Below are 144,179 nucleotides of genomic sequence, written 5' to 3' on the forward strand. Positions count from 1 at the left end.
GGAACTTCAGTGGCCAATTCTTACCTGAAAAAAATTATTGTAAAAATTCGAGAATAAGCAGCCATTCAACATTTGCTTGAAGAAGGCCCCCAGCAAGGGGAAGACGTCGTGATGCAGCCCATTCAAATTTCAGATATCTCTAATGATTAGAATCAAAGCAGATTTCATGCACATATATACACACATCCCTTCACATATATTATATATAATATTATAAGTTATATATGCTTGTGTATAAAAAACACTTTGTAAACCTTAAAGCCATGCATATGTATATGTATGTATATATGTAATATATATATATATATAATCAGCTACCATTAATATTATCCTTACTACTGCTTCTACTTCTACTATCACAGCTACTACTACTACTATTACTACTATGACTGCTAAGATTGCTGCTGTGGCTACTATTACGGCAGCTACCGCCCCTAATATGACTGCTATGACTTCTACGACTATTACCAGGAGGCAACTAGATGATGCAGTGAATACGGTACTGGGCCTGGAGTCAGCAAGACCTAAATTCAAATCTGACTTCAAACACTTACTACTTGTGTGACCTTGGGCAAGTCACTTAACGCTGTTTGCCTCAGTTTCCTCATCTGTAGAGAGCTGGAGAAGGAAATGGCAAAGCACTCTGAAATCTTTGTCAAGAAAATGCCATGGGGTTACAAAGAGTCAGATATGACTGAACAACTAGCACTACAACTAGTACTATTACTACTACTTAAATTTGCCTCTTTGCATCTTTCACCAATTATTCCTAGTGCTCTCCTCTGAGGCCAAGCACAAGAAATCTGTTTTTCTTCCACATGACAGCTCTTCAAAGGCTTGAAGGAAGCTCTATGATTAAGGATCATAGATTTTTTATTTCCTCTCTCCTTTCTTTCTCCTTTTTCTCCTTCACAATCTAGCCACACTGACCTTCTTTCTGTTCCTCACACTATAGCACCCCATCTCCTGACTTGGTGCCTTTCATTGATTATCTTTCATTTCTAGAATGCTTTCCTTCTTCATCTTTACTTCCTAGCTTCCATGGCTTCCTTCAAGATTCAACTCAAATATCACCTATTTTAGGCAGCCTTTCACAGTTTCTCCCTATCTTTTCCCACTTCCCTCCCTCATTCCTGGTATTGTATTGACTTAATAAATGCTTGTGGACTGACTGACTATAGCCTTCCTGTCTCAGGTCCTCTTCCACATTGACCCAACAGCCAATGCCAACTTGGATAACAACTGCCACATCTCGGATCAGCACTATGACTATGAGACTCCTGATAGCCCCATGCATTTGTTTCCTTCTTGCTCCCAGAAGTCTCTCTCCTATCTGCCAATCAGAACCTGCAACTTGTGACCAGGATATCATGGAAAAGAGATACCCTTTTTTACTCTTCTCCTTCCCTGTTGCCATATCCCCTACAAAGCATCTGGAATGGTTGAAATACAGGCAAAATATGAAGTTGGAAAGTTTTATTGTGTTTTTTAATTGTTCCTAAATTATTAGTTTCTCTAACAGTGTCTATACCTCACACCTTTCAGAAACAATTTTGATTGTGTGCTCAAAATATGTTTTTAGAATTTTTTACTTTTCCTAAAATGTCATGTCATTCCAAAAAGACCTTAGACTTCATAGGTGCTATTGGCTATTTATCACATCAGAAGAGAGAGATACAGAGAGACTCTTTTCAGAATCAACCAATTTCCAAAATGAGGAGTATCCAGATTTTTTTAAGATTAAGAGTTGCTATTACGGAGAAAGAGGAAAGAAAAACACTATTAGACTTCTTTTGAAGGACTATACTAATTTATTTAGCTTTTTCAGGACAATTCATAATTATAATCCCTTGGATTTACATATGTTTCATTTAGATGTTTCCTCATTACATAGCTACTGTATTCCTATAATATCTATGTATTCATGTTTACATACTACTTATAGCTCCTGATGATTACTAAGCCATTCTGCTAGTTACTCCTTCCAGAAAACATGCATCAGCTTGTTGCAGTGTTTAATACTGAGTTAAAGATCTCACTTAATAATAGCTAGCATTTATATAGCACTTTAAGGTTTAATGTATTTTATAAATATTATCCTCACAACTCTGGAAAACAGTTACTATTATTATCCCTATTTTACAAATAAGGAAACTGAGGCAGACAAAAGATTAAGTGATTTGCCCAAGGTCACACAGCTAGTAAATGTTTGAGGCTGGATTTGAACTTGAGTCTTCCTGACTCCAGGCCCACCTAACTGCCATTACATCATTTCATACCTCATGGTCCTTCATGGGATGTACTGGGCTGCCACTCAGGATTTCACAGAAGAGTCACTTAATCAAATAAGCCCCAACTTCTTCAGCTGTTAAAAAAGTATTGAATACATAATCTCTAAGGTCCCTTCCAGAACCAATATTGTATGACTTTAATTTTTTCATGAAATTACCATGAGACTTATTAAATGTACAGTAGGTGTGGCAAAGTAACTACCTTAGCAGTTTGAGAAGTCTGAGGCTAGGACATTTTGCCTAGATTGATATAATCTCTCCACAAAACTGTCAACTATTATGGCACCAGTTGCATTTACTTGTCTTTTTCCTAAAAAAGTGTTTAGGAAGGGGGTGAGAAAACTGGTCAGAAAGAGATTTCAGGGGACTCTCTGCCAGTATTTGGTGTAGCTGGTGTTGATTGGCAATTCTATGGCCCATAATCATCGTTTCAGGGTTATAGTTCTCAGGCAAAGAGGAGCCCTTGTGGTTAGTCAAGGGAACAGGGGCCCTGGTCACAATTCCAAAGCAAAGAGAAGTTCTAGTGCTTGTGGCCGCAGGGGAGCAGGGGCCCTTCCAGGGTAAAGACCTGAGCACAGACCAGGAGAGCAATGACCACACCTCTCCCTGGATCACGCCACTTTGGAAGCACTTAAAACCTGCAGACCCCCAGAACTAACTCTGAAGACAGCAGCATTAAAAAAAAGCCTGAAGCCTGGCACAGGGCCTCTCCACACCTAGGTGAGCAGAGCCCAACTTTAACATAAATTTCAAAGTCAAGACATAGGCTGGAAAAATGAGCAGACAATAAAAAAGAACTTGACTGTAAAAAGCTACTACTGCCACTACAGTGGCAGGGAAGACCAAGACACAAACTTAGAAGAAGGTAACAATGTGAAAACGGCTACAATCAAAGCCTCAATGAAAAATGCAAATTGGACCCAAGTCCAAAAAAGAATTCCTGGAAGAGTTAGAGAGATAAAAGTGGTAAGGAAAAATTGGAAAAAGAAATGAGAGTGATGAAAGAAAATTATAAAAAGAGAATTAACAGTTTGGAAAAAGAGGCACAAAAATACTGAGGAAAATAACACCTTAAAAAAACAGAATTGGTCTAATGTGAAGAAAAGAACTCCTTAAAAAGTCAAATGAAAAAGGAGAAGAAAAATACACTGAAGAAAATAATACCTTGAAAATTAGAATTGAACAAGTTCAAGCTAATGACTCCATGAGACATCAAGAAACAATGAAATAAAGTCAAAAGAAAGAAAAATAGAAGAAAAAGTGAAATATCTCATTGGAAAGACAGCTGACCTAGAAAATAGATCAAGGAGAGATAATTTAAGAATTATAGGACTAACTGAAAACAATGATCAAAATAAGAGCTTAGATATCATATTTCAAGAAATTATCAAGGAAAATTGCCCTGATATATTAGATGCAGGGAGTAAAATAAAAAATGAAAGAATCCATCAATCACCTCCTGAAAGAGATAACAAAATGAAACATCCCAGGAATATTATAGCAAAATTCCAGCGCTCCCAAGTCAAGGAGAAAATACTGCAAGCCGCCAGAAAGAAACCATTCAAATATCTTAGGGCCACAGTCAGGATCACACAAGATTTAGCAGCTTCCACATTAAAGGATCTGAGAGCTTAAAACATGATGTTCTAGAAGGCAAAGGAGCTAGACATCAAAGCTATCTACAATCATATGAAAAACTGCTCTAAATCGCTATTAAATGAGAAATGCAAATTAAAACTACTGGGACATATTAATTCATACTTATCAGAAATGACAAATGCTGGAAGGAATGAGGAAAAATACGTATGTTAATGAATTGTTTGTAGAGTTGTGAACTGTATTCTACAGAAAATTTGGAACTATGCCTAAAGGGTTATAAAACTGTGCATACCCTTTGACCCAGCAATACCACTACTAGGTCCGTACTCCAAAGAGATCAAAGGAAAAGAAAAAGGACCAAAATGTAAAAAAAAATATATTTATAGCAGCTTTTTGTGGAGGCAAATAATTGGAAATTGAGGGGATGTCCATTGGGGAGTGACTGAATAAGTTGTGGCATATGATTGTGATGGAGTACTATTATACTATAAGAAATGATGAGGGGGGTGGTTTCAGAAAAAAGAAACATGGGAAGAACTATTTGAACTGATGCAGAGTGAAGTGAGTAAAACCAAGAGATTATTGTACATAGCAATACTGTAATGATGATCAACTGTGAAAGATTTAGCTATTCTGATCAATGCAATGATCCGAGAAAATCCAAAGGACTTTTGATGAAAAATGCTCTCTACCTCGAGAGAAATAACTGATGTACTCCGAGTACAAATTGAAGGATAGTTTTCTCACTTTATTTTTCTTGATTTTTCCCCCACGATATACTTAATATGGAAAAAAAGTTTTGCGTTATTTCACATGTGCAGTTGATGTCATATTCTTGCCTTTTCAGTGGATGGAGGAAGGGTGGGAGGTAAGGGAGAGAATTTGTAACTCAAAAAAATTTTTTTAAGAATTTAAATAAATAATAATTCAAAAAAACTATGCATGGGGACTTATTAAATTTTAAGAACCATGAGGGCAAAGACCATGTTTTACCTAAAATTTGTGTTTCCTCTAGCATCTAGCATAGTGCCCAGTACAGAGGGCTTTCTACCCATTCTACCCACAACAAGTTAATGGGGTTGTTTTGAATTTGAGAAGGGGGGTGTCAGCACTCAAAATGTAACTGATTCATTTTGTTCTTCCCGGACCTCAGTTTCCTCCTCTTTAAAACCGGGGGCCAGACTAGACCATCTCTTCAATACCATCATGCTCTACTATCCATGCTCCTACAATCCTCCATCTGAATAGATGGGGCAAAGGAAATGAGGGGCTGGATCCTAGAATAAGACCTTTCTGAACCAGCTGCAATAAGGTGTGCTGAGTTATAAATTTTGACACTTCATCAATTTTATGAGAGATGTGATTTTCTACTTTTGTTCAATATCGTTCCCTGAGTAACAGCTGCCTGAGTATGAGGTTCTAGGGCTGTCATAAGCTTGTGTTCAAGATTGATCACTATGGTACTAGGCACTTGGTTTTTGCTTGTTTGCTTTTGCTATCGTTATTTTCATTCCTGTATCTACTATGGAGTTATCCCATGTGCATAGATAAGCAAATATGAGATAGTTTCAGGAGCAAGAGAAGACTAACAACTGAGAAAAAGCAGAGAAGGCTTCACAGACAAGGCAGCATCTGAATGGGGGCTAGAACAAAACAAAGCATTCTAACAATCAGCAGTAGATGTTGGGAACAGGGGAATAGAGCATATCCATAACTAGCAATTCCTGTGCATGTTGGCAGAACCAGAAAGTGTCCTCAAGACAAGCAGCGTGAAACCTGTCCTCAAATTAACTTTTTGAGACAAATTCTTTTGGGAATGGGGGGAGATAATATGTAGAGACTTCAGTCATTGAAACATAAAGCTCTAAGAGGGAGACCCTGGGACACCACCTCATGGAAGTAGACAAGAGACCCTGGACACAGGTAGGCTGAAGATGAGAGGCCAACTGGGACAACGAAAAGAATCCTTACTTTTAGAAGACTTGGGTTCAAATGCCTTCTCTGCCACATATTACCTGTGTGACCTTGGGCAAATCCCTTAGGTGCTTTGGGACTCGGTTTCTTCATTTCCAAAATGAGAGGATTGGACTATTTGAACCCTTGGGTGCCTTCCTGCTCTAAATATATGATCCTATGATTCTAAGGAGGCTATTGGTAGAGGAAAGAAAAAAAGTAGAAGCAGACCAGGGAGAAACTACCTGGGGTCCAGCCACTGGGGCGGGGGGAAACAAATGGGGGAAAACATCTAGACCTCCTTGTTTTAACTCATTAATGTTGCCATGTTCATTCTTGATAAGGGTATTAGGAGAAAATAAACAGGTTTTCATGAACAATTTTCCATAGTAAACAATATCTTTACCTTCACAGAATTAACTTAATGTTTAGAGGATATGAGACGTCACTAAGCACTTTGCTTATTGACTATAAAAAACCATTTGATTCAGTGCAGGCTTTTTTCAATAAGGTGTTTTCCATGCATATGTCAAAATTATGTAACATTCCATAAACACTACTAAGAGCAGAAATAACCTCATTCCAAGATCCTTTATTATTGTCAGGCAAGGAGATATGTGTTCAGCGGCAGCATTCACCACTGTCACAGAAGAGATCTAATACAGAGTACAAGATGGGAATATTTATTATGGATGGGAAGGTCGTCCAGATACTCTATTATGGATGACATTGTACAGGATGTATCAAGACCTGTGGCATGGCAGAATCTCTTGGACAAGTTGCACAACCACTCAAAAAATTTTTTTTGATCTAGCCAGTCCACAGGAAACTCTAAGAGGATGAAGAATGTTTATTGTGCAGGCACAGATTCAAGTCCCACCTCAACCATACATACTGGCTGTTTGACATTGGCCAAGCCACTTAACCCCTTTGTGTTCCCAGACAACTCTCCAAGACTCTAAGTGGCAGAGAAATTGAGAGAGGAAATTCCAATGGAAGTTACAGATATGCAGTTTCTTACCCAGAAATGTCAAACTTGTAACCTGGGGCAATAAGCCACTGACAAAACTCCCAAGGCCAAATTAAATTGTGATTGGGAAATATTTAACCAAATAAATAAAAGTCTAATACAACATAGATGATGTTAGTTTGTGTTTTCTTAAGTCAATATGCAGCATTAGGGATATGTTCTCTTCGAGTTTGACATGACTGTACTACATAAAATCAATGCACCAGTAAAAAAAGAAAAGGAAAGGAAAAATTAGATGGACAATTTATAGACAGACAATCTATAGCACAGAGCTTGTCCATGAGTATATGTGTATATGTATTCATCCATATCTTGGCTTAACATTGCAAATGGATAATGAGTTGGGCCCAGCGCTAGATAGGTGAAGTCTTATAGTGGATAGAGTGATGGAAGTTGAGTCAGGAAAAGTTGAATTTAAGTCCTGTTTCAGACATTTATAGCTGTGTGACCCTGGGCAAAACACTTAACTGCTTTTAGCCTCAGTTACCTCAACTGTAAATAGGAATAATAATAATAACACCTCGCTCACAGAGTTGATATGAGGATCAAATGAGATGATACATGTAAAATACTTTGCTAACCTTAAAATGTGATATAAATGTTAGGTGTTATCCTCTTCAGGGAATTGTTAAGTTTCTTTAATGACTTCAAATTTCTCTTTGAAGCAGAAGCCCATTTTCAGAATACTAATATTCTTCCAGTTTTATCATATGCAATATAATATTTAAAAATATCAGCATCATGCAGAAGACAAGAGAAATTTACAGTAGTGAGTCTGATCGGGTTGTAGCACAAAGCAAATAAGGAATGACAAAGAACTATACAGAAAGATGTCATCAAAGAAATCTACGATACTGAAAGAAGGTGCATTCGTCAAGTGGGGAAGACAAGGGATAATAAATGGATGGCCCATATGATCTCCTGATACCCTCAAGATGGCAAGAGAAAAGAAAGAAGGTCTTTAGCAAGTTAAGTAGGTTCCTTGCATCAGACGTATGGAAGGCCATGAACAAAAGTCATACATGATGGGCAGGCATGGATGGATTAAAACTTATATCACTGGTAGGCATATCCACAGTGACGAGACCACAGATCCATTTGAGATAGACAAAATATCTAATTTAGTAGAAAATACCAGAGGGCCCACTGTTAACATGGATGAGATTAACAGAAAAACTGGAAATTGTGTGTATCAAGTATTTATTAAAGCTAGAGTGGAACTATGGGCTTAGCCTGGGTGTAAAGATGGCATTTGCTAAATTCAGTCATACTTTTTTGCCCAAAAAAGAAGTCATCCAAATACTGATAAAATGGCTTCTGGCAGAAGGTAGACTTGAGTTGAGTCTTGAAGGAACCCAAGGAAGCTAAGAGATAGTAATGAAGAAGGAGAGCATTCTAGATATATGGAAAAGTAGTACAGAGACAGAGTTAGAGATGGAGTATTATTTGTGAGGAATAGAAAGTAGCTCAGTGTACATGGCTTCCAAAGAAGTAAAGTGTAAGATTATTGGAAAAGTAGGAAGGGGTCAAATTGTGAATGAACTGAATTCCAAATAGAATTTTCCATTTGATCCAGGAAGTAACAGGTAGCCACTGGAGTTTATTGAATGAAGAAACATGATCAAATCTATACTTTGGGAAAATCAATTTGACAGCTGAGTTGAGGATAGATTGGAGTTGGGAAAGACTTGAGTCAGAAAGACCAACCAGAAAGCTATTTCAATAATTCCTGTGTGAGGTCCTACACTAGGATGTTGGCAATATCAGAATAGGGGAGGGGAAAATATAGAAAAAATATTCCAAAGTTTGAATTGCAGGACTTGGCAACTGATTGGATATAGGATGTGAATAAAAATTAGAATTAATAACACCTAGGTTGTGAACCTGGGTAAATGGGAGAATGATGACACCTTCAAAAGTGACAGGAAAGTTAGGAAGGATGGAAGGTTTTATGGGAAAGATAATAAATTCATTTTGGGTGTGTTGAGTTTAAGATGTTTATGAGACGTCCAGTAGGAGATGTCTAGTAAGTAGTTGGAGATGCAAGATGGGAGGAGAGAAAAGTTAGGACTTGATAAATAGATCTGAGATATTATTATAATACAATATAATATAATACAATACAATATAATACAATCTGAGAATAGAGATGATAATTGAATCCATGGAAGCTGATGAAATCACCAAGAGGAATAGTACAGAAGGAGAAGAGAAGAACATTTCCAAGGACATAGCCTTGGCTCATGCTTACAGGGCAAGACCTGCATGAAGAGCCAGCAAAGGAGACTGAGAAGGAGCAGTCAGACATAGAAAGAGAACCAGGTTAGGGCAGTGTCAAAAAAAAAAACCTAGAGAGGAGAGAATATAAGGAAGAGAGTGATAGTGTCAAAGGCTGCAGAGAGATCAAGATGGATCAGGATTGGGGAAAGGTCATTAGATCTGGCAATTAAGAGGTCATTAGTGACTTTGGAGAGGGCAGCCATTTCAGTTGAATGATGATGTTGGGAGCCAGATTACAGAGAGTTAAGAAAGGAGTAAAAAGAAAGGAAGTAGATTGAGGTCTCACATTGGACACTTAACCAGCTCTGTGACTGAGCAAGTCACTGAGCCCCTCTCAGCCTCAGTGTCCTCATCAATAGAAGATGATAATAGCACCTATCTCCTAGGTCTTTTGTGAGGACCAAATGAGATACTACATGTAAGGCATTTTGTATGCCTTAATGTACTATATAAGTCACATCTATTATTCTCCTTACATTGCTATGGACTTTGTTTTAGAGGCAGAAGAAAAAAAAGATTTTATTCTGAAATCTGAGTGAGTATCGGGGACTCAGGACTAGAAGATGCAAAGATGGCAAACTTCTCAGACACTTGGTTTCACCTATCTAGAGGTGACCTCCTACTCTCTATAAGCAGATGTAGAAGGGGATGTTTTGTTATTCCACTGGAGTGCTGGAGTGGAACCAATCTGCTTCACATACCCTGCTTTTCTGACTCAAGGTTAGTTTCTGAAAGCTTTTGTGAGTCCTTGTAGTCCACTGAAGAATAAATAAAAAGTCTCTCAAGGTTTAATCATCCCCAGGGAAAAGCAATGTACAACAGGGAGAAAGGTCACAGAAGGTCAAGAGGAATCAGGAGGGAAAAGCGCCTTTCATGGGGCATTGCAAATGTTTGCTTTAAATAAGTATTTAAAAAGTCAAGATCTTGAAAGAAGCCATATGCCTCCATTTTCAGACCAATTAGTCTGGTTCATCTGAGACTTACTCAGTAGACTTTGGGCCCTTCCAGCCTCCTAAAAGGCAAGGCGGTAGAAACTTATGAGTCTGGTATGGTCATAATGGTCTAAGTGTGGTACAAAGGAATGATTATTGGAAGAAGGGATTTACTCGGAGAACACAAGAAAGGCTCATTCAAAAACAACATTTATAGCATGCTTTCCATAAATGATTTGCATCTGCACAGTGATTTTTCTGTGAGCATTTTTAAGGATTATTTTCCCTTATTCTTCGCCACATGATGGTCATTTAGCTACAAACTTGGGCTAGTTTTCCATCATACAAATGTGAAATGGAATAATCAAATACAATTAGAGCTTTCACACATTCCATAAATCTAGAGGGGCATTTCTATAATGTTTATAGAAATAATTGGATGGGAAAGGTAATAGAAGTCAACATGTAAGAGCGATTACAACATACATGCCGCAGTGCTGGTCTTCTCTGTACAACACACATTTAGAAGTATTAGCATAATTATTTCTGAGCAAGGGATGCCGTCAAAGAATGGCCCCACATGCTTATATTCCTGTATGAATTGGACTCTACCTTATAACAAGAGCTTCAGAGTATATAATTGTTCTTGCACAGAATCATTGGCTCTCCCAGTATGGTGATGAGAACAGCTGTGATGTCATCACCTTAAGAGTTTATTCATGTGCTAACCTGAATGCCTAAGTGCAAGCAAAATACTCACAATTTCCATCATGTACCAAACCATATACTGTATGGAACAGTGTATTCAAAGTGGCTGCAGTTGAACTCAGAGGGTCTGAGTTTAGATTCTAGCTCTGCTGCTACCTGTATTACCTTGACCAAATAATGTAACATTTCTGATCTCCATTTTCCAAATTAGTAAAGTGAGAAAGTTGGACTAGATGACCTTTGAACCTTAAAATCCTATGAATTTTTTTTCCTTATTCAGAACTTATCTTTAAAGTAGATTGGAGCTTTAGAACATAAAACTCATAACTATAGAGTCTTTTCTTTTAAATCTTCATTTTTAAAAAGTTTTATTGCTGATCTTTTGTTCTTAGAGTGAAGCACAAAGGCTTCTTACAGTGAAGTGTAGAAACTCAAGTTACTCTCTCAGCTCATGGGTCACATCCCCAGAGCTACTTCTCCCTTTGAAAGTTATAGGAATAACCTTGAGGGGTGTCTAATTTGATTGCTAATAAGCCCCTGTATGGTATGTACCACCTAATGTTTTTTCTATCAGTTAATAGATCCCTTATATAACTTAATCAATTAACGTCAATTAGCTTTTACAAAGGGATATTTACTGAGGATATAGCAAGGACAGAAGTACAAACTGAGAACAAACACTTCTCTATTACCTCAGGCCCTAAATCGTGTGGAGTCAAATTTAAAGTGGTGGTTACAAAGCATTCTCCCCACCAAGTTCACCTCTGGAAGTGGCATAGACAATGGATGAGTCACAGCCTTGTTTGGAAGTCACTTTGTATCAGCTGCTGGATTGATTTACTACTGGGCTGGTGCAAACAGATGACTTCATGGAGCTGGCTTCTCACTTAGTTTTAACTACTACTGCTATCAATGGTAGAAGGGGCCATTGATGGATCTCACCACCCTCCTAAGCTCACAAGGTTATAATCTGCTTGGTTTCATCCCTGATACTTATTGGCCTAGGATCAGGAAACAGAGACAGAACTGGCCAGCACGTGTTTGTAGTCAAATGGCAGCCAGTTGGGTGGAATCAGCAATAGAGCTATTTCTCCCCACAATTGAAGGCTTCCAGTTCTTGCTTCACCTGCCACCAGGGAGGAGAGAGATTTTTCAGCTATTCCAGCTTTTTATATGCAGTTCAGTATACAATTAAAAATGCTTCTCATCACTATGCAGTGAGCTGACAGGGACCATTAGAGCATATTTGTACATGCTCTGAAGCAAAGAGGGGGAGGGCACCTCCATCAAGTATCCTTGAAAGTAGACAAACCGATCTGTCACTTGTATATTGCACATACATTAAGGACTGGACCGTCAATGGCCAATCCCCCACTACATGCTTTACATGGCCCATTCCTTCCATAAAAATACCAAAATCATAAATCCCCCTACTTTGAACCTTTCCTTGTAACTAGTAAAATTAATTAAAATCTACCCTCCAGAGTGTTCATATCTGTCAGTGAATATAACATTATATAGCTTCATGAACCCAGAAATTCCTTTATCTGATCGTAATCTTTTGTCATTCTGCCTCTCCCTCTGCTTTGCACCTTCTAATCCTGTTGTCTTCATCATGACCTCTAATCCATCTATACCTCAGGATCTTCCCCAGGCCATCAATGGATACGCTGGATACACTTTCTTCCTTTCTCCATCTTGACTTCTTGGTGAAAAATTTTGGCTCTACTCAATCTTCTCTTGAGTCCTTTGGTCCCTTACTTGTCACTGGTCTTGTCCTGCTTCAGCCTTGGATTACCCCCACCTTTTGTTGCCTTTGATCTTACTCTAGTCATGATGAATGAAGCTGGATAAAATCATGAAGCCATGTTCATGATGACCACTACCATTTTATGTTACACAGTCTCAACTAAGCCTTACTGCTGTAAGATAATCCTTATATACCTCTGCAATTGAATCACTATTCAACTCAATACATCAGCTTTTCCCAACCTTTTCATTCCTCCTCAGACTTCCCTTGGCTTCCCTTCCCATCCCCTTCTTGGCCAAGAACTTTGCCTCAAATTTCTCTGTAAAAAAAATTGAGACCATTCACTAAAAGCTTCCTTTTCTTCGCTCCTCCTCATCTCACATCACACAAATGCCTTCAGCTATTATTTTCTCCTAGCTTGCTATCTCACATGAAGAGGCGGTCTTTCTCCTTGACAAGGCAAACCCCTCTACATGCACAAATAATTCCATTCCATCCAATCTTCTCTAGTAAATGGTTCTCTCCATCATCCCTATTTTCTTACTAATCTTCAATCTCTGTCTATTAACTGCTTCCCTATTCCGTAAAAATATGCCTATCCCTCCCCTATCCTTAAAGAACCTTTATTGATCTTTCTATTCCTACTAGCTATAGTCCTACATCTTCTCTTTTTTGTGACTGACCTTGAGAAGGCCATTTATAGTAGGAGCCTACCTTTCCTTTCCTCTCATTCTCTTCTGAATTCTGAGCAGTTTAGCTTCCAATCTCATTATTCAACTGAAATTGCTCTTTCTAAAAAGTTACTAATGACCTCTGAAGCATCATATCAAATGGATTTTCCTCAATTTTCATCTGTCTTGACCTCTCTGCAGTCTTTGACACTGCCGAATATTGATTTTCTCTTATTACAAATACATTATGTGTGAAAATTATCCTCTCCTTGTTCTCCTCTTAACTTCTCAGGATCCTTTGCTGATTCTCCACCCAGGTCTTACTTTTTAAGCATGAGTGTTCCTCTCAGCTCTCTACTGGGCCCTCTTCTCTTCTCCCTCTATTCTATTTCACCTGGTGATCTCATCAGCCCTCATGAATTCAATTATTATTTCTATGCTAATCATCCTCAACCTACTGGTCTAGCCTAATGTCTGCTGACTCCTAGTCTTGCATCTCCACCTGTTTATTGGGCATCTCAAACTGGATGTCTAGTAGACATCTTGAATGCAACACATTCAAAACTTAATTCATTATCCCCTCATAAACCCACCCATCTTCTTAATTTTCCCATTACTATTTGAGGGCATAACCATTCTCCTAGTCATCTAGGTTCATAACCTACATGTTATTGTTAACTCCCCATTCTCTCACTTTCCATATCCAATCTGTTGCCAAGTTCTGCCATTTCTACCTTCATTACATCCCTTATACACATCTCTTTTTCTACGACACTGCCAACACCCTGGTATAGGCCTTTATCACCTCACACCTGGACTATTACAATAGCCTTCTGATTGGTCTTTCTAACTCAACTCTCTCCCAACTCCAGTCTATGTTCCACTTAGCTGTTAAATTTTTCTTCCTAAAGCATAAGTCTGACCATGTGACACCCCTCCCCCCATCAATAAACTCCAGCAGTTCCTTATTATTTTGAGGATCAAATAGAAAATCCATTTGGCTTTTAAAGCCCTCCACAACCTGGACCCTTCCTACCTTTCCAGGCTTATTACACCTTCCTCCCCTCCGCATACTCTATGATCCAGCGACACTGGTCTTTCTTGCTGTTCCTCACACAAGACACTCTATCTTCCCACTCTGCATTTTCACTGGCTGTCCCCCATGCCTCCTCATCTTTCTTTCCTGGCTTCACTGGCATCCTTCAAGGTTCAGATAAAATCCAACCTTCTGCAAGAAGCCTTTCCTGGACTTCATTAATGTTAAGACCTTCCCTCTGAGATCATCTCAGTTTATTCTGTATATATCTTGTTTGTATATTATTGCTTGCATGTTGTCTCTCCCATTAGACTGTAAGCTCCTTGAGAGAAGGAACTTTTTTTGCCTTTCCCACCCCAGTGCTTAGCAAAATGCTTGGCATGTAGTAGACCAAATGCTGGTTAACTTGGCTGTATTTTCTGACTTTTCTACTGAGAAGGAAATGTATTTCATTATTTATTGTGTGAGACCAAGACTAATTATTGTTATCAATTTGTTGGCACTATTTTTGTATTGTTTTCATTTATAATATTATAGATTTATACTTTCTTCATGCTGAACCAGTTCCTTCATACCTCTTCATGTTTCCCTAAATTTTTCACATTTGTTGTTTTTATGGTATAATGTTATTCTATTACATTTATACTTCACATTTCTGCACCCATCATTCAGTCCATGGTCATCTACTTTCTTCCAGATTTTAGATTTTGTTTTGTTTTGGCTGCCACAAAGACTGCCAATATGAATATGTTAGTAAACATAGTATCTTTCTTTGAACTCTTTGGAGTATAAGTCCATTTGCGATAACATTGGGTCAACAGTTTAATGTTTTTCTCTCATAATTCCAAAATGCATCACAGAATGATTGGGTCAATTCACGGCTCCATTAAGAATGTATTAGCAGTGTCTTATCTTCCCAAAGCCTCTCCAACATGGACTATCTCTACCTTTTGTCTTCTTGGTCAATGGAATGGGTGTAAGGTAAAACCTTAGAGTTCTTTTTTAATGTACATGTCTCCCACTAGTGATTTGCAGCATTTTTTCACATGGTGGTTGATAATTTAGACTGTGATACATGACACATTTAGAAAAGGGAGTTTAGGGATCACATGATTATATATTTTCATCTCAAAAGAATGTCAGTAGTCATCTAGTCCACCTCTATAATTATATAGGTGAAACTCAGAGAGGTTACATATGACATGGGTGATCAGTGGTATTGTCAGAATTCTATTCTATTCCAGGTCTGCTTGATTACAAATCCAGTGGGCTTTCCAATCTTTGCATTTATTCTTTAATATATATTATGATATATAAGTATAACATATAACACTTAATTACAATATATAATTATAACATTATCATAATATAATTACGTAATACATAATATAATTAATATCCTTTGACCACTTATCTATTGGGATATTGGCTCTTAGTCATACATTTGTGTCAATATTCTATACATCTTGCATATTAGACTTTTTCTGTGACATCTGATGCAAAGATTTTCCACTAACCAATAATTTCTCTTCTTGTTGTACTTCCTATGTGTCAGGCATTGTTCTAGGCACTGAAGTTATAAAGTCCCTACTCTCAATAAGCTTACATTTCAATGCGGGAGACAAGTACATACAAAAAGCTTGTTTATTTCATATAATTGAAATGATCTGTTTTGTAATTTGTAATCCACTAATCTTTGTTTGATTATGAATTTTGCTCCAAACATATATTGAATTATATCTCCTCCATCTTCCTAAGGTTTTTTTTTCCATTTAGGCTGTTTATCCATTTGAAGCTTAAGGTGAAATGTGGTATAAGTTGTTGATAATTACCTTTTTTCTGCCAAAATTCCCACTATTCCAGAAGTTCTAGTCAAGTAGGACATTATGCCTCCAAGAGTTTTTGTTCTTGAGTTTATTGAGCCCAAATAATTTTGATGGCTAATGCTTTAAAATATAATTTGAGTGTGGTAATGATTTGTTCCTAACATTCCACCTCTTTTCATTATTTGCTTTCTGATTTTAGACTTGTTATCCAATTAAATTTAATTTGTTATTATTTGGTCTACCCATAAAGTAATATTATCATAATGTCATTGGCATAAGACTAAATCTGTAAATTAATTTAACTATTATTACCATTTTTATTACAATAGCGTGGCTCAACTATGAACAACAAATGTCTTTCCAATTATCTCTTTCTCTTTATTCCCATAAAGAGTGTTTTCTAATTATGTAAGTCCTAAGTATGCCTTGGTATTTTAATTCCAAGGTATTTTCTGCATTTGTAGTTATTCTGAATGGGAATTTCTCATTCTATTATTTCCAACTTGGTTTTGTTATTATGATAAATGCTGGTAATTTTGGTAGATTTATTTTTATCCTCTATGCCACAAGGACATTTAAGGTGTACATTGATTTGAATTTTAGATAAATAAAATAATTTAGATAAATAACTAAATTTATATTATAAATTATGATAAATATCAATATCTTTATATATAAATATATTTATTTTATATAATATACATTTAACATATAAATATATTACATAAATGTATAATAAATATAAATATATAAAAAACATAAATAAAATAAATTATAAATAGATAAATTTAGATAAATAAGAATTTATTCTGGTATTTAATGTTGCAATCAAATTACTTCACTTTTGGAAAAATAAATCACCTAACTTTATTTAACATTTATTTAACATAACAGTCAAAAAATATTAAATAGTTTTCAATAATTAATTAGCTACTCCTGAGGAAGATGTGTATGATTGCAGAGACATAAAGGAAAACTTTACTAGCAAATATCAAAATCTAAGATAACACTTACAGTTCCTCACTACAAAGGACCAATTATTTTGTGAGTAATTCAATGTCAGATAATACTTAAAGAGGAGGAAGGAGAATTAAGGAAGAAGGGAACATAGAGGAGAGGGTATTTAGCTTGGCATTTTTTTCAGCAGTATGAATGGAGTTATGTACAAAAGCCATAATAATTGGTCCCTCCATCTCAGATTGGGGGCTCTAGTCCCTGCTATTGCTCCCTTCTCAGTCTTTGTCTGACCATTGGCCTTAAAGTGTGGAGCAGTGGACAGAACACCACATTTGGAGTTGGAAGCACTAATTCAAAACTCAACTCTGTTATTTGCTAGTTCTCTCAACTGGATAAATCATCTCAGCTTCCTGATCCTGAGCCCCACCACTAGAAATGAGGTGATATGAAGTGAACTCTAAGATACCTTCCAGTTCTATATCTTATAACTCTGGGCAAAGAAAGAGTACCTGGGACACCATAAACTAACATCTTCTGTTAGACCCATGTTATCAGTGAGAAAGTTGGAGGAGATTTCCATGATAAGAACCGGGAGCTCCTGATTCCCACGTAAGTGTGTTAAGTATATGGGGCAACGTATCAATCTGGATAGCAGGTGAAGAAAGGTGATTCACATACTGCTTTCCCTCTCCCAAAGGCAAGTTCAATCATGGACTGTCTCCAGAAGTACAGCTTACCCCTGGTCTGGAAGGACTCTTGGTCACCTGGAAGAACTTCCAAGAACAGTGGTTTTCCAAGTGTCTTTTACAGTATTAATGTTTATAATTGGAGATGATCTATATATAACATTATTTCTGACATAGATTGGTAATTTACTTATGCAATGTGATGCAGTGGAAAGAACATTGGATGAAAATCAGCCAACAAATATAGAGGCAATTAGGCAGTGCAGCGGATAGAGTGGTAGATCTGGAGTCAGGAAAAACTGAGTTTAAATCCAATTTTAGGTACTTGCAACCTGTATGACCCTGGGTAATCCATTTTACATCTGTCTACTTCAGTTTCCTCTGTAAACTGTGTTATTGTTGTTCAGTTGTTTCAGTCACGTCCAACTCTTCATGACCCCATTTTGAGGTTTTCTTGGCAAAGATACTGGAGTGATTTGCCATTTCCTTCTCCAGCTCATATTACAGATGAAGACACTGAGGCAAACAGGGTTAAGTGACTTGCCCAAGGTCACACAGCTAGTGAGTGTCTAAGGCTGGATCTGAACTCATAAAGATGAGTCTTCCTATTCCAAGCCCAGTATGCTATCTGCTGGGCCACTTAGCTGCCCTTTGTAAACTGTAAAAGTCCCCAGTTCTGTAAAATTGGGACAATAATAACATCTCCCTCCAAGAGTTTTCATGAGGATAAACAGAGATATCTGTAAGGCACTTTGCTAACGTTAAAATATTATACAAATGTCTACTACTATTATGATTCTTAAAGTACTTCCTATGTGCCAGGCATTGTTCTAGGCACTGAAGTTATAAAGAAGAAACAGTTCCTACTCTCAATAAGCTTACATTCTAATGCGGGAGGCAAGTACATACGAAAATATATGCAAGCTAAATATCAAATTAATAAATACAATTCTCTATACAAAGCAGTTGAAAACAAGGTAGTTTGGAAGGAAGAAAACTAACATTTGGGGAAGATCAACAAAGACTTCATGCAGAATATGGTGCTTGAGCTTCTTGAATCCAAACTTCACAGAACAAATCCCCTTAATAAAAGGATTTGTTCTGTAAAACTTGGACTCAGTCAAAAAGCCACACCCAAGGACCTAGAAGGCCACATGAGCCCTCAAGGCTGCAGGTTCCCTACCCCTGGTCTATGAGATGGAAGTAAGTAGGAAGTGCATTGTGGGAATGTGGGACAGCCAAGATAAAGGCATTTTACCATTACTGGTGTGCTAGTAATTTAATTATCAAATCTCCAGGGGAGGGGACATTTTCATGTTTAATTTGCATTATTAATATGTCTAAACAATGAACAAAACCATAAATCAAGCCCTGATTTGCAGTTTTTGCCCATTTCTGAGGTGTAAATGCTCACATGGAACATTTACAAATCAGCTCTGATAAACTGGTCAGAGGTGGCTCTGGCAAAACTAGATTAGTAATTGGACTACTAATTAGTTGATTGAACAAGTGAATGAAATCACTTTACCAATCCAAGCCTTAGTTTTCTCATCTATGAAATAACAGGGTTGGACTACAAAATCTTTAGAATAGCTTTCAATTCCAACATTCTATAAGTAACATTATCCATTGCTTAATAGTTCATTAAAAGCTGCTCTCCACTTCTCATCTATTCTGGTGGACTTTTTTTTAAAGGGATAAAGAGTAATAGTTTTAGTTCTTAATGGGGCCCAGAAGACTTAGGGGGCCTCTCACTATGTTATACAACCAGTGGCACAGTGGGGAGAATGCTGGAACTGGAGTCAGGAAGACCTGAATTCAAATTTATTCTCAGACACTTTTCAGCTGTGTGACCCTGGGGGACACAGATTAACTGTTGCCTCATTTATAAAATGGGGATAATGATAGTCCCTGATTCCCAGAGTGGTGGTGAGGATTAAATGAGATCTTTGTTAGAGCACTATAAAAATCCTTGTTGTTGTTATCCTTTTGGATAATTTCAGGACTGACTTGGACTCCAGGGAATCTATATCTCAAACAAGAGATAACTTAAAATTAAAACATACCTCTAGGCCCACTCTAGTTTGGACCTATAGTCTAAGATTGTTTTTAGAATTTGATTGATTTCTAGGGACAGAAGTTACCATTCCCTGCACCACTTAACCCAGTAAGGTCCTTCTCACTGAGAAAGCCTGAAGCCACGCTGCATATTTAGGAAACAAAGGATTTGTGATCTAGCAGTTATGACCAATAACTCTACTCAGTAGTTGCCACTAGAGCTGTATACCTGAGGGACAATATAAAGCAGGGGCAATAAATTCAATCAGTAGCCACTAACCCATACATGAGGATCCCTGTGGACTACGCATATGGATTTAGAAAACCTTATATTAGTATTATCTATCTTCTATTGTATTTTATTTAATTTGTCAAATATTTCCCAATTATATTTAATCAGTTTCCTGCTGCACTCAGGAGGGTTGCAGGCTACATGGTATGTGCTACTGGAATGGTTGACACCTTTGGTATGAAGAAAATTCTTCTTGAAGTCAGAAGACCTAAGGCCAAGTATGGGCTCTGAAACTTACTAAAGAGTATGAACCTAGGTAAGCTATATAACTTCTATTAGCCTCCATTTCTTCACCTGCACATAGGGGATAATAGCTGTGACTTCCTTGTATTTGGGAAGTTCATTTTATGGTCTGTAGATACTGATGTGGCTCATTCTCTCCAGGGAACAGCATTTTGTCATTGGCCATTGAACCAAGAATTTGTACTTAAATATCAACACTTAAAATAATGTTATGGGTAGCTAAAAACTGTGATCCTTAGCACCTTCTGCCACATTTAATCTCTTGGTCATTGCACAAACCAAATTGAGCTTGACATTTTACACTTTGTGTTTGTATATTTTTGGAGTTTCCATGGCCAGGAAATTCATTCCTAGATGTCCAACCTACTGGCAATTGGTTTCATCAAATTTAATTAAACTGATCCTTGGATGACAGAAATAAGTTGTCACCAGTACTGGATCAGGAGCTTTCCTGCTTGGTGGAACTAGAGAGAACTAGGGCTCTCTTGGCAAACCACTGATGACTTTTGTGTAGTAGCTCTGAAAACAGCAGTGAAAAGCCCCTAAAGTCTGGGACAAAGTACCCTCCATGCTAAAGGCAGTCATACCCTGAAAAAAAAAGCTCAAGGGTCAAGTAGTTGGCTGGGAACATGAGCAGGCAGTGCAAAAGGACTCACACTCAGACTGTAGAATCTTTTTTTGGTGACAAAGAAGATCAAAACATACAGCCAAAAGAAGTCAACAAAGTCAAAGAGCCTACATCAAAAGCCTCCAAGAAAAAATACGAATTGGTCTCAGGCCATGGAAGAGCTCAAAAAGGAGTTGGAAAATCAAGTAAGAGAAGTAGAGGAAAAATTGGGAAGAGAAATGAGAGTGATGCAAGAAAATCATGAAAATCAAGTCAATGACTTGCTAAAGGAGACCCAAAAAATACTGAAGAAAATAACACCTTAAAAAATAGACTAACCCAAATGGCAAAAGGATCTCCAAAAAGCCAATGAAGAGAAGAATGCCTTGAAAGGCAGAATTAGCCAAATGGAAAAGGAGGTCCAAAAGACCATCGAAGAAAATACTACCTTAAAAATTAGAATGGAGCAAGTGGAAGCTAGTGAGTTTATGAGAAATCAATAAATTATAAAACTGAAACAAAAGAATGAAAAAATGGAAGACAATGTAAAATATCTCATTGGAAAAACCACTGACCTGGAGAATAGATCCAGGAGAGATCATTTAAAAATCATCATACTACCTGAAAGCCATGATCAAAAAAAGAGCCTAGACATCATCTTTCAAGAAATTATCAAAGAAAACTGCCCTGATATTCTAGAGCCAGAGGGTAAAATAGAAATTGAAAGAATCCACTGATCACCTCTTGAAAATGATCCCAAAAAGAAAATTCCTAGGAATATTGTAGCAAGCAGCCAGAAAGAAACAATCCAAGTATTGTGGAAATACAATCAGGATAACACAAGATCTAGCAGCTTCTACATTAAGGGATCAAAGGGCTTGGCATATGATATTCTGGGAGTCAAAGGAGCTAGGATTAAAATCAAGAATCAGGTCCCTACCCAGCAAAACTGGGTATAATACTCCAAGGCAAAATACGAGTTTTCAATAAAATAGAGGACTTTCAAGCTTTCTTGAAAAAGAAAAGACCAGAGCTGAATAGAAAATTAGACTTTCAAATACAAGAATCAAGAGAAGCATGAAAAAGTAAACAGGAAAGAGAAATCATAAGGGACTTACTAATGTTGAACTCTTTATATTCCTACATGGAAAGATGATATTTGTAACTCATGAGACCTTTCTCAGTATTAGGGTAGTTGAAGGGAATATACGTACATACACACACACACACACACACACACACACATATGTATATATATAGACAGAAGGCACAGGGTGAGATGAATATGAAGGGATGATATCTAAAAAATAATAATAAAATTAAGGGATGAGAGAGGAATATATTGGGAGAAGGAGAAAGGGAGAGATAGAATGGGGTAAATTATCTCACATAAAAGTAGCAAGAAAAAGCAGTTCTATTGGAAGGGAAGAGGGGGCAGGTGAAAGGGAATGAGCGAATCTTGCTCTCATTGGATTTGACTTAAGGAGGGGATAACATACACACTCAGTTGGGTATCTTACCCTACAGGAAAGTAGGGGGGAAGGGGATAAGAGAGGGGGGATGATAGAAGGGAGGGCAGATTGGGGGAGGAGGTAATCAAAAGAAAGCACTTTTGAAAAGGGACAGGGTTAAGGGAGAAAATTGAATAAAGGGAGACAGGATAGGATGGAGGGAAATATAGTTAGTCTTTCACAACACGACTATTATGGAAGTGTTTTGCATAATGATGCATGTGTGGCCTATGTTGAATTGCTTGCCTTCTCAAGGAGGGTGGGTGGGGAGGGAAGAAGGGAGAGAATTTGGAACTCAAAGTTCTAAAAACAAATGCTAAAAAAGAGTTGTTTTTACATGCAACTGGGAAATAAGATATACAGGCATAATAGGGCATAGAAATCTATCTTGCCCTACAAGAAAGTAAGAGGAAAGAGGATAAGGTGGGGAGGGGAGGTGGGTGACAGAAGGGAGGGCAGACTGGGGAAAGGGGCAATCAGAATATATGCCATCTTGGAATGGGGGTAGGGTAGAAACAGGGAGAAAATCTGTTACTCAGAATCTTGTGGAAATCAATGTTGAAAACAAAAATATTAAATAAAAAATTTTTAAGAAAGAAAAAGTGGAAATAAAGTAGTTGGAAGAGTATTCTGCATCTAAAGGTAAAAAAATATATATTTCATAAGGTATTTGGTTAGCCCACATTATAGCACTCATGGAAAGTATTTTCAAAAAAAGCATCATGAAAATACTGTTTTAACACCAACATCTGTTGAAAAGGATGAGAAGGTTCAAAAAGTCAATGAAAATTTTTATAAGAAATTTCAAATTACATCAGCATCAACTTTAATATTTTGTGACTTTAAGCATAGGTGTCCATTTCTGGAAAACTCTAATCATTAGGAAATTGTTCTTTACTTAGAGCTAAATCTTTTTCTCTCTATTTTCAATCCATTGCTACAGTCCTACCCTCTGATACCACTGTCACTGTCAGGGAGGAGATCCAACACAGAATCAGGACCTAAGAGAGAGTCCCTATAAATGGCAATCTTCCAGATGTAGATGATGGTGTCGAAGGGGTCAAGTCAAAGAACAATGTAGAACCACCTATGTGAAAGCCATAATCACCCAAAAGCTTTCAGCCTAACTATCTACACAGGGAAAACTAAGTGGATAAAAAATTCTCCAACATCTACTTCTGATATGAAGTTGGATGAGAAACTCATTGAGCTTATCTATGGATGAATGATGATCTCAAAAGAGTGCTGAGATTGGAATCAGAGGACCTGAGTTTGAATCCCTGCTCTGCCATTTACTAATTTGTGTGATCTTGGGTTAATTACTTAGCTTCCATTTTTATTAGTAAAATGAAGAAGCTGGGCTAGATGGCCTCCAAGGTCAACATCTATGATCCAATAATTTTTTAAAATTTAATTTCATATTTATGTTTGTGGTTACCTTTCAATTTGCAAGGGAAATTTGGCATTTCAAAATTTGCTCATAGCATTGATGGTCCTTCTCTCCTGCCTCCTAATCCCATGCCTAAGTGGCTGTTTTTTTTAACATAAAGATCTCTTACACATAAACTAATTAAAGATATCTAAGTTGTATAAGTGGAGGGAAGAATGAGGGAGACTGCTTGCCCATACTCCCAAGTGAGAGAGAAGAGGCATGAGCATTTCTTGTCTTCTTGCAGGACAGAGAGATCCCGAGGATTGTTAACTGAATTATTATTTACCAACCTGTTCGCTCTACCGATTCTCTTTTAAAACTCCTTCAGGGAGAAGGTTCACTTGTTTAATCCAGAAAGAAAATAAATCATCATGGAACCTCTGAAGTGATGACAGACTTAGGGAATGCAAGTGCCCTCTGGACATTAAGAACCAATTTCGGTTATAAAAAAAAATGTTGACCCTGATTCTGAATAACTCAAATAAGCTAATCAGTCCTAGAGTGCCCCTGCTTCTTCTTCCCATCACTTTTCCATTCTCCATGTACTCAAAGGACATGTAGACTTAACACTTCATTGCTTGCTATTTGCAAGCCTGTATCTGACAAGGACAGATGCCATGAATTGGTGTTTATGGATCATAATAGTGACAAGTAATAGAAAGTTTCCTCAAAATAACAATCTCTGGGCAGGATGCTATAACCTGGAATAGCAGGTTATGCTTATTAAAAAAACATAGGGAGGGGCAGCTAGGTGGCGCAGTGAGTAGAGCATCGGCCCTGGAGTCAGGAGGACCTGAGTTCAAATCCGGCCTCAGACACTTGACACATGTACTAGCTGTGTGACCTTGAGCAAGTCACTTAACCCCAATTGCCCTGCCAAGAAGCAAAAAAAAAAAAAAAACATAGGGAAATATGGCTAAAGTTTGGGAAATGGAAGAGGGATTTTCTGACTGGCTAGTAGGCTACTTCCCACCCTGAATTGGTTCAATCCTTTAGTTGAGTTTTAAATACAGAAGAAATAGAATTAAAGAAGCATACACTTTTCAAGCTAGAGAGAGTTTAGATGTCATTTATCTCACCCAGGGGTGGGGAGCCTGGGGCTTTGAGGCCACGTATAGCCCTCTAGGTCCTCAAGTGTGGCCCTTTAACTGAATCCAAACTTCACAGAACAAATTTATTGTTTCCAGCTCTATCTGGCATTCAGGATTCAGAATTCTGGATTGAGTCAAAGGACCTAGAGGGCTATATGTGGCCTCAAGGCCCCAGGTTCCCCACCCCTGATAACCCCATAAGTTTGTTGATGATGCACTTCTGCTTTCCCAGACTGAAGAAACTTCTACTCTGGGGTCCTACTCTAACAATCAATGACCGTCTTTACTGGACCATTAATTCAGGAAAAAGCCCTCGCCATGCTTTACTTCTCTCCTGACTCTCTGGCCATATTCTCCAGTACCTCACAAGCCACCTCACTTCTACATGGGTACCCTCTCTTTCCCCTCTGTCATCTCCCCAGTTCTGGAAAAATGAACCGTGACCAAATCAACTCATTGCTCTTGGATGTCAAGGCCCCTTTCACCATCCCTATAACTTTTTGGACCCAAGTGTTTAGTAGAAATCCACAATTAAAGGGGAGAGACCACTAATCAAAACTAACATTTCCTAGTCAAGCACCGTGATTCAAATCTCAGAATCTTCCAAGAAGGTAAAAGGGTCAGAGGAGTCCAGGGGAATAGGAAGGAAAGTTTTTGTATTATGGGCACATTTTAGCTCAAGGTGGAAAAAAAACCTCCACCAAATACTGGAGGTGAGAATAGGAGCTTTTGATTCGAAAAGAAAAGCTCAATCTCCCTGAGCTTAGAATCAAAGTATCCAGAAGATGATACTAGAGTTGGCATTAAGGGCTAGGGGGTTTCTACTTGGCATCCACATCTTTTTTAATATCTTCAAGCTTTTTGGCCAAGGTCTGAATTTTATAATTTTATAATTCTGAGCCATATATATATACATACATACACACACACGCACGCACACACGCACGCACCTCAACCACATTTCCAAGTGTAAATCCAAGCTAAAATTGGATCATACAGATGGTGATGGTATCCCTTTCTTGGCTACCTCTCCTCTATGTGTATTGGCTTCTACTAGTAGAAAGTGAGCTCTTTGAGGGCAAAGACTGTTTCTTCTTTTGTGTTTTTCCTGATGTTTGTCATATAACAAGTGCTTTAAATGGTTTTTCCATTGATTCATTTATTCTATCATTTTCTCAAGGTAACACAGCTATCAGAAGTAGAATAAGGAAAAGATCTGACGTCTCCTAACCTCCTAGCGCACACAGTAAATCCAAATTAGAGTATATTTCAGTGATATTACTTTGATGTTTTCATAATTGTAAATTAATTACCAATCAATATTGAAAAACACATTATAGTAGCTGGATATATCAATATATCACCCCACCCCACTCTGGGGGAAAAAAAGATGGAATTTCAAAATTGGGGACTAAGTTTGAATGAACTGTGTTAGAATCCAGGGTCATCAATGCTCAGAAAAGGTTATATGTATGTGTATAGTTCAGACGCTTCAAGGAGCCATGATTTGTTAAATTCTCCACTGATAGAATACAACCATTCCATAACTTGGTAAAGAGACTTTGAAAGTTGCTACAGAAAAAAAAGTATCACCCCGTAGCAAAGCTTCACTCTAGGTAGCTGGGCAGGTCCTCAAATGAGGACTATACAATCAATTGCTATATTGTACTGGAAGTCTCTCCAGTTTAGTAAGACCTGTTAGAACTTATACAGCACAAGCACAGCACAAGCATGAATGAACAAATGAATAAGTAAATACATAAATGAATAGACAGATAGATGAATAAATCATTAAAAATTAATAAAAAGAAGGAAGGAAGGAAGGAAGGAAGGAAGGAAGGAAGGAAGGAAGGAAGGAAGGAAGGAAGGAAGGAAGGAAGGAAAAAAGGGAAGTTTGCATGCCACATAAGGCATCAAAGTACAATTTTCAAGGAGGTATATGTATGTATGTATTTGCAGGTATGTATGTATACATATATATTTGTATCTACATATATATATAATTTGAATAATAAGTGTGGATTTTTAGCTATATGTGCCTTGTGTTTGCACATGTCAATTATAGTGGGGGACAGGGACGATGGACTGGTGGAGCCTGAATCCAAATGCAGGAGATCAGGCTCTTTTAGTATTCTCTGGTTCACTGTGCTCCCATCTCAGAATAGAACTTATTTGCCAAATTCTTCTTCTTGATATGACTTCATATGAATACTTTCAACTCTAAGGAAAATCTTTTAAACAAAGCTTTGGATTGGCTCCCTCCCTCTACTTTTTCTCCAAGTTGTAATAACAAATATCCATTCTAGAAGTTATTCAATGTAGAAAGCTGTTGATATCAGATAAAGAATATTTTCTCCACCACAAAGGAAATGCTCAAAACAGAAACAAGTTGTAAGTGCTTAATAACAAATATTTAATACATTCATTGAACTATAGAGAAAGACCCATATGACTCTGAATGATTTTTTATTTAAAATTCAATTACCTCATTTATTGGGGAGAGATACATTTGGAAATTAAAATGTTTTATAAACAAAAGATATGATTTTTATTAGTTGAAATGATAAAAATAGAGACTTTTAAAAGCCAAAACTAATTATGATAATTCAGATCAGTAAAACCCTGGTTAAACATAATCCTTCAAAGCCTGGAGAGATGGTTGGTTGCTATTCGCTATTTTTAAAAGAGTGTGTGAATGACAGCTTCACCATCCAAGCCCAATGCCAACTCGAGTGCTACCATCCCCTGAAATTGCCTCCCTTTCTATTGTTGAGTCATATTGTTACATGGAGTCCCTTCACTTCAGGTAAGGCTGTGTTTTGATAGTGAATGTAAAGTTCTTTGTGAGAGCAGAACTCCCCAGAAGAAAGCCCTGCCTTTCATCCTGGAAAAGAACAAAACATGCCGCTCTCACCAAGCACCAGGAAGATGCCTTTGAAGTTCTCCTACACTGCCTGTGAATAATGTAGACCTCAAACATCTGGTAAGCTTGCATAATACTTGAAAATTCTAGGGTAACAAGTAAGCTGCGTCTTCTAATACATCCCAATGAGGGAGAGAAAAATACCACTTTTCTTTCTAAATATTTTATAGTTGTTTTACACAGAGAAGCAGTCACGGTAGAGTGGATAGAGATTTATCCTCAATGCAGGGAAGACTTGCCTCTGACACAGGCTGTGTGGCTCTGGACAAGTCATTCAACCTCCTGATGCTTTAAGCATTTGAGACTATAAGTTGCAGAGGAGGTGCCAACCTGAATTAGCAGAGTTTCCTCACCTGGGAGTTCCCTATACCAGTAAAATCAAAGGTCTATCAATCAAGAGATATTTATTAAGCATCTACTATGTGCCAGACACCATTCTAGGCACTGGGGTTACAAGTATGAAGAAGGAAACAATCTTCACTTCCAAACGGCTTACATTCTAATGGGAAAAACAAGTCCACGTATAAGCAGTTAAATACAAGATTTGGAAGAGAGGGCCCTAGTGGATCAGAAAAATTTCATGTAGAAATTGGAACTGATCTTAAAGGAAAAGAGGGGCCCTAAGAGGGAATGTATTCTAGGCATGTGGGGTGGCCAGTGCAAAGGCATGGAGATTAATACAGACTGTCCTGTATAAGGAGGAGAGAATTATGCAACAACAATATAAAACCAGGTAACATCCACTTAGGGCCATATAGGTGGTGCACCGGATAGAGAGACAGGCCTGGACTCAAGAAGACTCATCTTCTTGAGTTCAAATCTGGCCTCAGACACTTCCTAGCTGTATGACTCTGGGCAAATCACTTAACCCTGTTTGCCTCAGTTTCATCATCTGTAAAATGAGTTGGAGAAGGAAATGATGAAACCACTCTAGTATCTTTGCCAAGAAAACCCTGGATCAGATCACAAAGAGTTGGATACGACTGACTGAACGATAACAATAGCATCCATTTTAAATATCTATATACAGTTTTCAAATTATGCTCACAATGCTTGAAATAGTCATTGTTTGCTAATATGAGTTGAAGTCTACTACTGAGTGGTTCATTTAAAATAGAAAAATCACATGCTTTTTAGTCTTGTAGTTTCTTTCTGTCAAGTACACATCTGCAAAGCATTCACACCAGATGGGACAATTTCATGTGACAAATTCATCTCAGCTAATGTCTCCTTGGCGTCCTCGATGGCCCTCTTGGAATCTGTTTTCTAGGGTGACTCTCTGGAACCTCCAGCATCACTAAGATGAGTGCTGGTAGCACCAAAATATGCTTTCTTTTAAATGCTTGTGTTTTGAAACCAGATGTTGGCTGAATACCCGATACATGTGAAGGAAGAAGAACCAAATTGGTCCCAGAGTAAAAATAAGATGCTCTGGATATTTTCAATTCTATGTTCTGTGGACAACTTCAATTCTTAAAACACCTGATCTTCTGAAATTATTTTTTTAAATTTTTCAGTCTGGTTGTCAATTTAAACTTATTTAAGTGAGGAATAATGAGGTTGATGGGAAACAAAATGTAGTCTAAGGGCCGGTGGCATGATTTGGTACTTGTTCATTAGGAACTCAGTCTGGTCTGGGTGAAAATACAGCTCTCCTTCACTAACTAATGAGTGATCATGCATTTTCAATGACATCATTTTAAAGGAGAAATCACAGAATCAGAGTCTGGAAATGAGAAGAGAGCTCAGAGGCCATCTATGTGCAAAGTTCAATCCAAATGCAAAAAGAATCTAACTTTAACATACCCAACAGATGGTTACCCAACCTCTGCTTGAAGACATCCATGGAAAGGGAAATCACCACCTCTCAAGGAAGTACATTCCACTCTCAGAAAGCTTTTTTTGTTATAAATGATAAGATTTTCACCAGATTTCATTTGTGTACTTGCTACAGTTTAAAGAAGCAAATGAAAGATTTGATTGACTCTATGAAATAAAACATTAATCTTCTGGTCTGTTTTTCTTAGATTATTAGTTCTTCTTTTAATAATAAGTGGGGTGTGTGTGTATGAGCAAGAGAGAGAGAGAGAGAGAGAGAGAGAGAGAGAGAGAGAGAGAGAGAGAGAGAGAGAGAGAGAGAGAGAGAGAGAGAGAGAGAGAGAGAGAGAGAGAGAGGTGGTATATGTATGTTGGATGTCCCAAAACTCTTAGTGCAGCTTTAAACTCAAAGCTGCACTAAGAGTTTTGGGACACCTTCTATAGAATGCTTTGAAGTTTACAAAGCACTCTACATATTTTATCTCATTTATATTGCACAACAATCATTTGAGGTTAAGTAAGGGGCTAGAGTATGTACATCCTGCCATAAAGGCAAAGCACACATGGCCAGCTACATGGGAAGTTCCCAAATCCAGCTTCCTACTACTTGAGGTAGATAGCACAGGTGTTATCTTCTTGTTACCTGAGGTAAGTGACATAGATATTATTATCCCCATTTTATTGAGGATAGTAGATCTAGACCCAGAAAGGACCTGAGAGGTAACCTAGTTCAGATCCCTCACTTTACAGATGAGGAAACTGAGGCACAGAGAGGCCACATAGCTAATAAATGGCAGAGGTAGGACTCCAGGGTCTTTCAAGACTGCAGACACAGCATTTTATCTGCTCATGGAAGTTCTATTAGTTCTGACTTTAAGACGACTATCCTTAGCATTTTAGATTTTTTTAAAAATAGAAGAGTTGGAATAGAGATGAGATCATCTTAAGTGTTATGTGATAACAGTGGGAAGATAATTACTTCTAGATTCAAAGGATCTGGATATAAATCTGATACTTACTATTTGTGTGACCTCGGGCAAGCAACAACTTCCCTGAGCTTCAGATTCCTCATCTGCAAAACTGTGTGTGTTGTGGGGGTGGAAAGGGTTGAAGAGTTGGACTGGATGATAGATTCTAAGATCTCTTCTAACTTCCAATCTAGGATCCTATGATCTGAATCAATCAGAAGGCCGTGGGTCCAAATACTCATGATCACTTTCCCAGTGAAATTTTCCAATCTATATTTGAGAATATAATTTTGAGAGATGAGCATGAGACTAGAGAAACTTAACAGAAACTCTAGAAGGGAGCACAGTACAGTAGGAAAACCCTGGAACTGTAGTCAGAGTTTCAAATTCTTTCCCTTCCTCCCAACCACTGAGAAGGCAAGCAATATGATATCAATTGTGAACTCATGTGAAACATATTCCTGTACTAGCTATATTGCAAAAAAAAAGCAATAAAAAATAAAATGAAAAAATTATATTTCAATTTGCACTCAGTTTTTATCAGTTCCCTGGATTTTTTCATCACAAGTCCTTTGGAATTGTCTTCAATCATTGTATAGATCAAAGTAGATAAGTCTTTCAAAGTTGATCATCACAACATCGCTGCTACTATGCACAATGATCTCCTGGTTCTTCTTAGTTCACTTTGCATCAGTTCATTATGTCTTGACATGTTTTTCTTAAATTACACCCCTGGCTATTTCTTATAGTGAGTAGTACTTCATCACTATCTTATGCCACAACTTGTTCAGCCATTCTCCAATTAATGAACAATCCATCAATTTCCAATTCTTTGCCACCACAAAAAGAACTGCTATAAATATTTTTGTACATATAGGTCCTTTTCCTTTTCCTTTGATCTCTTTGGAGTACAGACCTAGTAGTGGTATTGCCGGGTCAAAGGGGATGCAGAGTTGTATAGCCCTTTGGGCATAGTTCCAAAGTGTCTTCCAGAATGATTGGACCAGTTCACAACTGTACTAATAGCATACCTATTTCCCCCTAGCCTCTCCAGCATTTGTCATTTCTTATAAGTGTAAGGTTGTTTTAATTTGCATTTCTCTAATCAATAGTGATTTAGAGCATTTTTTCATATGACTATAGACAGCTTTGATTTTTTTTCTGAAAACTGACTCTTCATAATCTTTGATCATTGGAGAGTGGCTCTTATTTTAATAAAATTGACTCAGTTCTCTATATATTTGAGAAATCAGGCCTTTACTAGAGAAACTTGCTATAAAAATTTTTGATACTACTTCATTGTCTTTGGTACCTTTTATCAAAATGTAGTTCCCTTGATTTTCTCTTTTAATCATGTATATTTTTGCTTGTGCTTTGTCTGAGACCGTGATAGCTATTTTTGCCCTTTTTTTCAACTTCTACTGAAGCATAATAGATTGAGATTTGGAGGGACTTTTAGAATCCAAAATATTTATTTTACAGATGAGGAAGCTGAGAGTGAAAGAGGTAAATGACTCTCCCCAAAGTCACATAGGTAGTAAATGGCAGAGCTGGGGAAGATTTATCTTATAGCAAAGAAATCATCTGTGAGATTCATAGTTTAGACCATACCGACATATAGATGTTTTTTTCTATGCACGCCTACACTGACCTATTTATAGATCCCAATCGAACAGTATTCAATGTTTCCATACTGACTCTACACATGTATCTCTAGTGACTAATCACATGGTATTCAGTGAATAATGGTAATGTGAACGTAAATGAATATTTGTTTTTTCATCCAATGGAATAATGGAAATTGCAATGTTCTAGGGGGTTATCCTATCCAGCTTATGGTTCCAATCTGCTACTAATTGGTGTGGCCTTGGGCAAGTCATTCTGGGGCAGTCCCTGAAGTTTTTCCTGGATCTGTTTAAACACAAACACACACACACACACACACACACACACACACACACACACACCCCACAGAAAATGAAGAGATTAGACTAGATAATAGCTGACAACTCTTCCAGCTCTAACATTCCATCAAACTATTCAGGCCCTGAGGGAAAAATGAATCAACTTTATTTTACAAAATAATACATTTAACTTTGGCTTCTGCTTAAGCATTTAAGCAGACAAGTGGAGATAAATAATTGGGAGGAGGGGAATCCACCTCAAACAAGTAAGCAATCAATCATTCCTTTAAAGGTCAACATCAAGCCCTAAGGCAGAACTGTCATTTATCAAAAAATCTGTTTAAAAATCAATACACCTTTGAAGGCACCAGGGCAGGCATATGTTTCTCCAGCATTTGATTTGTAGACTCAGGGTAAACAGGTCTGCAGAACAAAAACATGTGCAGTAATTATCTAGCACATAAGTACCGTGGTAGCCTGTCCAGCAGTCAGCAGTATCCACTGATATCCTGGCAAACACAAAAAGTCAGTTCAAAGCCTGTCTCAAGAGCCTCCTTATGCTAGACAGACTAGGGTCTGAAGTGTGTGTTTGCTGGATTTTTTTTCTAGTGTAATTTTGACTTCTATTCCCAAACACCCAGTCTCTCTAATATTTACGAGCTTCCAGATTCTTCTTAGGAATTTAAGGTAGCAATTCGAAAATTCCCATCTACCAATCATGATTTAAAATTAAATGATAGTGCTAACTGGAAAAGCCTAGAAGAAACTAAATCCAAATTTTTTAAAAGAAAATTTTATATGACATTCTGCCAGGATATGAGGAACCTTTTGGTTTGGCCCAAACATTAAAAGACTAATTTCTGTCAAAATGTAATATTTTAACATCATTAGACAAAACAATTGGTATTCCTCAAATAACTTTATTCATAAAATGTATATGTTTATTTTTGCTTGGTCTGAAAATATGCCAACATCCAAGGAAGTTAGAGAGTTACTTTTCAACCTTTTGCATTCCTATTTTTCCCTATTATTTTAGGAATTTTATGAAGGAATAAGATTAGATTAACTCCAAGGTCTCTTCCAAATATAACATTTTATCATTTTATTTATCCTCTCTTAGTTCAGCTTATTACAACCAAACTAGAGTACCCCAAAAGCCCAAACAGTCATATTAATAGACGATTCAGTGCTATGAAAAGAAGACTTACAGAATTACAGAACACCTGAGTCTGAGCCTTTCCACTTGCTAACTGTCACTCTGGGGAAGACATTTCATCTCTATGAAAAAGTTCTTTCATCTACAGATGAGGATTATAACCCTTGCAGAGACACTGGGGTGTGGTAGAGAGTATACTAGCCTTGAAGACAGGAAGACCTAGTTTTGAATGTTACTTCTACCAATAGCTATACGAGCCTGGGCTGGACACTTAACTATTACGTGCAGTTCTCTAGGGTAAATCCACTAAGATATAAATGAGCTGCCTATTGGACATTTCAGACTGGACGTCCCAGAGACATCTCATTCTCAGCATGTCTAACATAATGCCCATTACCATTTTCCCAAAAACCTCCCTGTTTCTGCCAAAGACACCATCATTCTCCATGCTTCCAGAATTCTAGCTTTGTAGTTTCAATTGACCAAGTTCTAATAAAAGTGTGCAAGTCAAGACATCACCCTGTGATATCATTGGTCCTCTTTGAAAATGAAGGACAAACAACCACAAACCTCAGCATTATCCTGTACCATAATCCTCAACCCACATATCTAGGGTGTTGCCAAATTGGGACATTTCTACATTCACAATGTCTTTCACATCTGACCCCTTCTCTCTACTCACACAGTCACCATCTTAGTCCAGACCTTCATGGTGCTTTGTGGGTAAAATGACTGAACTGGGGTGTAAAAAAAGAACATGCGTTTTGTGTGTGTGTGTGTGTGTGTGTGTGTGTGTGTGTGTGTGTGTGTCACTAACTCACAAAAAGCTATTTAGTTCACTGGGAGTTCTATTTATAATCATATGTTTTTTACATTTTCTAGCTGTTGCCCCAATACAAAATGATGAGTCACTAATACAAATATCAGTCATACTGGTCACGTAGATAGTGTCATTTTATTGGCTTGAGGGGAAAAATCCCTGATTGAGAGTTTTCATGGCTGGAGTCATCGTCAGTGGGACCTGACTGACAACTAGTCAACTTTGATGTCTGAAGCCTGGTGCACACCAACTGGGCAACCCTACCCCCACCCCACCCCCCAGGCCCTCCCTTTGCCAAACCATCCAGGATACATACACTTGTCAGGAAAAAAAACACTTTGTGAGATTATTTAAATTCATCTACCTAGTTGACTGTTGCTAAAATGGTTATTGAATTAAAGTTTTTATTTTGCTTTTTTCTAATTTGCATGAACCAGGAGTATTATGGGATAGTTGATGCATTAAGGCAAGAGGCCATCAAGGGACTTGGTTCTAAAATCAATGATAGGGATGAGAAGCAAAGTCCCTTCCCTCTTTGTAACGAAAAGTAATACTGTGCACACTGTATCCTCAGAAGATGTTTTACAGCCTATACGGTCTATAAATCAAACTAACTCCTGCTCTACTGTTTAGTCCAGAGGTCTTGACTATCTCTAAGACCTTTGTTCTTTTGTGCAAACTAGGTCCACTGTTTCCCTTTTTTTCCCACCTCTAAGAAATGAGCCATCCATCATAGCTCAGAGCTCTGTGGTGCCCTGATTTTCCTCTGACCTCGGAGCAGCGCATGATTTCTGAGCTTTGTGGGTGTGGGGGAACAGTCACCCTCTTGTTTTCCAGTTTGGCTGGATTTTTCAAGTAGTTGAAACCAGCTGCAGACCATAAACTGTTATTTCAGTTTCAGTAAAACTCAGGCAGCCTTCCTCGGATATGGAGAAAAGCTCTAAATGGAGCCCAAGTCCAGGCCAACTTCATGAGGGATTCATGAGGTCTGAGAGGAGATGGAGCCGATGAAGACATTGCCTCAGTTAAGGAAAGTCCTATATAGTTGAACACCTCTGTGAGAAAAAAAAACACACTATTCACTAAGAGTTTGCAATGGGGTTGGATCTGTTTAATGCACGCAAAGACATTCCTAGGCTCCATAATTTTGAGTGGAAAATATCCTGTAAGGTGAATTTAGGGAGAGGCGCTTTAAGAAAGAGAGAACGTTTGTTAAGCAACTTAAAGGATCCTGATGGAACTAGGGTCTCCTAAGGGCAGGTGATACCCAGAATTCTTGGTGAGGGAATATCTGGGAGCAGTGGATCAAAAACCTCTCCAAAAGTAGTAGGATACTTCCAAATGCTCAAGTTTCCCCTAGTACACTAAAGCACTAGGAGTTTTCACTAGGGGCCCTGAAATTAAATTTATCCTAGTGGAAATATATGTTAACAAATAGGTAGAGAGTAAACCTGTCAGGACCTCCAAGTTATCATGTCCCTGTCCAACCACACAGCTCCTAAGAAGGAAAAGAGAAAAAGAGAGAAGATAAATGAGCCATCTGACAGTCCAGGTGGGAGCAAAAAATTCCTATGCTCATACATACACATGTACTTATGTAAAAGCAAACACATACTGCTTTTTGCCTCCACGGACACTGTAAGTCCTCATATGAACAAAACTTTTTCAAAAGATGTGTTAAAGCAGAAGAATGTAAGCCTCTATTTAATATGAAAGTTATCAGGGATGGAGAGATGCCAAACGTTATCAGAATAATATGTACTGTTTCACATTTATGAAGTCACTAGTTCTGGCTTCCAAAGAACTCACTCACTTAGCTCTGGAAGTCGAACTCTTTGAGGGAGGGAGAAATTGAAAAGTGTTCGGTGAAATTCATGGGTATCATCCCCTGCACTTTCTTGGTCCAGCCCTATGATTTTATCTTGTTGTTCAGTCATTTTCAGCCCTGTCCAACTCTTGGTGACCCCATTTGGGGTTTTCTTGGCAAAGACACGAGCCGTTCGCCGTTTCCTTCTCCAACTCATTTTAGAGATGAGGAAACAGATGCAAACAGGGTTAGCCTGAACTTGCCCGGGGGTCACATAGCTAGTCAGCGTCTAAGGCCAGTTTAGAATTCAGAAAGATGAGTTTTCCCAACTCCAGGCCCAGCACTTTGTTCACTGTACCACCAAGCTGCCCCATGATTTTATCTACAAGAGTTTAAAGAACTCCTAACGTGGAAGGTCCAATGCAGTTCAATAATTCAACTTAATTCTAGTGCCTCCTTCCTGTTGACTGTCTTTATTTAATCTTTATATAGCTTGTTTGTACGTGCCTGTTTACGTGGTGTCTCCCGCATTTGACCGTGAGCTACTTGAGGGCAAGAATGACGTTTTGCCTACCATTGTATCCCCAGCACTTGGCACAGCCTGGAAGTGTTGGTGGGCATTTATTAAGTGCCTAATATGTACTTGGCACACCATAGGAACTTAATAAATGCTCATTGACTAGCCAACTGACGTATCATCTTAGAGAACTGATTAGGGGCACTGAGAGGTTAAGTGACTTACCTGTGGTCATCTAGTTGGTATGTGTTCAAGATAGGACTTGAACCCAGTTCTTCTGGACTCCTGAGGGTAGGCCACTATGCCTGGAGGTCTCTCATTTGTTTATTGCCCTTAAACAAAACAATGAATGCAGAGTTTGACTCAACTACTCAATGTTAGAACTAAAAAGAAAATGAATTTGACTCTCAGACCAGTGCTCGATCCAGGTGCGGCCTAACACCTCCAGTGACAGATGAACTTCCAAAGGCCTAGCTCACCATTTAGAATGTTAAACAGCTTATCCAAACTCAGAAGAAAAATCAATCTGTTTGAGAACATTAGAACAAAGTTGACTTTCCAATTTTTAATAGGCCTTGCTCCACCTGAGATGGGAATGTTCCAGCTAAGGTTTCAGCGTGGTTGGTTTCTTTCTTGCTTGGGTTTTGGGGGATTATTTTTAGAGGGTTGAGGGATGAGGGCCATGGGGGTTTCCTACTGAAAATTGATACTTTACTGGCAGAAAGACCGAGAGAATGAACGTTCTTGCCTTAAAACCTCTTGGAACCCTGCAAAAGTTTGTTTAAGAGTGAAGTATTGTTTTTTCTAGTGGTATTTTTTTTTACCACCCCCTCACTCCTCTGATCCAAACTTGCTTTTCTCTGCTGTTTTTGGCCCGAACTCATTTTGCGAGATCATGACCTCTCTTTGTTCCCTTCCTCTGGATTGCCTCTGGTTGCAATGCCATCAAGCTCACACGGTAGGGTGCCATGATCCTTGCTGCAAAAGCCACATTTAAAAAAAAAAATCAACACATATTAAATGCTTACTGGGTACACAATTCTGGGCTGTGCGCTGAGGGAGATACCAAATCTAGATGATGGTAATAGCTACCATTTAAACAGAGCTTGAATGTTTGCAAAGCACTTTACATATGTTATCTCATATGATCCTCCCAACCTTCCTGGGGGATAGGTTTTATTATTATCTGCATTTTACTGATGAAGAAGCTAAGGCAGAGAGAGGTTAAATGATTTACAGTCACACGTTTTACACATACGCCAATAACTAAACAACAAAAAATCAGTGATAAGTGCACAAGTGCCTCGGCCAGATGGGAATAGTATATGGAGAGTTGACACTGAAGATGTGAAGATCTGGGTTTGAAATTTGCTTTTGACATACGTTGCTTATTTAACTGTAATTGCTTAATCTTTTAATGCTCGCAATAAGTTACAGAGAAGTTCACAGACATACATACACAAAAGGGCATAATAAAGGTACAAGCAAAATGCTCAAGGAGGCCCAGATGGGGGAAAAATCACTATGGGGACCAGGGAAAACTTCATGGAGGAGGTGACATTAGAATTGAGTTTTAAAAAGTGAGTCAAAATTCAACAGGTGATAGAAAAGTGGCAGGTGTGTGTGTGGGAAATGGCAAGTAATCTACTGCTACTGTGATGAGAAGATAAGTCAGAGAGTTCCAGGCATTGTATTTGGAGGCAGGAAGACCTGAGTTCAAATCTGACTTCAGACACTTACTAGCTGTGTGACCTTGGGCAAGTTACATAATCCTGTTTGCCTCAGTTTCCTCATCTGTAAAATGGGCGGGAGAAGGAATTGGCAAACCACTTCAGGATCTTTGCCTTGGCAAAGGAAAACTCCAAACAGCATTACAAAGAGTTGAATAAGATTGAAGACAACAATTTGGAGTCAAAGGACCTGGGATCAAATCCTACCTGGTCAATTACTACTTGTATGACCTTGAGTAAGACACTTACTGTCTTCAGTCTTCCACCACTTCATCTAATTTAACAATCCTCCCCAATCCCATTTTAAAGTTGAGGTCCAGAGACTTATGCAAGGTCACATGGGCAGCAAGCATCAATGGTAGCATTTGAATCCAAGACCTGTGACTCCAGAGCTTGTATCAACTGCATTGTACCATCTTCCCCGGGTTAGGCTAGATGGCCCCTAAGCTCCTTTGTAACTATAAATTACGAATGCAGAACAGGTGCAGAACCATCTGAGCTAAGGCCAAAGATCTTTTTTAATAGAGAAACAGGTGCCCCTGTCCTATCATGCTGAGTCCTGCTTTGATTTTTCTCTCTAATCCCTCACCACCACTTATGTGCTTCTCCATTGTTTTTTTGTTGTTGCCATGGTTACCTCACCTGCTGGGCACACAATAGGTCTTAATGTCTAGCTCACTGTTGGTTCTTAGTAACTGTTAAGTACATGGGAAGCAATCCTGTGGTGACCCAGGTAAAGTCAATTAGTGAGAGCGAAGTGCATTCATTATTCTAGGGCACTAGCATATTGTTTAGTTAATGATCACTTTGAGTCGTGCCCTGGAAGAGTCTATTTGCTTGGCAGGAGTTGAAGGGGCATGACAACCTTAACCTTCTTTCTTAAAGGTTGATAGAGGAAAACCGTTCAGAGCAGTGTTTCCCAGAGTGGGCCCTTAGGGGCCTCAGCTTTTGAGTTTTTCCCCCTGTGGGTCAGTAAGAAGTCCTCACAGTTTGGGTAGACAGGGACTAACACTATTGTTTGACAAAAGGTAGGAACAAAAACTCAAAAGAATGTTCTTTAAAAAAACAATATTGATCTCTTTTCTTTTGACATTGCCTTAATTTTCCCATATATTACTCTCTTCCCGAGAGAGCTGTCCATTATAATAAAAAAGAAAGGAAAAAATCAGCAAAAAACAATCAATATGGGAAAAAAATTAAAATTATGTGCAATGTTCCCAATCCCTGGAGCTCCCCTACATGTCTGTAAAGAGATCGGGGAAGGTGTCTTCTCATATCTCTTCTTTGGGGCCAAGTTCATTTTTATAATTTTATAACATTCATTTTTTTATTATTGTGGTTATTTTTCTTTCCATTTATAATGTTGTATTCATTCTATATATTGTTTTTCTTCCTCTGATTATTCCACTTTGAATCAGTTCATATCTTTCCATGCTTCTCTGTTTCTATATCATGTTCATCATTCCTTAACGATATGATAATATTCCATTATATTTATGTATCACAGTCTGTTTAGCCATTCCCCAGTAGACAGGGTAACTACCTTGTTTTCAATTGTTTGCTATCACAAAAAGTGCTGCTATAAATACTTCGGTGTATATGGAAGTTTTCTTTATGTCAATGATCTCTTTGGGTTATGTTCCTAGCAGTGGGATCTCTAGGTCAAGGATATGAATGGTTTAACCACCTTATTTTCCTAATTCTAAACTCTTTCCAGAAGTGTTATATAAATCTCAGTACTATCAAACATATATTAGCTTACCCATCAAAAGAATGTTCTGATGGGGAAACTAGGAACTGATTTGTACTTTCAGCGGGAAATTAGCAATATTATAGATTATTTTACTAATTATGGGACATAGAAGGGACATTGGCATGAATTTTTTTAAAGGTTTGAGAAGTTTCATCAGACAACCAAAATCTTTGCAATATGTTGGAATTCAATGTCCACAAGATGTAGTCTCATAGAGAGGCAGCATGGATTTAGGGCAGCTGCACCAAACTCATATAGAAAGAGGGGCCCCTAAAGCATATCTAAGAATCCCTGCAGTTTAGAAAACCACATATTAACATTGTCTGTGTTTTATAGTATTTTTGTTTATTTTGTTAATTATTTCTTAATTACATTTTAATCTGGTTCTCCCCAGCACTTGTGAGTATTACTGGTCAATATGGCCACCACACCAGGTGTTTGACACCTCTGGCATGATGGATAAGGTGCTAGATGTGACATCAAGAAGATCTGGGTTTATATCTTGTCTTTGGTAGTTGCTAATTGTGTAACCATAATAAGCAAGTCACGTACCCTCTTGGGAACCTCAGATACCTATCTGCAGAATGGGGGGGCGGATATTAATGCCTTAACACTTATTCAGATAAGAATATATAAATGTCAATTATTGGGTCATTCAAGCTTTAAAGCTGAGAAGATTCTTAACAATCTGTCCTCCCCCTCATTTAACCAAACTTGTAGCGCTTATTAGTGGCATAGTTAAGATTAGAACTTAGGACTCATGACTCCCAATTCAGAGCTTCTCCCCATCACAGAAAAAGAAAAACCATGTGTGAGAGTACCTTCAGCCTTCCCTTAGTACATAAGAAAGCCAAGTGAAATTTAAGAGGGAGACTTGGCAGACACCCAGGGCACTCTGGGGGAGCAATCACTGGGAGTCATTCAGGGTTGTCTAAGAAGTAACAGCTTGAGGAAGAAAAGGGGAGCAATGTTCTCTAGTGATTAAGGACCTATGTCTGGAGTCAAAGGGCCTGGGCCCTTCATGAGCATAGGCAGACTATTCATCGTCTGAGTCCAAATCCCCATCTGCAGGATTTATTGCTTACTACCTTTCTAAATCGTGGCACTGGTATAAGAGTCCATTATGTAATGGCTTTCTAAGTGGGTATAAACCCCTTAAAGGTGACAACATTATTATACTTTCCAGCATTACTGTAAAACTTAATGTAATTACGTATTACAAAGTTAATAGGAGGCAGCTTGACTTGAGCTCACATCCTAGCTCTGGCAACATTAGCAAATACGGCCTTCCATAAGTCATTTTTAAAGTGAAGGATCTGGATTCAGATGATGATCCTTGGTTCAAATCCCAGCTCTCCCACTTACTACTTGTTTGACCTCCTTCAAATCACTGTTGGTACCCTCTCTGGGTTTCTTTTTACTCATCTATCAATTGTGGAGGGTGGATTAGATAACCACAGGAATCTCTTCCACCTAGAAATTTGGGACCCTATCATCTCTCAGAAGCCCAGTTAGTTTGTGCATCTGTAAAATGGGATTCATGATGCCTGCTGTATCTTCCCCACACAGAGAGTTTGTTATTAGCCGACAATTGGTTCTACAGCAAACTGACCAATCAATGAGCTTTTATTAAGTGCACATTATTTGACAAAAAATTGTATTGGATACTGGGGATATGAAAATAAGAACTGTCCTCAAATTCTAAGGTGTTGTAATGCCAAATGCAATACTTCTACTACTACGCTACTATGATCCTCACATTTTTTTACTCCAAAATTTGAAGGACTGGTGGGAGTCTGGAAAAGGCACAGAAGAGTCCTTCATTATTGCTTTGAGGTTTTGGGAACATTTATTGTTCAGTTGTTTAAGTTATGTCTGACTCTTTGTGAACCCATTTGGGGTTTTCTTGGCAAAGATACTGGAGTGGTTTGCTATTTCCTTCTCCTATCCATTTTACAGATGAGGAAACTGAAGCCACAGGGTTAAGTGACTTGCCCAGGGTCACACATTTAATAAAGTGTCTGAGGCCATTTTTGAACTCAGGAATTCTTGACTCCTGGCCTGGTGCTCTATCCAATGTGGCCACCTAGATGCCCTTGGGAACATTGAGGATACCTAATAGCAGAAACTGACAGCTGAACCCACACTTGGGGGGCTTGAAATAATGACTTATTATTAGAGTCAATATTTTCAACACAGAACTCATTGTCTTCCTCCACACAAAACCACACCTCTTCTAAATTTCCTTTTCTCTGTAGACAGTACCAATATCCTTCTACCCATCTAGGTCTGTAACCTCAGAGTCATCCTCTGTTCTTTACTGTCTCCTATCCCAATATCTAATAAGGTGTCCAGTCTTATTTCCACCTCCACATCCCTGTCATTCTATCCACTTGCATGGCCACTAACCAGTTAAGTGACTTTGAATAAGTCATTCATCTCTCTGAGACTCAGTCACCACATCTATAAAACGAAAGGGCTTGAGTGAAATAGTTTCTACGGTAACTTCCAGCTCTTCAATATATCAATACACAAATAATAATTGGCATTTGTACAGAGCGTTACAAATTTTATCTCATTAGATCCTTAAAACAGTCCTGTAAGAAATTTTACAGAGGAAGAAACTGAGGGTGGGAGAAATTAATTGCCTTGTACATGGTCACACAGCTAATAAGTTTTGAAGACAATGAGTCCAAACCCAGTATTCTTAAACTATGCCATATCACTCCTTAAATGTGTGAATGTTCCACACTAGCCACTGAGAGAGCTTCAAGGTTTCAATAAGAGTGCTTCTTGTCCTCATAAAATTTACAATTTAGGATATGGACAAATTCAGATAACTGTAACATGTAATATTACATGATAACATTCACTAGAAAGTTGCAAACACCATACAGGGAAAGATCACTATGGATTGAACCCAGTGGCAGGTAACTAGGTGTAAAGGACAGGGTTTTACTGCCTTTACCTCAGTCAATAGAATCAGTGGACCTAGAGTGTAATGATTAGTTTTTAATATGTAAATAAGATTGTTTGCATGTCCTGATCCCCTTTATCAGGTGACAGCACCATTGACAAAATAGTAGAGGCTAAGGTATTTTTCTACAATCTTATAACGTATGAAGATTATAGAACTTTGGATGAAAGGCAGATGACAATCCACAAGAAATGTCTTGTGATGGCTAAGAGAATAAAACACAGTCATGGACCTAGTTATAAAAATAAATCAATTTGTAGCTCACCAGTCCAGCAATGGTAGAGTTCTGGTGTAGAGTTTATAGCTGGAGTCAAAACTGGGAAAATAAACAAACAAACAAATAAATAAATGCTTGAATTAACTACAAAGGGTATATGAAGGAAGACGCCATGTGCGTCCAGAGAAAGAAATGATAAATAGAAATATATAAAGAATGATTTTACACATATGTACACATTGGTGTCTAATGGTAGCCATCTCTAGGAAGAGGGGAGAAAGGAGGAGGGAAGAAAAAAAAGAAATGTATATGATAAATGTATTATACATTTAAAAAGAATAGCAAATTGTACATAATAGATTTATAGTTTCATGCGGGGGAAAAATGGCCCCTGAGATGGAATTATTCTTGAGCGGTGAGAGGAGAGGATTTGTAGGGAGAATAGAGAATTTTTTACTTTCTCTCCTCCTTCTCCCTCACTCCCCTCCATGGAATATGTCATCAGAGGGACTAGACAAGTGGAGACAATGTATCCAGCCAAGAGCAAAGAGAAGCAGAAATATAGAGCAACTTGAAGGAGACAGCTTCAGAAGGTAGGACCATTTTCTCCAGAGAATAATGCTAGGTATGCACTTAAGAAAAGACTTCCAGGCTCTAAAGTACCAGGAGTTATGAGCTGCCCTTTTGTCATACAAATATCTTATGTATGTGACTCACTACTACTGTCCTTTAAATTTGAGACTACTCTTCCCTTGGATGTGGTGTGTATATGTGGAAGTGTGTGCCCAGAATTTGGTGGAGAATGTTTTGTACTGATTGTTATTGTTCTACCATCTTAGCTAATGACTGCTAAACGCAAATTCTACTGACTAATCACACTGGTGGGGACTCAGGATATACAATGAAAGAAATATACTATAGCAATAAGGCAAAATTCATGAGCTGAGAAAGGACCATGGACACACTTGAGTGGTTTGGAATCGTGAAGTATAAGAAATTCTCTAGGTAGAAGGCGGAGGAAGTATAACATTTGTTTAGACTCCAGAGGATCAGATCCAAGGACCAATGCCCCCAATTTGATATTGTAGCAGTAATATTCCAAAACCAATAAGCCCACTTCACTAATAAGGAAATTATAACAAAATATTATAGCAAGGAACCAAGCCATACTTGTAACTTCCACTTGCTGCTAGGGCCTTCCTATAAAAGATCACTCACGAATCCTAACTCTCCACTCAGCACTCTCTCCTGCAGCTCTGCGAACTCCAATTTCCTTGATCTCCACAACTCTCTCTTGTTCAGCACTCTCTACTCTGCTCTTTCTCCATGCTGGCTCTCTGCTTCTGAATCCTGCCACTCCCAGCTCTGCTGCTCCCAGTTCTGGATTCCCTTTTGATACAGTCCTAGCTGTCATCTGATTGACTAGAACTCAGCACACATATCAATTGGCTCTGGTCTTAGCAACTCCCCTTAGGGCCCTGAGGGCTTCAAAAACCTCTCAAAAACTAGCAAACTAGTTTGCTAACTAGCCTGGGGCCTCATAGCTAGTTAGTGAAAGGGAGCAGACCTGTCTCTAATCAGGCCTCCCTTTGTTGGCCCCACCTGAAGCCTATTCAATGGGTGGGAAAGATCTTTCACTTACTGATTGGCTTTACATATACCTCTACAAGTTCACCCCTAGAACCTGAAGAGTAGTCATCCCCTCAGGAGTCCAACCTTTGAGTTACCAGGGCAGTCTGGGGATGGAGACTCAGAGAGGAGGCTACATAGGTAATTCTTGTTAAGGGGACATGCTCATCATCCCTATATTGTTCAGCTTTTAGTGGGTGTGCTCTCAAGCATCCCTTTCCAGAAGCATCTCTTTGTATCAGTCATTGAGAATACTGCTCTACAGAAGTCAGGGCTCCATCATAAAAAAAAAAAAAAACAAAAATATTCAACTAAGATAGTTTGAAAATATGATAATACTTATAAACTGAGTACCCTGGAGCCAATTGAAGGTGTCTATTACCAAACCATAACACTCATTTTTGACTGGTGATGTTCACAAGTCCCTTATTATTTATTTAAATGACCTATGTTGCCTAAAAATTTTGTTTCACATTCAGTTAACTCCTAGTAACAAGTCCCTTGTTATTTAAATGACCTATGTGGCCTAAGAATTTTATTTGTCATGGACCTAATTCATAACTTCATTGTGATTTTTAGTGGATTCCAAAAGTTCTGTTTTCATTTGTAGCTCTCAGGCTGCTATCAATAAAAATATTCTCAGGCTGACAATAAAGGAAGTGAGCTTGTGAAGGTATCAAATATACTGGGGAAATGTCTGAAAAAATAACATCTCACCACCACCTGTAGGGACCATTCCCAGGAGGCAAATCTCATTAAGGTCTTACCCAGTACAGTGAAGTATCGGGCCATTCTTTCCTAGTCCACTTAGACCATAGAAAGTAGGTCAGTTGTAGAGGCACTGTGGATAGGTAAAGTTGAACCTCCTCTTTGGGTATTTCCCTTTCCTTCAACTTGCGCTTATAGGTTAGTTCTCCCACTGGCTGAGTACCACCAGGTTCAAGTTATTCTGTCCCCACTCCAATGACTATAGCTCATGAGCCCCCATTGATGGGTTTACCTTTACTCTAGAAAACAATATCTGATCACATGAAAGGTATTTACTGACACAGCATAACAAAAACAATAGCAATAAAACATTCCCTCCCTGCCCCACCCCTCAAAACATGGGTATACTTTCCAACAAATATATAGTGTCAATGGGAAGAATAGCCTCTCAGAGAATTCCCCAGTAGACAGACACACAGGCCAGGCAATTCCTAACTGTTGCTCCGAGGTTCTCATAGCTTCTTGCAATCTTCTCTATCTGCTCCTTACTGGGAGCAGTGTCTCTGCTGAGCAAGTCACTCTGCTTAGCTCTCATACATCTGCTACTTGGCCATAGTCTCTACTATCTCCTTCTCCAGGTTTACCTGGCTTGGGGTAAGTACTGCTATGACCTTTTGGAGTCTCAGCTTTGGGGTCTGGCATCTCCTGCACGATATCGCAATCCAGGTTCCTCACTCTTGGCTTCCTCCACGATTCCACTTGAGAACTCCCATTCCCCAGCAGAGCTGGCTTCTCCGTTTTTAAACCCTTAGTCCTATCAGCTCTCTTCTGGAGCAGTAGAAGTTCATTTTCTCAGCAGTTTCCTGATCTTTCCAAATGCAAAGGGGTAAAAGTTTCATGCACTTTTAATGTTGCAAGCAGTAATTATGCAAAATCTGAGAGAGATATGTCTATGATCTGTTACCTGCCTTCACAATCTGTAAGGGATTTATCCCATACTCTCACAGATCTATCTAATGTTTAATTGAACCTGCCCTAGGGTAGCCCTTGGATTCCCAGGGTCAATCCCCAAATCATTCAATAAACTACTAATTAAACACTTATGTGCTATGCACCGAATTATGTACTGAGGACAAAAAGGAAATAATAAAATAATCTCTGACCTCAGGAGTTTGTATTTTATAAGAGGAGATTACATACATATATGTCTATGCAAAAATAGATACGTAGATGGATGGGAGAAGTCCAGCAGCCGGGGCTGGAGGATAAGGCCTCATACAAGCATTCTGGGGTGGCATTTGACTTGCTCACTCCATTTGCCACTACTTCGTTTCAACTCCAAAGAACAAATGCACCAGGCTGGGTACCTCTGGTGTGGCTCTTCTCTTTCTATTTTACTTCTGTGTGCTCTCTTCCCCCATTAGATTGTAAGCTCCTTGAGGAAAGGGGGTGTCTTTCTTTTTCTTATTTCTACCCCCAGAGCTTAGCACAATGCCTGGTGCTTAATAAATATTTATTGAACTGAATTGAAGGAAATTAAGGATTCTAAGAGTGGTCATGAGATGAGATTCTAGGCATAGGTAATGACTTGAGTAAAGGCAAGACAAGAAATAGCATGTTTCATGTGAAGAACAGTAAGAAGACCAGTTTTTCTGGACCATGGAGTACAAGGAGAAAAATCATGTGTGATAATTCTGGAAATATAGGTTGGATCCAGGTTGTAAAGGATTGCACATGCCAAAGTAAGAGTTTATATGTGACACCAGAGATAAAGAAGAGTTACTGGAGTTTATTGAATAGTAACCACATCTTAACAATCAGTAAATCAAAAAGCACTATTCTATAAACATTGTAGATCCAAATATAGAAATATCTCCTTCCATTCCTTTGATCCCTCTGGACTGATCATTTTTATATCAAATTGTTTATTTTGTCCATATAAGAGCTATACCATTTCAGAATTTTGGGGGTTCACATTCACAGATCTTCAAGCAAAGGTCAGTTGACTACTTGTCAGGTAGATTATAGGACTCATTTTAGTCATTTATGGGTTTAACAAGATTGCCTTTTAATCTCTACCATTCTGTTGTCCTTTGATCACAGTGTGTTATTCTGGCCTAAGAATCAAGAGACATGGATGCTAGATCCAGCCTAGACATGAGTGGATACCAACTGGCTGCTCTCTCTGCTCCATATCTAGACAACACTATTGGCCATAAATTATAAGACTTAAGTCATAAGACTTAAAGCTGGAAGAGACCCTAGAGGTCAACTGGTTCAGCCCTCTCACTTTAGAGACAAAGAAACAGAAGGTCCAAGAAGGGAAGTGACTTGCTCAAGATCGTAAATAGCAAGCATTGAATGGAAGAATCAAGATTGGAACCCAAATTCTCTTGATTCTAAATCCAATGTTCTTTTTATCGTATCACCTCCCTGCCTCACATATGTAACCCAATGATCATAAGGTAAATTTAGATAATACAACATGATGCAATAGACTAGACCAGGAGTCAGGAATCTTTGGTTCTGGTTATTGCTATTCCACAATTTGTTTGTGTGTGCTTTGGTCAAGTCATTTTAATTTCTCTCGGCTTTATTTTCCTCATCTGAAAATTAAAGGAATAGATGAGAGGGAGAGACAGAAAGGCAGAGAGATACAGGAAGAGAGATAGAGAGAGTGAGAGAGAGCAAGAGAAAGCGAGAGAGAGAGCATGAGAGAGAGAGAGCACGAGAGAGAGAGAGAGAGAGAGAGAGAGAGCACAAGAGAGAGAGAGAGAGAGGGAAGGAGGGAGAGAGAATATTTATTATGTGCTTACTATGAGCCAGGCATTGTCCTAAGGGACATAAATACAACCAAAAAAGACAATCCTTAGTTTCAAAAACCTTGTATTCTAATGGGAAAGATGGCACAAAAAGAGGAGCTGGAAACTTGGGGGTTAGGAGATGTTGGTCAGGACTGTTGGCAAGGAAGTGGACTGTAAGGAGTAGTGTTGAGAATGAAGTGAACGTGGCCTTGGTGTCTCATGAAATGGTGGTCCAAGCCAGACTCATCAATCTGGAGAGTGGACTGCAGGGTTGAGGTATCTTCAAAGTGAGAAAGTTTCTGGGGAAGAAGAAAAGAGGTCCTAAGATTGAGGAGTGGAACCAAGAGTGAAGTAGTTATGTCGCCTCGTGAAGTGGTGGTTAGGCCAGAGATTCACCAATCAAAAAAGGGGCCCTAGGGCAGAGGCATCTCCCAGGGTGAGAAGGCTGCTTAGACCTCTATGGTCTCTTCCAGAACCCCTAGTAAATAGTCCTTGGCTTGGCATTTGAAGGTCTTCCCAATCTGGCTCCAGCCTATATACCCAGGCTCACTTCCTTTCACACATTCTATATTCCAGCCAAACTAACTCCACATTCCAATTCTTCTGTGCACAATCTATTTTGGCTGGAAATCAAGGTTCACAAAGGGAGATTTTGTGCAATGAGGCTAGAAAGACAGAGTAAAGTCAGATTTTGAAGGTCTTTAAATGTCAATACGTATTCCTTACCTTTGCTTCTGGGAATTCCCAATCTCCAACAAGACTCAACTCTTGTACTTTTCTGTTCTCTTCCTCCTCCTCAAATTGTCCTATGTATTCTTATCTGTTTATATGTTATATCCCCCTCTTCCTAGCCACTCTTTCCCCCAGAAGAACAAGGGTGGGGACAGTTTTTTTTAAATTTTGTCCTTATGAGCATAGGTACACTTCTATGGGAGGTGTTTAATAAATGTACGTTGGATTGGATAGGATAGAGACCTGTTGCCTGAAGTCAATCAGCTCCTTGGAGCAGGACTAACAAGGTGCATTGGGGAGAAAGTGAACCTCGGTTCCATATTAGAAGATATAGTTTAGAAATAACTTTCTACTTCTTGATTCTATAAGGTACAATCCCATCATCTCAAATAAAGGACTGTGATTTTAGGCTTCATATCTGCCAGGGTTTTTTACAACCTTTGCATTTGACGTTACTACACTTTCAAATTTAGAATACTAGATTCAGGGCCAGAAAGGGCTTGAGAAGTCATTTCAATCAATCCTCTCCCCTATTTTACAGATAAGGAAACTGAGGCCCCAAGCAGTTAAGGTGATTTCTTGTTCAAGATTATATAGGTAGTAAACGGCTGGGTCAGGATTCAAACCCAGATCCTCTGATTCCCAATTCAGAACTTTCTGCTACACTACACTGACTGTTGTGGTACTTCTGGCTTTACATATACCTCTACAAGGTCACCCCTAGAACCTGAAGAGTAGTCATCCCCTTAGGAGTCCAACTTTTGAGTTACCAGGGCAGTCTGGGGATGGAGACTCAGCTACACTACACTGACTGTTGTGGTACTTCTGGCTACCACTTCTTTAATTGGGTCGTACGTCTGAACATTTCATACTGAACATCGTTTTTAAATAATCCCCATGGCACTACAGGGTTTGTATATCTTATATACAAAATCTTATGTATATACATGTACACATACACATACAAACAAGCACAGGAAGCATGGGCTGGATACTGATTTTTTTTTAAGATACTAAAATAAAAATCTCCACTTGGTCTTAATTGTCCATTAAGGACGGTTTTAAAAGCAAAACAAAGCTCTTTGTTTGTCCTCACCTTTTGCCTAGTGACACTCAAGAGGGGCACGCTACTTTGCCACTAAAATTGCAAAGCCTGTGACCTTGATCCTTCTTGGAGCAAAGAATTCACTGGAGAATGAAACTGAACAATGAGAGGCGGTTTCCATTCCCCCTGTGGCCCCACTAAGAAAACAGCCAGACGGGCCTTTGAAATCAATAAACTGGCTTAGGATTAAAGTCCTTCCAAATTGTAGCCTACCTGGCTAGCTACCTCAAAATAGCTACAGAAGTAAAGTTTGAAGGAGTCATTTCAACCAGTGTTTGCTGTCAGCTTGGTTCAGTGGCTTTTGTGATTATGTTAACAGTGGAATGGAGGAGGAGGGGGTAGGGTGGTGTAGAACAGCTGTTGGCCAGGTTGTGGGGTGACAGCAATGGCCTCCTTCGGCTATGCTAGTCAGAGGAGAGAGTCTGGGCTGCAGTTGTCTTTCCAATGTAAGAGTCATCCCTAAGGGTGGGAAGCAGTATAGGGAAGCCAGTGGGGTGTAACTCTTTGGAAGAATGAGAAAGATAAGCAGGAATGGTCCATGGAGATTACTTGCTACGCTGGACCTGGCCTTGTTGATGCTGTTCTCATTTGCTAGAATAGGAGGCTGTCTTTGACATGAGCTGCTAAGTGGTTCCAGGCATTTCGATTTTGTAATGTTGATTCTGTCTGCTGCTAGGACTGGAACAAAATAAAGAGCTCGAAAATACCTGTGTTTGAATTTCGTTACTCCCTCCCTTCCTTCCTCCGGTTTCTGACAGGCTCATTCTGGAGTACTGGCCCAAGGGATGATCTAGAACATTTAATATAACGGGCTAGGCCAAATGTTAGGCAGGTTGTAGGCTGATGGCAATGAGAAAGGAAAGAGAGTTCCAGGGGCTTAGCCATCCACAGAGTTTGGGCTGGGGCTGTCTTTCTAATATAACAGATGTTTCTAAGTTGTTGTTTCCAGGTGTGTCAGGAACTGCCTTATGAAGGAAGAATCATCAGAGCTATGATGGCTTAATGGAATGGCTGCTAATCTATGAAAGTCTTATAAGCTAACATAGCTTCTAGGCTGAATAAGCCAATAATGTAGGAGCCAGTGTGGTATAGTGGATAGAATTAAGGGCCCACAATCAGGGAGACACATCTTCCTGAATTCAAATCTGGTCTCAGACACTTACTAGCTGTGTGACCCTGGGCAAGTCACTTAACCCTGTTTGCCTCAGTTCCTTGCCTGTAAAATGACCTAGAGAAGGAAACAGCAAACCACTTCAGTATCTTTGCCAAGGAAATCCCAAAAGGGGTCACAAAAAGTTGAACATAACTGAAACAACTGAACAACAACAAAATAATCATACGAGGGCAGCAGGTATAAGATGGGGAAGGTATACTCTGCTTGGAAGATCACTTCAGCCCTGAGATTCACACCTTAGAAATTCTCTCATACCTGGGGGTCCCTCCTGCTGATTGAAGGGCTCCTCACAGAACCTCCAAATAAGATGGGTGTTTCGGACCATCTTTGTATTTGCCACCAGGCTATGCTCCCCTGGACTTTTCCATCATGCCCTTCAATCAGGTGCTTTCTTCTCTCTCTGCTCCCTGACCTCTACTTTTCAGCTTCCTTTTACTTGTTGGCTTCCCCGTTAGAATTTAATTAGAATTTAAGCTCCTTGAGGGCAGGGACTTTCTCTTTTCATTTGTATTTGTATTCCCAGAACTTAGTATGGTTTCTGAAACATAGTAAGCTTATAAGAAATGCTTATAGATTGACTGAAAGTAGTTTGTTTGAAAAAGATAGAGGGGAGTGTACTACAAATATAACAAAAAACAATAGTATGATGTGGCAGACTAACTAAGAAGAGTACATAGTGTCTAGCAGAGAAGAGATGAGCATTTTCTCTTGGATATTCTCTCTTTCCTATGTTTTCGTGACACTTCTCTCCAATGGTTCTACTCCTTCTCAGTCTCCTTTCCTGGCTCTTAATCCCTGACATGGCCACTAACCATGTTTATCTCCCCAAGCCTCTGTCCTGGCCAACTTCTCATCTCTTTCTATCTCACTTGGTGATCTCATCAGCTCCCATGGGTTCAATTATCATCTCCTTGTAGCTGACTCTGAGATCCATATATCCAGCCCTAAACTCTTTTCTGAGCGCTAATCTTACATCAATCAATCGATATTTATTAAGTGACTACTATGTTTTAGGCATTGTGCTAAGCTCTGGGGTACAAAAGCTGGCAAAAGAAAGTCCCTGCCCCCAAGGAGCTTACAATGTAACAGCAGAGACAACACGCAAACAAATGTATGCAAAACAAATTATCTATATCTATATCTACATAAATTATCTATAGGAAACAGAGGGAAGGCACTGAAATTAAGAGGGGTTGGGAAAGGCTTCCTCTAAAAGACAGGATTTTAGTAGGGAGCTAAAGGAAGCCAAAGACGTCAATGGACAGAATTGAGGAGGAAGAGTATTTGGGAGTGGGGGAAACAGCCAGATAAGGCCAGGAGACCAGAGGTGGAGGGTCTTATTCATGGAACATCAAGGACAGTGTTACTGGATTGAAGAGTCAGGAGTAAGGTGCAAGAAAACTAGAAAGGTAAGAGGGGGCTAGGTTATAAAGGGCTTGAAAATATTAAGTGTCATTATTGTGAGGGGTTGGTTGTATAGATAGAAAATGCATCCGATGAAGGTTCCAGAGTCAGAATGTGGTGACTAGGGGATATGCATTTCCACATTACTGACGACCCTAAAAGAATCTGAATATAACAGTGTGGTGGTATTCTCTGGAAACTTAGACCTACTAGGGTGAGAGCAGATTGGACTGAGGGAACCAAACTCAGAGGGGTATATTTCACATACCTAGGTGAGAGTTGTAAAGCCCCTTCATACAGGGTGTTCCCAAAGTCTGGACACATAGGCAAAAATGCATATTTTCAAGAAATGAAATGAATGAAATTTTCAGCAACATTTTATTTAATTGGAATATTAACAAATAACGTCTTCAATATGACTTCCATCATTTGTGATGCAAAAGTTGATGAACTTTGCAAGATTCACATGAACTTGATGCAATAACTCGACATTTCCTATGTGCCCAGACTTTAGGAACACCCTGTACTATAGGTATTGATGGTACCCCTACTTTAGTAACAATATCATCCAAGTACAGACACACACACACACACAGACACACACTCACACATTCTAATAGGGGAAACAGCATATAAATAGGTATATTAGAAATATGTTTCTATCTCGTGTGCATCTAGCTACTTACATGCTGTCTCTTGATTAGAATGAAGGGGTTTTTTTTTTTGCCATTAAATCCCTAGAATTTAGCAGAGTTCCTGGAACATAGTGAGCACTTAATAAATACTTGTTTGTTGATTGACACATAATACTCAGTACAAAAATTGTTATATCTCTGCTGTACTCCGCCTTGGCAAGATCACATTTGGAGCACTGTGTTTAGGTTGAGGTCCCACATTTTAGGAAGGAGCTTGGTATACTGAGCATCATCTAGAGAAGGAAAAACATAAAAGAGGAAGCACTTTGAGATCAATGTATCCACATTTCAGATGAGGATACGTTGAAGAAACCGGGGATTTTTACCCTAGAAAAGAGAAGATTTACAGGGAAAATGATAGCTGCCTTCAACTAATTGAAAGGCTGCCTTGTGGAAGAGGATTAGACTCATTCTGGTTGGCCTGAGATGGCTGAAATTGGAGCAGTGGGTAGATGTCGATAAAAGACAGATTCTTTGTGTGATACAAAGAAAACATTGCTAACAATTGTAGCTTTTCAAAAAATGACTGGACTTTGTCAAAAGGGCTGACTTCCCCTTCACTGGAGGTCTTCAAGCAAGGGCTGTATGACCGTTTAACAAGAACATTGTAGGGAGCATTCTAATTCAGGTATTGGATGGACTAAATGGTTTCTGAGGTCCCTTTACACTCAAGTTTATGTGTGTGTGTGTGTGGGGGGTGTGTGTGTGTGTGTGTGTGTGTGTGTGTGTGTGTGTGTGGTGGAGGTTCTTATTAAATCTTCAGAAACTACTTCAGTCTGTCTTCCCTTATCCAGCATAAGAGGAAAGAAAGAAAGAAAGAGAAGGAAGGGAGGGACGGAGGAAGGAAGGAAGGAAGGAAGGAAGGAAGGAAGGAAGGAAGGAAGGAAGGAAGGAAGGAAGGAAGGAAGGAAGGAAGGGAGGAAGGGAGGAAGGGAGAAAGGGAGAAGGAGGAAGGAGGAAGGAAGGAAGGAAGGAAGGAAGGAAGGAAGGAACGAAGGAAGGAACGAAGGAAGGAAGGAAGGAACGAAGAGAGAGGGAGAAGAAAAGAAAGATGGCAGTTGGAGGGAAGGCTCTGGATATTCTCCAAAAGTCCTCAACTGTAGACCTAAGCACGAGAGACCAAAGGCTTCTTACATCTGAATCCATCTGCTCCTATCTTTATTCCAACTGCTCCACACTTGTTAACTCAGTACTTGGCTGGCTACATGCTGCAGCATGTATTTCATTAGGAGAGGAAAAAAAGCATTATTGTGCATGATCACAAGGGACCCTATTTGACTTGGCAACCCCCTTGAAGAGTGTTTTGGTTCCCTTTCCTTTCTTCCCACTGCTTTAGCTGCCAAGCTTCCTGAATTTCCATTTAGATATAATTGATTTTAGAGGCTCAGCAGAAACTGGTGGTGGTTGTTTTTAAATGATAAAAACCCAAAATATACAGCAGTGTCCCCCAATAGTGTCTGTGAAGAACTGTTACTTTGCACACAAACATTTATTACATTTGCTTGGCTGCTCAAGTTTCCATTTCGGGGGTCTGTGTGTGTGTGTGTGTGTGGTAGGAAGATAAAGCCTTAAGGCTTATCCCAGCCTCAATGCAAGCCTTGATTTATCAGTGTAATAAATAGTCAGATACAACTTTTACAAATATCTCAAGCTCTTAGTCTAGAAGTATAGCTGAAACTATGAGAATAAATGATTCTTGAGCCAAATAAATTCATCTTTAAAAAAACTAACTTTCCTTTGAATCCATAATATTTTCAAAAGAGAGGTGGCCAGTAGGGCCCATATTTTAGTGAGCTGGTTTCTCTTCGCATTAATAATAGATTAGGGTAAAAGGTTAGGGAGCCAGGTGACTTAAGAAGCTTTAGAAATAGCCAACAACTCTTCTCTGCCCCACACCAAATGGAGGAGGATAAAATAAAAAGGTGATGGATTTATTGAGATTATTGAGACAGTACTGGCTGAAAGGAGAAATATCTTTCCAGCTACAGAAAAAAATCCCATAAAAATAAAACCCTTCCACTTGGCTTTTTAAGCTTTCTCTTACTTGGGATTGTAGATGAATGAATCCTTGGAAATGCAATTAATTGAATCTCTAGCAATTGATTCTTAACACACAATGCTTGCTGAGACGGCAAAGCTGGAATCATGGCCGTAACAGGACAAAGAAAACCCACTGCATGTTCTCAGTCCTCTTATCAGTAGCTTAGGATGTGACACAATACCAGATGGCTGGTTTGTTTTTAGCTGCATTGCTTTTTCCCCTTAGGTGTTAAAAAATGAATTCTAGGCTCTCTAAGGCAGTGCTTCTTAAACTGTGGCTTGGGAGTGGAAAAAGTTTAAGAAGCCCTGCTCCAAGGGAGGGTTTCTTAACTTTTTTTGTGTCATAGACCCCTTTGGCAGTCTGCTGGAACTGAGAGACGCCTTCGCAGAATGATGTTTTTAAGAGCATTGCAAGGATTACAAAGGAAATCAATGATACTCAAATATAATTATCAGAATAGTAAAAAGGAAATCAATGCTTTGAAATACAGCCGTCATAATAGTAAAAAAAAAAAAAGTTTGTGAACCACTTGCGGAGAATCTTTTTTCCCCAGAGAAATATGTAAGATCCACATAAAGAGCAATAGAGCTATTGTCTAGGAAGTATCTCACTGCTACATTCAAGTTCCCAGAACCTATTTGATCCCACCAAAACCATTGCTTCTGAGGCCTAATTTTTCCTCTAACTCCCAACTCCGCCCCCCCAACATACACACTGCCCAGAATTAAACATGTGATATCACAGTAAGGCAGAGATATTTTCATTTATGAAATAAAACAAGCATTTCCATAACAAAATACAATTAAAAAAGATGATTATACATGAAACTGCAAATCTACTCTGCACAACTTGCTATTCCTTTCAAATATACAACAAAATGATCATGTAAATTTGTTTCTTTTTTTTCTTCCCTCCTCTCCCCGCCCTAGAGATGGCTACCATTAGACATAAATAGACATATACGCAAAATCATTCTATACATACAACTATTCGTCAGTTCTTTCTCTGGGTTCAGATAGTATCTTTCTTCATATGTCCTTTGTAGTCAATTTGGGTATTTATAATAGACAAAATAACTTATTTGCTCAAAGTCATTCTTAAAACAATATTGCTTTTACTGTATACAATATTCTCCTGGTTCTGTTCATTTTGCTTTTCATTATTTTGTTCAAGTCGTTCCATGTTTTTTTAATCATTGAGTCATCATTACTTATAGCACAGTAGAATTCCATCACAATGACATACCATAACTTCTTCAGCCATTCCCCAATTGATGGGCATCCCCTCAATTTCCAGTTCTTTTCCACCACAAAGAGAGCTGCTATAAACACTTTAGAACATGAAGGTTCTTTTCCTTTTCCCCTTATTGCCTTTGGAAACAGACCAAGTAGTGGTATGGATTAATTAAGGCATTTCCTTAAAATAGAATTTGGGGTAAATAACAAAGAGAAACCAAGGGCCAGAGTACATGACACCCAGTCAATGCAACCCTGAGGCTTGTGGGTAATTTGAAACTGTGCTGGAAGTATCCAATGCTGGTAGACACAACCTTTATTACATCTTTGGCCTAAATTCATTATCTTTTGCCTCTCATTTAAAAGCTCATTTTGTTTTCAGCATCATCAGCCAGCTAATAAATTACAGAATCAAAATGGTCTCATGCAACCTTCAAATTTTATAATTGAGGTAACTGAGTCCTAGACACACTAAGAAACTTGCCCCAGGTCCCACAGCTAGCTAGTAGGAGACTGGGGTACAAACTGTTTAAACCTGGAAGCAATATGAGTGGTCTGAAAGGGAAGGTCATTACTGACTAGAAGACCAGGGAAGACTTAAGAGAAGGATTGGTATTTCGGTCGGTTTTAAAGAATGTAGAGAAATTTAATAGGCAGAAAGAGGGCTTTCAATTCTTTTTTATTATTTAATTGATGCCTTTCTCTTTTTTATATCCAACATATTTGTTTCCAATGGTACTTCCTCTACTCCCATGACAACCAAAAGTACCCAGAATGGTACCTCCTGGTGACAATGAAGGGCCCAGTTCTCACCCTTATGTGCCTGCCGATCCCCCAGAGAAAATCAAACCTTTGGGCACTGTCCGCCTTTCTCCTGGTAAGGATATGATAGTCTACTGTCCTGTGGCTATCAAACTGTCTCTTCCTCCTCTCTGAATTCCTGTAATTCTGAGTCAGAAGCCACCTAGATGAAAAACACCTTCCTCATTTCCTGATGTCCTTCTATCTCAGCCCTATAGCACTATGTTTCTACCTAATTCTGACCTTCCCTCGCTTGCATCCTCTGGAGTCCCCATTCTGTTAACAAATTAGATCTCTTGTTCTCATATTCCTTCCACCATTCTTACATTCACAGGAACCTATCTTTTCATATAAATTTCTGCATTGCTAGTCAGTCTTAAATACACCTTCTTTCATGTTCCTGGACACACTAGACCAGGAGGAGAAACAAGCTAAATTCTTGCTCCTCACCGATACTTCCAGACCCTTTTTATCACTATCGTTCAGAAACCTCTTCTTTGAATTTCACTCCATCAAGGTATACTCCCCTATCCAGATCCCAGTTATAGTTATCCATATAGTTTTCTAGAAGCCTGCAGGTAATTCTTCCTCATTTCTCAAAGAGGTCTGTACTATCAGGCTCATTCCAACCTTTGCCCTTATGGTTGAGTAATTCAACATGTGTATTAATGTCTCTCAAATATTCAAATGCACTTAATTCACCAACTTCCTTGGCTTCCACAGCCTAGACCTTCACTCTGCCTCAGTCACACACAAAGATGGTCATCATCACCCACAAGTTTTCATCTCTATGATCATGAATTCTGAAATTCTTCTAACTAAACATCGCCTCTTGTAGTTTCATTTCCCCCTGTACCTCACCCCTCTATACCTATTCATCATCCTTTTCATAACCTCCAGTGCCTCCATCCCTCCCTGCCTTCCCAGTCCTTCACCCTTGATTTGACCTCATTTTCTCCTTCATCTTAACCATTTGGCTAACCAGTTCAACTTCAAATTGTCTGCAGCCCTCAAATTCCTTACTCACATGTTGCTGCCAAACTTCAAGCCCATATTAAATCCATCTACCTACCACTTGTGTTGCTACTCTCATGTTGCTGAATGCCACTCAAAGAAAGCGCATAACTGTTGTAACTTGGTCCACTAGGAATTTATGCCATTGAATCTCAAATGGGCCCTCATTGTTGTACAGCAATTCTTTTACTCTTCTTTGATTGGCATCCCTTGTACTCCTCACAGCAATTGTTCTTAACACAAAAGTCTGACCATGCTACTCCTCTACTACCTTCAAGTTAAAATACATTCGCCTCTCTTTGCCATTTAAAGCTCTTCAGAACTTTGCTCCAACCTATCTTTCCAAACCACTTTTGCATTACTCTTCCTCACATACTATGCTCTAGCCAAATTGGCCCACCTCTTTTCTTCATACTTGACATTCCATCTCCTATCTCCTGCCCCCTCTTCCCTGAAAGTCTTTACCATCTCACTTCTACCTCTTATAATTCCCACCTCCTTTCAAGGCTCAGCTCATATGTCACCTCCTACAAGAGGCCTTTTCTGATTCTTCTAGTTTTTGGGCCCCCCTTTGAAATTGCTTTACATACATCTTGGATTTAGTTATGTCACCCACATACACTTTCCCCTGAGTAGAATATAAGCCCCTTGAAGTCAGGGACTGTTTCAATTTTTCTTTTCATCTTTAACATCTAACATGGCTTATTGCATATGGTACATATGGTACATTGTAAATGCTTATCTGATTGTCTAATAAAATGGAATTAAACCTTCTTAAACCATCTACCACTTTCTCTATTTTCTCTGTCTCAGCAGAGGACCTCATATCATTCATTACTGAGAAAGTTGAGGCCATCCATTATGAATTTCCTCTTTTCAGTTTTATACTTCAATCCTCTTCACCATCCCCACTTCTCTCCTCCTTTGTTCCACTCTTGAAGGGAGAGGTGTTGGGCCATCACCAAATCATCTTGATTCTTGTCTTGCCACTAGACTACAGTGACTCCGGAGGAAAGAGTGAGGCTGATGACTTTGTGCAGCTCTGCCTGATTTAAATCTAATTCACTTGCAAGTCAAGACATCGCCCTTATGATGTCATTGGTCCTCTTCAATAATGAAGGACAAACAACAGGGAAGAGGTGGCCTTTTGCCAAGCTAAACCCTCTCATCGTGCCCTTGAAACCCTCTCCTCCCATCCTATCTCCTCCAGGAGCTTGCCCCTTCATTTATTGCCTTTCTTTCTAATTTATCTTTTTTATGCTCTGGTTCTTTCTCTGTTGCCCACAAATATCCTCAGATCTCCTTCATCTTTTAAAAAGCCTCACTTGATTCTGCCAGCCACTCAAGCTATCATTCCCTACTGTCTCTGCTTTCAAAACTGAGAGTGAAAGTCAGTTTCCTGATAGGAAAATAATGAAAAGAGAACTAGTGCAATGCTCTCTCTTACTTAGGTACGTTCAAGATATTATTTCTAATACATGAAATAAGAGTTCCTTAAAGATAAAAATATTCATATCAATACTTTTTGTGGTGGCAAAAACCTGAAACAAAGTAGATGCCTTTTATTGGAAAATGATTGAATATAATATTTATATGTTTTATATGTTAATGTTTTATATACATAAATATATGTTTACATGTATGTCTATGTGTACCTTTATATGTATATTATGTGCATACAATGTGTATGTATATATGTATACATGCACACACATATATTTATACATACAAATAGAGACATACTTCTATACACATGTATATGTATATGTATTTTTATACACACACATAATCAAAACTCAAGGAAAAAATTAGTGAACTGAAACAAAGTAAAGAAATCAAAACCAAGAAAACAATATATACGAGTATAATAATATAAATGACAACCACACTAAAAGGTGGTTTCTCTCAGATTAGATGCAAACATCAGTCTTGTTTCCAGAAGGGAAATATTGAAGCATAGCCTACTTCTCTCAGTAAAGGGGTTTGCAGAATATTGCATACACTATCAGTCATGTCCACTATGCCAATGAGTTGAACTTGGTTCTTTCTTTGTTACAATATAGGGTTCTATTGAGAAGGGGAATGCAGGTATTTTGGTAAATGACTAGAATGCTAAAAAAGGCAGTAATAAAACTCTTAAAAATGAAATGAATCACAAGAAAAAAACAATTTTGAGACTAGCCTCAAGGACTTGTTTGGCAGGCATGCAGTAATCCTTTGTTACTTTCTGTTCTAACTTGCAGTAATTATATGGTGATTGTTTTCCACTTCCTTTGCCCTCCCAAGTACCACTTTTTGCTTCCTGTCTTGCCCTCTCTCTTGATCCAGCTCCTGTTGTAGAAGATAAAGCACCTTGCATCTGGCTGGAAGAGGGAAGAGAAGAAGTAAGAGGTGCTCCAAGCAACAGCACAATTTAAATAGAACCTATTATCAAGATCTGGGGCCACCTTACGTACACATAGGTGAAATTGATGGCCGTCTTTTGCATATAACGTCAAAACCTTGGAAAGGGCCCAGCTGCCCCCAAAATACCTATGGGCCACATAGTAGACCAGAAGGAACACTGGATCAGAGGATCTGAGGATGCTGAATTTGGAATGTGAAAAGCCAGGTTTGAATTCCATCCAACTCTACTGCTTACTACCTGTATGACCTTGATGAAGTCACTGATCCCTTTTATGCCCTTCCATTTTATCATCTAAAAAATGAGAGGATTCGACTAGACCAGGTGTGGGGAACCTGCGGCCCCAAGGCTACATGTGGCCCTCCAGGTCCTCAAGTGAGACCCTTAGGTAGAATCCAAACTTCACAGAAAAAATCCCCTTAATAAAAGGATTTGCTCTGTAGAACTTGGACTCACTCAAAATGCCACACCCAAGGACCTGGAAGGCCATATGTGGCCTTGAGATCACAGGTTCCCCACCCCTGGACTAGATGGTTTCTAATGTTCAACTCTTCCACTCCCCATTACTTAAAATACTTTCCATAGGGAAAAGAGTATTTATTCCATAGTTAGGGATAATACCTAAAATATAAATAGCCCCAAGAAAGGCATATACATATGGAGCCCTGGGAAACTCCCCCTAGGTCAAGAGACTATGTGAATGTACATCCATTCAAAAACCCCACAGCTAAGAAGCCCTAACCAATATGTTTACTTTTACAATGGAAGAGAAGTAAATAAGCATTTATTAAGCACCTACTGTGTGCCAGGCATTGCATTAAGTACTTTACAAATATTATCTCATTTTACAAGTCAGGCAGAGGATACAATTAGTTAAAAGCAAAAGCATTAATTTCAGTAACATACTAAGACAAGTAGCAACAGAAAATTTCCTCCATAATCATGCAGCATACTCTCCCGCAAATACATACACCATCAGGAACACCCCTCAGGAATAATGGCAAAGACATATAAGGACATATGTGGAAATAAAACTCATACCTCAGCTGTGTAGGTTCTCCAGGGTCTTCTGGTGGTATAGTTGTGCTGCCCTGCTCCCACTGACCTCTGTCAGGCAAACAGGGTGATGTTCAGTCTCGTCTATACATAGCTCCCTGCTGATCTCATGTGACTGTTGGATGGTTCTCTGCTGGTCCCATAGTTGCTGCTGATCTCTGCCAGGTCTGGCTCCACTGAACTTGAGGTTATGAAGTTTCTTTCTGCTTCCACCTTTTGTCTTCAGCTGGAGGCCTCAGCTGAAGTACCACTGCTTCCCCATTACAGGGAGAATAAATTCTATCATTTCTCTCTTAGTCTAATAATCAAAAGTTTATGCTTCAGGTCTTTTTAGGGAGATGTACCTTCCACACATTCAGTATCAGACTAGAGAAAAACATTGAGATGTGTGTCTTTTAGGAGGGAATTGGATCAAGATTATAAATGGGGAGGTTAACAATAGTATAGAGAAAGCCTAGCTCTTTATCAGAGACTGGAGTAAAGGGGGAGAGAATGGGGTATGATCAAGAAGGCTTTAGGGGTATGGAGTGAAGGAGAAAGAGATGATTTCTGTCTTCTCATTAAAGCAAGGGGAAAGGTTCTTTGCTGAGAGGGAATAGATAAGAGAGAATAGAGAAGGTCTAAGAAGAGAGAAAATAGTTTTGTGATAGCTACTGTGGAAACCATGAGATAGGGGACAATAAAAGTAATGCCGTGCCACACCGATTCTCCGGGAAAGATTACATAACATAAATTTGTAGCAAACACAGTTATCCCGGTTGCTTAAATTTCTCTAAGGGCATTAAGCAGCTTGTGAGTAGCAATGAAAAAGGACAATGAAAGGGAGAATCCAGGTAGGAATTTGGCAAGGTGTCACTGGATGACAGGACAAGGGAACAAGAGATTGAAGGTGGTTGAGGGGATGTGGTTCAATTGGTCAACCACAGGGTCAAGATTGTGAAGGGAGTGACTGAACAAGTTGTGATATGTGACTGTGATGGAATACTACTGTGCTATGAGAAATAATGAGCTCAATGATTTTAGAAAAATACAGAAAGACTTGCATGAAATAATAGAGCGAAATGAGCAGAACCAAGAGAACATTGTATATAGAAACAGCAATATTGCTTTAAGAATGACTTTGAGCAAATGAAGTCATTTTGACTATTATAAATACTCAAGTTAACTAGAAGGGACATATGAAGAAAGACACCATCTACATCCAGAGAAAGAACCGATGAATAGAAAGAAGTGCGTATAGGATAATTTTATATACATGTACCTGTTTGTATCTAATGGTAGCCATCTCTAGGAAGGGAGTAGGAGGTAGGGAAGGAAAAAAAGGAAATTTACATGATAACTTTATTACGTATTTAAAGGGAATAGCAAGTTGTACGTACACAATAGATTTGTAGTTTCATGTGCCATCATTTCTTTTTTTATTATACTATGTAATGAAACTGCTTGTTTTATTCAATAAATTTTTTTAAAAAGATTTCAGAGGAAGGAAAGAGAAGCCAGAGCAGAGTTAAAAGACTTGGAAAGCATGGCAGGATGGATATACCAGCATTTATTAGGTACTTGTTAAATGCAAAGCATTGTGCTAAGTACTGGAAATATAAAAAGAAAAGACAGTCCTTACCCATAAGGGGCTTACATTCAAACAGGGGACTATTAGACAGGGTGCGAAAGTCTTAATTGCTGTTTTAAACCTTAATATCTTAGCAATCTCAAGTTTGAGTGGCTTAAAACTGCATCAAGACTTTTGGGACAGTTGTAAATGAGGATTTAAATTCGTATCAGATGGAAAGACCTAGTGGCCCTTGGGAAAGAGTGGCAAAGCCAAGGGTAATTAATGCATCTACTTTGGTGTCATCTCCATTGATAAAACTATCTGTTTCTGATGCTGAGCCAAGGACTTTGATGATAAGAACTTTCTTTTCCATTGGGTCCTATGGCTTCTAGGGGCAAGGAGATGGGAAGCTGTAGCATTTTCAGAGGAAACTGCCACGTAACATCTCCACAAAGGCACTTCCTTGATTATTGCCTTCAGGAATGGCTGGGAAATGTTGGGGAGGGAGGGGTTGTGAGAGGTGCTGCTTTATAAATATTTATTGAATTCAAATTAATTATATATGTGGAAATAATTTTGCAGATGACATTTAAATATATATACACATTTCATCTGATAAAATGTATACTCCTTGAGAAGAGGGACTGCTTCTTTTGTGACTTTCTATGCCTGGCGCCTAAACTAGTGCTTAGAGAAAATTAGACATGCTTGTTGATTGATGGATTGAAATTAACCATCTGTATCCCATGATTACACATAATATATTCTTATTTCAGATCATGTCTCAAATGACAAATGACTGCTACAAATGATAAGATAAGCTGTATTCTAGGGTTAATAGAATGAAATCCATTTTATATGTAAAAGGAAATTCAATTTACTTTTAAATGTTGCCTATAAACCACCACCACCCCTTTATCTATGGCCTGGTTTATACAGGTTTCCATATTTTAAATGGCACTAGGACCTTACAAAGACTACATATTGAATATGACTTGAACAGTGGTTTATGCAAATACAATAAAAATGTCAGCATTAATCTGGCTCAGTGAGAATTCACTATAATTATACACGAGTTCTACAAAGTTACAGTGTAGTCTATTAGCAATGATCTTTTTGAGATGGTTAATTCTGTGCATCAACCAGATCTGTTTATAAAAACCACAGGATGTGAAATCTTGATTTGTTTAACCAAATATATGCATCCAGTATTTCTATTATCACATCTTGTTGTGGTAAGTAACCTGAATAGGAGTCAAATTACCACATTTTGTTGAGTTGATTAGCCTTAGAGAGGATGATTGAGTAGCGCTGACCCTTGTGTCAATTGGGAAATGACAACCAGATGAGAGGAAGTGGTGGTGAGCAAAATCTGTCTCTATAATGTGCACTATGCATCCAATTATCTGGAAAGCTCAAGCCCCCTCTCCCACAAACTACCTTTGCTACAAATAACCTAATCATAGATACCAATCTGACTTTGGAAGGGAGGGAGAGGGAGGCTCAATTTCACGTTTTTGTTGAAAACCAGTCAAAATGTATGTTCCCACGTCTTTCTGGAGCATCCTATGTTATTGCAATCATTGCAGATGGAGAGGAAAGAAAGGAAGGAAGGTTGGAAAGAAAGTAGGAAAGAAGGTAGGAAAGAAAGTAGGGAAGAAAGTAGAAAGGAAGGAAGGACGGAAGAAAGGAAGGAAGGAAAGAAAGAAAAGGGATGAGAAGAATGAAGGGAAGGAGAGTGACAGAGGGAATGAAGGGAGAAAGGAAGAAAAAGAGAGAGAGGGAGGGAAAAAGGGAGGAAGGGAGGGAGGAAGGAAGGAAGGAAAGAAGGAAGGAAGGAAGGAAGAAAAGAAAAGAGAAGAATGGAAGGAAGGAGGGTGACAGAAGGAATGAAGGGAGAAAGGAAGAAAGTAAAATAGAGGCAGGAAAGAAAGAAAAAGAGAGAGAGGGAGGAAGAGAGGAAGGAAGGAAGGAAGGAAGGAAGGGAGGGAGGGAGGAAGGAAGGAAAGAAGGAAGGAAGGAAGGGAGAAAAAGAAAGAGGAAGAAAGAGGTAGAAAGCAAGAAGTAAGGAAGAAATGAAGGAGAAGGACATGATGATGATGATGATGATGATGATGATGATGATGATGATGATTATGACGACGACGATGACAGATGGTGGACACAGAGAGATTTTCTTTCTACTTGTTTGGTTAAATTACAGGAAAATAGTTTTAGAAATGTGAGACTTGTCAGTCATTGAATAAGAGGAGGGGAGGAAAGAAGAGAATTTTATTTTTATTCCTTTGTGTCTACTTAGTGCTAAGTAATGATTATCAAACTCTGCTGTGATTATTGCTGGCTTGACAGCATTTCCATTCTAATACCCTGTATTTTAGTGGCGTACCTAGGAAAGACTCAGAGTAACAACTACCCAGCATGTGTCAACTAGTCTTGTTTAGAAAGGACAGCCTTTAATTGGAAATGAGGAGAGAATTGATTTTTCACATTGACCATGAGGGTGTGTGACAGACAGCTTCCTTGAACCTGTCTATGATAACAAGTGTTGTTTTGCTAGGTGCCTCCAAGCTATAGATGTGTAAAAAAGGAACAGAAATGTGTTTATCAAAATGATGTTTTCTGCTTGAATTGAGCGTTTTGAAAGAGGGTTGTTTATTACCTTAGGGGGAAAAAATCCATGTTTAAACCGTGATGCTTTAAAACATATGGGTTCAATGAGACAATGTTATAAATTGAAGCACTAACCTCACTCAGAAAGTCGGATCTTCTCTGAAGTAAATGTATCCCTAGCTACCTTCTCAAGTACCAGGTGCTGTACTGAGATAAGGGTAAGAGTAGGTATGCTGTTCAATCATCATTGCTAATTCTACATCCTCCTCTTGCCTCTATTACTCAACTACCTCTCTTCCTTTAAGGTTCACTACATGCATCAATCTCAACCTCACCAGATGCTGATTGCAATCATCTCCTTGCCCCACAAGCCATTTTCCCTTTTTATGATCTGCATGACTTTGGGCAGGTCACTTAACTTCTCTGATTCTCAGTTTCTTCATTTGTAAAAATAAGGAGATGAATCCTATAGCCTTCCAATCTGAAGTCTATGAACCTTGAGACAGTCCTCCAAGGTTCTTTCTTGGGGCCTCTTCTGTTTTTCCTCTAGTCTAGACTATTGCCCTTGGTGATCACATCAACACCAATGGATTCAAGCATCATCTCCTCACATTAGATGTCCACATCTGTATATCTAGTCCTAACCCCTCTTCTGAACTCTGGTCTGGAATCATCAACTGCTTCTGTGACATCTCAAATTGGATGTCCTAGAGATACTTTAAACTCAATATATCGAATGTTGAACTCATCCTTCCTCTCATTCCCTCTCCACTCCCCAACTTTCCTAGTACTAAGGACATGACCATCCCCCCCCCTCGCCAGGCATTCAGATTTAAAACCCCCATGTTCTGTTTGACTCTCCACATTCAACCCACATGTCCGATATATTACTGTGATGACTAGCCTAGTCCTAGGCTCTAGAAGAGAGAAATGACTCCATATACAACCACTAATTGACTCACCAACGTACCAGGAAGTTCCTAATATACCAAATGGTTTAGTCAACTTCATTTAATGGCAAAAAATACAAACTTCTCAGCTTAGCAAACTTCATCCGTTCCAGGTATGCAAGGTTAACAAACTTTTTTAATCACAATGTTCTTGTGGGGTAAATAAGGGAGGGATCACAGTTGAGACCACCAGCTGACTGACCACCCTGAAGGTCCCCCTCCCACACAGTTCCTGTCAATCTGCCTAGCAACAGCAAGAAGATATAAATGCAGAGATCTGGGCTCTTGATCAGGGTTTGAATGCCACAGTACATCCTAGCCATTGCCCATGTGCCTGTGGGACTGAAGGTCTGGGGAACTGCATGCCCCCATGTCTGTGAGTAATAACCTGGATGACTCATGATCCTCCAAGTCCTTGTGTTCCTTCTTCGTGCTATACCCACAATTTCCTCAAAGTTACCATCACATCCTTTCTACCATCACAGCAGCTCTGCACTCACACAATTATCACCCTGGTGTAAGCTGTCATCAGCTCGTGCCTGGACTATTTCAATAGCTTTATGCTTGATCTCCTTATCACGAGTCTTTTCTCTAAGTGATCCTCTATTCAACTGTCAAAGTGATTTTCCTTCAGTGAGGTGACCATGTTACCACTCTACTCAACAAACTCCAATGACTCCCAATCACCACTAGGTAATAGGCTTTTCAATGCTTTCATAACTTGGCTCCTTCCCACCTTTCCACTTTCCTCTCCTCCATGATCCAGTGACACTGGACTTTCACACATAACACTATCTAGGTTGCCTTTCACCGGCTGTCATTCATGTCTGGAATGTTCTCCCTCCTCACTTCCTTCTTAGAATTCTTGTCTTTATCATCACTGAATTGCATTAGAAAAACTGCAAAGATTTGGCATTACCCTCAACGTGAACCAGACTGTGACACTAGAGACTTGGTCTTTCTGAAGGGAGAAGTAAAGGCCTAGGATTTCTAGCTTTTATCCTCCTCCACACTAGTTTTGTTTGTTTTATTTTTGGTTTTACTTTTGTTTTGTTCTTTTTTGTTATGTTTTTTCTTTTTCCCTTAGTATGGTGGACTGCCCAGCTAAAGACTTAAAACTTGGTGTTTCCAAAGAGGAGAGGAAAAGCCTAGGATTTCTGAGTTTTGTTCTCTTCCACGTTTTTGTTTTTTTTTTTTTTTTTGTTCGTTTGTTTGTTTTCCCCTTTCTCAGTTTGTCCCATAGTATTGCCAATGTCAGGAGGACTACCCATATAGTAAAAGTCCTATACGCATTTAAATGGTGAAACATCCTCAAGACCTTGCCACCAAGGAGTAGTGTATGATAGAACTAGTGTTTCCCTAAGGAAGCTTCTTTCCTTCCACCCACAATATGGGGCGACTTTATCTGAAAGAAGACAAAGTTACCTCTGGGACCTGATCAGCCCCAACTTCCAGGTGATTTAGAGGCATTAAAAAACCCAGTCACATGGAATCTGGGCCTCTCAGACTTGGTGGGTGCTTTGAGATCGCATGAGTTGCTATATCATGATGACCTAGTGACCACAAGCCTTTGCAAATGGAGACAAGGAGAGGTACAACCAGAAAAGCTAAGTGACATTGTTTCTTATCCTTGCAGCGTTAGACGTTCAATTTCTCACAAGTACCTCATTTCATCCCCAGATTGGAGGTGGTCAGCATTGAAACTGTGCCTCCAATTCCTTCCAAGCCCAGTTCAAAAAAAGGGCATTCAATAGAGAAGGGACAGGAAGAAATGAAGTTCACTATCCTCTCTCTCCAGCCCAAATAGATTATAGGTTTCCTCATAGACATGACTCGTGGATACTTCATCTCCACTACATTTACATTAAAAATAATAATAATAATAATAACAATAATAGCTAACATGGCACTATGCTTAGAGCTTTACAATTATGATGTCATTGGATCTTCATAGTGACCCTCAGAAGTATGTGCTGCTGTTATCCCCATTTTAAAGATGAGGAAACTGAGGCAGAGGAAGGTTGAGTGACTTGTCCAGGGTCACACAGCTAATAAATGTCTGAGACCAGATTTGAACTCAGGCCTCCCTGACTCCAGGCCTGGCACTCTATACACTGTGCTACCTAGAAATCACGTTAGAAGTGACCTCTGATGACATCTTGTCCAGTTAGCACGGTGATAGCTCTTTATTGCTTTTCTTCTTCTTCTCATAGGTCCAAAAACGGATTGAACTTGGGAGACAAGGTCATGCCACTCACCTTCACCTAACTCTCTTGAATGATGTCCCCTGGCACATGCCTAGAAGTTTATTACATCTGGATGTTATATTCCTTATGAGAGGGGATAGCAAACTATAGCCTGAGGGTCAAATACACCCATTGACTCATATTTTTAAATACAATAACTTTTTTTTAATCCTTCTTAGTTCCAAAGATGTACAAAAACAGGCAGCCGGTAGGATGGCCCTTGGTCTGTACTTTGTTGGCCCTAAGGAAATGTAAACTCTTTGAAGGTAAGGATTTACACACACACACACACACACACACACACACACACACACACGCACACGCACACGCACACGCACGCACGCACACGCGCGCGCGTGCACACACACACACACACAGCCTCAGAACATAGCACAATGCATTGAACATAGTAAGTGTTGAAAAAATGTTTGCTGACCTGAATTTAAGTGAGGGTATATATTTGTGGTGACATATATATTTTGCATCTGTACTAAATATATATATCCTCACTTAAACTGGGAGGAAAGAATTTCTTCTCTCTTCTAGCTTTGAAAGAGAACACACACGGTTCCAGGCTTTCTCCTGAGGGCATTTCTGAAGGGAGATAGACTTTAGAAAGGAGCCAGAAAGTAGAAAATCCAGAGCATGTCCTTATTTCCAGATTGGTACACTAGAAACTTTGGGAAATTTCCCCCTTGGGTGAGACTGAAAACTCTGCCTCTCTGGTTGAGCTGAGATATCTCACGCCTAGTAGGAGAGTTCATTCACTCAGTATAGTGTCCTATGTATTCTAATCTGTATAACTTTTCTGATTTCTGTTTGCTACTGGCTTGGATAAATGGGTTTACTTACCATTCAATAGGGTCTTTGTGTATTTAGCATTTGGTGAGCAGGGAATCATGCCTTTGGATACGCCTTACCCACTAAGGGATGAAGACCAAGAAAAGTAACTTGAACCTAAAAGATTATTTCCCTTAGACTAAGAATATAGATTACTATCTATAACAATATAGACAGATAGAGAACACTCTAGTCTGGTGGCCCTTCTCTAAGGAAAGCAGTATAGGCCTGTTTGTGGCTCCAGTTTCCCAATCCTTCCTAGGCAGGAATCAAAGTCTCTGGTGGAAAGGGGCAGAGGAGATTTCAGAGATATCTATCCATATTTCCTACAAGCTGAATTTAGATGAATTCATATGGATTCACATAACCTATACAAGCAACACACATACTCTACACAAGTAATTATATAGTTCATCATAAGCTCTACCATAAACATATAGCACAGCGTTCATTACTTAGTATTTCTGAATAACAGAGACAATATAGGAGAAATATTGCTTTACAGTTTGGTGTCCTAGTAGACCTCCTTGCCTTATTATTAACATTCATGGGTTTGAAAATTAAAAACAGATTCTATGAAGATTGAGTTGGTGTTTCGTTGCCTTAAGGTTAATGAATAATGAGAAACTGGGCTTTTGGAACCAACAACACTTTGCTAATTAGATATCTAATGCACTGAATCTGAGTAGTCTAGAATTTGATAGTAAAATGATAAAAAGAAAAAGACTTTTAAGCAAAATGGCAGCTTGAAAGTCTAGTAGACTCTGGAGTTAGAGAATCTGAGTTCATATGTTGGCTCTTCTACTTAATACCTTTTGTGACATTGGGCAAATCATTTAACTTCTCTGGGCCTTCTCTCTTTAGGAACCTTCAGGTTCTTCATCTCCAAAAATAGGAAGTTGGACTAGTTAGCTTTTGCAGTCCCTCCCCACTCGAAATTTATGGTCTTCTGTGCCTATGAAGGTAATGAAGAGGGCAGCATCTCTTATACAATTAGACTGTAATTAGATTTTTACTTTAATTGGAGAGGAAAACCTCACAAGTTCAAAGTAGATAATTACTGGATAATGGGGTAGAGGAGAAAAAAAAAGTAATGTGTCTCTACCTGACAGAATGTATTAAATCCATTCATAGCTTGAATTTGAGTTGCTCCAAGTTTTTACAGGTAATTATAAAATCTAAGGCAGTTAGGTGGCTCAGGGGATAAAGTGCTGGGCCTGCAGTCAGAAAGACCATGATTCAAATCTGGCCTTAGAAACCTACTAGGGTTGTGGCCCTGGGGCAAGTCACTTAACCTCTGTTTGTTTTAATCCACCAGATTAATTTATCCAGTGGGTTTAAATTAAATCAATTAATTTAATCCAAATTAATTTAATCCACTGGAGAGCCAAATGGCAAACCACTCCAGTATCTTGGACCGTATTGGTATAATATGGACCAAAGGGTCACAAAGAATTGGACATGACTGAATTACTGAACCACAACAATAAAATCTAAGAGTAGTTGTTGAGTAATCCCTTGGTCTTTTGAGTCTAATCCCTTCACCCTTCAGTTCATTGGAAGATTCTACACTGGCTAAACTCTCCTCCCTTCTTTATCTCTATATTGGTAAACAAACTCAACACTTTCCTATTTACTACCCCTGATTCCCTTGCCCTATTGTGCTATGGCTTATCACATCTTGCTAAACTCCAACCCTGGATTCACACGCAACCATGTGTGACTGGACAGAGCTGGAAGAAATTAGGAAACAAAGCAGTCTGGGCCCACTACAAGCATGCTAAACAATCTCAACTGGCTCCTCGCTGCAGCAAGACAATCCTCCCTAATCAAATTATAATCCTACTCACCACAGCAACTCTTCTAGACCTTTTCATCCCCACTCAAACTTCTCTCAGCACCACCCCCCCGCCATCTTGTCAAAGAATCTCACTTTATACTTCACTAAATATATTAAGGCCAATCACTGAGAGCTCCCTCTTCTCCCATCCTCCTCATCTGACATCATACAGATATCTCCCTCCACTATCTCCTTCACTCCAGTCTCACATGAAGAGGTTGTTGTTCTTTTCAAGGCAAAATCCTCTACAGGAGCCATTGATCCCATGATCTAGCTGAGCCAGCAAATTGCCTGAGTTATCATCTCCTCTTTCCTAATCTTCAATCTTTCCCAGTCTATTCTGATGCCTATAAACACACCCAAGTTTTCCCTATCCTTAAAAAACCCTAACTTAATTCCACCATCTTTGCTATCATCCTAAATCTCTCCTTTCTTCTGAGGTTAAACACCTTAAAAATATTCACAGTTGATGCTTCTACTTCCTTTTTCCTCACTGTCATCTTATCTCTTTGCATTCTGGCTTCTGACCTCATCATTCAATTGAAACTACACTCCCCAAAGTTAGAAATGATCTCAGTTGCTAAATCTTCTGACCTTTTCTAAATACTGAGCTTTTTTGACCTCTCCTCAGTCTCATTTTCTGATTCTTCATCCATGTCATGCCTACTAAATATGAGTGCCCCACAAGGCTATGTCCTGTGTCCCCTTCTCTTTGTTCTATACTCTCTCTTTTGGTGGTCTCATTAGTTCCTATGGACTCAATTATCATTATACAAATGATTCCCCAGATCGATATAGCCGCTTCTTTTCCTCTCTGTTGAGCTACAGTCATGTATTGCCAATTGCCTTTTGGATATCTCAAACTGGATGTCCCGTGGGCATCTCAAACTCAACATATCCAAAACATAATTCAGGATCTTTTACGCCCAAACTCTCCCCTCTTCTGACTCCTTCTATTAATACAGAGGGCACCACCATCCTCCCAGTTATCCAGGCTCACAACTTGTTGTCATCTTTGACTCTTCACTTTCATTCACCTTTCATATCCAATCCACTACCCAATCTCATCATTTCTACCTTCCTAGAATCTCTTGAACAATACACCTTCTCACATAAGTCCACTCATGTAGCTGCAATGAGGACCTAGTTCAGGCCTTTATCACCTCTTGCTTAGAATTCTGCAAGAGTTTTCTACTTGGTATCCCTGCCTCATCTCTCCCCACTTGAATCCTACTCACCACCTACTCACCTTGATTTTTCTCAAATGTAGATATGACCATATCATCCTCCTATTTAATGAACTCCAGTGGTTCCCTATTACTTCCAGGATCAAACATAAAATCTTCTTTTTGGGTATTTAAAGCTCTTCAAAAGCTGGCCCTTTCCTAGCTTTCTATTCCTTTTAAAGTATACTTTACTTCTCCTCTCCATGTAGTCAATAATCTAGCTACACTGGCCTCCGTGAAACTCCTCAAATATAACACTTCACCTTCTGCCTCCATGACTATTTAGCTGCCCCCATACCTGGAATGCTCTGGCTCTCACCTCCACCTCTGATTGTCCCTGGCTTCTTTCACCTCAAATACCCACTTTTAGAGGAGGCTTTTGCTGGTCTTCCCAGTTGCTAATTCCTTCCCCTTTCAATCACTTTCATCTACTCTGTATGTATCTTTTATTACTGAGTTGTCAATAGGTTGTGTCTCCCCATCAAATGTAAAGCTCCTTGACATCTTATGAAATGTTCTTGATCATTGCACAGTGCTGTATATAAACAATTAATAATATTTATTTGATGAAGTGAAATAGAAACAATGTGACTCTGAAGAATTCACTTCAACTCTTCCAAATCTGATGTCCTGATATGTAAAATTAGGAGGTTATACTGGGAGATCATTCAAGGTCCCTTCCATTGCTAAATCCAATGATCCTATAAAAGCTTTACTTTTCTAAGGGCAGGAGGGTAGGCCAAATGACCTCTTGTGGTTTCTTCCAGCTTTCAAATCTATGTTTCTATGATTAACAATAGACAGTGCCAAGAAAGGCAAGGACCATGACTAGGATGTGAAGGGCTCAATTTCTTGCTGAACAAAGGAACTCTAACCATCTCTGGCTAATAAAACAATGTTTGATTCCTTTTGCTTGTTAGCTTACTTTTAATAGGGCAGGAGAGAGTGGATGATCTCTGTGATTCTGTGGTGCCTTTATCCAAATGAGCTTAAAGTATGTCACATAATCTCATACATCTATATACAGTAACTGATGTACTCAAAGAACAAAGGGGTTAGAAGAGGCTATTGCTAAAACTCTTCATTCAGCTCCAAGATTGTTTCTTATAATGAGAGGATGAATGGCATGTTCCCCAACAGGTTAGAAAGAGTAGATGTCAGAAAGTGAGTGACTTTTTGGAAAGAGAATGTAAGCTGTGTTTGGTGTTACGGAGCGTGGTTGGAACAATATCCTAACTCTCCCTGCCCTCTTCTTTCTATGAAAATCACTCCATTTTTTTCCCCAAAATACAATCCTTAACACTGAATTGGGTCAGGGTCAAGGCTTGGGCCATTGTCTACTTCCTGGTCACCTGAATCAAAACCCCATAGGAGTGTTAGTCCTTCTGATGTTTGTCTGATAGACCACCACATGCAACTAAGATGCCAAGGAAGTTCATTTGGCTGAATCAACTCCCAGTGTCCTCAATGCATAGGCTTTTCTTGTTATGCCTATGCAAATCTCCTCTTTTAAAAATGTTGAATAACCTAAGAATATTTCATTTCATTCCCATATAAGACCTAACTATCAGGGTGTTAGCCTGATTTGCCCACCAAGATAGTAAGGAAAGGGACAGAGAAGGTCACCCTAATGTCATTTATCCATAGGGATAGAACAAAGAATGCTTCACCTTAGTAAAGTAAAAGTAAGTAAGCAGTTCTCAGCTGTATTCCTGATGATCCTAGCTCAGGATATAATTAAATATATTGGTTTAGAATTCCATTATGTATTCACTGTGCAAGTTTGTTCTTGATGTCCTAGATACTAAATTTGAAAACAGCATCAGATTTTATTCATTTATTTTACATACTCTAAGCTAGAGGCACATGAATTTAATAGCTATACGCAAGCAAAATAAGATGCAAGTTGGAGTCTCCAACCAACAGTGTCTAGTGCTTTGGAAAAAAGATTGAACCATTGGGAGTTGGGCACAAAGAAAAGGGTGGGAGTATATGGGTGATGTAAAGGGAGGGTATTTAGCACTCCTGACATTTATTTATCCAAAACATTGCTACATGATAGACACTGACAGAATATTTGTTGCCTAGGGTAATCTGCCAACAGTGAGTGGCGTCATGGTAACTGGGGAACTTATGCTTATGCTCCTCATAAGTGAGTCATGTTATTAACATCCTCAATAATAGAAGTATCAGCCAGGACTGACTCAGGGGAGGGATAAAATAATGGGCAGGACTATTGAAGCAGCTGATTGTGGTTACTACAGCAATTGCGTACACTCTTATTTTTTTTTAAGAGTTGATGGTTTCCATCTGATATGGGAGAAACTCTAGTTGCTCTTCCTTAACATCCTATTTGGTGTTGGATATAAAAATATCCCTTAAATTTGTTCTTTTGTCAAACTAATTCTTGATTTACAGTCTTCATCACATAGGATGAGATACCACATTTGATCAAAACTTTCCCATCCTATCGAGGTGTTTTCTTGAATGATAATTTCACAAAATGGTATTTGTTGTATTTAACAATGAGAGAACTAAGGAAGTGGCTAGAAGTGAGAACGTAGTTTTTACAGCAAGAATATTTTGAATAGAATGTTTTATTCCATAAATTAAAAAGAAAAAATATTTTAAAAGAATGCAAAGGCCTTGAAGGGCAAGAATCAAGAAAATAGCACTTTCATTCATTCATTTAATGGACTTTAAGTACAATGTACTGTGATGTGTCAGTCTAGGTCTAGAAGATGGAGTCAGGAGGTACTAGAGAGAGGATAAATCAGTGACATAAAGAAGAGAAGGTGGGTCAAGATTTAAAGCTTTGAATCTTTCCCGGATTCTAGTTGAGTTCATTGCACATAGTGGGCATTTAATAAAGTTTTCTTGAATGAACAAGGATCAATGACAAAAAGAAAAAAGAAATCTCTAAAACAATTTCTCCTTAGAAGATAAATGAAATTTTGTCTTCAAGAGGATAACCCAAGCTGAATGACTTTCTATCTGTACTTTAAGCAATTTGAATGCTAGGAAGTAGCTGGACCCTTCCACAGGGCTTTGAGTCAGCTTAGAACCCTCCCTCATTGGAAACTGAGGCCAGAGATTCATACCATGGAGTAGCCCCTAGAGTTCCTGATGCTGAAATATTTCTTGACAGTTTTTCCTGAGGAGACCCAGATCTGTGAATGGATTATAAGGAGTTGTTAACAGTGCTAGAAGATTTGCCAAGAAGGTAGGAAGAAGTGGTTAAAAGGGGGATGTCCTGAGTTATTTCAGGAGGTGGGACTGGGGATAAGAAGAAAAGGTGTAGTTTAGTGAAGGGCAGGTTGTGGATGGACAATGGTCAATAAAATGCCAAAATGAAGCATTTGCTCTGAGTTAGAATGGCCTTGAAAAATCCCATTAGTCTCTAGAGGCAGCATGGAACAGAAGAAAGGGAATCGAAGTTTGATCCCAGCTCTGATTTTTATTGTCTGTGTGATCATAGACAACCCACTTGACCTCTCTGAGACTCAGTTTCCTTATCTACAAAACAAGGATGAGACTTGTACTACCAACCCAGAAGGTTGGTTTTATTTAATTAGTTAAAATTAAAGTGCTTTTTAAACTTAAAAATAGTTTATAAATGTGAACTATTATGTGCTCAGCCTCCAGATGTCTAGCTCCCAGGTTGGGTCTAGGCTCAGGCACGTGAAAAGAGATGTCTTTTACCTTCATCTGGAAGACATTTAATGTCTGAGGGTTAGGGAAAGAGTCAAGGCTAGTTTTCTCATCTGTACTATTATAAACGTGATAAGGTCCTGAAACTCTGATGATAACTAGAAGAGGGAGATTTGGAAACAAGAAGGGCTCTCAATCACTATGGTAATAAGGAAATTACAGTATCTAAAGTTGGAAGGAGCTTCCATCGAATCATGGTCCCTCTACAATATTCAAATTTGGAAGAATAAGGAAGCATTCAGGAGAGGCCCATGGGGAACAGTGGAGACCTAGAAGCTTGGTAACTTGAAGCTAGAGAAAGAACAAAACTTAGGAACTGTCTACAAAGAATTCTTAGCCAATCAAAGAAACTCAGACACCAGAGGAAGCGTGTCCAGCAAGAGCGAGGTACATCTCAACATCTAAGATGGCAAAAGGTCTTCCCAGGAGTAGGGCTGCTGTACACGAAGAAAGTCAAGTACATAGTCACCTTTATGATGAATTTTCAAGAGTTCTAGACAAAGCATCCCGTGCTGGCCTGTTCTTGATACCTGAAATTCTATGATTAGAAATTCATTTCTTTGGGTTAAGAAAAAGAACCTTCCATTCAAAGAGAAATGTCTCCAGGAGAATAACAGCAGACACTTAAGTATGGCTTTATAGTTTGTACTTCGGATGTTATTATTCCCATTTTAGAGATGACAAAATTGAGCCTTGAAGAGTTTAAGTAATTTACCTATGAGTTACATAGCTAGTATGTATAAGAGACAAGATCTAAACACAGGGTCTTCCTGACATTACCAGGGCCAGCAGTCCATCCACTATACCAAGCTATTCCCTGGCCAGAAGGGATACATTAAGCCATTAACACTTCTTAACACCTTAGTATTCAATTACCACCTCTATACTGGTGATTCTGAGAACTATATATCTAGTTTTAGTCTCTCTATTCAGGTGCAGTTTGGTAGTTTCCAGCTGGATGTACCACAGGTGCCACAAACTCAAAATACACAAAATAGAATTCATGATCTTTTCCCCAAAACTCATACCTCTTTCAAATTTCACTATTTCTGTCAAGGGCACCACTCACCTTCCACTCGCTGCAATCTCAGTGTCAATCTAATGTAACCCTAGTGATCACTAGATCAGGTTTGTAGTCTGATTGACAAGTCTAAGTGGAGTTCTGTGTAATGGGGAAAACTGATCAATGAGCTGAGTCCTAATGAGCATGCATAATGTACTCTATGATGTATCCCCTATGGGTACTTGAGCATGAGCAGGTATTTTTTCCAGTCTTCTAACTACATAGTAAAGAGAAGTCTTTCTGAGAGGCTACAGCACTAGAACATGGGTGCATTCAATAGGCACTAGCCAGCTAGCCAGCAAGAGCCTCTTGATTTTGGCTCTTTCTGGCTTGGCTAGTTGGAGAAGGAGGATAACTTGTCATGATCTTGTGGGTAGAGGTGGGACCTCAGGTACTTCCCTACCCAGAGCTCACATGTGGTACAAGGACCTGCAGTTGCTTCTATGTCTTTTGTAGGTACTCTTTCCTGATTCTAGGATGAAGAAAACTAGAGATAACTATGACTTTGTGAGCACTGAAAGGTCAAAAGAGCAAGGCACCAGAAATTAGGAACTGGAGTACATCACACAATCTGTCAGAATCCAGAGAGAGAAGAGTGAAACCTCGAGCAACTCACTGGATCTAGCCCAACAGTAGCAGAGATACAGACTCATCCATCTATCAAGCATGCTCCATTTGGAGGTAAATCTGATGAGGCAAATGTTATATAGAAACTGTGTTAAGTTTGAGCACACTCTTCCCAGAGACTGAGGGGATTTGGTGAGGGAGGAAATACTTTGTAATATCTATTCTTGTTATGTCTTCTCAGTAAATAACCCTTTGTAAGAATCAATTGATATTAATTGGTTAAACAGAACAGGGGTAATAATCACTGATGGTTACTAGAGGAAGAAGCATATCAGTGGGGGCATAAACCAATGGGATTTAAGAAAGATACCCTCAACCCTACAAGAGTAGCCTTTGAACCTTCACAGGAAGCTGTAGCCAGCCTCACTCCGGAAGGGTAAGTCCAGAGTCTCACTACATATGAAATATATAAGTGGTTTGTGATTATGTCCCCAGGAAGAGAAAACTCTCTTAAAAATGGGCTGGTGGGTTGAGTCCTAGCCCTGTGCTGGGTCACTTTCTCTTATGTGACTCCCAGTACTATTCTATGCACTCATGCCATGAAAAGCGGTGGGGGGCGGGGGGGAGCACAAAGGCATATAAAGAACAAGGTCAGTAGCAGGTATTTACAAGGAATAAGATGAGATCAGTCAAATGCAGTCTTTAAGAGAATAAATGAACAATGCCAGACATGAGTGCTAGTTGTACCTAGATAAAATAAGGCAGGGAGAGGGGATAAAACAATGCCAGGTCTTCCATATTACCTTCCAGGTATCTGTTTTTTTCCTCGGTACTCCAGCCACCAAAGCAAGCACCTAAGATTAAAAAAAATTTTAATCCAAATGTTCCTTGAATACACTTTCCATCCCAACCCCACCCTCCACCCCTAAGATCTGGTTGTTAAACATTTACCAGCACATCCCTGATTTGGTCTACTTGATGTGCGTCATACATAGCTTTCTATCTCCAACCCCATGCTTTACACATGCCTCCTCCCTGAAATTCTCTACTTCCTCACCTCTTGCTTTTAGAATCCTTGGCTTCCTTCAAAATAGCCCAAATGCTACTGTCTATAGGAGGACCTTCCAGGTTGCCCCCAACTTTCTAGTGCCATCCTATATGTTGGCCTTCCACCTACTCTGTCTGTACCTTGTGTGTGCCTATTTTTATTCATATTTACTCCCCATTTAGAATACAATCTCCCTAAGGACATGACCCCTTTTCTCTCTCTTTTTTTAAATCCCCAGTACTATAGCACAAGGTTTCTTAAACTGTTTCCACTTGAGACCCCTTTTCGGGTTGCAGCAGCATTCATTGGTGTTGTAAGGCCTGAGGACACATTCAGTGCAAAATGTGAATGCTTTGTTTTCAGAACCAAGACTGCAGTGAAGGTGCACGGTGCTAGGCACATAGTAAACACTTAATAAGTACTTGCTGATTGATCAAATTAGCTGATCACACTCTTTCTAGTCTAACGAGCAAATCAGGACCAGCATCTGCTGAATGGGACTGAATAGATCCAGCCCCTTATCTTGAAACTGGTAAGATATTTAGAGAATCATGGGATTTCAAGATGGAAGAAAGCTTAGAAATCCAGTGTAATCCTCTCATTTTAGAAATGAAGAAATTGGGGTAAAGAAAAGCAAAATAATTTGTCCAAGGTTAGAGAGCTGCCATGTCACACCACCATAAATATTTGCTTATCATCCTGAGTACCCATCTGCCCATAGCAAAGGGTAATAATGAGAAAATCTTATAAATAAGAACACTTAGAAGGCCTTCCCTACATGATTCAGGCATACTCTCATGAGTTAGCTTTTCTAGGGAGGAAAGTGGAGGGAGGAATATTAATCCTAAACTAGGGATGGCTGACCTGGTGTATCAGGGAGGCATGTGTCACATATCAAGGATGACCATGAATATGGCTGTATAGTTCTGTATCACAGAAAATGAGACTCTCTGTATAGAAGGCAGAAGAAGTAAAACATTTGTTCAGACACCTGAGGATCAAATCCCAAAATCAATAACTCCCATTCAACATAGCAGCAATTATATCCCAAAACCAGTAAGCCCACTTTATCATAACAGCAAGGAACTTAAAACACAATATCATAGCAGGGAGCCAAGCCATCCCATAACATTCCCCTCTGCTGGGCCCTTTCCATAAACACTCACTCACAAATCCTAGCTGTCTGCCCGTGTCCTCTCCTCCTGAAGTTCTGAGAGAGAACTTAATGGCTACCCTCAGTGTATATATGCCCTTTTTAGAGCTGGAGGGCTTCACAACCTTTGTGACCTAATTAGCAAAAGCCCGTGGGCCTTCCTACAAACAAGCCTCTCCTAATCAAGCTTTTCTTAACTAGTTCACCTGAGACCAGTTAATGGGATCAATGGGCAGGGAAGATCTTTAATCACATTAACACCGCACCTGGATGGGGTACTACAATGAAGGTACTATGAGGAATCCTTGATTGTGGAGTGGGAAGGGGAAAGACATATGTGACATGGGAGTAGAAGAGCATACTGGTATTATGTACTTGGGAGTAAAAGAGAGATAGCAATGGGAAAAATGCTGAAAAGAAGGTTATAAAGCACAGTTCTCTATTTTGCACATGGTTCTTTCTTTAGGACAGAAGCCAATCACTAGTGCCCACTCCATGAAATATATCTGGGTTTATCTTAACCCTAACAACAAACAAGTAAATGTAATCACCTCTGTAGCTAATTGTAAACCATTTTACCAAGAAATAAGATGGCCAGCCATACCTCCTGGCAAATATATGCTTGGCTACTGCCAACTGGTTTTGAAGGCTCTATAAATGAAAAAGTCAACAGTGCCCTTCCTGTGTAGTCTGAATCCACACAGCTGCTTCAAAGAAAGCATTAAATTTTCAGTTGATTTCACAAGCAGAAGGTAAGGGGGAGGGGGAATAAAGTGCTCTAATGTGCACAGGAGAAAAAGAGGGTGAATATGAGTTCATGGGCAGTATTTCTACTAAAATGATTAATAGTGGCTGCATATTCTGTATTATTTCATGTTGGTTTTTATCCTTGAAAGTTTTATGGCAAATTGAAAGACATAAAGCACTAAAATGTGGACACACTGTTTATTAACTATTACTTTTTTCCAGAACCCTGGATCATTTAAAATTTTGTCATGAAATGGACAGCAAGTGTCTCCCCTGCCCCCCCCCACCCCCCACCCCTGTCCATTTATCATTGACTTTTCTGGTCTATAATCAATGGGCCATGAGTCCAATTTGGTAAAGTTATTTCTAGTCAGCCACTGATATTTAGTCTTTCACTCTCTAGGCACCTAAGGTTCTAAGAAAAACTGGCATTTAGAGGAGAATCCCCTTACACATTTGTTTGTCTTTTGATGCTATATACCTGAGAGCAGGTGGGCAGCTAGGTGGTGCAGTGGATAGAGCACTGGGCCTAGAATCAGGAAGACTCATCTTCATGAGTTCAAATCTGGCTTCAGACACTTACTAGTTGTATGATCCTGGGCAAGTTATTTAACCCTGTTTGCCTCAGTTTCCCCATCTATAAAGTGAGTCGGAGAAGGAAATGGCAAACCACTCCTGTGTCTTTGCCAAGAAAACCCCAAATGGGGTCACAGAGTCAGGCATGACAGAAAAGACTGAACAACAACAACAAAAAACAACTCAGAAGTGTGGGAGAGATAGGAAAGGGGGGAAAGTGTGCTGCAAAGAAGGTTACAAGGCATCTAATGCAAAGTTCACATTTCTCCATTTTTGCATGTGGTTCCTTTCTTTAGGACAGAAGTCAATCATTAGTACCTGTAGCACGAAATAAATCCGGGTTCATTTTAACCCTAACAATAATCAAGTAAACGCTGGCAGGGGATCTCACTAGATGATCTCCAAGGCATCGACAACAGTATCAGCCCATCATACGTAGTCATTTTTACAAGTCGTTCCTGCCCTTCCCAACGACACATGGAATGGAATGAAGTATGCATTTATATAATGCCTACTATGTGCTAAGCACTGGGCTGAGAATTTTTTATAAATATTATCTTGTTTGATCCTCAGAACAACACTGGGAGGTAGGTGCTATCATTATTTTCATTTCACAGATGAGGAAACAGGCAAATAGAGGCTAAGTGACTTGCCCAGGTTCACGTAGCTAGTAAGTGTCTCATGTCACATTGGAACTTGGGTCTTCCTGACTCCAGGATGGGTGCTCTATCCATTGTACCACCTAGCTGCCCAAATGAGGGAAATGAGGTTTAAGTGATTTACCCATGGTTCCATAGTTGATAAGTTTCTAAGGTGGGGCTGAATCCTCTGTCCATTAGAGCACACTGTCTATCATTGGTTGCTTTGTCCATTTTGAAATTACTTTGAAATATGCTTTGGGTTTACTGTATCTTCTTCCTCTTCTTACTGTATCTTTACTGTATCTTCTTGGGAGACACTGGCATAGGACCACCCAGCATGGCGGGCAGCATCAAAAAAGGTGCTGTGCTCTATGAGCAAAGCAGAATTGCAGTAGCTTAAAAGAAATACGAGATGCACAAATTTAGAGGCATCAGCACTCCAGATGTTCAGATAGACTATTTGTGCCCAAGCCGGTGGTAAAGCCTTCCTAGCACATACTGGTCTGATCAATCATAGTGGGACACCTTGACAACATAGTGCTATCATTTTGGTCCTCTTCAAGCACAAAGACCAACAACCAGGTCTTCCCAAAAGAATACAAGTTTTTTGAAGACAGAGACTTTTGTTTTTCTCTTCATGGCTCTAGCACCTAGTATAGGGCCTTGCATTCGCTCAGTCAATAAGCATTTATTAAGCACCTATTATGTTCCAAACCCTATGCAAAGTACTGATATTCAAAAACAAACAACCATTTATATTTATATGAACACAGAAAAGCATAATGAAATGCGTACAAAGTAAATATGACATAATTTCAGGTTATACTCACTCTCTCAACTGATACAAGACTGGTTAGGTTCCCAGAAAGTGACTAACCGCTTCTCCTTTCAGGGTTCTTGTTGGGGGAGAGGAGTGACCCTGAAAGGAATTTTTAGCACTTCTGTTCATGAGCTCTGATCTGGTGTACCTCTCAATATCAATCAATTGACATCGGTTAGCTTTAATAAGAGATTATTTACTGAGATAGTGTGAGAAACATACTTAGTCTAGGAATAAACAATACTTTTTGGAAAACCAGGAAGATTTTCATTATATTTTACATTTATTCATTCTGAATAAATAGGTTCATCCCTTGAATGGAGTACAATAGAGTACAAGAACTCAGACAAATGGCAGTCCTTTTATTGACTCCCAATTTGAATCTCCTGCCTGGCTCTTCATTGGCCAGATGCAACCCCCTGAATTGCCCACATCATGCCTCCCTCAGACAGCTTGTTAAGCATGTGCACAAGCCTCTAACCTTTCACCCAATCAGAAGTCTGGTTTTGGCTAGATCACAGCTCTGATTAGAACCAGCCACCTGACCTACATTCTGTTAAAGCTGGGGTGGCGGGGAGTGCTTCTAATCCTGAGGAAACAAAACTCCTTCCATCTGTTTCCCACAGATAGTACAGCAAGAAACCAATCCCTCCCTACCCCAAAAAGGGGGTGGGGGCAACTCCCCTCTTGTGTAGACATAAGTTCCCTGAGGAGAGTAGTCTCAAACTTAAACACAAAAGGACATGTGGGACTGAGGAGTATCCGGCACTCCTGGGCCTGGGGGTCCTTCTCTTCCTCACCAAGTTTACACAATGATGGGGGAGTTTCTTTCTTGATGAGTTAGAGTGGATCTTTCCAGGACTCTGCCTTTCAGCTGATAGGTCAAGCTATTGCTTGGCCCAGTTAAATACATTGTTTGGCTGCTCTACTGGCCGCTCATCAGATCTGGCCATTGTTGGACTCTAGTTGTCAATGGAACCTAGAAGAGCTTTGATGGATATCCCAGTCTCCCGGTCTCACTAATACTTAGGCATCACCACCTCAGAACACTCATTTATGTAAATTAGGAAAGAAGAAACACAAAAGGAACAGAGGTGCCCTGCATTCACAGACACACAGAAGCTGAGACGGAGAGTACAGCTTTCTGGCTGCTGCCCCTCCCTTACTTGGCAACCCACAATAGTCTCCTCAATAGATCATCTCCAGAGAAGAGAAGAGATTGACAGATCATCCACTCAATTTTTTTTTGTATACATAGTAGCTTCCACCTTAGTCCCCACCTTTGTGCCCCTCAGACAACCAGAAGACTATCATTCTATAGTGCCAGCCTTTAATCATTCGTGGCTAGAGAAAGGTTCACCAAGCCTTCAAAGGTCAGATTCAAGCCAGAGAGGGAATATTGTGCATAGTCAGTCTGAAGTGCCCCTCCAACACACATACCCAGAAACAAGAACACTCCAAGCTTCCATGTGTTTGCCTTCAATGCCAGCTGAGCATGTCCCAAAGTAGCAGGGCTGAGAGGAGGGAGAGGGAAGCAAGGTGGTACTATACAAAGAAGGAACCAACCTGCATTGGTAGGGATAGTTTCTTTATCTGTGATTTCCTTATGTCAATTAAATTTCAGGTCCAGTGATACCTAATATTTACATAAAGGAAAAATATAGCTGGAAAAGGGGAAGGACTAGGCATGTGGGATGAGAAGGGTATAGCTGGATTGGATAGCTGAAGTTCTCCACCGGTGCTTTCAAAATATAAAAAGACCTAATGGAGGAGAAGAGTTCTCCTATGATGTCAGGTGACTCCTCTGGAGAAGGTCTATGAATTAACAAGAAACATAGAGAATATGAAGGCATGAGTGGATTGATGCCTACAATAAAGCCAAGATCAAAGAGCTGTTCATGTGAAATACATGTCTAGCATTCAGGAACTGATGCTAGGAATATGGCAGCACTTCTCCTGTACCTAGTCAAGTGGTCCATTCCTAGAGGAGACTGACCTCTAATTAAGGGAATTAGGTTCCCTTTTCTCACATTCCTTGGTTCACTAGCACTTTTTGGTTCTAAGTCAAAGACCTCCCCAAAAAGGAGGAATAGTAAAAGAGGTAGTAGGATGTAAGTTGAGTATAAGAAAGGTCCTTTACTCCCACACAGAAAACAATAATAAAGTAGTGTGGAAAAAGCAAGAAGCAGGCTCATTCTAATCCTCTAGCTGATCACCAAGCATGGAAACTGAGCATGCCCCAAGTGGGTATGTGAGAAAGTGAACTTGGTACACATAAATAATAATTATGCATGTATGACGTATAAAATATAATGACTGTTAAGGAAAAAGGAGATCACTTTGCTTTAATTGTTGTTTAGGCAAGTCTGACTCTTTGTAACCCCATTTGGGGTTTTTTTAGAAAAGATGCTGGAGTGGTTTGCCATTTCCTTCTCCCACTCATTTTACAGATGAGTAAACTGAGACAAACAGGGTTAAATAACTTGCCCAGGGTCATAGAGCTAGCAGGTGTCTGAGGCCAGATTTCAACTCATGAAGAGGGGTCTTCTTGACTCCAGGACGGGTCCTCTACCCACTGCATCACCTTGCCGGCCAGTTTGTTTTAATAATATTCGCCAAATTTTTAGGGAAACTTGTGACCTTTGATCTTAAAATGTTCCCTTTTGAGTTTAGGAAAATTAATAAATTTAGGTTATAGGGTTATAATAATGTGCAAAATTGAAAATAACCATCCTCTTAGATTCTTTAATTCAGCATGAGAAAGAATCTTCAAAGTCATCTACTGCTCGCCATAAAATCTTCATTAAATCTTTCCTTAACCCCCATCTGCCTTCATGTTTTTGTGCCTTCTTCTACTGATGTACTTGAAAGGGCCTCCCTACTCATGTCTAGCCCAATGCTAGGCCTAAATAACATCTGTGAATATAGTACTTAATGAGGGAAATTGCCATTAAGCCTGAAGTTTCAGGCTTCAAGCAGCTTTGTCAACATGGGTAAAGCACAGTCAACTAATTCATGGTCATTCCATCATTCCAAATGTTGTCCATGCCCAGGGATGAACGTGTATTCACCATGACAATTATGTTCTTCCTACCCCAAATGTGTTAGGATTGAAAACTAAGGCCATCTGTCATAACATACTGAGTCTTTTGCTTTGGCTTCAAATCTCCCCTGAGGCTTGATGTCTGTATGCTAACAAGGTGATTTATACCATCATGTCCTGCTCTGAGCATTGCTCAGTGATGGGTTTTGGGAAATATCAGTCCACTGGGTAAAAGTCAAGGCATCCAACAGCACCACTATCATAGCTCAAGAGGCCAACTGATTTGAGCATCTATGAGTGAATGAGCAAAAAAGCATTTGTTAAATGCCTACTATGGGCCAGACTGCTAACACTAAGGGATACAAAGATAAGCAAGCCAGGCAGCTTTGTATTTTTGAATTCCCATAGGGAGTCTCAATTTGCCTCATCAGTAAAATAATGACTAAGAATTGCCTCATCTATACAAAATAATGATTATGACAATATTTTACATTTTTATGGCATTTTCAAAGCATTTTCTATATGTTATCTCATTTGGTCTTACAAAACTAAGAGAAAGGATGTGCTAAATGAGGTCTAAGGACTATTCTAACTCTGATAATCTATAGCTGCCAGATATTTATTTAAAATTTTAAACCATTTTATGAGGGTTTGACTTAAGAAAAATACAGTAACTAATAGTTTCTGGAGTTGGGTTTTTGTTTTTATTTTAATTTTGGTGCTGTGTGGGGTGGTAAATTTGATGCTTTTTCCTTAATCTAGCCTTTTGAGACTGACATACCCAGGAACTGGTTCAGAATGGTTTTAGGCTTAATGAGGCTCTCATCAGTGAGCAATTCAATTGTGGTTAGAATTAAGATTAGAGTCTAAGTAAGTTATTTCTTACATACTGAACATTTATAAACAGTAACTTTACCATGATTTTTCCTTCAATTCCTGCAAATATGATTAATCGAGCCTTCATGCTCACACCAACAGCAGAATCTGTAGGGAAATAGTTTTAACATCAAATTAAGTTAATTTTTTTTTTAAATTGTGCTTCATGTAATGCAATCTGTGTGGCCACCAACTTTGATAAGCCTATGAAGTATATTGTTTGCATTTGAGAAATCAGGCTAGGACTGGTTCTTGTCACGGATCAGGACATGCTGCTTAGAAAACACTCCTTAACATAAATAAAAGAACTTCCACAGTTTATATAGCTATGTCACCTTCTAACATTATGCTCTCATTTCTAGGGAGATTAAAAAAATTACAAAAAATTATAACTTCAGTGTTATTTGCATTATGTTGCATTATGTATTTATATGCACACACACACACACACACACACACATACACACAACAGTATTTTGCAGTGTTCCTCTTTTGCCAATGCTTTTCTTTTTCTAGAGGAAAAGTCCTATGGAGTACCTCATCATGGCATAAAGATAACCCTGGGTTCTCAATCGCTTTGCCCATAGAATGGAATTTCTAGAAGATCCTACCCACCTGGAACACCTTTGAGCGTAAGACTAGAAAAAGGATTGTTTATCTCTCACCACCAGAGATTTAGTCATCAAATAATGAAACCTTTTGACCACAACAACTTATTAAATTTGCTGCTAGGGTGTGAGAGAGTTGTGTCCTCCATGAGGGGATGGGGAGAAAGGGGTACTCACGCTGAGGAAATGTCAGATCCTTGATTTATTGAAGAAATGAAAATGGCTCATCTCTCTTGAATCAGTGGGTATGAATACATTTTCAACTTCTGCCTAAACTAAGTTGAACTCATTAAAGGCTTAATGAAAGCCTGGGGAAGCTTTTACATAGGCAGCATTTGCAGTTATGTGGGAATGTGGGCTCTACCTCCCACAGAGGATGTAATTGTCCTGTGCTGTAGGAAATGTAACTAACGCAGCATCTCACTGTGTTCCAACATCTCACTGAGCTTATCCTGAAGCCCATTAACTTGCAGTGTTGGCTCTCGTGGAGGTTTCTAATAAAGATCCTATGTTATTCTAACAACAGTGGCAATGCCAACACTGATGATGGTGGTCATGATGGCGATGGTGGCTAGCATTTATATGATGGTGGTGATGATGGTGGTGAGGCTAGCATTTATATAATGCCTTAAGGTGTGCAAAGCACTTCACAAATATCTCATCTGATCTTCACAACAAACCCAGGAGGTAGGTGTTGAGGAAACTGAAGCAGACAGAAATGAAGGGGCTCATCCAGAATCACAAGGCTTGTAAACGTCTGCGGCTGGATTTGAGCTTGAGTCTTCCTGACTCCAGCTCCAGCCATCTCTTCACTGTGCTCTGAGTTAGCAGGGTTACTTCAAATAACTTAGAGTAGAAGCCTAGAGGAGAGCAGGATCATTGGATCACTGAGTCAGAGTTGGAAAGAACATTAGAGGTCATCTATTGTAACGTCATCATTTAGAGAGGAGGAACATTGAATCAGAGCTGAATGAAGCTGGGGAAAGGATGAAACCGTGGTGACTGGGTCCACTCTAAATTTATGTCCTATTGCCTCAGCTGGGTCCTCATCACTGCCAGGTAATTCTTTTACACGATCTTGATTAACTCACTATCTCACTCAGCACAGCAGGTCTTTCAAACTTTTTTGTCCCTCCTCAAATCTCCCGTGACTTCCCTCCCCCCCCTTCTCAACTCAGAACTTTGCTCTACATCTTACTGAAAAAGATGAGGCCATTCACCGTGAGCTCCCCTTTCCCCCCTTCTCATCTTATATCACATAAATGCCTTCTGTCATTATGTCCTCCTTTATTACTATCTCACATAATGAGGTGGACCTTCTCCTTGCCAAGGTAAATCCTTCTACACGCACATGCAGCATTCCATCTCACCTTCTCCTCTGCCATCTCAACATCTGCATGCATCTTCAATCTCTCCCTGTATACTTCAGCTGCTTCTGTACTGCCTACCACCATGCCCTTGTCTCCTCCCTCCCTCAAAAAACCATCATTCGATCTATCCATCCCTCCTAACTATACTCCTTTATCTCTTCCCTTTTGTGACTAAACTCCTTGAAAAAGCCATCTGTAATCAGTACCACCAATTCCTTTCCTCTCACTCTCTTAACTCTGACTTCTCATCTCATCGTCACCTTAAACCACCCTCTCCCAAGTTACCAGTGACTTCTTAATGTCCACATGTTTTTTTCTCAGTCCTCATCTTTCTCCACCTCTCTGTAACCTCTGACATCGTTGATCACCGACTTTTCCTTGATATTCTCTTCTCTCTAGGTTTTTATGACACCGCTCTTTCCTGATTTTCACCTTACCTATCCTTCTCAGTCTCCTTTACAGGATCTTCATCAAGGTCACATCTCCTAACCATGGGTGTCTCACAGGGTTCTGTCCTGGGCTCTCTTCTCTTCTCCCTCTATATTACTTCATTTGGTGATCTCATTAGCTCCCATAGATTTAATTATCATCTCTATGCTGATGATTATCAAATCTACTTATCTAACCTGACCTGTCTGCTGACCTATAGTCATCTCTAACTTCCTATTGGACATTTCAAACTGAATGTCCAGTAGACATCTTAAACCCAACATGTCTAAAACTGAACTAATTATCTCCCCCCCACCCCCTGCCAATCCTCCTCTTTCCCTAATTTCCCTATTACTGTTGAGAACACCATTATTCTCCCAGTTATCTAGGCTCACAACCTAGGATTCATCCTCAACTCCTCACTCTCCATATCCAATACATTGTCAAGATCTACCTCTGTGACATCTCTTGCATAAGCTGACACTGCCATCATCCTGGTGTAGGCCTGATCACATCACGCCTGGACTATTGCAGTAACCTTCTGTTTTTTCTTCCTGCCACAAGCCTTTCTCTATTCCAGCCTATCCTCAGCAGTCAAAGTGCCCTTCCTAAAGCAAATGTATGACCATATCACCCAAAGACACCCACCTATGCTCAATAAATTCCAGTGGCTCCAAAATCAAATAAAAAGTCTCTTGTTTAGCATTCAAAGCCCTTTATAGCATCCTCCCCCTCACCTTTTCAGTCTTCTTATCCTTTACACCCTCCTCTAAAGAATGCTGCAATCCAGTGACACTAGCCTCCTCGATATTCTTTGAATAAGACATTCTACCTCTTAATTCTGGGCATTTTCATGAATTGCCCCCCATACCTGGAATTTTCTCCCTCTTCATCTTCACTTCCTACCTTCTGTTCCCTTCATATCTGTGTGTGTTGTGAAGAAAGAAGGGAGGATAGTAGGTATACAATACACTAAAGGCGTCCATCACTGCCTTGGGACCAAACTACACCCTCTTCAAAGGCCTTTTTCTAAGACTCCTAAAATCCCACCTTCTTCAGGAAGCCTTTCCTGAGCCCCCTTAATTCTAGTGTTTTCCTTCTGTTATTTACAATGTATCTTGTATGTAGCTTGCTTTTTATGTATGTAGCTTCCTCCTCCAATGTATCTAGTATATAGCTTGCTTTTTATATATTTGTTTACATGTAGTCTCCCCCATTAGATTGTGAGCTCCTTGAAAGCAGAGACCATCTCTTACCTTTCTTGTGTCTCCAGTGCTTAGCACAAAGCCTGGCACATAGTAGGCATCTTGAGTGGAACTTGACAAGAAGGTAAATTGAGGCAAATCTCTAAGCAAGATAACATTTATTAACAGGAGGAATCTGCTTGCCAATAAATGGGCCAGTGAATAGCCTCTATTAATACCAAAAACTCCAAGCAAAAGGACAGTGTCCCTTTTATAGGTTTTGAGGAGTACAGAACAAAGAACAGAACAGGGTAGATGACATCATGGCATTGGGGCAACTTTATTGGTTACAGAGCTGAGGTGCAGGTAACAACGTGATTGGTTGGAAGTTTGGTGGTGGGAACTAGCAACAACTGCCTCCCATCTCACGCCGCCTGACACACACACATACCAGACTTCTTCACTCATGAGACTTAAGAACTGCTCATTGTTTGAGTTCAGGCAGCCCAGACTTTTGCACAGCAAACCAGACATCTTTGAAGCATAGCTTGGTGGAATAAAGGTACCAGGACTGACTCTATTGCTTTTATATATATATTCTCTATTCTCAGTTAAATTCCTTGAGGCAAGAGGAGCTAGGTTTTGTTTTTGTTTTGTTTTTGGAGGGGGGAAGGCAGGGCAATTGGGGTTAAGTGACTTGCCCAAGGTCACGCAGCTAGTAAGTGTGTCAATGTCTGAGGCCGGATTTGAACTCAGGTCCTCCTGACTCCAGGACCAGTGCTCTACTCACTGCACCACCTAGCTGCCCCGAGGAGCTAGATTTTTAAACAGCCCATTACAGGCCAGCTAAATTCTGAACTGAGTTCAGAGATGAAGAACCACTGACTTACACAGTTACAAGACAAAATCAATTAATTGTAAATAGGATCAATAAATAAATGCTACAGGATCAATCTTAATCTTCTCATAGGTGCTTAATAAATGTTTGTTGGTTTCCTAATCAGAGAACTTACATTTATTGCTGAAATTATACAGGTAGCAAGTGACAGAGATAAGATTTCAACTCAAGTCCAGTGACTTCAAGTTCAATTCTCTTTCCACCATACCAAGCAGATTGGTGGAAAAACTAGAGAAGACCCATAAATAAATTAATAAAGCAATCCAGTGCATGAAAAAGACAAGAGTACAAACTGCTGGATAGAGGAGACCATTCAGTATGAACTACTGTGAAAATAAGGTGGCAGTTTGGCAGAAATTTACTGTAGATTTAGATAAGCCTCTCATACCATATATTACAGTAAACTCTAAATGGCCTAGGGACCTAAATATAAAGAATCACATAAAAGTAAACTGAAGGGTAGGAGAAAGAAGAAAGCACTGGGAAATAATGTACTTTGGAAAGCAATGAATTTGGAATTAGACATCCAAATCCCAGTTCTGCCTCTTACCAACTGGGTGACCTTGCATGAGTCATCAACCTCCAGAGTCTTAGCTTCTTCAGGAACGATAATCCTCATATAAATTATTTTTCATGGTTATTGCAGTAAAAGTACTTTGTAAACCTTAAAGCATCAAATAAATGAGTCAGGATTATAATTATAAGTGATGGGAGAGAGGAAAAGAGCACCCAGAAAACGTTAGTTGGCTTATACTGTAGTAAACCTCTTCTACGAGCCTCTTCTGAGCTCCAGTGAACAATGACCTATTTCTCATCTATTTAGTTGTTTTCAGTCATGTCCAACTCTTTGTGACCCCACTTAGGGTTTTCTTGGCAAAGATATTGGAGTGGTTTCCCATTTCCTTCTCCAGCTCATTTTATAGATGAGGAAACTGAGGCAAACAGGGTCACACAGCTATGAAGTGTCTGAGGCCAGATTTGAATTCACGAAGATGAGTCTTCTGACTCTGGGCCTGGAGCTCTATCCACTATGCCACCTAGATGCCCTATTTATATCTTAACTTGCTCATTTTAATTTTAATGAAAAAAAAACTGTTTTATTTAGCAAAGGGGATCATACAGAAATTTGACTCTATAAGCCTAGACCATAGAAGTTTTATACCCTCAGACTTTTCCCCTCAAATTACCATAGTTAAATTGTCAGTATAGTGTCATTTTTAGAGATTCAAAAACAAATACACAGACATGGCGAATGACTTGCTTTTTCATAGAACCAGATCCAGAACCCAGATGGAATAAAAATCTCTGTTCCTATGGTGAGTTTCACAGATACAGTTGTGGACATAACAAATTTAATTATTAACTAAAGAGCCTACCCTACCTTTCCAGGTATTATCTACCACTCCTTACTGACATGAACCCTCTACTTCCTTCATCCTGTTCTGTTCACCATTTCCTATAAATGCCTTGTTCAATTTTTTCTCAATATTATTGTTCACAATAGTTTCCCTGACTTGAGTAGCCAGTCAACAAAGTATCTATTAAACAACTACTATGTTTTGAACAGAAAAGGACAGTCAAAAGACCATTCCTTTTCTCAAAGAACAGCCTAATGGAAGAGACAGTATGCAAGCCACAATGTACAAACAAGATACATATCATAATACATAATACATAAATTGGAAATCAAATCAACAGAGGGAAGGAACTAGCATTAAGGATCAAGAAAGGCCTCTTGCAGAAGGAAGGGCTCTAGATGAGACCTTAAGAAAGCCCTGGAATATAAGAAGGAGGCAAAGGTGAGGAGGACGAAAGAGTTCAATAGAGAGAGGGGGAATAGCAAGTGACAGTGTCCAGCCTGATTGATGAAGTATCTAGTGCAAGGAACAGCAAGGAGACCAGTGTCACTGGATAACAGAATAAGGGAGGGGGAGGAAACTGAAACACTCTTCCCTTCATGTACATCCCTGGGAGACTTTGAGCAAGCCACTTAACTTATTGTTCTCAATTCTCATCTATAAAACAAGGTTGGGGGTAGGTCCGGGTGAGGCTAGACAAGATGGCCTCCAGGGTAATTTTGAGTTCCAAATTTGTGGTTCTATGGTTTACCCTATCCTTCAAGTCCCAGATCAGGACCCACCTCCTCACCAAAGCCTTCCCTAACCTCTACAACACATGGAGAACTGCCCTCCTATAACACCTCTTATCTACAGCACCCATTAGACACACATGTTATCATGACTTAATGTGAATGAAATCTTTGGTATTTCGCTATCATTTGACTTTTCATGTGTGTCTTGACTTCTGAACTATGAGTTCTTCAAGGGCACATATTTTTTATTATCTTTTGTGTTCCTCACAGTGCTTAGTGCAATGCTAGGGCTCTCATGGGCATTCATAGGTAAGTGTTTGTTGAATGAATATTGTAGTGCTGGGAAGATTACTGGTCATTCTTGGCTATGTTTTTTATCTTTCTGCCAGCAAATACACATACAGAGAATGACAGTTGGAAGGTGGGCTTCCTTCAGATAAGAAGGACAATAGAACCCATATTATGTGGTGTAGATTGAGACTTGCCTATTTGTAGAAAGACTCTTCCCTGCAAATAACTGAATGGTCTCTTTCCAAGCTCAGAGAATCATTTAGGGCCATTACCTCTGAACCAAGTACTGAATTCATTGACTATTTGTTACATGCACGTTGGTTACCTAGACAGACCCTGGAATGAAAAATTCCACCAAGTTCAATATTTCTGATGCTAAATCTAAAGGAGGGGCAGCCTGGGATAGTTTTAAAAAATAATAGATTAGGAGTCAGTTAGTACTAGTTAGGTTTTTTATTTCTACTTCACACAATGTTGGTGTTATTAAATGTTTATTGAATCGAATTTGCCCAGCTCAACTATTCACACAAGTCACTTGGCTTCTTTATCTCACATTCATCATTGGTAAAATGGGAATTAGGACAGCTAGGGGTGCAGTGGATAGAGTGCTGAGCCTAGAGTCAGGAAGATTCATCTTTCTGAGTTCAAATCTGGCCTCGGATACTTACTAGCTGTGTGACCCTGGGCAAGTCACTTCATTCTATTTGCCTCAGTTTCCTCATCTGTCCAATGAGCTAGAGAAAGAAATGGCAAACCACTCCAGTGTCTTTGCCAAGAAACCCCATGGAGATTATGGCCCCTGGAGTCACAAAGAGTAAAACACAACTGACCTACTGAACAAAAACAAATTATGATAATATGGGCAAAAAGTAGTGAGGGCCTGAAGTAAGTTGCTGACTATGTAAATAGAGAGAAAAAGGACAAAAATTCTGTGAATTTAGAATAAAAAATATTTGGTGATTACAAGTAAGTATGGGACCTGTGGAAGAATGAGGAGTTAATGATGACTCTGAAGATGTGGACCTGGTTCAGTGAAAGGATATTAGTCTTCTTGATAGAAATAGATATCTTGGGAAGAAGGGTGAATTTGGGAGTAAAAATCATGAATTCAGTTTTGAGTTAGGTGAGTTTGACATCCCTTTAGCAGCTAGGTGATGTAGTGGATAGACTGCTGGTCCGGGAGTCAGAATGACTTGAGTTCTAATCCAGTCTCAGACACGTACTAGCTGTGTGACAATGAACACATTACTCAGCCTCAGTTTCCTCAAATGTAAAATAAGGATCATAAGGGTACCTACTTCATAGGGTTTTTATAAGGATCAACTGAGTTGATAATTATATAGCACTTAGAGTAATGCCTGGCACACAGTAGGTACTTTAATAAATGCTTATTCTCTTCCCTTTAGGACATACAGTTCAAAACATCCAATAGGCAGTTGGTACAACAGAACTAGAGCTCAGGAAAATCAGTAGAATTGGATAAAAAAGATATGGGAGCCATATGCATAGAGATCATCGAATCCGCAAGAGCTAAGGAGTTCTCAGAGAGGGAGTATAGAGAGAAAAGAGAAGAGGTCCCAGGACAGAGCCTTGTCATTAATAGTTAGGATGTGTAACATGGATGGTGATCCTTTGAAGGGAAACTGAGGAAGAACAGCCAGATCAGTAAAAGAACAAAGAGGGTGGGATCATGAAAACCCAGAGAAATGAGACTAAAAGGAAGTGGAGGATGGTCATTAGTGCCAAATGCTATGGAGAGGTTAAGAAGTCTGAAGCCTGAAAAAAGCCCATTGTGTTTGACTATTTAAAGGTGACTGGTAACTTTGGGGAGAGCAGTTCCAATCACAAGGTGTGAAATCCAGATTGTAAGAGTCTAAGATAGTAGTGAGAGGAGATGAAGTGGAGGCAAAATGTGTAGATAGCTTTTTCTAGTTTGGCTGTGAAAGGGAAGAGAGACATAGCATTATAGTTTGAGGGCATGGTAGGGTCAAGTGTGGACAGCAAGGTAGTGCAGTAGATAGAGAACTGGGCTTGGAATCCAGAAGATTCAGCTCCATGGGTTCAAATCCAGCCTCAGACAGTAGCTTCGGGACTCTAGAGAAGTCACTTGACCTGGTTTGCCTCAGTTTCTTCATCTGTCAAGTAAGCTGGAGAAGGAAATATGGCAAACCACTCCACTATCTTTGCCAAGAAAACCTCAAAATGGGGTCATGAAGAGTTGGACAGGACTAAAATGATCGAACAACAAAGGGTCAAATAGGCATTTGGGGGGAAGACAGGACTGGGGATGGGAGAGAACTGAGTATATTTTTAGGCAGCAAATTGAAGATTAAAAGACTAAATTAAATAGGAAGAGTTGAAAATTAAAGAGAGAGGAGGGATAATTGTGGGAATAATCACCTGGAGCATGGGATTAAGGGTAAAAGTAGACGATTCTACCTTGTTGAGAAGGGACACCTCATCATCAGAGACTGGAGTAAAGGAGGAGAGAATGGAGGTTGGTACCAAGAGGAGAGTAGGGGATAAGAAGAAGCTCATTGCAAGAACAGCCTCTATTTTTTCAGTAAACTATAAAGTGAGACCCTCTGCTCATAGGGTGAGGAGAGGGATAGAGTAAAAGGCTTGAGGAGAGAAGAGAAGGTTTGGAATAGCAGTTGTGGTAAATGAGATGAGTCAATTGAGGAAGAGCAAAAGGATTGCCTTGTGGCAGAGAGGGCCCAGATGAGATTCGTTAAGATAAGTGTATAGATGACCCAGTCTGCACACACAGTATATTTTAAATTTTAAAGTGCTATAGAAATGTGAATTATTATCATGATTTATCATAATTGTTATTGTATTAAAGATTGGAATATCTTTTAGATAAGGAGGAAAAAGGACATAAGAGATTAATTAGGTATGCATCTAGTCGGAGCTGGTTTATTCCACTCTTCTGGAGTAATGAAGATCACTGAGGTCAGAGTCAGAAGACCTGGGTTGCAAGACTTGGATCTGCCATTTTATAATTGTCTGACTTTCTGGAACTCCATTTTCTTATCTCTAAAACAGTATTTTCACTGTCTTCTCTACAGAGTTGTTTTCAGAATCAAATGAGAAGACACAGAAAATGCTCTATTCATGTAAGCTTTCACTAGTTGTTTCCTAACTGGGCTAGTTTATAGTGCTGCCCCTTGAGCTTTAAGCTTTCTGAAAGTGATATCCAGGCTGTGTCAACTGTCTGTCAAACAAGGAAGTCAGTCCCTGGTGCCATAAGGCGACCATCTGCTAATCACATCAGCCTCATCTCAGGCTCTTCTCATTTCAGGTTTCCTGCAGCTGAGTCAGGGCCAGCTTTAGAATGAGTAGCTATTTAATGAGGTGAGCACCCAGAGGGAGGCAAAATGAAAAGGAATATTTTAAGTGGCACTTGTGACTGATCAATGAAAAATTTGGATTCAATAGCAACAAAGGAACCTTGGGGTATAGAACATCACCTTTGGGTCTTTGGCTTCATGCATCATAAATAGATATTCTTTCCCAGTTCTTCCTGGGTAGGTATTAAAGATGACTTTCTGTTAGCAGTTGGATATTGTTTCTTATCTACTCATAACAGGAAAACAAGAAGTGGAGAAGGAGATATTGATATAAAAGGCTGGTGAATATTTTCACATGTTAAAGATAAAATAGTGGTTTTATTTTAGGGGAAAAGTCATCTTGCTCTTCCTTGATGGTTTGTCATTTACTACTTTGTGAGAGATGAATGCCTACAAACCCAACTGACTTAAATAATTAGCTATTTAACCTAGAGAAAAGATGAATGAGGAGGAACATGGGTCATATTAAGTAGTACGAAGAATTCCTTCATAGGCTACCAAAAAATATGGGGGCTACATGTGTTGGGAGAGTGATCATCAGCAACAGCCACAGAGTTCTTACTGACTTCCTCAGGACATGAAACCCCTGAAATGTAACATTCTTCCAGAGTAATTAGAGGTCTATACAGTGTTGATATGAAAAAAATAATAATTTCTTCATCGGATCATAGATATTAAGCTAAAAAGGACCTGAGAAGTCATCTAGTCCAATCCCTTCATTTTATAAATTAGGATCTTGAGGCATAAAGAGGTGTTTGGTTTGATCATTTAGCCTAGAGAAAGTATGAATGAGGAGGAACAAGTGTCATGTCAAATACTATGAAGAAGAAATATATCATAGGGTCATAGTTTTAGAGCCAGAAGGGACCTTAGAGATCATGCTGTTCAACCCCATCCTTGTACAAATGATGAAACTGAGGTCCAGAGAGGATAAAGGATCTGTTCTAGGTCACACAGGTAAGCAAGCAGATCAGGATGCTCAACCAGGTCCTCCACCTTCAAATCCAACACCTTTTCCACATTATGGTACTGCTCCTCAGTTAGGAAGGGGAAAACTGAGAATCTCCCTACAAGTTTCAAAAATAACTAAAAGAATGGAAGATAGACCTATGAGGGAAAATGAAAGGAATTGGCATTGCTTAAGCTAGAGAAGAGACCCAGGTTTGAACTTTAGCTCTGCCACCAGTTAGCCAGGTGACTTTTAGCTATTCACTAACCCTCTGTAGACTTGTTTCTTCTTTGTAAAATGGTAGGGGATGGTTGTGGGAGAAGAGAGATGGGCTGAATGATATTAATATTCTTTCTAGCTCCAAAATTCTATACTCCTCTAACACTGAATGTAATGATTGTTTTTCCTCTATTCTAAGAAGAAAGAGGAAATGGGCTTAAATTTGCAACAATTAAGGTTGAAGTTAGATTGAAAGAATGTCTTTCAAACAGTATCTAATGTTGGAATGGGAACTAACGTAGAAAAGAGGAAGGCTAAATTTTCTTTAAAATGTCCTTAAAAGAGGATGTATGTTTGTTTCTTTAAAGGAAACCTTTCCTAAACTCTCTTAATTCTAGTACCTTCCTTATGTTGGTCGTTTATAATTTACCTTGTATCTGGCTTGTATGTACATAGCTATACAGATGTTCTCCCCCCCCCCCCCCGCTTGTGAGCTTCTCCAGGGCAGAGACTCTTCTTTTGCCTTTCTTTGCATCACTGCTCTTAGGACTGTTCTTGACACAGAGTGGCCACTTAATAAATTTTGTTGACAGATTGACTTGGAGAGAGAGGTAGGGATTTGATGGAGTCTTGGAGTCCCTTATAACACTTTACTCCTAATGAGATGGTATTTTATGACTTAAGTAAAGGAAAAAGAAGATGGCACTGTGTTATAATAGGAGTGGAGGTTTTAGAACCAGAAGATCTGGCTTTGAGTCACAGCTTTGATTGAGCCTTAGTTTTCTGTAATTAATCATTGTTAATATCTATGAATGGCTGAACAACTTGCGATATATGATTATGATGGAAGGGTATTGTGCTATAAGAAATGGTGAGCTCGTTGATTTAAAAAAATGGGAAAACTTACACAAAAATTATGAAGAGTGAAATGAGCAGAACCAAGAGAATGTTGTTTAAAGTAACAGCAATATTGTTTTAAGAACCTCTTTGAGTGACTAAGTCATTTTGGTTATTGTAAATACCCAGATGAACTACAAAGGACGTATGAAAGAAGACGCTATCTGCATTCAGACAAAAAACTGGTAAATAGAAGTATGTATAGAATGATTTTACATATATACATATATATACACATGTTTGTGTCTAATGGTAGCCATCTCTAGGGTGGGGAGGGGAAGGGAAGGAAAAAAGAAAGAAAAATAAATTTACATGATAAATATTATATATTTAAAATAAACAGCAAGTTGTACATAATAGATTTGTAGTTTCATGTGTAATCATTTTTATCATTCTACTATGTTATAGAAATGCTTGTTTTATTTCATAAATTAAAAATAAACTTTTTTAAAAAATTGGAATAATACTACTAGTACTTCTTACTTCACATTATATTGTCAAGAAACTGTTTTGTAAACATTAGTGCACTCTAGAAATGTAAAAAATTATGATTTGCTACTCTCTCAGATTTGCTACAAGAAATGTTCTTTATAAAGTACTACATAAGTATGAGTTGTTATTAATCAGAAATTCAAGGCACTTACCCTTGGAAATAGCTAAAATAATAGTTTAAGTGTGTCTTTCAAAAAAAAATATAGACAAATGAGGCTAGAAAATCTAGACTATGTTGAAGAATAGAGTCATGTGACCAAGTTGGCTGGTATTTAAAAGTGTTCTTCAAACATAGTCTCTGCATTAGCATCCTACCCAAGGAGAGAAGAAGGAACAAGCTGCAAAGCTTTATCTACTTTACTCTACATTCTTTTGGAATCCCAGAATTTCTTTGAGATGGAGAGGAAAGTGTTGAGGAGCCAAGAGAAAGAACTACATTAGAAAAGGGAATGTAAGATTAATAAATTGTGTCTACTCAGATAGGATGCTAGAATTTTTGTAGTCACAAAGAATAGAAAACAAAGTCAGTGTCCATTGATTGGGGGAATGACTAAATGTACTGTGGAGCATGAGCATGACAGAATATTACTTTAACACAAGAAACAATGAATCTGAAGACTACAGGGAGACATGGAAAGACATATGAACTGATGCGAAGTGAAATAACTAGGAACAATATACACAATGATGACAACCATGTAAATGGAAAGAATAGCAACAAAAACCGAAACTGAACACTGTGTAATTTTGTAAAGACCAAGCTTGACCTCGATGGAAAGATAGGAAAAAGGCACCTACCTCTCATCTTTGCAGAGGACTATGAATGTGGAGCACTATCTATACTGTTTGACTTAATTGATGGGTTGGTTAGTTTGGCTGAGCTGTTTTTCTTTATTCTTTCTTTATTTCCTTCTTTCTTTTTTTCTTACAGTTGTCTGGGTATGGGAAGGAGAAATAACATAATGGGAAATGAAGTAGATGTAAAAATAAAAGAGATACATATAGATGTCTATATTGTTTTTTTTTTTAATTTTAAGTAGACCGCTGAGCTTGCAGTCAAGAAAGCCTATATTTGAATCTTATCTTACATTCTTACTAGCTTTGTGACCCTGAGTAAGTTACTTCTTAAACTTTCTGGATCTCAGTTTTTCATAGGTAATCATATTTGCAGCATTTGCCCTGGAGGGGTGTTATGAGGATCAAATAAGATAATGTAAACAAAGTGCCTTACCAATCTTAAAGGTGCATATAAGTACCTGTTATTATGATTATTACACAATGAGCCTCCCAAATGGGTGAAGAATGACAAATTTAGTCAATAATCAATTAATTGGTTGATAAAAATGCTTTGCTTGAATTGCAATTTATTTATGTACAGGAGTTCAAAATTTTAAAAGGCTTTACTGACCATATGCCAATTGTCAGAGGGAAAATAATGACCTTGCACCCTCCATTCCCTTTTATCTCGGTACCCTTCACCCTGCCCACTCATCTCTATGGGATAGCATAAAGGGGTTTTTAAATTTAAAAACTGAAAGATCCCAAGGCATCAGAGGGCCCTGGCATTTTGTTGGGAGGGCAGCCTCTAGAACAGAGGCTGATTTAAGTGCACCCTACTTATCTAGGAGGCATAAAGAATAGTTGCAATAAATTGGAGTGTGGTTGCCTATGGGAAGACCCAAGCCCAATAAAATGGGAAGTGTGGCTCAAAAAAGATTAAGCCAAAGGGCTCTGGCTAGGTGGGGCTTACTTTGTTCTGTCACTAAAGTGTTAGGCACCTGGGGCAAAAATAATAATAATAATAATAATAGTAAAAAATAAAAATCTGCTACAGAAGAAAAACCCGGTCTAGCCCAGATTCTGAAAAGAACAGCTACTCCATGAGGATAAAAAGACAAGAATGTCCCCTCCTTCCCAGGAAAGACCTTAGCTGATTGGTGACTGGAAGTGTTAAAAGGGAACTACTTTTCTAAAAGAGTGATGACAGAAAGAAAGCCTCAGGGCTTTGAGCTAAAAGAACATGGAAGACAATGTGTTGATTTGCTTTAACATACTTATTTCTTATAAGACATGGATTTTAGTTAGAGAGGAGAAATTGGTGGGTACTTATAGTATTGCAAAAAAAAAAAGAAAGTATCAATGAAACATTAAAACACACACAGGAGACAGAGAGAGAGACAGACAGACAGAGACAGACAGAGAGAGAGAGAGAGAGAGAGAGAGATAGGAGAGAGAGAGAGAGAGAGAGAGAGGAGAGACAGAGAGAGAGAGAGAGAGAGAGAGAGAGAGAGAGAGAGAGAGAGAGAGAGAGAGAGAGAAAGAAGCTAAGAATCACCTTTCCTTCTAAACCGGTTCCCCACTTTAATTTCCACATGTGTAGAAAAGACATCTACCACCAAGTAACCTGGAAGAAAAATGATGGGATTATCTAGAATTTTTTCTCTTCATCCTCAATAGCCAGTCACAGGACCAAATCCTGTCCATTCTTCTTTTCAAAATATTTTCCGCATTCATTCCTCCTTCCTCATTCCCACTGCCCTCACTGTTCTCCAACTTTCAAAACTATAGAACTTAGTTTATAGCAGATAATTTAGCAATAAATTATATACCCCAACTTATTGAAACACACACATATTGGTGCTGCATGAATTTATTAGGAGGCAGGAGGCATCTAACAGAAGGGTTTTTAAGGACAGCAGATATGGCAACAAATCCTAGTAAGAAAGGAGTACATACAATAAACCTAAATTAACTCTTGCCCTGGCTATTCCTTCCATCACATCAAGTTAAAAAATAAACCAAGATCTATGAGCTTCCTTCAAACTCTGAGTCTCTGATTCTATTATCTTATGTTTTAGGTTACCAGGTTAAACAAGAGGAAAGATGTTTCCTATATTAAGGAGGGAAAGAAGCAATCATTTATTAAGTACCTACTATGTGCCAGGCATTGTGCTAGGCTCTTTACGTATAGTGTCTCATTTGATCCTCACAACAACCCTGGGAGCTAGGTGCTATTATTATCACTATTTTACAGTTGAGGAAACTGAGGAAGACAGGTTGAGTAACTTGCCAAGGGTCAGAATGCTTAGAAGTACCTAAGGTTGGATTTGAACTTAGAATATTTAAGTTTATCAATCAACCAAGATATACCAATCAATCACCTGAGCATGTGTAATGAATTGAAAGAGACATTGTAAGAGAAAACAAATTTAAGAGAATTACATTTCTCAAAGAACTTATACCTTAGCTGGAGAGAGAACACACACACACAAACACACACACACACAGAGACGTGTATATACATGTATATATATACATATATATTACATATATATGTATATGCATGTATAATATATGAAAAGATAATAATGCAAGTGCCAAATGAGAAGTGAGGAGAGAGGGGAGGCAGAAAGGAGGGGGAGAGAAAGACATAGAATGGAAGGGAAGAGGAGAGGAGAGGAGAAAAGAAAAGAGAAGCGGAGAGGAGGGGAGAGAAGCGGAGATCATAGGAGGGGAGGGGAGGTGAGGAGATATTAGAGTCAGATTGTAGAGGATTTGAATTAAAAGACTGAAGAGTTTACATTTCATTTATAGGAAATTCAAATCCACTAAAGCTGTGATTTATAATTAAAAATGGGTTCTAATCCCAGTTCTGTTATTGAACTCACTCTATAACTTTTATCGCATCATTTCATTTATCTCATCTATTTCCACAACTTTCAAACACAAAGGATCAACTAGCCTACTTCTAAGGTCCCTTAGAGTTCCTAAAACTTTTTGGTTCTACATTTTTTGAGTTGAGAAGTGACACGATGAAAGTAATGCCTTAGAAAAACAAACTTGATGTATGTAAATTAGCCTGAAAGCACAGAGGGACTTGGGAGGGGTACCATTTATGCCACTGCAAATGGTCTAGGTCATGGGTTCTTAAACTTTTTTGTGCCAAGGACTCCTTTAATGTCTAGTGAAGCCTATGGGCCCCTTGTCAGGATGATGTTTTTAAATATATAAAATAAAATACATAGGATTGCAAAGAAAACCAAAGTTAGTGAAAATAAGGATTTAATTTTTTTTCCCACCCAAGTTCACTCCTCTGAAATCTATCCAGAGGTCTGTGAATCACAAATTAAGAAGCCCTTCTCTAGGTGCTAAGTGATAAGGTCCTGAATGAGGGTGCTGCCATCAAGAATGTTAATGTAGTGTAATATCTTTGAGTGACCCTCCATTTGGGGCTCAGCTCACAACTCCCCTGACTATTTCTGGATCTCCAGGCCCCAAATGGCAAACCCTCCAGCCCTATAGTCTTCTCCTCTAATGGGTGAGATCATCCTGAATCCCTCCATTTAAGAAAGTGCCCGTATTGGTTATGAACTCTAAATCCAGCTCACCCCAAGATTCCCAGACTATTTTCTAGACCTTGACCCTCCTTGCCCTAACATCACCCCTCCCTTTTATCCCCAATAGCTCCTTACATTTTCAACTCTCTTTTATGTGCTACCTTCCCTCCTATTAGAATAGAAGGTCCCTGAGGGCATGGACTGCCTTTCTTTTTTGCTTGTGTTTAATTTTCAGCACTTTGCCAGGAACAACGACAATGTTTTAAAAAAATTTTTCTAATATAATCTAATCTAAGGCAAGTGTTATTTCAATTTTGTCCTTCTATGTCCACGGTCTAAGATCTGGGGATACAAAAATAAAATTGAAATAGCTGCTGATCTCTGCTACCTGACATTCTATTGAAGGGAGAAAATGTGTTTGTATACATACTATGTATATACATATTTACATACAAAAATTAATACGAGGAAATTGAGAGAGAGGGAACCACCAGGAGCTAGAGTGATTAGGAAAGACCTAATATAGGCAGTGGCATTGGAGCTAAGCTTTGAAAGAAACTAGACCTCTGAGAGGCAGAGGGGAGGAGGGTTCACATTCCAGACCACGTTGGGGGACAGAATCTGGAGTGTCATATGTAAAAATCAGAAAGAAGGCTAGTTTGGCAAGGATTGGAGAGTGCACCAAAGAGAATATTGTAACATAAGTATAACCTCTGTCTCCCAGTGTGGTCTGGAAAATAGGCCCTCCTCACCTCTATCCCAAAGCCCATTGGTATGGGACTCTCTCTTCATTGGTGAAAATAAATGCTCTGCCTTCTGTGAGGGGCAGGGCAGAGTTGGTGAGAGTGAGGGAACTCCAATCTTCTTCAGGTCTTCTTCAGGACTCTTCAAGCAAGGAGTCACTTTGGGTGCTCTTCTGGCTTCCAGCTTTGAGAGGAAAAAGGAGAGGACTCTGGAAGAAAAGAGAGGAGAAGCTGATAATCTCCATTCTCTCTCTCTCTCTCTCTCTCTCTCTCTCTCTCTCTCTCTCTCTCTCTCTCTCTCTCTCTCTCTCTCCCCCCCCCCCCATCTGTCTGTCTGTTTGTCTCTCTGTATGTGTTTACATATACACACTAGAGACTTCAGGGAGTTTCCCTTCGATGAGATCCAGAACTCGCTCTCTTGCTTGAGCTGAATTATCCCACTCTCAATGGGCAGCCCCATCACTTGGTACTGTCTATATATATTCTCCTAAAATTTCTGTTTTGCTGTAGTTTGAATAAATGAGTTTCCATACTGTTGCTGCATGTGTTTATTATGGAACTGGTTTCAGGTAAGAAAGAAATAAAACCTTGGATATAGAGTTTAGGGTCCTCCCTTCCCCCCCCAATAATAGTGACACTGCGGTCAGAAGTTATATCTAGCTCGATCATACTCCTTAGACTAATGATATTTAAGGAAGCAGATATAATTCTAGCCTGGTACCCCCTCTCTCTAAAGAAAAGAGAGTGGTGGCCTCTGGCCCCAGCTTCCTGCTTCTTCTTTTGCCAGAAACTAGACTCCTTTGGAGAAGGGTGGGAAGAGAAGAGGCTCCAGATATTCTGCCATTCTTTGAGCCACACAATGATGCCCCCACCCTACAGATGGGGGTTACAGCCCCTCGTCACATGTGAGGCTCCCTCTCTATATGCAGGCTCTCATCTCTCTCTTTATGTAAATCTTGAAAGATAGCTCAGAGCCAGATTGTGAAGGACTTTAAATATGCCTCCAGTCAGTAAATAAGTATTTTTAAGCACCTACTGTAAACCTGGGGATTCAAAGAAAGACCAAAAACAAAACAAAAAACAGTCCTTGCTTTCAAGAAACTCACATTCTAATGTGGAAAACAACATGCAAACAACTACGTACAAGCAAGATATAGAGAGGATAAATCACAGATATCAATGGAGGGAAGGCACTAGCAGCTTTAAGGGAGATCAGCAAAGGTTTCTCATAGAATCAAGATTTTAGCCAGGTCTTGAAGGAAGGCAGGGAAACAAGAAGGCAGAGAGAAAGGGAGAGAATATTCCAGGCATGAAGGACAGCAACCGAAAATGCCCAGAGAGGGAATGTCTCCAGGTAGAGGAGCTAGTGGGATGCTAGAATGCTAGAAAGAGCATTGCATCTGGAGTTAGGAAGACCTGAGTTCAAATACCACCTCATACACCTACTTGCTGCGTGACCCTAGGCAAACCACTTACCATTTTTACCCTGTTTTTTCCTCTGTAAAAGGAGTAACAGTGTTATTACAGGGTTGGTGGAGGGTAATCAAATAGAATAATCAAATATGATCATATAGGATAAGAGTTATGTAATTGTTAGCTGTTGTTATTACTAGATCCTAGATGTCAAAGCGAAACATAGGAGTTGCTTGCGTAAGGGAGAAACATGATCAGACCTATGCTTTAGAATCGACCTTTGTCTTGAGAACATCACTCTGGCAGTTATATGGAGTTTAGGTGGAAAAGAGGAGTGATAAGGCATGGAGAACAATCAGGATGTTATTAAAATTGTTTAAGTGGGAATTGATAAGGACTGGAGAAGAAGGGAGGATATTCCAGGATTTCTTTTATGGGGATCTTCAAAATGGAAGTTTTTTTGTGACTTTCGCATTCATAGCTATAAGATCACAACATGTTGATTGTTCAGTAAGAAGCTGTCCTTTGTGAATCCCATTCCTAATGGAAAGACAGTTATTTTGTTTTTTCCAGATGTAAGCCAGTAATTGTGATTGTAAATCCAATTAAGCTTCCCTTCAGCCAACAGTATTAGCAAGGAGGCATTTTCTGTAAAGCAGTTGGGTAAATTATCAGCAAAACCAGTTGTAACCATTTGCAAGTTGATAAAGCAAGGAAAAGAAATTACATTTGTTTGGTAATTGCTTTCCCCTGGACTCCCCCTTAGCCTGAAGATGAACTCAGTTTCTGGAGTGAACATGCTTGAAGACGAAGGGAAAAGAATTTCCAATCATGGTTCAAAACAAAAACAGACAATGGATGGGTATTCCTGTAGAATTTCTCACCCTTCCAACATTCCTTGCTATTTCAATGGCATGGTTACCATCTGACAAGAGGGAAGCTCATGTTTTACCAGGGAGCTTGGACTTTGGTGAAGGCTTGTTGGGCAGTGTTGGATTGCCTTTCATTTAAGCCAAATAACTTCTTCCACTGTCACAATTTCATTTTCATGAATTTACCCCAGGATGGAGTTTTTTACCTAAAACATTAGTTCCAAATTCCCATTCTTTTACTTAATTTCAGGTATTGAAAGATAGCACAGACAGTACTCTAGGAAATGTGGTTTCCGTGATGTCCTAGAACAGGAGTGGGGAACCTGTGGCCTTGAGGCCACATGTGGCCCTCTAGATCCTCAAGTGTGGCCCTTTGACTGAATCCAAATTTCACAGAACAAATCCTTTTAAGGGGAATTACTCTAAGAGTAAGTCATCTGTTTCAGTGATCAAAAAGGCAATTGCTTCAGCCTGCAAGTTTTCTGATAATGAATGCAAGAACAAATCTACGATTTACCTTTGTGCTCACTGCTAGGATGACATCGGACCTGTCTTTTCACCGGGATAGAGCACTCCCAGTGAGAAAGATCATTCTATCAATGCAGAGCAGCACTTGCTCTACAAATCAGTTTTAGGGAGTAGTCTTTGGGGCACTGAGAGGTTAAATGAATTTACAAGGCTTCTGTAATCAGTGTGCATCAGTAGTGAAGTTTGAACCCAGGTTCCTGTCTTAGAGGTTGGCTCACTATTCACCATATCAGCCTGCCTCTCTTAATTTACTCTTAATACCCATTTAATCCCTGATATCAAATTTAGAAAAATGAGGGGAAATGACCAAAACTGCAAGAATAAAATAATAAAGTGTCAATTGGGTGGGAGTTCAGGAATGCTGAAAATTTGTTCTATAGCTAGAATAAGACTAGAAAAAAAAGAAGAGTTTTTCGCTTACCTAAGAGGATCACCAAATGGGAACCATTTAGAAATTAAATACTAATATGTATAGCACATTGTAAAAGGAATTATTCAATAAGGCAACGTAAAGGAAGGGAGGACATAGATGACAAGAAAAAATAGGATGGTCGTATATCATATCATAGACTTAAAGCTAAAAGGGGACTCAAAGACCATAAAGTCCATGGGGAAATTGAGGCTGTGAAGATTAAGTGACTCTCCCCAGAGTCACAAGGGTCAATAAGTGTCTATAGAAGGATCTGAACCAATGTCTTACTGATTCCAAGTTCAGCATTCTGTCTACCATTGGATAGTCCACATGCTCCATTAGTAGTCATGCTATATAAAGAAGATGTGAGAAAGGTCTACAGAACATTAGTGGAGCCCCTAGGGTGAAGTTACAGAAAGACATAATGAGAGTCATTCAAGAGGAGCAGATATAGATATGTTTCTGTCTGTACTGTTGGTAGGAATATTTACATATGTAAGATCACAGAACCATTGAGGTATTGAAGGTCTCACAGAACAAGTCCATCCCTGTTCTTGAAAACCTTTTTAAAAAGGACTGTGTACAAATATGAAATCATATTCAAATCCTAAGGAATATTTTCAGCTTTCCTGTTTTCTGCATTTCATCCAAATAATAATAAAAATATGATCTTGATTCAACCTCCTATGACTCTATGAGATAGCTGAAGCAGATATTATATCCATTTTACAGATGAAGATACTGAGACATAAAACGCTTGCTGAGATCTCACAGCCAGTAAGTGACAGATCCAAGATTCAAACCCTAATCTTCTTATTCCAAGACAAATGTCCTCTCCAGCAAAAATAGACTTCCTTCTATTAGTTATATCTGGCTCATTAGGTTCAAAAGTGTGGATCAAAAAAAAAGAGATTTTTGGTAGGAGAGATGTTAACAATTAAAAAGAAACAAAAGAAAACAGACAAGGGGGTTAGGCTTGAGTTGGGTTTTTTTCATATGATATTAGAAAAGAAACATTTTGGGTATACAGAAATCCAATACAGACTTTGTTTTTTATATACTATTTTTTTCAAAACTATAAATCATTACTGTTAGAATTCTGCCATCATTTTAATAAGAAAGCTTATTATAATATTGTCATCAGTCATATAATGACTTCGAGTGAATAGAGGAAGCACACTCTACTCCATAGTGCTGGACTTGGAATCATAAATTCTGGGTTCAAATCCTGCCCTTAAGAATTACTATTGGGATGACCATTGCCAGGTTGCCCTCTCTCTGAGACTTTGTTTCCTCATTGGTGAAACCTGGATAATACAACCTACTGCACAGAATAGTGATAAAGAAAGTGCTTGGACAAATTGGAAGCTAAGCCTATTCAGAGGAGGGCAAACAGGATGGTGAGGGGACTGGGAACCGTCAGACAAGTACTAATCAAATAACCAGGGATTATGTGCAAAAATATTTCTAGCGGCTCTTTTTGTTACAGCAAAAAACTGGAATCTAGATGGGTCCCCTTCAGTTACATGTGAATGTAATGGAATAGTATTATTCCATACGACATGATAAAAGGTGTGGTTTCAGAGAAAAATGGGAAGACTTATATGAACTGATGAAGAAGAAAGGTTGGCAGCAGCAGCAGCATAATAACTTATATAACAACTTCATAGAGAAAAATACCTTTGAAAGACTTAAGAACTTTAATCAATATAATGTTGTCATTCAGTTGTTTTAGTCATGTCCAACTCTTCATGACCCTGTTGGGGGTTTTCTTGGCATTGACACTGGAGTGGTTTGCCATTTCTTTCTCCAGCTCATTTTACCAATGAGAAAACTGAGGCAAACGGGGTTAAGTGACTTGCCCAGAGTCACACAGCTAGTGTGTGTGTCTGAGGCCAGATTTGAACTTAGGAAGCTGAGTCTTCGTGACTCCAGGCAACGAAATCTAAGCACTATGCCACACCTAGCTGACCAATAAATGTAATGACCAACCACATTTCCAGAGGACTGACAATGAAGTTTGTTACCCGTTTCCTGACAGAAAGGTAATAAACTCAAGGTACAGAATGAAACAAATTTTCCTATAGAGTTCAGAAATTTGTTTTGAGTGAATATTTACTACAAAGGTTTTGTTTTTCTTTTTACATAAACATTTTGGGGGTGGGTGGGAGGGAGAAGTGGGCTATCGATAGGATTGCTGCCACCACCACCACTACCACCACCCTGCAAAAGAAGAGAAGAAAGGTCATTAAAACACTTTTTAAAAATACACAGAAGAGAACAGAAAGAAGGTCAGAAAGAATCACAAAGAAGCAGGACAGCTTTTTAAGTTACATTTTGAGTTTATTATATGTTTAAGAGGAAAAACAAGCTGATATAATAGAGATCCATAGTTTCATGTACAATTCTCTTTTGTCTATTCTGCTTTGTATAATAAAATGCTCATTTTATTTGGCATTTGCTAATTTTAGAATTTCTAATTCAAAAGAATTGGAGATGTTTAGCATAGAAATGAGAAGGCTTAAGGGAAACAACTATTTTCAAATATTCTATGACTGTCATATGGAAGAAGACTGAGCATATGCTTAGAAATCAAAGACAGGCTACAATTTTTAAAAAATTCTAAATGATTTTGTTTGTATACAAAGTGATATATATATATGTATATATATATATGTATATATATATATATATATATATATATATATATATATATATATATATTTTGGTACCATAATGACTCTCTCCCACCTAAGTAACTAGATAAGTAGCTATCTCTATTTTTTTAATGGGTTTAAGCAAATAGAATTGAGCAAGGGAGATATGAATGACAATCTCATTTTTTCAGTAGTCATCTTTAATGTGATATAGGGTTTTTTTTAAAACAAAATTATTTGTATAATAAGGAAGTTATTGTGCAAATAACTACTGTTGGACAAGAACAGTCCAGAGGTTTCAGTCATTAAAGCATTAATTTATCTGACAGACCAACCCCCTCAAGCAGCAAGGGGTTAATGTAGGCTGTGCCTTTTTGACCTGACTGCTGGTTGTCCCATTCTGAGAAGGTTAAACTGTGACTTCCAAACATGAGTAATCTTCTTTGTTTGTCAGGATCCCCAACAGTCCTACTCAAGTTTGACTGAAAACCTCTAAGTGTTTCCTTGGTAGGAATCTCACTCCTCACTCCCGGCAGCCAAAACAGCCATTGGGCCCCTGCCTGCTGCCTAGCTGTTGACTTTTTCCTCTTTTGACACTTCAACAAAAGGGGGAGTGGGGTAGGGGAAGGGGAGGGGGGAGCAAAATGGGTAGTCAGCTGGTAGCACAAAGGGAGTGAAAGCTGAGAGACTAGAGGAAAGTGAAAAGCCCAAACCCTGGAGTTATTTCAGCCTTCCAGTCCCAACAGGGCCTAGCAGTGGGGGGAAAAGAGATGGGACACCAAGACCACCAACCGACAGACTCTGGACAGCTCTTCTGTGGTCATGTTCCTAGACAGCAATAAGGGGGAGCTGTTTGATCAGCTGGTAATTGTACTGTCTCAGGCCCCCAGGAGATCCTTTATCTCTCCTGCTACTACTTTCACTGACCTGTCACAGCTCTTGGGGGCTACTGTTTACAGGGCAGTTGGACGAAGTACAAACAGGGCTATAGCCATAGAAGGGGGGTAAAAGTCAATAAGGCAAGCCTTTGGGCGCTGTTTGAACCCCACCCATAGCCATCAATCACACTGCATTCTAACCTTCGTGGAGTTGGGACACCCCATCACTGCTGTGCTTTTGTCTCTCTCTCTCTCACACACACACACACACACACACACACACGCAACCTGCTCCTCCTCTTCTTGAAAGAGATGTATGACTTTTTTTATTTTTAAAACCTTAAGTCAATTAAAATTCATATTTTTAATTGAGAATTTCATGGTAGCTCTTAATATAATTGGAAAGTACCTGGATGGAGAAAATTCATCTCTGCCTAGGAGACATACACGAACCTTTTAACTATGTTAAGTTCCCTGTTTTAGTAGTTCCATCATCCACCTGGACAGTGGGAGTCTTTCAGAAAAAAAAAAAACAAGAGCTTTTCCTACAGAATGATTTAGTGTCTGCATCCGTGGTTAAGCAGATAAAGGGCTAGTTTTGAAGTTAGGAAGACATAAGTTTGAATGTTGCCTCAGACACTTACCGGCTGTGTGACCCTAGGTTTGTCTCACATAGGCTCTTAAAGCATATCTCACAGCACTGTTCTGAGGATCAAATGGGATTTCATATATATGTACATACATACACACATATATATATATACACACACATGTATATATGAGGAATAGTAATAAGCTCTAGCTTTACAATCAGTCCTTAAAATACTATACAAATATTAGCTATAATTGTTATCCCTCATAAATTTACACCATTGCCCGGATGTTAACTGCAAAGACAGGGAAAGACCCAAATAGATTAGTGGTAATGACATCCATTGCTTTTGAGAATAGCAAGTGAACTTGGGCAAATTTATTCAATCTACGTATAATATGGTACAGTGGAAAAAGTGATGGATTTGGAATCAGAAGACTTGGGTTCAAATCCAAGCTCTGCTACTTTTACTGTCTAGGCAGCTAGGTGGCTAAGTGGTTAGAGCACCAGGGCTGGAGCCAGGAAGATGTTCTGGCCTCAGATACTTACCAGCTGTGTGGCCCTGGGCAAGTCACTTACCTCTATTTGTCTCAGTTTCCTCACCTGTAAAATTTGCTGGAGAAAAATTGACAAACCACTCCATTATCTTTGCCAAGAAAACCCCAAGCAGGGTCTTAAAGAGTTAGACATGACTGAAACGACTGAACAACACCACTTACTACCTATGTGACAAGTCCCTTCACCTGTCTGGGCCTTCATTTCCCTATCCATAAAATAAAAGGGTTGGACTCAATGGCCTCTGAGGTCTCTTTCAGCTCCAGATCTATGCTTCTATGTACTGAGTGCCCATTATTCACCTTCTTTCCAGTGTTCCATACTAGCCCCTATGGGTGATCTGACCTGCCAGTCTGGTGGGGGTGAGAGTAAGGGGAGACAAGTATTTATAAAAACCAATAGCCATCTCAATCCCAAAGGGATTTGTGTGTATTTTTGAAAATCACTAGCTGATATTCAGAAAACTCTGGACTTTATCAGTTCAGGATGGGACTTGTATATCCCATCATTTTATCAATTGCAGGTGAGCCCCATTATTAAGCTAATGTAACACAGTCTACCTAGATGAATTCTAGGTTGCTATTTGTATTAATAAAAATTATTTTCCTTTGCTAAAGAATTCACTGAGGTGTCCCTTTTAATAAGGTTCCTCTACAATGTTTAAGTTTCAAAAGTGCAATTGACAAACTTTTTTTTTTCAGGAACAAATCTATTATGTAAAGTGAGGTAGACATGCAATGTGAGTTGTGCTTGGAAGGGGTGAATGGGAGAGGAAGGAGAAAGACCTTAATTAACTTCTTAGAGAACTGTTCAGCATCTTAATTAATTGGGGAGGAAGGGGGTTATTCATGTTGTGAGTAGAAGGATTATGGCGACTTGTTTTTGTCCTAAAACCAGATGCCTGTGATTAGCAAATACAAAGCATGACAACATGGCCAGTAGATAAAGCTGGCTGGCTGGTAAGCCTTCGCTGCTATTCTAATACAGCAGAACATAGTAGAACTTACAAGAAGTCAATGATCCATGAAGCATGGTTTCCAAAGGTTTGAAGTTTTCCTGCTGATAGATTTACAAATGTCACTGTACCATCTGAAATCAGATCCCCAATACAGTTAATGTCTAGAATTATCTACTATAAGTAGTAAGCACTCCATAAATATGTTGACTTAAAATATGATAATATTTTCCGAGGATATCATCCGATCAATGGATGCTCAAAAGAGATGAGCTGATCACATAGCAAGAGTTATGGATAATTGATTTAAGGGATAATCCATAGAAACCTTGCTTGATCCTTTATATCAAAAGAATTCAAGGAAGGGAAGGGAAGAACCATTTATTGTGTCTATTCTGTGCTAGGCACTTTACAAATATCATCTCACTTGATCCTGACAACAACGCTGGGAGATAGGTACTATTCTGGTCTCTAATGCTCCTGTTATTCCCATAACCTCTGTCCTCAGAAAGAGGTTGTGACTTACCCAGGGTCACACAATAAATGTGTGAGGCTATATTTGAAGTCAGGCTTTCCTGATTCCAGAATCTGCCCATCATGCATTGTACTACCTAACTTCCCAGCTAGGGAGGGAAGGAGAGAGAGAAGAGAGAGAGGAAAGAGAGAGACAGAGAGAGAAACAGAGACAGACAGAGAGACAGAGAGAGAGAGAGAGACAGAGAGAGAGAGAGACAGAGAGAGAGAGAGAGAGACAGAGAGACAGAGAGACAGAGAGAGAGAGAGGATTCTCTCATGAGAGGAAGTGGACATGAGGCGTATGAGATGAGAAGGCATAAGATTTGATCTGTATCACTGGAAGAAATACCTATAGTGATAAGCTCACTGATTCATTCAAGTATTTACGTAATATTTTCAGAATATGTTTGGAGGAAGTTTCATAGTTCTTTATTAGAATTCAAGATTAGTTTAGGCATAGGTGGCTGGTGAATTATTAAAGGAGCTTAAGACATATTCATGGTGTTTAGAGCTGGAAAATATCCAAGAACTCACCTGGAATAACTTTCTCATTTTACAAATAAGGAAACTGACCTTCAGAGCAGCTAAATGATTTGGACCTAAGTATCTGTATCATTAAGGCAAGATTCATGACCTCGAGGATGACCATGAACATGACTGCATGGTTCAGAATCGCAAAGTAAGAAAAGCTCTCTAGGTAGAAGGCGGAGGGAGTATAACATTTATTTAGGCACCAAAGAATCAAATCCCAGAACCAATAATTCCAATTCGATATAGCAGTAATTGTATTCCAAAACCAGTAAGTCCCCCTCAATGTAGCAACAAGGAGATTAAAACATAGTATTACAGCAAAGAGCAAAGTCATCCTGTAACCTTCCCCCTGTGCTAGGGTCTTCCCATAAACAATCACTCATGAATCCTAACTGTCTGCTTGCCTTGTCCTCTCCCCTCTCAGTCCTCTGGTCTGCGGCTCTGGTTTCGTGAAGCTCTGTGGACTCGGAGTTCTTACTCCTTTTCTTTGGGCTGAATTCTGAAGTTTGGCTTCTATTCTGACTTCTGAATTCTCAGTTCCCAATGGCTACCTTCTGGGTCTATAGGTTCTTTTTAGGGCCCAAGGGCTTCATGCCAAACAGCAAAAGAATGTGGGAAAGATCTTTAATCACTGATTGGCATCACAGAAGTATGGAACTGCCTCTCTTAACTGGCCCCACCTGAGGCCTACTGAATGGGTGGGAAAGATCTTCAATCACATTATCACCACAGTATCCTAACTCCAAATCCAGTCCTCTTTCTGCTATACTGCTTGTCATATATCTCATATGGATTGGACTAGATGGCAACTGAGGTCCCTTCCATCTGAAATGCTGTGATTCTGTGTTCTCTCATTTTGTAGATAGGGAAACTGAGGCCTAGAAAACTGACTTGACTATGTGTCAATGAAAAGTACATGGGATCCTGGTTCATTGAAACTTCAGTATGAAACTGCTTACTTATGATGTGTCCGCACAACAGAAGTATTTCCTTACCAGTATGCTGTCTTTGGGTGAGGAAGACTTCTTTTCCCTTACAATATACACAAGATAGATTCTATGAGCAAACATAATTTGCAGAGATGTCCTTGCCTTTGAAAAGCAAAGCAGAACACAGACACTCCCCATTCCATGTGTGAAGAAGAGAACGCAGTTCAATGAAAAGAATACAAGCTTTGGAATTAAAGGACTTGGATTCTAGTGCCAGTACATGCTATGTTTTCTTAAACAAGTTTTCCTAAGTCTCATTTTTTCTCATCCATAAAATAAAAGAATTGGACTTGTATATAGGATAGACTTATAAAGAAGAAAGAAGCACTATAGGTCACATTTAAATATCACTTTACAATTTTTCCTCTCAACAAACTCTATAAAGTAAATACTATAAGTACTAATTTTCCCATTTTACACTTGAAAAAACTGATGATTTCTAAGATCTCTAAGATGTTATGATCCTACATTTGGTCATTTGTTTGACTGAGGGCATCTCAGGGATTTGTCCCTTGATATCTGCCTTTATAGTCTTCTGATTGATTCCATCATCCCTGACCATATAACTAGAGCAAGGGACAAAAAATTAAATAGATATCATGCCCTAATGATATCAATTCAATGTCATGAGAGTAAAAGGAGAAACTCCAATGTATTATATAAACCCCCTATAAAGAATTTATGAACGTTCATGCAGAAGAGTCATGAGCTACAATGGTATGGAAGACTTGTGATCAGCATCAGTGAGGAGAGTAGCCACACTGATGATGCAAGAACCACCCTCCACTCAGCTATTAAAGTGATGTTCCTAGAGCTCAATTCTGACCAGTCACCTACCCACCCCCATAAATACCAATAGCATACCATTATCTTCAGGATCAAATACAAAATCCTCTATTTGGCTTCATAATTTCTAGGTCACCAAGTCATCTGACCACCAAGATGATGGACTAGACATTTTCTCTGGCTCTCAAAACCTATCAAACTTCTCCAAAAGAGAAATTCTATACAAGAGGTAATGCAATTTCAGCTGGTCTAAGATATCAAGAGCTCTAAAGCAGAGAAGGATAATCCCTAAGCACTAATTTTCTATTTCGATGCTCCCTTCCCAACTGCCCACCATATGGGCAGGGCTACACTAGGTGGACCCATGGACTTGCAATAGAATTTAACTCCATTCCTACCCTTTCTCCCTGATCCAAGGAAAACCAAAAGGAAGAAATTTGTTATGGCTAGTACAGCAGTACGGTATATTCTAAATTCTCCGTGAATGATGGATTAGAAAAGGTAGAGACTGATTTCGAGAAGTTCAGTTAGGAGACTAATAGTAATAGTCTTGATAAGAGATAATTGGAGACTTAATTTGCTGGTGATATGAAGAGAAAGGATGGGGTGGATGCAAAAAGATATTGAAGGAGAAAACTAACAGAACTTGGAGAAAATAATGATTCAATAAATGAATTGGGGAAAAAAGTCAATGATGACTTATAGAATGACAGATCTACAGCTGGAAGTCACTTCAGAAATCTTCTTGTATAATCTCAATTTACAAATGAATAAACTGAGGCCTAGAGACCTTGGGTGAATTATCCAAGTGATCGCAGGATGGAAGAGTAGATTGTAGCCCCAGTGACTAGGAAATTGGCAGAACTATTCATAAAATTTCATGGCTTCGGCTCTTATATGCCTCTAGGCTAACAACTCCCAAACATTTGTGTTTCTTCCACAAGCAAGTAAAAAGTACGTTTCCACTAGATGCAAATTTATCCCCTTTTAAAAAATGTCAAAAAGTTGAAGGATCAGGTCTTTGCTTTCCAGAATATCAGAGAGGATGAAGTGTTTCCCAGGACAATGGTTTGTGTGGAGGGGTGAGGGAATGGAAAGTGGGAGACCTGAGAGGAAAACAAAGAAGAAAAAGACTCTAAGGAAAGAAAGAAGAATCCAAACCAGAGGCATGAGCAATGACTAAGCATCTATAGTAGATAGGGTGTTAGACTCAAAGTCAGGAAGGCCTAAAATAAAATTCTATCTCAAACACTTACTAGCCTAGCCCAGAGTTACACAGCCAGAGTGAATCAGAAGCAGAATCTGAACCCAGCTCTCCATCCACAAAGCCAAAGAGAACAAGTTTTAATTCTTTTCCCACTAGACTGCTCTGAACAACTATATCCTCCCCCCTGAATCTTCCCTTCCTTATGTTAAATACGCACATTTCTTTCAGAAGTGCAGTTTTTGAGCAATTAGAAATAACATCTAGCATTTATACAGCACTTCGAGATTAGCAAAACATTTTGCAAATATTTCATTTGGTCCTCACAAGAACGCTGGGAAGGAGGTGCTGCTATTACTCTCCTTTTACAGTTGAAGAAAGTGACACAGACAAAAGTCAAGTGACTTGTCCAGAGTCACACAGCTACTAAGTATTTGAGGGCAGATTTGAACTCAAGTCTTCCTGACTCCAGATATGGCATTCTATGCATGGTTTCATTAGGAAGAAATCATGTCAGGACAATCTAATTTCCTTTTTTTAAGTCTTAAAGGCTATTGTAATGAGCAATATCAAATGTCTAGGATTCAGCAATACTTTGTAACTGCCCCAAAATGATGATTGTTGGATCACTGTAAACCTAGAGGGACTTCTTCAGGCCTCTGTCCTTTTCCCTCTTCTATTCAACATTTAAAAAAATCAGCAGCTTCAGTGAGGATATAGTATGCCTATCAGTTTTGCAGATGACATAAAGCTAGGATAACTAGCACGTTGAAGGACTGGGGTCTAAAATCTCAACAGGCCAAAACAATAGGCTACATCTAATGAGATGGCATTTAATAGTGATAAATATAAAGTCTTACCCTTGGGTTCAAAAATTCAGTTGCCTAGGTGTTATTAGCAATCACATGAAATATTGCTCCAAATCATTAATATTAAGAGAATTGCAAATCAAACTACTCCATTGTTTATCATGAGTTAATAAGCAGCACACAGGAAAAAATGATAAAAGATCCTATTGATAGACCTGTGAATTGTTGCAAACCTTCTATAAAACAATTTGCAATTATTCTTTTTTTAAAAAAAAGTAATCTAAATATCCATATGCTTAGAGCATTTTTTTCATATTTGCAACTCAATTTTTTTAAATGATGTTAAAGTTGTCTTTACCTATAATTGGAAAATATAAAATACTATTTTAAATATCCATATAATTTGATGCAGAGATTCCACTGATAGGTATATGCTCTAAGGAAACCAAAGACAGAAAAATCCCATATTCACCAAAACATTTTAGTAGGATTTTTTTGGTGGTAGCAAAGAGCTAGAAACAAAGCAGATATTCATTGACTGAGGAAATAAATTGTGTTATAAGAAAGCAATGGAATATTGCTGTACTGCAAGAAATAGTCAATATTAAATATTCAGAAAAATATGGGAAGACTTATAAGAACTGATGCAGATGGAAGTAAGCGGAATCGGGAAAACAATATACATGTTGATTCTTCAGTATAAGGCCTGGCATATAGTAGGCTTAATAAATGCTTGTTGCTGACTAATTATAACAACATAAATTAAAATAACAACAGCAGAAAAGCAAAATGAATGCTCTGCAATTATGATGAAGCTTAGCCCTGAAGATGATTTGAGAAAAAAATGTACCTTTTCCCCTTATTTGCAGAGGTAAGGGACTATGGGTGTAGAATACCATATACACTGTCAAATGTAGTTGATGCATTGGTTTTACTCAACTGATTTTGTCCTCTTTTTTTATTATTTGTTACAAGGAATGGCTTGAATTTGGAACTCTACCGCCAAATTACTAAACTATGCCTAGCCTTTGACACATCTATAACACTACTAGGTCTATAGTCCAAAGTGATTGAAGAAAGAAGAAAATAGCCTATATGTCAAAAAAATTTACAATAGTTCTTTTCATAGCAGCCCAAAACTTGGGAACTAAAGGATTGTCCTCCTATTGCAGAATGGCTAAACAAATTATGGTACAAGAATGTAACAGGGTATTATTGTACCATTAGACAATGGACAGTTTCAGAGGAAAATGGGAAGACATCTATGAACCAGAGCAAGATAGCAGAACTAGAAGAATCTATACAGTGATGACATTATAGAGAACAACTTTGAAAGACTTTAGAATTCTGGTCAATGAAATGGTAAACTATGGGTCCAAAAGATTGACAATGAAACACACAGTTCACTTCTGGCCAGAGACACAGTGAATTTAGAATGGAGAGAGAGAAAGAGAGAGAGAGAGAGAGAGAGAGACAGACAGACAGACAGACAGACAGACAGACAGAGACGGGGGGCATAGACAATGTAGGAATCTATTTTGCTGTACTATGATTTTTCACAATTTTTTTTTTGCTCAATTGGGAGAGGGGCAGTTGGAGGGACAGATTAAAAATTTCTATAAAAACAAATAAGTAAACTTATTTAAAATTAAAGAACAAGGGACTTGCTAAGTAGAGGAAGGAAGAGGGATATATTCAGAAATAAAGGTGATGTAAAAACAAAAATATTTATGCAATATATCTATTTTTAAAATTCAACAGCACAAGCTTAGGATGGTGATGGGAGAAAGTGGCATTAATATAAATCATGTGAAAGCACCTTGGAGTTTTATTGGACTCAATATGAGTCAAGACTATGTTGTGGCAACCCCCTCAAAAAAAAAGGCTAAAGTAGTCTGTCTAACTCACCTGAGGGTAGCATCCAAAATGAAGGAAGTAATAATTATACTGAGGCATGTGCTGGAGTCAGCTCAGACCAGCTCAGGAGAGATTTTTAAATTTTTAGTGAGTGCATTTATACCTTGGAAATCAGCAAATGCTACAGATAAAGGGTGATTTTGTTTTGTTGTTGATTGTTATAGACTTAGGAAAGTGATGGAGAAAATGTTAATGACACAGATTAAACTTAAAAGTGTATTGTGGGTATATTCTCTCCCCTCCCCACTCCCCGGAGAGCCAGTTGTTGAACATTCACCCATTGGTTCCACCATACATTGCCCTCGTCAGATCATACCTGGAGTATTAAATCCAAGTTCGGTAAATTTAGTGGTGACACTGACAAATTTATACATGTCCAGAGGACAAAGTAAGATGATGAGCAGACATGAACCATGCCATACGAAAATCAGGCATTATTTTTTAATCTAGGGGCATTTATTCTAGAGAGGAGATTTTAGGGTGGGCTATAACCATTCCTCCAAATAGTGGAAGGTTCGATGTGTGAAAGGAGGGTACAGAATAAGAACCAAGATCAATAGGTGGAAGCTATTTGGACTCACTACAGTAATTAGGATTTTCCAAAAAGTGAAATGGGTCTTGTTGGATGATAGTTCTCCGACAATGAAAGGCTTCGGGCAGGGGTTTAATGTCCATTATGGAGGATCTTGCTCAGGGAATTTATGCTTTGGGCAGGGGTTCTCTCTGAGTTCCCTTACAACTTTAAGACCACATAATTCCTTCAAGCTCAAAAATTCTTATTGGTACAAGTCACCCTGGCATGAAACTTGATTTTTGTTCTGCCATCTAGTGGCAATGCTTAAACCCCACTCCTAATTAACATTGCAAATACTGACATTAAAAGTGTAAATATACACATTTGTAAATAATGCATGACTACTGGATCTGATATTCTTTGGATGGGGAACTCCAGTTGTGGGAACTCCCTTCCCTGATGCAGATCACAACCTATGACTTAGCATATAATCCTAGCAAATTGCCTACAACACATGGAGTTGATGTGATTTGTCCAGGATTATACAGATAGTAAATGAGAGAGGCAGTATTTTAGCTTAGGTCTTCTTGACTTTAAGCCCAGAACTCTATGAACAAGGCCAGGCTCTTCTTTTATATATACATAAATGTGCACATACGTTATAGCTAAATGTTGACAATACTTTCTTTGGTTGGCAACACACAAAAATATATACTACACTCATGCATCTGTGTGTTATTGTTATAAAATAAAAACATTGCTTTTTTGTTATAAAACAACCCTCAAAGGTCACATTTTTAAGTGGCAAAACATGATCTAGGTTTTTTGATTCATATCCAGTATGTGTAAAAAGTATGTTAATGGTCATGTTGAACTCCAACTTTTCCCGAGTTCTTCCTTCCCATGCTTCACTGGCAATGATGTAGTCTCCTCAGTTCTGAGAAGACTATATGGAAATGACACTGTTATAAACCTTAACCTCATCAGGAAATCACACCAAAATAGAACTATCACATTTGTTGCATCTTAGTAACCGTATTGACTGTAATAAGGGAAAAAAAGAGGAGGGGCTGTAATTCTACCTAAATCAAATCCCTGACACTTTAATCTCTGGGGTTACCAGGTCAGAAAGAAGCCATCCGTGAAATTACAACCCTTCAAGGTAAATGCCATATTCCCTAAACAAAGGTCTCCTCTGTGGGTTGCATATTATATCTGTTAGTAGTCATCCCACTCAGAGCTGGCATGATCCTTCTGCATAAAAGGCTAAGAGGTTTCTGCTGGTTATGGATTTATAACCCCACCTATAAAATCCTCTTCTTCCTATCCTCCACTGGCCTTTGGAGGCTATCACCTTACAGGTACCAGAATAGCAGAAAGTTCAATATACAAAATGGAATTAATGATTAATGAAAGGATTCCCATCATAGCCAAGAGCCTTAAAATAGACCCCAATCACAAAAATGTTAGAGAGAGAAGATATCTTAGAGATCTCCTAGCCCTACCATCTCAATTAAAGAAACTGAAGCCTAAGGGGTAAAGTAATTTGCTTGAGGTCTCAAAGAGGATAAGTGGCACCATAGGGCTCAGAACCAGGATCTTTTGAGTCTTTTGGTTACAAATCTTTCTACCTAACCCTTCCAGTTCACAACAGGTTGAGTATAGAAACAGTTTCCCTTCCTTCCTGAGGCCAAGAACTAGAGAGCTTTTATTTGGCATAGAAAGCAAAACAAAGAGAGGAGCTATGACCATAGGCAAAGTACGCTGGGAGACTCAGGTGTTTCACCTGGTCAGCTGGCCATATGCTAAATGGTGCATGAGAAATTAAAATATATATATATTTACACCTGACTGTTTGGTTTCTATCTCATTTCCCCCACCGACAGGCTCTTTATCTATCGCTTCTCTCTGGGTTGGTTGCATTACATTCTTTGCTTTTTACTCTGGGATTCAATAAATCACCTCACTAGTGATTTATTGTTAAAAGCCTTGACTAGGCCATTATAGGAGATGGATGCCTGGGAGCTGAAGACACGGTCAAACACACATGACAAGATACACGTTGTGCAGAAAACCAAGATTCTCCAAAGTGACATATTATGCTGTAAACAACTAATGCTGGAAACTTTTATTTAGCATTTTTCTCCTGAGGAATGCTTAAACTCTGTTAAGCAGCCTGTGAAATGAAACAAGTCAGCTATAACAAACGCTAAAGAAGGAGTGACTAGGAGGGGAAACCAGGAATTGGGGGCTCATGAAGGGGGATGGGAGAGCATGGTCATATAGGTCTGTAGGGTATTGAAACAAGAGGCCTGGGTTCCATTCATGACTGACCTGTTGAACAATATTTTGTGAATTAGCTTTCTTTCCTGTCGCTAAGCACTTCCATTTTCCCACTTGTCTCATGAGAATTTTAATGAGAAAATGTTACATGGTCAGTATTTTGAGCCCCTGGAGTGAGAAACTTAGTCAATATGGAGTACCATGAATAGTCTACGCAACAATAGAAGAATCCCATCTGCCATTGAAAGTGAAGGGAAACGTAGGTAAATAAACTGTAATTGAGGTGTCCACATTGGCAAGTGTCCAGGACACTGGGATTACTACCGTGTTTCCTTTTACAATGAAAGGCCATAGGATCCTTATTTATCACAGACGAGTTTCCATTTCATGTCAAAAAGAGATTTTTTTTTGATGCTGGCTTCATAGCAACTTGGTACCCGCCCGCCCCTGATTTAATCACATTTATGATAACCATTCCTTTTGTTTTGTGCAGAGTTGCTAACATTTGAATGCTAAAGTGAATTGTAATAAAGGTTGCTTTTGTAACAAGCTGGATATTCCCATGAATGGAGATCATAGCCATTCATCTGAAATGAGAGGGAAAAAGAAAGAATGATGAATGAATGAGTATTTTGTCCTGTTTCCCAGAAACCTTTCCTCTAATGAGCCAGTAAACAATTCCTACCAGCATAACACCATTCCTAAAGTTGGGGAAACATCCAAGTTTTAGAAATTGAATTTGTCACAATATCATAATATATTTTGCTTGACTAAGTAATTCTCAGCTACACACAGTCCTCAAATAAGTCCAGATTGCTATTGGCAATGGAAAGTTTCCATGAAAATTACAAGTGGAAAAGAGAGTTTGGTGGCATATACCTATAACATTTGCTACCTAGAAGACCTCTGAGACTACTGGATTGAGTTTGGATGTTCTGAGCTGCAGTAGAGCTAAAGCTGATTGATTATCCACACTAAGTCTGGCAAAAAAATGACGAGCACCTGGGAGTGGGTCCACTAGGTTACCTAAGGAGGGGTGAGCTCACCAGGGTCAGACACAGAGAAGGTCAAAGATTCTGTGCCTATCAGCAGTGGAGTGAAGCCCGTGACTAGCCACTGTATATCCAACCTGAGTCACTCTATAAATTTAAATTCACTAATTAATGTAAACATTTGCTGCCCGGTCTGGTTTCATCTCCTAGGAACAAGATGCCCCTCCCAGGACAAGCTCATCAGTTCTAAACTCATTACCTTGTTGCTAACTGATAACCATTTCCTTCAGCCACCTTTCCCCTTAGTTTGCAGTACTAAACTCCTCCCAATACCTTCCTTTATAGGGACTCTCAGCTCACTCTACTTTGACTCCTCTGCCCTGCCTAATTTCAACCCCATGGAACAAAATGCTTCTATGCTGGGTACCCCGTGGTATCCCCTCCTCCACCCCCGCTTCTTGCATCCTTTTGTGTGTTGTCTCCCCCTTTAGAACATAAGCTTGTTGAGAGTAGGAATGTCTTTCTTTTTATTTATTGTATGACAGTGCTTAGCAAAGTGCCTGGCATATCATAGGTGCTTCATAAATGTTCCCTGTATTGGATAGAGAGACCAGGTCTCCAAAACAGGGGAGGGGAGCAGCCTTTGAGGGATCCCAGTGGGTCAGCTACTGTCACCATATGTGATGGTTCTGTTAGTGAGCTTGGCTTATAGCATCACAGGACTTCAGATTTGGAAGGACTTTGGTGATCAACAAAGTCAGAACTCTCTGAGCAGGAATCCATTTTGTTATGACCCCTGAAGGCAGTAATCTAACCATGGTCTGAAAACACACAGAAATAGAAAAAATCAGGGTGTTAACAGTAACTAGAGTGCTGTTCTTTGAGATAGGGTCAAACTGGATTTGAATCACAGCTCTGATTCTTACTAGTTGTGTGATTCTGAGACAAGAACCTTAACCCAGTTTCCCCATCTGTAAAACAGGGTTGATAACACTTCTACTCCTTACCTTACATGGTAGAGGAAAGGAAGCTATGAAAATATCAGCTCTTCTTCCTAAGGAGCCCATTCTATAGTGTTAGATAGCTCTAATTACTAGAGAGTGTTTCCTTTATGGATCTGAAATCTGCCTTTCTCTAGCTTCAACCTACCTCTTAGTTTTGCCCTCCTCAGTCAAACAGACCCACTCTAATTCCTCTTTCACATGACAGCCCTTCAGACTCTTGAGGACAGCTCTCTTGTCCACCTTAAGTTTTCTCTTCTCTGGGCTAAATATTCCCGGTTCCCTCAAATCAGTAATTATATGGCATGATCCGGACACCCTATCTCCTCTTGATTGTCCTTCTCTAGATGCCATCCAACTATCCTTTTGAAAATGTGACCCCCACAACTGAATGTGATAAAAACAGATGAGGTTTGAACAGGTAATCATTAGCTAGAGATTAGCACCTCTGTAGTTCTAAACACAATGCAGATTAAGATTTCATTAGCTTCTCTTCTCTAGCTACTCAGCCTCTAATTTGCCCCCTTTTTCCTCAATGTACAATCTACTGGTTTCTTCCCTGCTACCTATAAACCTGCCTACATTTCCTCTGTATTAAAAAAACTTACTTGACCCGGTCATTCCTTCAAACTACCATCCTGGTTTTTTCCCTCCCTTTCATAGCCAAGGATAGGTAGCACAACATAGTAGATGGGGAGCTGTCTCTGTCACTTCATCATCAAACCCTAGAAAAAGTTTTCCATGTCTATTGTCTCTGTTTTCTTTCCTCTCATTCATTTATTAATCCCTTACCTTTGACCTTCTTAACCTTTCCAAGGTTACCAATAAGATTGCTAAAGTTGAGGACCTATTCTCAGTCTTCATTCTTCTATTTAATTTTTTAATTGACCAACTTTGATAAAATTTAATTTTTAAAAATCTCTATTTAAAAATTATTCAAATTATTAAAAACAACCTAAACCATTATGGCATTAAATGGCAAAAGGATATTAAAAGGCCCTGTATTAGTAACTTTTATTTTATTTTGAATTAACATTCTTTTTTCCCCTTTCTCCTATTTCCCTTTTCCAATGGGGAAAAAACAGAAAAAGAAAAGCCTTATAACAAATATACATAGTCAGGCAAAACAAAATTCCCTCATTGGCAATGTCCAAAAAATATTTATGTCAGGTTCTGCATCTTGAGTCTATTACTTCTCTGTCAGGAGATGGGTAAAATGCCTCATCCTTGGTCTTCTAGTTGGGTCATTACATTGATCAGAGTCCTTAAGTCTTTTGAGGCTGTTTTTTCTTTATAGGATTATTGTCATTGTATAAATTGTTCTCCTGCTTCTGCTCGCTTCACTCTGTATCAGTTCATGCAAGTCTTTCCAGGTTTCTCTCAATCTATCCCTTTTTTCATTTTTATGCCATCATTTTCTCTACCTGTTTTCCCACACTCCCCTTCCCTCCCCACCCCTGTAACATTTGTCATGTTCCTGTTTTTACTATCTTTGCCAACCTAATGGATATGAGGTAAAACCTCAAAGTGCTTTAATTTGAGTTTCTCTCATTGTAAATGTAGTGGAGCATGTTTTCACACTGGTTGCTGAGAGCTTGGATTTCATCATTTGAAAACTGCTTGTTCCTATTCTTTAAGCTGTTGGGGAATGGCTATTAATACAAATTTGAATCAACTCTTTACATAGCTTGCATATAAGACCTTTATCAGAGAAACTTCCTGCAAAGATCTTGTCCCAGTTAATTGTTTCCCTTCTAATTTTACATTCATTGATTTTGTTTTTGCAAAAAACGTTTATATTTTATGTAGTCAAAATTGTTCATTGTACCTTTTGTAATCTTCTCTATCTCTTGCTTGGCCATGAATTCTTCCCCATCACTTCCTTCCCTGGGTTTTCATTTAACCATCCCTTTAATGACACATTCTAGAATTTTTCCCCAGAAATCAGAGTTGAGCTCACTGGCCTTCATTTTTCAGACTTCATTGTCTTCTCTTTTCTGGAAATTGGAATAGCATCTAGCCTCTTCAAATCCTGCACTACATCACCCGTTGTCTAGACTTTCAAAGGTCACTGATTAGCATCCCATCAATCTGCAATTTTTCAGTATCTGAGACCGTAGTTAATCTGGGCCAGGGGACTGGAAATCATTAAGGGTAGCTAGGTACTGTCTTATTATTCCTCCATATATCTTAGATATCAACTCTCTAGTGGTCTCTTTGCTTTGTTTTGTCCACTCATATCCAAAAGAAAATACTCCTTATCAAAGAAAAGACAAGCTAAATAAGATTCAAGAGACTCTGTCCCCTCTTAGTCACTCATTATCATTGTACCACCTATCCCGAGCATTGGTCCTAGAGTTCTCCGATCCTCCCCTTTCCTCCAATAGAGCTTTAGAGTAAAAAGTACAAAAAGTCATTTTGTGGTCCTTTACTGTCCTTGCCAGTCTTAGTTCTTTCAGATTCTTCTGGGCTTTGGTATGGCTGTGCCATACCAAAAGATGTTATAACCAGGCACTTAAAACAACTACTTTCACCCTTCTCTTCACCCCCACCTCTCCCTCTTGGAGATTTTTGAGGGGGGAATAAAATTAGTATAACACAATCCACCTGCCCTTGAGGAAGATGGGGGATGGAAAGACAAACAGAAAAAGAATGAACCAACATCTCACAATGTATACCAAGATAAGGTCAAAATGGGTTCACAATTTAGACATAAAGGGTAACATGGTAATCAAATTAGAAGAACAAGGAATAATCTACCTGTCAGATCTATGGGGAAGGGAAAAATTCATGACCGAACAAGAGATAGAGAGCATTACAAAATGTAAAATAGATAATTTTGATTATATTATATTTGATATATATTATATTTGATTATCTATATTAAAAAACTTTCATACAAACAAAACCAATGCAACCAAAATTAGAAGGAAAGCAGAAAGCTGGGAAGCAATCTTTATAGAAAGTGTCTCTGATAAAGACCTCATTTCTCAAATAGAGAATTGAGTCAAAGTTATAAGAATACAAGCCATTCCCTGATCGATAAATGGCCAAAGGATATGAATAAGCAGTTTTCAGATAAAGAAATCAAAGATATCTATAGCCATACGAAGAAATCCTCTAAATCATTTTTATTAGAAAAATACAAATTAGAACAATTCAGAGATACCACCTCACACCTATCAGATTGGCTGATTATGACAAAAAAAAGGAAAATGATAAATGTTAGAGAGGATGTGGTGAAATTGGGACATTTTGGAGAGCAATTTGGAACTATTTCCAAAGGGCAAACAAGCTGTGCATACCGTTTGATTCAGCAATACCACTGCTATGTCTGTGTCTCAAAGAGATCATTAAAAAGTGCAAGAATATTTATAGCAGCCCTTTTTGTGGTGGCAAAATATTGGAAATTGACGGGATACCTATCAATTTGGGAATGGCTGAACAAGGTGTGGTATATGAATGTAATGTAATATTATCATGCTGTAAGAAATGATGAACAGGCAGACTTCCGAAAAACTTGGAAAGACTTGTATGAACTAATGCAAAGTGAAATGATAAGAACCAGAAAAATGTTGTACACAGTACCAGCAATATTGTGTGATGACCAACCATGAATAAATCAACTCTTCTCAGCAACACAGTGATCCGGGACAAGTACAAAGGACTCACAAAGGAAAATGCTATCCATATCCAGATAAAGAACTGATGGACTCTGAATGCAGATCGAAGCATATTTTTTTCACTTGCTTTATTCTTTCTTATTTTTTCCTTTTGATCTGTTTCTTCTTTCACAGCTGTGATTAATATGGAAATGTTTTTACATGATAGCACATGTATAAATTATATCAAACTGCCTCTATTTTCTGAAGGGAGGGGATGGAGGAGGTAGAAAAATTTGAACTTAAAATCTTGCAAAAATGAATGCTAAATTTTTTTTTCTGTACGTGGGAAGAAATACAATACTATCAAACTTAAAAATAATAAAACAAGGCATGAAAAAGAAAAAGAATGAGAGTGCCCCCTCCAAATACCAAGATGTGGGAGATGCTGATAAAAGCAGTAGGCACAATGCCTGGGTGCTGAATGAAGAAGGCAAATGGGGCCCTCTGACCAAGAGCCACCTATGAATAAAAAAAGGACCATAATTTATACTCACCCATAAAGATTTCTGTGGTTGTGTATTAGGATACTCTGGGAATGTTCTTTCATCTCCTTTTCCAGGGTGTCTGTATTTGTGTCAAAGGTTATCTAAATATTAATCTTGTTCAATAATCCTTTGGTGTTTTCCTAATAAAATAGTATTTTATGTTTAAAATTCAGCTTGTCTGTGCCATGCCTTTCATCCCATAGGTTTCTGAAGGGAAGCAGAAGCACATGGAGGATCTCTGTTATGTATTTCTTTGCCAGGACCAATCTTATATAAACAGAGTCCTTAGAGGTCATAGGTGGTTTGTTCAGGTTTTAAACAGCTACCTCCCACCAGCCTGTTGACAGGAACTAATTCCTGAATTGTTTTTTTCATGGTTTCTCAGGCAATCTCCTACAGTGCATGTATTTTTAATGCTAGCCTATCTGTTACCAAGTCAGAGTCCTTATTTGTTCAGGAATGTAAGCTGGCTACACATCAAGAAAACATGCTGAGAAACATTCCTTGCTGCATTTGTTGAGGGTCTTTTTCATCACTTAAACCAAAATCATGTAATGTAGTAAGAGAAAGAACTTTGGATTGGGACCTAGAAGATCTGAATTCAAATCTCAGACCTCATCACCTCTGGGACCCTGGTCAATCCACTTCAATTCTGAATTTCCCTGAGCTGTGACAAATATGTATAAAACTAGCTTTACTATCTTTCCCCCTCAGACCTACTCCTCTTCCAAATTTCCCTGTTTTTGAGAGGGGTACCACGTCATTCTTCTGGGCTTCTGGGTTCACTGTACACTACAATCCTTGATTCCTCACACTCCCTGGCCCCACCCAGCCATTTAGTTGACAAATCATGTCATCCATATTCCTCATATCCATACCCTTCTCTTGATACATAACCACCACCTTCATTCAGACCCTCGTCCCCTCTTGGCTGAACTATTAAAAGCTATAAAGTTCATCCTCCACACAGCAGCCAGACTTATTTGCCTGGAGCACAAAATATATGCTCATAGATTTAGAAATGGAAAAGGCCTTATAAAGTCCAAACCTTCCCATTTTACGGGAAGAAAATTGGGAACCAAAAAAGATTAAGTGAATTGCTTAAGGTCACATAGGGAACATGCAGCATAGAAACCATCAGGGCTGAACCCCAGCCAGTGTTCAACTGTACCACAGACCTCAAGCTGAACGTTCCTCCACTCCACAGGCCTCAATGGTTCCCACCATAGGCTACCTGCATGATCAAATAGAAAACTCCTCTCTTTGTCATTTAAGGTCCTTTATAATCTGACCTCAATCTCCCTTTCCAGCCTTGTTACACATGACTTTCTTCTAAGTGTGCAGCAGTCCAGCCAAAACAGCCTTCTTGCTCTTCCTCATCTTCCCCATTGTCATAATCATAGATAATAATTAGAGTATACAGAGACTTAAGGTTTGCAAAGTGATATGTGTGTTATGTATGTATATACACATGTGTATATACACATATGCATACATGTTTATACACATATGTGTATATGTGTTTATGTGCATATCTGTATATATGTAGAGGGTTTTTTTTGCTAGTTTTTTTGAGGGGGGAAGGTAAGGCAATTGGGGTTAAGTGACTTGACCAGGGTCACACAGCTAGTAAGTGTGTCAAGTGTCTGAGGCCAGATTTGAACTCAGGTCCTCCTGACTCCAGGGCCGGTGCTCTACTCACTGCACCATCTAGCTGTCCCATATACGTAGAATCTGATATGATCCTCACAACAGATTAAATCCAATTATGAAAATTTTACAGATAAGAGGTATTCCATGATAGATTGATAGACACAGATGGACAGACTGACAGAGAAAGCCCTTATTAAGCACTTTCTATGTGTTCTTAGCATTATGTTAACTGTGTTTATATATACACATATGTTTATCTCCTTCTGTTAGACTATAAGCTTCTTGAGGACAGGAACTCTCCACTTTTGTCTGTGTATCCTCAGCACCTATGACAGCGCCTGACACATAGTAAGCAGATGATAAAGACTTGTTGATTGATCTATTGACTTCTATGGGTCTTAGTTTCTCATCTTTAGCCTTTTCAAGATTTTTTTTATTTGCTCAATAGAGGGAAGAAAAGATTAATTTTTAAATGCTTGTTAATTGATTTAATTTTTAAAAAGCTTTTCATATTTAAAAAATTACAGAGTTGGACTTCATGACCTATATGGTTCATTTTCAACTCTAAATCCTACAAATATTAGCTGAAAACCACAACAAAATATGAAGCATGATTTTAAGAAAGAAGACATTATAGGGAGAGAGATGAGAAAACTACACATTAAAATTCACAAAAGGTTTCCGTGAGTTGACTCGATCAAGAAGGCTGCATGAAGGATGGGGAGGAGGGGAAAAGAGAAGTTTTTCAGGCTAGGACAAAGACAAAGGAACAAAGACAAGGAGGAAATTATGTCAGAGGCAATAGAATACAGCAGAAAGAGCACTGGCCCATGAGTCAGAGGATCTGGGCTCTTCTGCCATTCTAGCACTTTCTGTTTATGCAATCTTGGGCAAATCATTTCCCCACCCTGCATGTCCATTTCATCTGCCAAATGAAAGGACCTCTAAGTTCTCCTCCAGCTCTAGATACAGGATCCTAGGATTCTACTCTATTTATGGCATGATTGAGAAACAGTAAATAGCCTGGTCTTGTTGGTGATTGTGCTGGGGAAGAGTGGAACAAAGGGAATGTAGACTTGGGCATTTTGGAAAGCAATTTTATATATATATATATATATATATATATATATATATATATATATATATATACACATATACATATACACATATGTATATACATATGTACATATTTGTATCTAATTGTAGCCTTCTTTAGAGTGGGTTGAGGAGGGAGGGAAAAAAATTAAAAGTACACAGCAGAGAACAAAAGAAAATTTAGGAGAAAACACAGAAAAGCAGGGTAGCTTTGAAAATGAAGTAGTATTTATTGTACAGTATTTTAAAAAAAAACTAAACAGTGTGAAAAGGAGAAAAAAATCTAGCCTCAGACACTTACTAGCTTGTGACCCTAGGTAAGTTGCTTAACCTTGTTTGCCTCAGTTTCCTCATCTGTAAAATGACCTAGAGAAGGAAATAACAAACCACTGCAGTATCTTTACCAAGAAAACCCCAAATGGGGTAATGAAGAGTCAGACATGATTGAATAACAACCCAAACAAGACAGTGATAGGAAAAAAAAAGATCTCCATATATCCTAAAATATTTATAGCAACACTTTTTGTGATAGCTTAGAATTGGAAACAAAGTAGATGCCCATCAGTTGGAGAACAGCTAAACTCACTGTGGTACATGAATGTAACAGAATATTAATCTAAGAAATGATGTATCTGATGAATTCAGAGAAGAATGAACTGTTGCAGAGTAAAGTAAGCAGAATCAAGAAAACAATATATGCAATGACTATAACAATGTAAATGGAAACAACTGGCAGCAAAATAATCAAAATCAATTAAACAAAATTATAAAGATCAAAAGTGGGACTCAAATGAGATATGAGAAGATACTGCTAACTTAACCCTTTGAGGAGGTGAGAGGTCCACTGGTGTTACCCATTGCACATGTTTTTGGACTTTCTCAATGTATTGATCAGAAGTGATTTTTTTTCTCTAAAAAACCCCACTATTTACTTATTGAATTCAATTTAATTACCTGGAGAGTTCTGACTGCTAATTAATTACACCAACTTCAGATTTATGTTCTCCTTTTTCTTCTGTTGGTTTTACTTACTCAAAAGTGGGTAAAAGCTACCCACAGATCTTCCATACCTTGAAATCAATAGATAACATTTGGACACTGCTGGCCTGGGGAATTTATAAGAGTTCTAACTTTGGGTTCTCTTCAGCCCTTGGAGGGTTGCAGGAAGCACTGTACCTGACTAATATTTTATACTATATCCTTCATCTGTCCCTTCCTGTTTAACCCCATGACCATATCTTTCATCTTCCAGGGGTCCCTTTTCTTGGCATCTATTACACAATGATCCTTTTCGTCTGGAGTAGAACAATTTACATGATGCAAGGATTGAAGTCATTTCTTTCTGAGAATTTTAACATTTCCATGATTTCAAAAAAATGATAGAAGTTTCAGAGTATTTCTAAGCAAGGCTTTTTTCTCTCTTATCAGTACTATTCCTCAAAAAAACATAGGCTCAGTGGATAGATTTACTTCCAGCATGGAAAAATTAAGAAAGGGAAGGAGAGGTTATCAATATGCTCAAATGTGTTTTTATGTTTTGAAATATGTGTGGGTATCCCTACAACAGAATCTTACCTTGCATTACAGAAATGAAGAAACTGTCCTAGGATTCTATCAGCCTGTGATGTCATATAACTGGGGGTGGGGAGGGCTCTGGGTGAATTTGCAAGGAATTTGGCAAGGGAAATGTCGCGATCGCCATGATTATCCTGACACAGACCAGATTCTGATGCAAGGTTACTGATATTATGATGGTGATTGTATATTATATAGAGCTAACATATAATAACAATAATAATAACTAGCATATACATAGGTATTTAAAGTTTGCAAACATCTCATTTTATCTTCATAACCCTAGAAGGTAGGTACCCTTATTATGCCAATTTTACAGAGAAGGAAACTGAGGCAGATAGCAGTTAAGTGATTCGTCCAGAGTCACACAGCTGGCAGGTATCTGAAGTCAAATATGAACACAAGTGTTCCTGACTCCAATTGCAGCCTTCCATCCCCTGTACCATCTAGCTGCCTATTATCCTTCTATTTATGTATATATACATATATGTGTACATATATGTATACATATTTGTAATTTTAGATTTTAAAAATCGGCTAGCTTTCATTTCAGAATATAAATCAGGAGATGCTTCGGTTGTATCAACACAGAAGAAGCGAAATGTTCCTAAATACGTATTGAAGCATTTGTCCCCAACTCAACTGCTATTGTTTAGGGATTTCTAGCTAATGGTTAAATCCTTCTCTGGAACCATGGGCTGCTTCTCTTTTCTTAGTTTATGGCCACTGTTAAATTGAGCCTACACTCAGCTGACTGTAGGTGATAATTGCTTCTGAATCACTTCACTGTTCTTCACAGTTAACCTGAAGGCCTCAACTAGCTTTTGAAGCTTTCCCAACCTAAGTGGTGCCTACAGATTATTAGGAACACCCAGTTCCTATGCCTTTCCCCTCTATTCTCTCTTTCCTGGAGTGGCTGCTGAACTTCGCAAGGGTGAACTTAATATAACTTCTGCTGTTTCTCTCAGATTTCTAAATCTTAGTGGAGGAGCCCTTTCAGTTTTCCCTTTGGTTTTTCAAAAGCAGTCTATTCTTTTAGAATTTTAAATCACAAAAATTTAAATATGGTTTAACAGAATAAAGCTGATTTCTCTACAGCAAGAGACTGAAAGCAGAAGTATGTTACTATGGAATGAATGCTAGCTCTTGAGTCAGAGAATGTGGGTTCTGAGCCTTTCTTTTTATGTGTGACTTTGGGCAAATCACATCTTCTCTTGGCCACTGTTCCTCATCTATAGAATCAAGAGGCTTGATGAGATGGCCTGAGTTCCCTTCCAACTATCATCAGTGTCTGGTAGAGTATCACAAAAAGTACTTGAACTTCACTAAATCCTGTATCTCTCCAACTAAGGGAACCAAGCCTCAGTGCTTGAACTTAAAAGTGTTAGGGTCTAATGAAACAGAGTGGTACTTTGGCATAGTATTTTATGTAACAGATAATAAATACATGGAAATCCTTTTACCCAAGAGGTGATACAGTTTGCAGATATGAAAGTTAAAAAAAGTTTAGGTAAGTCATGCGTAGTAATTCATAAAGAGAAAAGTCAAAGATATTTGGCATATAAACAGGGGTGTGCTTATAAATATTTAATAACCATCCCTCTGGGAAAAAATGTATGCAAAACACATTGGAGTTTAATGTACATGGTTAACATTTTCTCCATAACTTTCTTAAGTTTAGACAATCAAGAAAACAATAAATCAAGACCTGATTTGTAGCCCTCATTAATTTCAGAGGTATAAATGCACACACTGAAAACTTAACAATTAGCTCTTTCAAGCCATTTGAACCGGTTCCAGCACCCCCCTGAGTACATCCCTTACTTGCAGAGTGCCTTGAGGAAGGGAAAGTACCTTGGAATCCTAAAGAATGTCCTTTTTAGATCAGTGTCAGACATAATATCTAGCACATCAATTGATATGATCCTAAGCTTTTCTACTCCCTTTCTGGGTCAGTCTCTTACAGATTGTTCCAAATTTGCTCACCACATCCTTAATAGAATTGTACCCCAGTAGTCTGTTCAGGCTCTAATCTGAGATTTCGATCTCTAAAATTTCATTTCCCTTCCCTACCATAGTAGATCTGCATCCTTTGTTCTCTTTGCTTATTCTAATGGTTCTGCTGTATGTCTCTACCGTTGGTTACAGACTACATCTACTTTTCTAGAATCAGCCGAAGTATGGAGAGACTCATCATGGTAGGCTGATGATTTAACGATGAATTCTTTGGCCACGGCAACCCATGAAACAAAGAAAAATACAAAGTTGTCCTTAGTCCTATGCAATCCTGTTCTGCTTTTCCACTTACAATGGCAATAGTGCAAAAAGGCAACAGAGGATGCTAAGAATCACATGTGTTAGGCCATCTATAAATACTAACATCTATAAATATTAATTTATAAGCCTTAAGATCCTGGCAATCCCCTCTACCCCCCAAAAAAAACCAAGAAGAAAAGAGGATCATTGAAGCATTTTTAAGCATGGAGGAGAACAAAAAAAGGTTCAGCAGGAGACACATAAACAGGAACATTGAAACTAGCACTGTTGAATTTCTAATGATTCTTTAAAATCCTAGCCATATGTAATAGAGATTTGTGTTTTCAAGTATAATTCTTCTTTTCTGTTCTTCTGTCTATAAATGTTCATGTTCATTTATGTTTGTTGAGTTCAGAAAGAAAAGTTTAAATTAAAAAAAAGTAAGGTCTCTGTCCAGTAACCAACAAATGAACTATTAGAGGAAGTTTAATCATATTGATCTTGACATTCTATATGTAGATGAGCACAGAAAACAAAGGAAATTGCAGATAAACAGAAGCCCGCCTCACAGGTTTGGTCAGTAGAGTTGGCTTTATCCATTGGTAAAAGGTAAAAAAGATAATTTCATAGCATATTTGGACATCTAGAATTACAGAGTTCATAACATTTGTGCTGTTTTTTAAAGCCACCATAATAATAACAGCAGCTTAAGCACCAACATCTGTTACAGAGGATGAAAAAAAGACAAGGGAACTCTACAAGTAATTCAACAATATCTACCAAACTAAGGTGACATATATTTTGATATTCAGTGATTTCATTCTTTGTACTTGTATCCCTATGCCCAGCACAGTGCCTAGAACATGGTAGGTGCTTAATCAGTGTTTCCTGATTGATTGGTTGAGTCAATACAAAAGAAGATATAGACAGTGAAAAATGCTAGAAAATTTGCTTCAGGAGTAAGAAAAAACACCCAAGGGCTTATAGACTACCCAGATGCCTTGAACCTATATAACATTCATACTTTCTAAAGAATGGTGAGCATCAAATAATATAAAAACAAATGAAATTGATTATGTTTTAATAAACTGAAAATTGCCACTAGTGATAGAGGTTTCATTCATGAATAATCTCTTTATATGGAGTCAGACCACCAACTTGTTAGACCAAAAATCAAAATTAGCAAAAGCAAAAAGAAAGGGAAAAAATGAAAGAAAAATAAAGCATTCAACTAAAACAACTCTAACCTGATAGATTTCTGTTGATATTACAAAATGGGGAATGACAAAGGAATGGATATCACCACAAATTTTAACTATTTGCTGAACAAGTTTTAATAATACAAAAAAAATTGCCATAGTGGTAAGAAGAAAAGAAGCTATAACCACCTCAGGAAGTAAGCACTTAATCTTCTTTCTCAGTGAAAAGATATGACAGCCAAGGATAACAGCAACTGAAAATTTAAACTCATTTGTAACATCTTAAGGAAAATAGTGGAAGATTCTGAGCACTATCCTCTCATAAAACAGCAAGTATCACTAGAAGGAAGAAAGTTTAAATGAAGCTTGGTAAGAAATTGATGTTAAAACTAAATGGTCTGGGGCGAGCTGAGAATGGGAGCTGGTGACTGCTCTACAGCCACAGCCTCCACCAGAGCTACCTCTACGGCCACCAGCCGAGAACGTCCAACCGGCCGCAGCCGACCATGCGAGCCTGCGGAACGATCGTCCTGCCTCCTCGACTTTGACAGCTTGTTTCTGGACTTTCCCAGACCCAGGACAGCTTCCAGCATGGCCACCTCGGCCAGTTCTCACTTGAACAAAAATATCAAGCAGATGTACCTGAACCTGCCTCAAGGGAACAAAGTCCTGGCCATGTACATTTGGATCGATGGAACTGGCGAGGGACTTCTCGCTGTAAAACTAGGACCCTAGAGAGTGAACCGAAGAGCATCTGAATGGAATTTTGATGGCTCTAGCACTTTTCAGTCCGAAGGCTCTAACAGTGACATGTACCTTGTTCCTGATGCTCTGTTCCGAGACCCCTTCCGAAAGGACCCCAACAAACTGGTTTTCTGTGAAGTTTTCAAGTATAACCGCAAGCCTGCAGAGACCAATTTGAGGCATACCTGTAAACGGATAATGGATATGGTAGCCAACCAGAAACCCTGGTTTGGTATGGAGCAAGAGTATACTCTCATGGGAACAGATGGACACCCTTTTGGTTGGCCTTCCAATGGGTTCCCTGGGCCCCCGGGGTCCATATTACTGCGGAGTGGGAGCTGATAAAGCCTATGGAAGAGATATAGCAGAAGCTCATTACCGTGCTTGTCTATATGCCGGAGTCAAAATTGCAGGGACAAATGCTGAAGTAATGCCAGCTCAGTGGGAGTTCCAGATAGGACCCTGTGAAGGGATTGAAATGGGAGATCACCTCTGGATTGCCCGCTTCATCCTCCATCGAGTGTTTGAAGATTTTGGAATGATTGTAACGTTTGACCCCAAACCAATCCCTGGGAACTGGAATGGAGCTGGTTGCCACACTAACTTCAGTACCAAGGCCATGAGAGAAGAGAATGGTCTAAAGTTTATTGATGAAGCCATCGAGAGACTAAGTAAGAGACACAAGTATCACATCCGAGCTTATGACCCCAAGGGGGGTCTAGACAATGCCCGTCGCCTGACAGGTTTCCATGAGACATCCAATATCAACGAGTTCTCTACTGGTGTGGCCAACCGCGGCGCCAGCATCCGGATTCCCCGGATGGTTGGGCAGGACAAGAAGGGCTACTCTGAAGATCGCCACCCCTCTGCCAACTGTGACCCTTACGCAGTGACAGAGGCGCTTATCCGTACCTGTCTCCTCAATGAGACAGGAGAAGAACCCTTTCAGTATAAAAACTAAGTGGACTAGACCTACAGATAGCTTCTGTATCCCCCTCCCCATAACCTTTTTCTCATGCCCTCATCCACCTCACTTCTCTCTTCTTCCAATTTTCCCTACTAGATGTAACTCAGGGCACAAAATACCATGTTTTTTGTGCCCACAGATAACTCCTTGCTTTTTTTTTGTGGGGGAACGGGAGTAGGGTTGGGATGTTTTTAATGTGTTTTTTTCTCCCATCATTGACTTTTGAAGACTGAGAAATAGTATGTTAGTGGGGGAAAAGGGGGCTGGGGAACATAACCACTGCTTCCATCTAATCAAGTTTGTACATCAACAGAGACTTGTGGCTTCCAGGAAAAAAAAATAAAAGTATTTGAGATGGCAAAAAAAAAAAACTAAATGGTCTGGAATTTAAGAATACCTCAAAAGACTAAGAAAATTTTTCATCAATTTACATTCCTGGTTCTTCAGAGAAAGAAAAATGAACTGGGGAAAATGGTATAAATGAGCTGTAAAGATCTTTATAACCAGATAGACCAGTGATGTAAGGAGACTAAGAGAGAGCCTTGGACAACCTTTGTGTTCCATTTGGCATATTCTCAATGTCAAAAGAACTAGAGTAAGACTCCCCACACATTTGGTGGACCCCTCCATGACAGATTTACATGAAGACAGAGATGAAAGTTGGACAGGATAGACAGGCATCAATAGATTGTGAGGAGCATCACTAAAGAGAGAAAGCACCCATATTGACAAGATCACTAATCTATGGAAGCAGTGACGCACCAAAGCACCTTGATCCTTATTTCTAAAGGCTTGTGACTATCATGCTTGATCTCCAATCATATTCCTTGACCTTCTGCCAACCTCTTCCTTCCCTTTCAAAAGAAAGAACACTTTCTGGAGGTCTCGTCTTTTTGATAAATAGTTGAGTAAAAATATGACAAGAGAAGATTGTGTCGAAACAAATGTTTATGGCTATTTCAACATATAATCTGTCATCAGTCAATGTATTTCAACACTTGTAACTTTTGTCAAAGGAGCTGTATTTTCCATCCCTCTTTTGCTCACATTTGCCTATTACATACATCCATGTTTTATGTGCCAAGCAAGTTGTCCTGATGCTCTTTTCCTATGTAATAGGTTAACAACCACACCCAGTGAAGTAAAACAAATGCCTACGGCATTCCCACCATCACTCATTTTCTACCGCATCTCCCCCACCACATGCAAAGACACACACTCATTGACTCTCTCTCCCTGCTCTCCACCCTGTTTATTCAGTGAGGTGTTTCCCCCCTTTTCTGCCTAGTTTGTATCACTCAGGCAACTTGATAGCCATTACCTCACCATTCAACTCCTGGTGAAGAAGAGAAAGGGAGGGAAAGAGAAAAGGAGATATCATATTTTATTAGATTTTCCTTCCTATTGCACCTCCCTTATTTTCTGTCTCTAAGACTTTGACTGGAAAATGCCACTAGATACCATTCCTGGTTATATATCCCAAGGAAGTCAAACATACAAGGAAAGGTTTATGTGCAAAAATATTCATAAGAACATTTTTGTGTAACAAAGAACCAGAAACAAAATGGGTATTCACTTATTGGGAAATGGTTAATTAAATGTGACATATGAATCTAATTGAATTTTTAATTTATTCTCTATGTAACTTCTTTATAAAGTTATTTGCATGTTATCTCCCCCATTAGATTTTGAGCTCCTCAAGGATAGGGACTGTCTTTTACTGTCCTTTGTATCCTCAGTGCTTACCACAATGCCTGGGGCATACAAGAGGCTTCATAAGTGTTTATTGACTGACTGGAAAATTATTGTACCATAAAAATGCATACAAATAATTCATAGAAACTTCAGAAGATTTCTATGACTTCCTGAAGGGCAAAATAAGTAGAACCAAGAAAACAATTTATGCAATGACCACAATGTAAAGGAAAATAATTCTTGTAAGCCATCAGAACTCTGGTCAATGCAATGACCAATCTTGGCTTCATAAGAACTATGGTGAAATGTAAATGACACCCTCCTGTGAGGAGATAAAATGGTAGATTATAAGCACAGGACTAGGTACCCATTATCAGACGTGACTAATGTATTGATTTGTTTAGATTAAGTAGCTTCTTTGTATCAAGGGAGCTCCTACTGCAACAGATGTGGTTATCATTGGAAAATGACAGTGGTTTTTTTGAAGAGCATTAATAAATTATTTTTAAGCCAGTAGTCATGGAGTAACAGCTTTCCTTCTTTCTACCAAAATGATATACTGTTCTTTCAAGTCATAAATCAGGATCTACCTTCACCAAAATTTCCCTAATTGAGTTATAACTTGCCAACCTCCTAGACCAGTTCCTGATCTATCTTTTCCCTTCAATGCCCTTTAAGGTAAAATATAGTATATTATTACACTTATGTCTTCATTACAATCTGCCTGGCTAAATCTTTTGGTTCTTAGTATAATTATATGTGTCCTTTAGAATTCCAATAAACATTTGATGATGAAAGGAGGGAGTGATGGAGCTTCTACTTACTCCTCAATACAATTCAATATTTATTAAGCACTTACTATGTGCCAAGCACTCTACTAAACACTGGGGATATAAAGAAAGAAAAAAAGAAAGAAATGATCTTTGCCTTCAAGGAAATTATATCTTGGGGATAACAATGCAAATGCGTTCAGAGCAAGTTGGGTACACCATGACAATAAGCAATGCACTTTCCAAAAGAAGATCAAGGAGGAGGCAAAGAGAGAAGAAATGTTATTGACTAGTAGTGATGGGAGGAGGGCAAGGAAGGCTTGGAAGTGGTACAGGGGAAGAAATGAAGCAGCAGAAAATCCAACAAGTGCAGTTTGAAATAGATGTGGAACAACTAGACAAAACTGACATATTACTTTGGATTAATATCCTATTAGAGGCTGCTACTATTCTTCATTGTGTAAGAATGGATAGTAGCCCAGAAGGTCAACCCACCCCACTTTATATGTAACATGATACTGCGCCCTGATACCTTAACCAGGTGAAAACATTTCTCTACTGAATTAATCAATCAATCATAGGCTTTAGACCAAATCAAGAAAAGTCTTTTATCAATATAGATGTCTTTGAAAGCCACTGGATGAACATATATCACAGAGGTTGAGGAAACGTGGTCAAGCCCTGTGAATTGCCTATAAAATAGCAAGCCCATTTGGAACCAATAGATTCAAGCATCTAGCAGCTTAGTGGTGGAAGCCTCCAGCCGCGCTTCTGAAAAGAGGGATCACTTGGAGGGGAAGGGGAAGCACCCCAGGTCCAATCACCATTGCACCTACCATCCTTGACTAAAGGAGGAGGACCTTGTGAATGTTGGAGGATTGGAGGATTTAGACTTTTTTATTGTTATCCTAATAGCATCCTTGGGACAGTAGCAGCCGGTATCAGTGTCTGGATCAGAATGCAAAGACAGGCTGGATATCATTAGAAAAGGCACATTCAAGATACTCCAAGGAGCTTCAAAGGAAAGCAACACTAAAGAAGTCAGCAAAGGGAATCCCAGGGATTACCAGTTTTCCCTTTTGCTTGAGCCCACTTTCCTCTGTACTCTGTAGGTACTTGTGGGAAGGTGTATCACAGACTTGGGTGTGAGGAGGCTGGTGGTAAGGAATGTTTTATACCAACCGATCTCCCTATATCACCTTAGAAAATATCCCTTCCTAAAAGCCAATTGTCCGGCTAACTAATTGATATTAAATGTAATCAAGGAGATTATCATGAGCTATATAGCATTAGAAACAATATCTAACCTTTCAGGACTATGCCTAGAACACTAGGGGACACGAAACATCCAGGTTCTAGGACCTAGAACTGACAGTGAGGGTGGAGGATTGGGAATGTAGCCTATATACTACCACTGTAATGATTCTCCTCTTGCCAGTGATGAGACTATAAAATAGGTCCAGGTGTTCCAAAAAACGATGACAGAAATACACAAACGATAGTTATTCTGTAGATAACTTGAACAAAAGCATATCCATTTGGCACAAAATGGGATGAGCTGATGACATGAATTGACATGAAGAGCCTCTTTTGTTGATAGATCACTTTGTAATTCAATTTAAAATCCAATATAAATTAAGAGTTTCTAGGAGAGATTGGCTATATACCATTTGCCAGAGTGATTGATTGCCATGTTAGAAATTTCTGTTAGAAATCTACTGACTAGGCAACATAGGCATATTTCCTTGGCTATAGTTTGACTTAATTCTCCCTGCCATGAGAAAGGCATCTCATTAGACTATTGCTAATGATTCAAAATAATAGGATCATAGTATAAATCAGTTTAGAGCTAGAAGGGACATCAGCAACAATCTAGTGCAATCCCCCCACTTATTTAACAGACAAGAAAATTGACACTGCAATAAGGAACATGACTTACCCAAGGTCATGTGTCC

The 144,179-nt window shown here is 39.0% G+C and overlaps 1 long non-coding RNA gene and 2 pseudogenes across 2 annotated transcripts; 1 reads left to right on the forward strand and 2 right to left on the reverse strand.

Moving 5' to 3' along the window:
• Positions 1-25,756: 25,756 nt before the first annotated feature.
• LOC118857574 lies at positions 25,757-25,948 on the reverse strand (annotated as a pseudogene).
• An 8,901-nt stretch (positions 25,949-34,849) lies between these two features.
• LOC118858293 lies at positions 34,850-62,394 on the reverse strand. 2 transcript variants are annotated; one of them, XR_005010929.1, is made up of 5 exons: positions 62,331-62,394; positions 43,592-43,642; positions 37,092-37,198; positions 36,004-36,040; positions 34,850-35,597 (listed from the first exon to the last, which is right to left on the reverse strand). It is a non-coding gene; the product is annotated as an uncharacterized LOC118858293 (long non-coding RNA). The 2 variants fall into 2 exon arrangements; XR_005010930.1 differs by lacking the exon at positions 43,592-43,642 and having other exon boundaries at positions 62,331-62,381.
• A 76,167-nt stretch (positions 62,395-138,561) lies between these two features.
• LOC118855868 lies at positions 138,562-140,099 on the forward strand (annotated as a pseudogene).
• The last annotated feature ends 4,080 nt before the right edge of the window (positions 140,100-144,179 follow it).

The sequence above is a fragment of the Trichosurus vulpecula genome, chromosome 7 (genome assembly GCF_011100635.1).
Source record: "Trichosurus vulpecula isolate mTriVul1 chromosome 7, mTriVul1.pri, whole genome shotgun sequence".
Lineage (NCBI taxonomy): Eukaryota > Metazoa > Chordata > Mammalia > Diprotodontia > Phalangeridae > Trichosurus > Trichosurus vulpecula.